This window comes from Sapajus apella, unplaced genomic scaffold (genome assembly GCF_009761245.1).
Source record: "Sapajus apella isolate SASKATOON/1434 unplaced genomic scaffold, GSC_monkey_1.0 scaffold6, whole genome shotgun sequence".
In the NCBI taxonomy this organism is placed as follows: Eukaryota; Metazoa; Chordata; class Mammalia; order Primates; family Cebidae; genus Sapajus; species Sapajus apella.
The window spans coordinates 69728071-69851123 of NW_022436946.1; the positions used below are offsets into that span (position 1 = coordinate 69728071).

Consider the following 123053-nt stretch of genomic DNA (forward strand, 5'->3'; position numbering starts at 1 on the left):
CTCCAGCCTGAGCAATAAGAGCGAAACTCCATCTCAAAAAAAATGTGTGTGTGTGTGTGTTTTGTGTGTGTGTGTGTGTGTGTGTGTGTATGTAATATATAGCCACATATATGGTCATATACATATTTTATATATAGATACATAGATTTTTTTATGTATAGATTATATATATAAAAAACTATATATATGGCCACATACATATATGGTTTTAGGAACATATATATGGTTTTAGGAAAAAATTTATCATGGCTCTAATCTTACATGTTAACATTTCCTTGTTATGTAGGGATCAGACTTGTTATAACATAATTCCACTTTATAATTCAATGAAGAAGAAAGTTTTGTCTGATTCTGAGGTATGTAATGTTTCATTATGATTACTATATTGATATTCACTATATAAAAAGAATTTACATATGGTGGTTTTCGGGTAAAAGCTATTGTGAAAATTATTTTTTGTCTAGTGTAGTTAACTTTAAAAAAAACTGGCATTAGAATATTCTTGTTATAGTTACAAATAATTTTTTTAATGGGGGGAGACTTTTCAATGAGTAAGTAAAGTGCCCCAGCATATACATTACAGATGTTCCAGTATGTAAAGGAAATAATTGCTAATTAATCAACTATAAAGTATAATGACATCTAAAACATTTTATGAATCTGATAAATTCTTGCCTCAAAGGAAGAAGAGAAAGACGCTGATATGCCAGGAACTTCTACTCGAAAAAGAAAGGTAATATAGTTTTAGTTTTAGCAGAAGTACTTTATATGAATTAAAATGTGTTAAGAGCTTTTTGCTTTTTTTTTTTATTCTTAGCATTTTAAAAGACATTAAGTATTTCAAATTAGTTTCAATTACAAAATGCATGTTTTTCAGAACTTGGTTAATATTTTCTTTTATTTGAATTATTATATATTACCCGATTATCTAAGGCTGCATTAAAAATACAAATTTTATTGGGTAAGTGCTCTTTTATTAATATATTTGAACCCTTTTATTGCAGGACCATCAGCCTAGAAGAAGATTACGTAATAGAGCCCAGTCTTACGATATTCAAGCATGGAAGAAACAGTGTGAAGAATTGTTAAATCTCATATTTCAATGTGAAGATTCAGAGCCTTTCCGTCAGCCAGTAGATCTCCTTGAATATCCAGTAAGAATTTTTGAAATATTTTCTTTACCCGTCAGTTTGCTATGTATCTTTTACATGACAATTGGCTATTTTAGGTATTTTTTATGATTATAGCTTATTTCTTTATTATACATGGTATCATCCATTTGGTTATATAGATAATTCAAATTTTGAATAGTGGGGTGAAATGGAAGGAGCCCTGAACTAAGACATTGTAAAAATTGGGTTATTCTTTTCCTACCAGTTGTGTAACTTTGAGCAAGTCCCTTCATTTTCTCATTTGAATTTTTTGTTGTTGTTTACTTTTTTTATTGTCTTCCTTATGTGGATTCCATGAATTTATTATGGCAGTTATCAAGGGAAAAAAATAATAATACCCACCTCTTTATAGGATTATGGAGATGTAAAGAGAATACATAAAAATAGTTTTAAAATGTGAAGCACTGTATACGAATGTAAGGTGACATTATTGTATATATTTAGGTTAGGCCAATGTATAATCTTTATGGAATACACGGTAAAAAGAGCTAAGGAAACATGATATAAGTATTTATTTTGGCATGCAATCATAGCAATCTGAATTTAGTGTAGAGTGATTTCTAATTCCTTTAAAGAGTAATTAAACGTTACACATTTCAGATAGCATTCATAGTTTGAAATGAATATAAAAAATGTTTTATAAGACATAATGACCTACATGTGGTATCATCAGATATCATTATCTGTTTTTTTATAAGTGTTATAAATTTCATCAACAGATAAATATTAGAAAATGAATTTTTTCTTATCATTTAAAATACTAGAAACATAGAATGTGAAATGTGGAAGACAGGTTTTTAATTCCACTAATGTGATAAATTGAGCTAATTTGAACCTCACCTTTCAAAAAAAACCTAGGACTGAGCTGATGCTATAATGTTCTGGCTTTCAGTTCTCTCTTTGTTTTCACAACTTACAAATTTTGCTTTGGTTCATGCAAGCTCAACTATGTATGCTTTTAAAAAATAAGTTGCAATTTATTCATTGTTTTAGGTCTTTGTATTCTGGGCTTTACATTGAAAAGAAGGGATAGAAATAAGACAACCTTTATCTTCTAGAGGCACAAGTATTAATACTATATAAAGATAATTAAGGCCTTGGGCAGTGGTGAAAAAGGAATTTGGAGCTGAAACCCAACCCTAAAACAGAGGTATTGAAGAACTGCACCCTGAATGAAAAGACGAATTGAATAATTCCTTTCACAGCAAAGAATGTTTCTCCCAGTTACTCTAGTGTCAGAGAAGAGAAATTTTCCTAAACTTAAGCTATAAATGGACTTAGAATCCAAATTTGCACTACCCTTATGTAGAAATCCATTATGGAAAAAAATGTTAATCCTTACTGAATTAACTAATGGTTAAAATATATATGTATACACACACACACACACACACACACACACCCCTATATAAGGGAGTGATCCACCATGTATAAGACAACAGAAATGGAAATATTAGTACCTTCTCGCCAAAAATTTGAGTAATAGATTATTCTCAAATACTATACTTTATTAAAAAAAGAGAGATGACATTCATTGTAAGATGACTGTTTTATGTACCACCAAGAAAAAAGAAATGCTGTGAGTTAAACTTTGATACATAATTTTGGTTAAAGGAAGAAATGGAAGAATAAGAAACGGGAAAAATGTGTTGAGAAAAAAAGAGAATACGTATTAAAATCAACTAAATAGAATTCTGGAAATGAAATGTAAAATTACTGAAATTAAACTTACCGGACAGTTTTAAAAACAGATTAAAGATGTAGTAAGTATAAAGATCTAAACAAATTCTACAGAATGGTACACAGAATGATAAAGAGATGAAGTGTCTGAAGGAGAGTCTTGGTCTGTTGCCTGGCTGGAGTGCAGTGGCTCAATCTTGGCTCACTGCAGTCTCCACCTCCCAGGTTCAAGAGATTCTCCTGCCTCAGCCTCCTGAGTAGCTAGTATTACAAGCATGTGCCACCACATCCAGCTAATTTTTGTATTTTTGGTAGAGATGGGGTTTCACCAGATTGGCCAGGATGGTCTCCATCTCTTGACCTCATGGTCCACCCACCTCAGCCTCCCAAAGTGCTGGGATTACAGGCATGAGTCACCACACCCAATGGCCGGTAATTTTCTAGGATTGGTAAACATTTGACAAACTATGATTCCTGATCAGGATATCCAAGAATAAAATCTTTACCTAGAAAAAGAGTGGAAAAAAAAAATCAACAGTTGGAAGTCAAAAAGAAAATATTAAAACAGTCATACAGAAAAAATGGAGGAGACCTGAGACTGCTCCAAGCCACTCACTTACTGATGTTGAACCTGAGACTCAGCTCTTCAAGATGTATAGACAAAGCTGTTAGCTGTTTATTTGTAGCAGTTCATAGACAAAGCCACAATGGGAAGCTGTATTCCTTATATCCAGTGCACCACAGTTACAGTTGATGTTTTTAGACAATAGGCAAATGGATTTTTATATAAAGTCATTCACTTTTCATACTGAAAATATGTAAAATTATATAAGATTATGGTTATCTTTTACGTATTCAAAGTAGTGAGAACAGTATTTAGCAAATATTTAGAACCTGTCCCAGCAGCTAAACGTGTTAGCAGACAAAAAGTAGTAGAAATAAGAAAAATGTGATCTCTTGCCTATGCGATACTCCATGATGAAGGTGTGTTGTTGTTAATTACTGTCACAGAGGAGAAAAGGGAAACTTTGGATAGTCTACTTTTTATAATTCTGAATTAACTATATCATCCTTACCTGAGTGGAATATTTAAGGCAGATCATGCACTTCATATTTCACCTTTTATATAAAAATATTAGTTCACATTTTGAGTTTAATCAAATATTCAAAGCAAGATGTTAATAATTAAACTTTTTGATGGAAATGAATGGGCTAAATATTCTACAACATTCATTTATTCAACAGAATTGTATTGAGCAGCTATCATGTACTATACTTCATGGTGGAAGCCCAAGATGTGAGCGAAGAAAAATTAAGTATTCCACATAAATAAATTTTACATTTAACCAAAATATTACAGAACGTTTTAAAAAAATAATTTTTATATTTTGCCCAAATCTACAGTTTGTAAAGCCAATAATGTAAAATCTCCAAGAACTTGTTAATAAAAGAGCCCAACTGTAAATAATTTATGGATCAAACAAATCTCATGGGAATTAAAAAAATGCATTCACCTCCATTAAAATAAATTCAGTATATCAAAATTTGTAGGACGCAGTTAAAGCAATGCAGGAAAATTTCTAGTAGTAAAGTATAGTAAAGAGTACAGCAGAAAAGGAGTAGTTTCAAATCAGTAATTGAAGCTCACTTTTCAAGAACCTAAAGAATATTAAAATAAACCAAAAGCAGGCCAACAAAAGGAAATAATAAAGAGCCGAAATCAGTGAAACTCAAAAAAGAAAAACAATAAAGAAAATCTATGAAATTGGAAGCTGGTTCTTTGAAAAGATCAACAAAAATCAAGCCTCTGTTAAGATTTAGAAAGCTAAAAAGAGAAGACAGATTACTAATATCAGGGATGATATAGAATGTATCACTGTAGACCCTGCAAATACCAGAAGGATAATAAAGTAAAAATAAAAAATACTCCAAAAATCTACGCACGTAAATTTGATAACTTACATGAAATAGACCAATACTCAAAGTATAAACTACCACACCTCACCCAGTATGAAACAGATAACTGAGTTACTATTAAGGAAATTTAATTTGTGATTATAAGCTTTCAAAAAGAAATGTCTAGTTTCAGATGGCTTCACTGGAGGATTCAACCAAACATTTAAAGAATTATTAACACAAGTTCTACATAATCTTTTCCGGAAATAGAAAAACTCAAATTCCTAACTCATTCTATGAAGGCCAGTGCTCCCCTGATTTCAAAACCAGACAAAAACAGTAGAAAAGAAGAAAAAACGTTAACCAAATAACAGCAAATAGAATTCAGGAATATATTAAAAAATGATTGTATACCATGACTAAGTGCTGTTTATTCCAGAGATACAAAGATGGTTCACTATACAGTGTAATCCATCATATTAATAGGTTAACAAAGAAAAATCCCATGATCATGTCAAGTAATACAGAAAGAGCATTTGACAAAATTTCACACCCATTTTTTCTGTGAATATGCATTTTGGTTATAGTAAAGTCAGTGTGGTCATGGAAGGAAATTAAAAACCTTGGAAGGAAGACATTTATTATACTCAAGAGTCCCAGGCTGGGCATGGTGGCTCACACCTGTAATCCCAGCACTTTGGGAGGCCAAGGCAGGTGGATCACTTGAGCTCATGAGTTTGAGACCAGCCTGGGCAACATGGCAAAACCTCGTCTTTAAAAAAAAATGGGCCAGCTGCGGTGGCATGCACCTGTTGTCCCAGCTATTCATGAGACTGAGGTGGGAGGATTTCTTGAGCCTGGGAGGTGGACATTGCGGTGAGCCAAGATCATACCACTGCACTCTAGCCTGGCAATAGAGTGAGACCCTATCTCATAAGAAAAAAGTTAAAAAGTGTCCCAGAAAAGTAAGAGGTCACCACTTGTCACACAGGGCCACTGGGGAAGTGCTAGGTTTTGGTTAGTTAGGAGAGACCAAAACTAGAGAAAAGCTTAGAAATCCTTTATTGGGGTTTCTGCAGGAAATGTAAGGTAGGTCACAGTAAACAGCTTATTATTGGCTAGTTTGAATAATGCCAGTGGTCTCTAGTTGTCTGGTCCTGGCCCTGGGATGATTTAAAACAGGGAAATACTGGCTTAGTGTGTGAGAGTGAGAAAAGGAGCTGATTGGGGCTTTATACTTGGGATTCATTGGTATGTATATGAAAGACATGTTCTCAGTGGAGCCCCTTACTAAGAATTGGTTGCCCCAGGTCTGTAAGGCCCCCAGGTACCAGATCATCATTGGCCCTGTGAATAGGTGGCAAATAGACAAATACAGAATCTGAAGAAACAAGACATTATTCATTATAAAAACCCTAAGAAAACTAGGAATAAAGGAAAACATTCATAACTTGATAAAGAACATCTATTAAAAAAGCCTATAGCTAACATCATGTTTACTAGTGACAAACTGAGTGCTTTTCCCCTAAGAATTAGGGATGACTGAAAAATGTTCAACCTCATCACTGCTATTCAGCGTAGTACTGGAAATTTTAGCCAATGCAATAAGGCAAGAAAAGTAAATAAAAAGCATACCTATTAGGAAGAAATAAAAATTTGTAAAGGCAATAATCCTGCCTTATATGGCACCTTCTTCATGGTCAGACATATTTAATCATAATTTAACTTGATGGTGCGAAGTTAAGTTGTTACACTTCAAAAAAATGCAGTTGCATACTGAGGGAGTATTGAAAAGGTGCAAGCCAGGTGTGGTGGCTCATGCCTGTAATCCCAGCACTTTGGGATGCCAAGGCAGGCAGGTCATTTAAGACCAGGAATTTGAGACCAGTCTGAGCAACATAGTAAGACCCCATCTCTATAAAAAATAGTTGGTCATGGTAGCATCTGCTTGTAGTCCCTGTTACTTGGGAGGCTAAGGTGGGACGATTACAAGTCTGTGACATCAAGGATGCAGTGAGCTGTGACTGCACTCTAACCTGGACAACAGCAAGACTGTGTCTCCCAAAAAAAATGTGGTGGGGATGGGGGTGGTGTGCAATACTCTTTGTCTGTTGTTAAAAAAAAAAAAAAAAAGCCATATTCTGATAATTTTAGAATTATATACTATATTATGATAATTTATTGTTTCCCTTCCTCTTCCATTGTGTGTTTTTATTGGTTCCAGTCTGTTACCTTATTTTATGCTCAGTCGACTAGGTAGACACCTCAGGTGATTCTACCTGTCCTCGAAATGACATGCATAGAGTTCGTGACAACTATTTACATTCACAGTTCTGGATTACTACCATGCAAAGCTCCCAATTGTAATACTGAAGTTGAGATTACTAGAACTTAGGTGTCCACATAAATGGGATGTTGGTGGACATCCACTGTTTTTATTTCCAAGTTACAGTTGTGTTTCAATGAGTCAGACCTTTAGAATTTATAAATAGTATAAAGTTTTGAGTTTTTCCTTCAGACTTTTGGTTGTAGAGCTGGAGTTTTTCCTTACTCTTTTACTTTCCCTTTTCCTATACAACCATCCCCCAGGTCTCTAGCGAAAAATTAATAACTTCTATTTTCTTGAATAAGAAAATTCTTACTGATTTCAATATAAGGAAGAGAATAAGAAATAAAAAAGAATTACTAGAAAAAAGGGACTCTTGATAAGGGGAACAGGAGTGATTATTAAGAGTTCTAGGACTTGTAGTTATCATAAAAATCCAATGTGAATCCCTGTGCTGAGAAGTGATGCTTTGTGGTAGTAATAATCATGATAACACCACCTGTTTTCCCTCTCCTAGGACTACAGAGACATCATTGACACGCCCATGGATTTTGCTACCGTTAGAGAAACTTTAGAGGCTGGGAATTATGAGTCACCAATGGAGTTATGTAAAGATGTCAGACTTATTTTTAGTAATTCCAAAGCATATACACCAAGCAAAAGATCAAGGGTATATAATTAAATTATTTTCTTTTATGACTAGATTAAGTTAGAGGAGTATGTTAGGTGACTAAATGTTGCTTTTACTTAAAATTTAGATCGAAGTTAACTTTCTGTTATGTTCTTAATGGTGTCCTACTAGAAAAAGAATTTATAACTTTCTATTCAGCTCCTTGTATGAAATAAGAATGATGTTATCTTTGATGTCTGGGAGTGGTTACTTATCTGGAAATAGTGCGATTGAATAGATAGATGCAAATTGTCCTGGTATGCACCAGAGCCACCTGGGCTTAACTTTTCTAGCTATTATCTTCCTTTATGGAGCATTCTTTGTGAATGATTTGTACAAATAAGTAAAAATACAATTTAACACTCTTTGACAAGACATGACACCACGAAGGAGTGCTATATGTAGCAATGAAATGAGAAAGAATAGAAGGTAGTGCTAGGTAGAAAACAGGTTCAAACCTTTGGGATAGTTACAGTGTTAATAGAATTGACAATAAAGAGTTCTGTCTGTGTGAGCCATTTCAGTTTAGAGTAGGAATCTCAAAACTTGGAAGATCCCTATTCTAAACACAAAAATACTTAATTGTTAAAATGGCTCACTTTACCTTTTCATCAAAAGATTAGGAAAAAGGGATGTAAAAAGCAATATTGAAATTCTGAAGAGTTTTTACTAGAAAAATGCTTACAATATTTGCTGGACAAAGGTATTTTCCTTTGAGGAATGTTTGAACACTATTTTTGTCCTCACAGATTTACAGCATGAGTTTGCGCTTGTCTGCTTTCTTTGAAGAACACATTAGTTCAGTTTTATCAGATTATAAATCTGCTCTTCGTTTTCATAAAAGAAATACCATAACCAAAAGGAGGAAGAAAAGAAACAGAAGCAGCTCTGTTTCCAGTAGTGCTGCATCAAGGTATTTAATTTCTTTTAGATACCACTAAGTCATCTATAACTTTAATCTAAATGATAGAACTTGGTGTTTTTTAATACTTCCTTTACTATTCCCTATATTGCAGAATGATATATTTGACATGCAAGTTCCTATGATGTGGAGGATTTTTAATCTTTTAACTAAAGCTATACTAGTGTAAGTGCTTAAATTCAAACTGCTAAATCTATACAGTAAAACAGCATTTTTAGGGTAGTGATGGCATCATGCTTTCCGTCATATAACTTTAGCATTTACAGCGATCCTTCACTAAATATTCACTTTCAAAGGCTCACAATCATATGAAATCCACTACAAATCTCATATTTTAACATATTTCATAATAGTACAAATATTGAATCCAACAATATTGTAAAACTGTTTCATTCATTCACATAGAGCTATAAGAGTGACTGACAATACTATTTTATTTACAGCCCTGAAAGGAAAAAAAGGATCTTAAAACCCCAGCTAAAGTCAGAAATCTCTACCTCTGCATTCTCTACACCTACACGATCAATACCACCAAGACACAGTGCTGCTCAGATAAACGGTAAAACAGAGTCTAGTTCTGTGGTTCGAACCAGAAGCAACCGAGTGGTTGTAGATCCGATTATCACTGAGCAACCATCTACTTCTTCAGCCACAAAAACTTTTATTACAAAAGCAAATGCATCTGCAATACCAGGGAAAACAAGTAAGACTCAATTTCTAAATTGAAACGTGTATGGTGATTCTCTTAATTTATTACTTTGCCAAATGTAATATGCTGGGTTTTAGTAATTTTAGAGACACTGTTGTTTTTGCCATTGTTTTCCTGTTAAAAATATTTTTTTAATAAGAAAATTTTAATTGAAGTTTAGATCATTATAGACTAATGCTTAAAAATGGCAACTCTGATGTAAACTACCTGAATTTAAATCATAGTACCCATAGTAGCTAGCAATTTGGCAAGACTTGCCTTTGTGATTTTGAAATGATGGGACAGCTTCTAAAAGAGCTGAAACTTAAGAGTTTCTAGTTGGATATGGCTTTTTCCTATTAGAAAGTGTATTTCCTAAGAAAGCTTTAAGCATCCTTCAGGTTTTGTCATCTTGACTGATTCAGATCATTCAGATTAACCTTTTTTCTTATCTTTAGGTTTAATAACTCTTAATCTTTAACTTTTTGTATGTGTGTTTCAGTACTAGAGAATTCCGTGAAACATTCCAAAGCTTTAAATACTCTTTCCAGTCCTGGTCAATCCAGTTTTAGTCATGGCACTAGGAATAATTCTGCAAAAGAAAACATGGAAAAGGAAAAGCCAGTCAAACGTAAAATGAAGTCATCCGTACTCCCAAAGGCATCCACTCTTTCAAAGTCATCAGCTGTCATTGAGCAAGGTAAGGTGGTATTTTCAAGATACAGTAGATCCTTCTTAAAAATGATGCTTTTTTTGAAATTAGCTTTTATATCCACTTTTCAGGTTGCCCACTTAAAAGTCACACATCTGTATTAGTTGATAAATTTACTGCAGTGAGCTATGATTGTGCCATTGCACTCCATCCTTGTCAGTGGAATGATACTCTGTCTCAGCAGAAAAAAAAAAAAAAAGAAATATATAAAAGTTTAAATTAAATAGAATATAGTTGACCGATTGTGGCATTCTTCACTTTTTTAGAAAAATGTTTAAGTAGGCTGGGCACGGTAGCTCACGCCTGTAATCCCAGCACTTTGGGACACCAAAGCGCGGATCATGAGATTAGGCATTTAAGACCAGCCTGGCCAACATAGTAAAATCCCGTCTCTATTTAAAAAAATATATAAAAATGTAGCTGGGCATGGTTGTGGGTGCTTGTAGTCCCAGCTCAAGGCTGAGGCAGGAGAATCCCTTGAACCTGGGAGGCAGAGGTTGCAGTCAGCTGAGATCACGCCACTGTACTCCAGCCCGGGCAACAGTGTGAGACGCCGTCACAAAAAAAAAATGATTGGATCACTAAACAACTTATTTTTCTAGATGGACTTTTACTAAATAATGCATTAGGGTTGTCTACAACTATAGAATACAACTTTTGACTCCTTACTGCTATACTTCAAGTTCTTTCAACTTAAGGTTTTTTCTTGTAAAGTCTTTATGTTTGAAAGATGGAGAAAGTAAATAATAAAATATAGCATGTGACGTGTTTAAATAATATGGCTTCTTGGCAGCAGACAGCCCAATAATAAGCATTTTGCACCATGACTTTCAAAGTATGTTTGAGACATTTCTTCATTGTTGTCTTCAGAAACCTCTCTCAAAATTTAATTTCCCTATTGAAATGTCCTCATTTTGATTAATGGCATTGGGATCTACCCATGTAAATTTAAAATCAAGGAGTCATCCTTTGCCTTCTCTTAATCAACTGAATCTGTTCAACTGTTTGTTTTTGTTGTTTTAGTAACAGTTAATAAATGTATTCTTGCCTCTCCATTCTCACCTCAATGATCTTATTTCAAGGCTTATATAATGTCTTACCTGGACTAGTTTCCTAAGTAGTCTTCCTGCCTCAGTTTTCAACTTTTTCTTACCCAGTCCGTCTCCCACATTGCAGCCAAAGTGATCTTTGTGATTATTTCTCTCTAGCACATGTGCATGTGTGCACATAGACACAGAGAAAATCCTTCCTTGCCTTCAAATGATATATGGAAACAGATTTTAAATTTTTTGTCTGTTACACAGTACTCTGTTACTTGGCTCTTGCCTAACACTGCAGGTTCTTTTACCTTCTTTCTCTCTTTTGTATCTCGCCATACTAAACACTTAGAAGTTCCAGAGTCTTTGTTCTTTTCTTCTTTTGCTGGGATGTCTCTTTTTTCCCCTAGTTTAATGGTTCTGGCCTTTCGTGTCTCTCTTAAAATATCATCTTATTTAGGAAGTCTTCTCCTAGCTTCTTTAGATGAAATCAAGCACTTCCGTCTTTTTTTTTTTTTTTTTTTTTTTTTAAAGAAAGGTTCTAACTTTTTGCCCCAGTCTGGAGTGCAGTGGCCTGATCTCCATTCACTGCAACCACTGCCTCATAGGTTCAAGTGATTCTCCTGCCTCAGCCTCCCAAGTAGCTGGAATTATAGGTGTGCGCCACCACAACTGGCTAATTTTGTATTTTTAGTAGAGAAAGGATTTTGCCATGTTGACCAGGCTAAGTCTCAAACTTCTGGCCTCTAGTGATGTATCTGCCTCGGCCTCCCAACATATTGGAATTTCAAATGTGACTCACCACGCCCAGCCAAGCACTTCTATCTTTATGTGCCAGAAAACCCTGTTCATTACCTTTGGTGGTACTTACAATGTTGATCAAATTATTCTTTTTCACATGTCTATATCTCCAGAAGATTCTGAGCTTTCATGTTGACTCATTTTTAATGACCATTATATAGAAGATAGTAAGTTTTTGAATAAATAAGAAAAGTACTTTGCATATGAATGTTTCACATTTGTAATGTCTGCTCTTTCTGAACTGAATTTAGAGTTTGAATAGTATATTGGCCTTGCTTCTATTCATTCATGAATCCTAGATAAATCAATTATATATGGTAAATTGGTTCTAGCATTGTGATAGGGGAGGTCTGGTCTCATAGCCAATTTGATTTATAATATTTGAGTATTGCAAATACTCAAGTACTGCTACTGTGTAGAAATACCATTATTACTGTCTATTAGGCAACATTAACAGTGATTTATTATAAAAAATGACACCTAAATTAACTATTTAGAATCAAGCAGTGTTGTCTAGTGGAATATAATACAATCCAAATATGTAATGTAAAATTTTGTAGCCACCATGTTTAGTAAAAACAAACAGGTCATGACTAAAACACCAAAAGCATTGGCAACAAAAGCCAAAATAGGCAAATGGGACTTAACTAAACTCCAAAGCTTCCGTACAGCAAAAGAAACAATCATTAGAGTGAACCGGCAACCAAGAGAATGGGAAAAAATTTTTGTAATCTACCCATCTGACAAAGGGCTAATGTCCATAATCTACAAAGAACTAAAACAGATTTACAAGAAAAAAACAAACAGACTCATCCAAAAATGGGAGAAGGATATGAACAGATACTTTTCAAAAGAAGACATATGTGAGGCCAGCAAACATAGGAAAAATTCTCATCATCACTGATTATTAGAGAAATGCAAATCAAAACCACATTGAGATACCACCTCATGCCAGTTAGAATGGCGATCTTTAAAAAATCTGGAGACAACAGATGCTGGAAAGGATGTGGAGAAATAGGAACACTTTTACACTGTTGGTGGGAGAACTAATTCAACCATTGTGGAAGACAGTGTGGCGCTTCCTCAAGGACCTAGAAATAGAAATTCCATTTGACCCAGCAATCCCATCACTGGGTATATACCCAAAGGATTATAAAGACACATGCACACATATGTTCATAGTGGCACTGTTTAGCAAAAACCTGGAACCAACCCAAATGCCCATCGACGATAGACTGGACCAGGAAAATGTGGCCCATATACACCATGGAATACTATGCAGCCATAAAAAAGGATGAATTCATGTCCTTTGCAGGAACATGGATGAATCTGGAAGCCATCATTCTCAGCAAATTGACACAAGAACAGAAAACACTGCATGTTCTCACTCATAGGCGGGTGTTGAACTGTGAGAACACATGGACACAGGGAGGGGAGCATCACACACTGGGGTCTGTTGGGTGGGGGTTGCCAAGGGAGGGATAGCTGGGGCGGGGGTTGGGGAGGTTGGGGAAGGTTAACATGGGGAGAAATGCCAGATATGGGTGACGGGGGGATGGAGGCAGCAAACCACATTGCTACGTGTGTACCTATGCAACAATCCTGCATGATCTGCACATGTAACCCAGAACCTAAAGTCCAATAAAAAAATAAAATATGGGAAACAAAAAAAATGAAAATAAACATGTAAAATTAGTTGTAGTAATATATTATATCCAAAATGTTTTTTCAGTGTTTAGTCAATATTTTAAAATGTATACTGCTTTCATACTTATATTGAAATTTGATTAAAAATTCAGTTCCTAAGCTGTGTAACTTTTCACGTACTCAGGACAACACAACACAGTTGCAGATCAGTGATTAATAAACTTAAAAAAAAATTCTCAATTCCTTTTTTTTTTCCTTTTTAAATAAAGATGGGGTTTAACCATGTTGGTCAGGCCGGTCTTGAACTCCCAACCTCAGGTGATCCACCTGCCTTGGCCTCCAAAGTGCTTGGATTACAGGCGTGAGCCACCACGCCTGGCCTGAATTCCTTAAGAAAGCTGCATTCATGCATTCTTCCTTAACCTTTTTACATTATATATTGCTTTATAAAGTGGATGAGACCTATAGTCCCTGCCCCAGAAAAATGTACATAAACATATCCAAACACAATGTTGGGCCATTTCAAGGGATTCATGTAGTAGGTACAGGTACTGGATATTTAAAACCCTTGTAGTCATAATGCAAAACAAAAGAGATTTGCAGAATCCTCAAGCAGTTTAAATGTCAATTGCTCCATGGGAAATGCTTACTCCTTTATGTCCACACCTACATTTTTTCTGAACCACACTAATCTAAAGAGAGTCATTTCATTATGGGGGGCGGGGAGGTCAGAAAATGAAAGCTTTGCATTTTCTGTCTGCTACTTGACTCTGACTTTTGGTGGGTTTCAACCTTTTTTTTTTTTTTCTTTTTTTTTTTTTTTATTTTTTTTTTTTTGACAGAATCTTGCTCTTGTTGCTCAGGCTGGAGTGCAGTGGTATGATCTAGGTTCTCTGCAGCCTCTGCCTCCCTGATTCAAGTGATTCTCGTGCCTCAGCCTCCTGAGTAGCTGGGATTAAAGGCACCGGCCACCATGCCCAGCTAATTTTTATACTTCCAGTAGAGATGGGGTTTCGCCGTGTTGGTCAGGCTGGTCTCGAACTCCCTACCTCAGGTGATTTCTGCCTGCCTCAGCCTCCCAAAGTGCTGGGATTACAGGCATGAACCACCATGCCCGGCCAACCATGATTTTCTTATTTACAAAGTACAGTTCAAACCTGTGACCAAAAAAAATGTTATGAAGAAGTATTCTCTTTAAAAGCAGTTTTCCATCTGTGAATTTCCTAAAAAATAGTGCATTGCAAATCACCTACCATTTCAAATAAAAACATGTCAGAAATTTGGAGGGAAAAAGAGAGCTACTGTTCCTATGGCATATTTTTCCTTTATCTATGTCATAGCATTTTTTTCTACAGCAGAAACGTAATTCATGATCTCCAGATCCTACAGGTTTAGAATTTGATTGCCTGCATTTTCTCTCTTTTCTTTTTGTTTTTTGAAGCATAATGGCCTTGTATCATGGAGTTTGTTAAAGTGGGATCTTAATCATGATAATGGTGGCACACATGGTGATTTTGATTGCTATATATATAATCAGTATTTCCTAGGATTATTGTCATCATTCATTACATAAGGAGATAAAACTGTTAAAAGCCTGTGAAGAAAATCTGCAATTTAGTTGTTTTTGAATCCTCTTGAAACAGTCTCAGAACAAAGTTTGTGACCAAGAGTAACTTATTTCTAAGTTAGGAATAAGAAACCTTTGGTCATCCCAGCTTTATAATCAATCACAATGTTAACTTAGATATTTATTTTCTGTGAGCTTCACCTCCCTCATGAGATCATTAAGAATCTCTTTTTTAAATTAGAAAATAAATAATGTCATTGAGCTGTTTCTAGGTTCTTTTTTTCTCATTTTAATAAAATAATTTGGGTTATATCATCACATACAAGTGTACCAGTGGGGCCTTATTGACATGTTTGAGGGTCAAACAACAAAAGAAATTCCATGTATTAAGTATACTGTTGTTCCCTTTTAGGAGATTGTAAGAACAACGTTCTTGTACCAGGAACCATTCAAGTAAATGGCCATGGAGGACAGCCATCAAAACTTGTGAAGAGGGGACCTGGAAGGAAACCTAAAGTAGAAATTAATACCACTAGTGGTGAAATTATACACAAGAAAAGGGGTAGAAAGCCCAAAAAACTACAGTATGCAAAGCCAGAAAATTTAGAGCAAAATAATGTGCATCCCATCAGAGATGAAGTAGTTCCTTCTTCAACATGCAATTTTCTTCCTGAAACTAATAATGTAAAGGAAGATTTGTTACAGAAAAAGAATCGTGGAGGTAGAAAACCGAAAAGGAAGATGAAGACACAAACACTAGATTCAGATCTCCTAGTCCCTGCAAGTGTCAAGGTGCTAAGGAGAAGTAACCGAAAAAAGACAGATGATCCTATAGATGAGGAAGAAGAGTTTGAAGAACTCAAAGCCTCTGAACCCCACATGAGAACTAGAAACCAAGGTCGAAGGACAGCTTTCTATAATGAGGATGACTCTGAAGAGGAGCAAAGGCAGCTGTTGTTCGAAGACACCTCTTTAACTTTTGGAACTTCTAGTAGAGGACGAGTCCGAAAGTTGACTGAAAAAGCAAAAGCTAATTTAATTGGTTGGTAACTTGTACCAAAATGTTTTACTTCAAAATCTATAAAGCAGGTACAGTTAAGGAATAAGTAGAAAGAAGGCTTCTGCTTCCTTGCTGCTATGGTGGAGTAGGGAATGTTACCATTTGATTTGCAAAAAAAAAAAAAAAAAAAAAAAAAAAACCAAACAAAAAAAAAACCTTACAAGACACTTCACTTCTTTAAATGAATATATATATATATAAATATATACATATATATTTTAAATGTTTGCTATTTATTGCCCTTAGATAGGTTATGCATTTTCACATTCATTTCATTCACTGTTTGAAACAAAAGAAATTGATCTATAATGAATTCCCTGATTTATTTATAGAAAAGACAGTTCTGCTACACTCTTTAGGAGCATAATATTCCTAGTGATAGAGCATTTCATGTTAAAATGAATTATTTTTGACCAAGCAAGGTACATTTCTATTGATACAAGTCATGCCCCTAAAAGACAGATGTTATACAGAGTAGCAGTGAATTAAGAAATGTTTCCTCTAAAAGATAAATATAAAATTTCCATCATTTGATACCCTAAAAAGTTTAATTTTAATTATAGAATGTTCATCTGCAAAGTATCTAGAGGAGGCTTTTTGCTTTATTCCATTTCTGCCAAACTTAAGAGAAAATGTACTGATGAAGGGAAACATATCCACATTGGAAAACGTTTGACTGTCTAATTTTTCAGACCTTGATTCTTATATCACTCAATCTCTGTTTATTGTGCCAAAGACTGAGAATCAGTGCAGTGGAAAGCCTGTTTTTGACTGTCAGGACAGCATACACTTTTCGATATTGGAAAGGCTATATATTCTAAAGAGCAAGTTATTAAAGAGTTATGCTGAGATATATCTTTTTTTGGTACTAATAGAAAATAATGCACTGGTGGGTCCTTTGACAGAGATGTTCTAGAGGAAATGTTTAAGTGGTTAAAGGATTCAAGGAAAATACAGGAAAAAAGGTATGGATTTGATGTTTACTTGTTGATCTGGATTAATGTCATTTCTAAACTGTAGACATATCTAATAGGCTAAAATGACTTACAAAGAAACGTGTCTGTGTGTGTATGTGTATATATTGATAAATGGGTATAATTAAATATATATACAAACACATACTTATATACTATTACCCAGGTATAAATTCTTTTTTCAGGATTTTTTAGATAGCAGTAGAATAAAAATAATTTTAAAATGTCATACTTTATAGTTTAATTTTAAGGGAGAAATTGGTTATTTTCAATTATTAAAGGTTAAAATAGGCCAAATCACTTTTTATGCAATCATGTTTTATACAGTGGTCTCATTGCACATTGTGTTTTTTCTGCACTTTTTACGGTATCCTTATCATGCTGGTATGTCAATATACACCCTAAAGAAAAACTCCATTTAATGATTGTGCCTTGTATTCTATTATTTTTTGCATCATTAGTAAAATTAAGTTGTCTATTGTAAATGATAACTATATGACTTAGGAGAATGTATTGCTATATCTACTGCTATGGAAAAGGAAAGCAGTTATTTATTTGTTTATGGTACAGTTAGTTATTTTATACCTTAAAAACCAACGTAACTACCATTTCTATTGTTTAAAAATTACTGTCCATTTTTAAAAAAATTTAAAGAATGTAGTATTTTCTGAGGACTGGTATGGTACAAAAATGTAACCAAAATTTTCAGATACTACATTTTTAAGAAGTGAGGATGGGGAAAATATGTATCAGCATGACCCTGATGTGGAAAAATAAAGTCTGCAATTGAACCTTGGCAAAATACATTACATAATATTTCTTTAATTATTTCTGATGAGGATAAATAGTAGCTGTCATTTAACTGTCTTGAAGAATGCAAAGTGATACATTTGGGCTTTCTAGATCATTTGTAACTCAATTTGTACAGAAATTCTCCTGTGAAATTAAGTAAACCATTTTCCAGATCTTGACTGCATTGCTGTGATTTTGCAGTTAAAAAATAATTTCAAAATTTTCAGGTTTTTTGTATATTTATTTTTCTCTAACAAATATATTTAACTAAAATTAAAATTCAATAGTTACACTCTTCGTAATGCAGAAATGGTTGGCTGGATTGTATAGAAAAATGAGTCTTTCAATTACACCATTCTTGAAAATAATAGTGTATGTTTGAAATTTGTCATTAATTAGTTGCTTTTGAAGGCAGTCTATTTGGAATATGTAATTTCCTGATGTTATCTGCATTGTGTTAGAAAAAATAATAGGCTATAAAATCAATTTTTGTAAAAAAAAAAAAAATGTACAGTTTCAAGTTGTGTACAGAAAAAGGAAGACCATACACAGTCTTAGAGTGAAATATACCTCTAGTACAGTGTATGTGTTAATTCCAACTCTTGAGCAAAGAAATGAGTATTTACCATCTTTCCTATAACACGTAAATATATTATTCGTGTTCTAAAGACACTGTATATTTATGACCTTATTTGGACATTATTAGACACTGGTTTCTTAGTAAAGCACAGTAACTTGGATCAGATTCTTTGTAATCGAAACACTTAAACATGTATTAGTAATACCAATATATTTAGATTTTATATTTTTATAATTTAGCTTCTATACATTGCAGAAGTTGAATTAAGAAATTTAAGTCATCGCCATATTTTTGTTTACCACTTGGGAAAATAACCCTCTTTGAGGCAGTAACACTATGTATGTACTGTTGGTAGGCCAGAAAGAAATGTTGGCAGTTGTCTTAGGTGAGCAATAAAAACATCTCAAATTTACTGAAAGTTCAGAAATAAAACTATTACATGCACGGAAAGTGTAAACCAATTTAGGTATTTCTAAGCACCCAATCCTAATATTCTCTTTCCCAACTCCAACATTCTCAAGTCCCAGATGAAAAGTTTAAAGTTTAAGTGGTGCATTAGTTTAAATATTGAGTCTAATCAGAGACTCAACAACCCTGGACAATAGATATATAGCTTTTTAAAATGTTAGCCTTTGTGACTTGCTGTAGTGGCATTGGACTATTTTCTGCATGTATTATGAATTGAAGATTTCTTGACCTTGTTTAAATTGTTTTTATTCCACAGCTTCACTACACATTTAAAGACTGGTGACATTATTATAAAACTGTCTTCCTCCTTTAATGTAAGCAAATAACTGTACAGAATATTTGTGAGCTGGATTAGGTCACATCTGAGACTTGGGGTTGGCTAAATTTAGTTATCACTTGGAATTGAATTACATAAGATACAGTGATCAGAGAAAATACCTTTGTGCATCATGTATGTTAACATCTAGAACTGTCCCTCATCTGCAGTGCAGTAGATTAATCAGACATTTTAAGAAATGTATTCAGATATCATTTTTATCTTGTATGTTAGCAGCATTTACATGTTTTCAAATATGATTTGTACTATAATTTCTCCAGTTAACTGTTTACTTCAATTCTGACATTCCATTTTATACATATATACATACTGTATATCTCTTTCAAAGGTCAGCTAGAAGTAATTTTTTCAGTTTTCTATCTAATGAAAACAGATTTATTCTGAATGTTTTTGTTCACCTGAAACTTATTTTTGAGTAGGTTGAAAGGACCAAAATACTTGAGTGATTAAAGGGCTATAAGTGTTCTGCTTATATGCAGGAGTTACATGATTTTAAAAGTCATAATAGGGGAAGTCATTTTATCATCTGTTTACTCCTATTAACTTAAAAAGTATTTCTAACATAACAGATTGAGCAGTGGTTTTGTTAAACTTAGGTGAGAATTTATTTTCCCATTAAAATTTGAAATTTTAATTTTAATTACACTTTTCTTTGCTTCTACTCTTGTACTTTCCATTAGTTGGCCTAATTTCCAGGTGATCTGAACTAAAATTAATATTACATTTACTAAGAAACTATTTTTGTTAATTAAACTAAGCAAAGTGCTACAAATGAACAGTCATTATGCACTATGTGTAGTACCAAGAAAAGGTCAAATTGAGCCAGAAGACTGTAAGTACCACTTTTGGCGCTCCAGAGATAAACCTTGTACACACTGCAGTAAAACAGTAAGTAGAGAATATGAGCTATAGATACTGTTTTTAGTTTTGATAGCTCTCTTTATTAATGCAGATAAAATTATCAGGAAATTAACCTTATGGCACAGACCAAATATGTAGTAGTGCATGGCTAAGTTTCTACAATTGAAGGAGCCAAGAAAATAGGTTCAAGATGGAATATAGTACACATGCATATAAGGCAGATGCACACATGCTGGTTACTTTAAGATTGTGTGTGTTGATTAGTCACAATGATAGACTATAAAATAAGACAATACAAAGTTACATTTTTGGACCATATTAAAACTGTAAGAAGACAGGGGTCTTACTGAAGATCTTTTAGAAAACTTAAGTCCTGTCACAGGATATTTAGACATGTGTAGAATGTAGCTCAATTTTTTAAAAGTAACTGACTTAGAGGGTGAAAGTTGAAACTGACACATTTTCAAATTAAAATTATGCTTATTTTGTACAGAAAACAATGTTTAAACACAAGCAGATCTGTTGTATGTTAACAAGTAACACAGAGTTTAAAAACAAATTAATTATTTAGCTTTATTGAAGTTTGGTTTTTTCCTTCCAAACCTGGAGTATCATAAACAGTCTCACACCAGAATAGCAGTGCCCTTTCTTTTTGTACATATTGATTGGACCTTTCTTTACTGTTACGTGGACACTTTCTATGTTAGTTTTGATGCATAATTCTTTGAATCCTTTTATACAAACTAGAATGTATGTGTAAGAATTCCTGTCCCTGCAATGTAGTAACTACAAACTTATTTTTAAATAAATAGAAAACTTGTTTTTCTAAGCTATTTTGTAGAGCCTCATGATTTATTATTTGCTTTTTAAAATTTTTTTGGCAACACATAACGCACTGAGTACATAATTTCAACAAGCTGTTAACCAAAGTGATCATATGGCAGATACCATTATGTAAATGCTGGTTCATTAGAGTTTCCAGTGCCCTGTGTATTTTGCAAATTATGAAAACTGTCAAAAGATTTTTGGGAGCCCAGATGTAATTTAATTCCAAAACAGCTGAAGGTCAAACAAAAACTCATATGCCTTTTATGCGTACATTTAATAAAATAATTTTATTGATTTCTTACTATGAGCAAGTCACTGTGATGGGTGATAATTCAGTATTCAGATACATTTGTAAGAGGTTTCAGTGGAATGCTTTGCATATTTTCTCAAAAATGCAATTTCTGGAGAAAGAATTTCACTTGTTAACTGCTTGTATTGAGGTTCATAAAGTTATTGCAGTTTTCCTAGAAAGTGTCAGATTGGCATGCATTTTTACTAAGAATCCCAATTTTAGCATGAAGACTATTGAGATATGAAGACATAAGGCTATAATTATATAAGGCTATAATCATAAGGCTATATGAAAACATAAGGCTACCATTCAAATTAAGCACATGGAGTGATTTGTAATTTTGTGTTAATTTCTCCCTGAGATGTTTTAAAATGATTTTGTATAAAATTTCTCAGTTGAGGAAGGCAGGTAAAAAAGTATCAGCAGACTTTCTTTCAGAAGTCTGCTGGTAATACCTAGTATATACTTAGAAGAACCAGCTAAGAAAAATTAACTTTCAGCAACCACTCTTTACTGGTTTCTCTTTAATAATACCAACTTTATGACCCAAGATTCCCTAGTATTTAATGGAAGTAAGATTAAAGACCAAAGCACAAAACCTTTGTTCCTTGCAATATAGTACTTCATGTTTGTAATCAGTGTGTGCTAAATTTAACACAATTTACCACTTACTGGTTACTCTTTGGGAAAAGAATGGTGGAAGATTCAATGAAATACCTTTCTACCTAATTGGTTAGACATGCTGGCAGCACGGTGTAATGAAAAGAACTGGCTTGGAGTTGGGAAATGGTAGTTTGACTTTCATTCCTGACAGGAAGTAGAGGAACCCCAGCAAGGTCATAACTCTTAGAGCTTCATTTTCCTCATCTGTAAACTTTTAAAAGTTGATTAAACTATCTGTGAGATCTAATTCTGTTCAAATAGCCAGTGGTGATAATCTCATTTGTATATTGTCTTCTGTACTCAAAGCTCAACCTTGGCTTTTATATTTAGTCCCTAAGAGTACAACATTTAATGTGTAGCTTGCAGACAAGCTGTGTCTTGCAGCCATGACCTGTTGTAAGTGTGAGGTTTTCCTGAACCCTTAGAAGAAGGACTTTTGATGTTTTCACAACACACTATTGTATTGCTGTAAATTGTGAATTGCTTTAAAAATACATGCTTACTAATAAAAAAAAAGTACAGGCCCACTTTATCTTATTGTGCTTTGCATTATTGCACTTAGCAGATAACTGGTAACCCTGCATCCAGCAAGGCTGTCAGTACATTTTTCCAGCAGCAAGTGATAACTTCATGTGTCACATTTTGGTAACTGCAGTATTTTCAACTTTTAAAATACCATATCTGTTCATGGTGATCTGTAATCATTTATGTCACCACTGTAATTGTTTTGTGGTTACCACAAACCTCACCCATATAAGATAGTTAACACATGCTCTGTGTGTTCTGACTGTTGCAATGAATGGCCATTCCCCCATCTCTCTCCCTCTTTTGGGGGCCTCCTAGTTCCTGAGATACACCAATATTGAAATTAGACCAATAATCACCCTCCCATGGCCTCTACGTGTTCAAGTGAATAGAAGAGTCTCAAGTCGCTCACTTTAATCAAAAGTTAGCTGTGATTAAGCTTAAAAAGGCATCTCAAAAGCCAAGACAGGCTGAAAGCTAGAACCAGTCGTGTAAGCAAAGGAAAAGTTACTGAAGGAAGTTAAACATGCTACTTCAGTGAACATATGAATAGGAAGAAAGCAAAACAACCTCATGGTTGATATGGAGAAAGTAGCAGTGGTCTGGATAGAAGATCAAATCAGCCGCAATATCCACTGAAGCCAAAACCTAATCCAGAGAAGCCCATTAAATCTCTTCAATTCTGTTAAGGTGACAGAGGTAAGAAAGCTGCCCAGAAAAAAAAAAAAAAAAAAAAAGAGAAAAAGGTTGAAAGCTAGTGGTGGCTCAAGCCTGTAATCCCAGCACTTTGGGAGGCCGAGGTGGGTGGATCACGAGGTCAAGAGATCGAGACCATTCTGGTCAACATGGTGAAACCCCATCTCTACTAAAACTACAAAAAATTAGCTGGGCATGGTGGTGCGTGCCTGTAATCCCAGCTACTCAGGAGGCTGAGGCAGAATTGCCTGAACCCAGGAGGCAGAGGTTGCGGTGAGCCGAGATCGCGCCATTGCACTCCAGCCTGGGTAATATGAGTGAAACTCCATCTCAAAAAAAAAAAAAAAAAAAAGCCATCTCTGTAATAAAACTGCAAAGGGGTGCTGGTGAAGAAGCAAGTTATCCAGATGATTTAGCTAATATCATTGATGAAAATCTACACAAATTTTCAATACAGATTTGAACTTTTTTATATTGGTAGAAGGAACAATCTGGGACTTTTCATAGCTAGAGAGAAGTGAATGCCTAGCTTCAAACGACATGCTAACTCATTGGGGGCTAATGCAGCTGGTGTTAAGATGAAGCCAATGATTCATTACCATTTCAAAAATTCTAGGGCCCTTAAAAATTATAGTAAGTCTACCCTACCATGCTCTATCAACGGAACAACAAAGCCTGCATGACAGCACATCTGTTTACAGCATGGTTTACTGAATATTTTAAGCCCGTTGTTAAGACCGACTTTTCAGAAAGGAAAAAAAAAAAAAGATTCCTTTGAAAATACTACTGCTTGTCAACAACTTGGTCACCCAAGAACTCTGTTGGGAATGTACAAGGTGATTAATGTTTTCATGCCTGCTAACTCGGCGTCCATTCTGCACCTCACAGTTCAAGGAGTAACTTTGATTTTCAAGTTTTGTTATTTAAGCAATACATGTTGTAAGGTTATAGCTTCCAGAGATTCCTCTGAGGAATCTGGTCAAAGTACACTGAAACCCTTCTGGAAATGATTCACCATTCTAGATGCCATTAAGAATATTCGTGATTCACTGGAGTTCAAAATATCAACATTAACAGGAATTTGGAAGAAGTTGATTCCAGCCTTCACGGACAATTCTAAGGGTTCAAGAATTCAGTGGAGGAAGTCACTGCAGACATCATGGAAATAGCTCAAGAACTAGAATTGGAAGTGGAGCCTAAAGATGTGACTGAATTTCTCCAATCTCTTGATAAAACTTGAATGGACGAGGAGCTGCCTCTTACGGATGAGCAGAGAAAATGATTTACTGGGATTAAATCTGCCCTTGGAGAAGATGCTGTGAACATTGTTGAAATGAAAACAAAGAACTTAAATACATAAATTTAGGTAAGAGAGCAGCAGCTGTTTGAGAGGATTGACTCCAGTTTTGAAAGTTCTGTGGGTAAAATGCTATCACATAACATTGCACGCTACAAAGAAATCTTTTGTGAAAGGAAGATTCCAATGGATGCAGCATACTTCAGTGTTATCTTAAGAAATTGACACAGCCACCCCAACCTTCAGCAACCACCACCCTGATCAGTCAGCAGGCATCAATATTGGGGTGAGACCATCCACCAGCAAAAAGAGTCGGACTTATTGAAGGCTCAGATGATCATTAGCATTTCCTAGCAATAATGTATTTTTAAACTAAAGTATGTACATTGTTTTAAAGACATAATTCTGTTTCACATGTAACAGACTAACAGTATGGTGTAAACATAATTTTATATGCACTAGGAAACCAAAAAGTTAGTGTGACTCACATTATTGCAATATTTGTTTTATTTTGATGCTCTGGAATCAAAACCACAATATCTCCAAGATACCTGTACTAAAGTTTGTGATTTTCCAGGGGACCCCTGGGAAATCTCCCAAGATAATACACACACACACACACACACACACACGCACGCACGCACATGCACGCGCATGCGCGCGCGCGCACACACACGCACATGTATATAAATAAAATTATTATTTTTTTGAGACAGGGTCTCTCTCTCTTGCCCAGGCTGGAGTGTAGTGGCACAAATCATAGTTCACTGCAACCTCGAACTCCTGGATTCAAGCAATCCTCTGACTTTAGCCTCCTGAGTAGCTGGGACTACAGGTAGACACCACTTCACATGACATTTATTGATTGATAATTGACTAACTGATTGATTGTAAAGACAGGAATTTCACTGTGTTGCCCAGGCTGGTCTCAAACGCCTGGGCTAAAGCAATCCTCTTACTTCGGCCTTCCGAAATACTAAGATTACATGCATGAACCACTAAGCCAAGCCCATCCTGAAATTTTTATCTCATTTTACCTAAATTTAAATCCAATTAGGTGGTAAAACAATCAGTGGTTTTCAGAGAAAAATTAATCATTTGATTAAGATAGGATCTTAAGGATCTTGATAAGATAGGGTAGCTGAGGATAATAGTTGGTTTTCTATTTATTTTTTATTTTATTTTTATTTCTTTTTTTGAGACAGATTCTTACTCTGTTGCCCAGGCTGGAGTGCAGTGATGTAGTCTTGGCTCACTGCAACCTCCACCTCTCCTATTCAAGCGATTCTCCTGCCTCAGCCTCCTAAGTAGCTGGGACTACAGACGTGCACTACCTCACCCGGCTAATTTTTGTATTTTTAGGAGAGATGAGGTTTCACCATGTTGGCCAGGCTGGTCTCAAACTCCTGATCTCAGGTGATCCGCCTGTCTCAGCCTCCCAGCGTGCTGGGATTACAGGTGTGAGCCACCGCACACAGTTATATTTCTCTGTCACTATTGTTCTTAGTGTCAGCTACCTATATTAATCACAAATTTTAATGAAAATAAGTTTCCAAGAGAAAACTGAAAGGATGGTTATTTAAAACTATCATATGCAAGTATTTTTGTAGAACAGCAAAGCTCATTAATATATATAGCAAAATTTTAAAACCTTGAAGTTGTAAAAGTGAACATTTTTATTAAAAATATGACTTGAAGACAGCAGCTCCATAGTGTACAAATAGGAACAAGTGTATATATACTTAAAATTCTCCATAGTGAGCAGTATTTCAGTGTTGCTTATAACTGCAATGTACTCAATTTTAAGTTACTTGAGGATCTTTAAAATTGTGTTCAAGGTGGCATACTATAGAACAATTACTGTTATAAAACACTTTGTCAAGGCTGGGCATGGTGGTGTATACCTGTAATCCCAGCACTCTGGGAGGCCAAGAACTCTGAGCGCAGGAGTTCAAGACCAGCCTGGGCATTATGGTGAAACACCATCTCTGTAAAAAGTTAGCTGGGCATGGTGACACATGCCTCTAGTCCCAATTACTCGGGAGGCTCACACAGGAGGATTACTTGAACCCAGGAAGTTGAGGCTGCAGTGAGCTGAGATAGTGCCACTGTACTGCAGCCTGAGTGACAGGAGAGCCTATCTCAAAAAAAACAAACAAAAACTGTCAGAATTATAATTCAATTTATTTGAAGACATGTTTTATGTTTTAGCTATTACAAATATTATGTAAAAGTAATGTTAGCTTATATGTTCAGTGGACCAATATAAGAAGTTTAGGTACTCTAGACTAACTTGTCCCTTCTTGAGAAAGCAAATCCAATCTTCATTTAACAAATTAAATGTAGGCTTATATTATATTCCACATTTATACAGAAAAAAAGACTTTTTAAAATACAATTTCAACTTTTATTTTAGATTCAGAGGGTACATGTGCAGGCATGTTACCCGGGTACACTGCTGAGGTTTGGGGTACAATTGATCCTATAATGCAGGTACGAAGCCTAGTACCCATAGTTTTTCAATCCTTGTCTCTCTCCTTCCCTTGCCCACCTAGTCCCCAGTATCTATTGCTTTCATCTTTATATCCATGAATAACCAATGTTTAGCTCCCACTTATAAGAGAGAACATGTGGTATTTGACTGTTCTGTTTCTGTATTAATTCACTTGGGATAAAGGCCTTGAGGTGCATTCATGTTGCTGCAAATGATGACTTCATTTCTTATGGCTGCTTAGTATCCCATGTTATATGTACCACATTTTATTTATCCAATCCACCTAGGTTTATTTCATGATTTTTATCTGATTAATAGTGCTGTGATATACAACTTGCCAAGACTGATCATTAAATCCAAAACTTCAACAGACCAATGATGAGTAATGAGATCAAAGTCATAATAAAAAGTCTTCCAGTAAAAAGAAAGCCTGGGACCTGATGGCTTCACTGATGAATTCTACCAAACATTTAAAGAACTAACACCAATTGTACTGAAACTATTCCAAAAACTACAGGAGGGAATACTTCTAAACTCATACTATGAGGCCAGTATTTCTCTAATACCCAAACCAGACAAAGACACACACACACACACACACACACACACACACACACACACAAAAAAAAAAAAAAGAAGAAAGAAACTGCATGTCTACATTTAAGAACAGAGACTCACCTTAAGAGACTGGATTGCACACCTTTGCAACAGATATGTTCTGATTCTTTGAACCTATAAAATAGTTAAACATAGTGGAATAAAGAAGGTAAACCATCAAAAAAAAATTACAGGCCAATATCTTTGACGAATCTTGATGCAAAAATCCTCAAAAAATACTTGCAAACTGAATTCAACAATAAGTGAAAAAAAATCATTCATTATGACCAAGTGGAATTTGTCCCTGGGATGGAAGGATAGGTCAACATATACAAAATCAATCAGTGTACTACAGGACAGAATGACAAATTGATCATTTAAATTGATGCTGAAAAGCATTTGATGAAATTCAACATCCCTTCATGATTAAAATGCTCAAGAAACTGGATATAGAAGATATACCGCAACATAATAAAAGCCATATATGACAGATCCACAGCTAGTACCATATGGAATGGGGAAAAACAAAGACTTTTCTTAAAGATCTGGAACACAACAAGGATGCCCACTCTCACCATTGCTATTCAACATAGCACTGAAAGTCCTAGCTAGAACAATCAGACAGCAGAAGGAAATAATGGGTATCCAAACTGGAAAGAAATGTTATTCTTGTTTGCAGATGATATCATCTTATATTTCAAAAACCTGAAGACCACACACACTGTTAGAACTAATATGTAAATTCAGTAAAGTTGCAGGATACAAAATGAATACAAAAATCAGTAGCATTTCTATATGCCAACAGTGAACAATCTGAAAAGGAAATTAAACAATAATCCTGTTTATAATAACCACAAATAAAATTAAATATCTAGGAATTAACCAAGGAAATAAAAGATCTTTATAAGGAAAACTGTAAAACACTAGTGAAAGATATTAAAAAGGACATTAAAAATGGAAAGATTCCATGTTCATAGAGAAGAATCAATATTGTTAAAATGTCCATAATACCCAAAGAATCTACAGATTCAAAACAAGCCCTACCAAAATACCAGTGACATTCTTCTCAGAAATAGCAAAACAATTCTAACATTTATATATCATCACAAAAGACCCCAAATAGCCAAAACTATTGTAAATGAACGGAACTAAACAGGAGGAATCAGATTATCTGACTTCAAATTATACTACAGAGCTATAGTAATCAAAACAGCATGGTACTGGCATAAAAACAGACACACATAGACCAATGGAACAGAATATAGAACCCAGAAACAAGTCCACACACATACAGGGAACTCATTTTTGACAAAGGTGCAAGGATCATATAGCTGGGAAAAGACAGTTTTTTCAGTAAAGGGTGCCTGGAAAACTGGATATTCATATGCAGAAGAATGAAACTTAGACCTCTATCTCTCACTACACAAAAATCAAATCAAATCCATTAAAGACTTAAATCTAAGACCTCAAACTATGAAACTACTACAATAAAACTTTAGGGGAATGTTCCAGGACATTGTTCTGAACAAACATTTCTTGAGTAACACACAACCACAGATGACCAAAGCAAAAATGGACAAATGGGATCACATCAAGTTAAAAAGCTACTGCACAGCAAAGGAAACAATCAACAAAGTGAAGAGACAACCCACAGAATGGGAGAAGATATTTGTAAACTACCCATCTAATAAGGGATTAATAAAAACAGGAGCTCAAACTCCTTTATAGGAAAAAAATCCAATAATCCATTTTAAAATGACCAAAAGATTTGAATAGATATTTCTCAAAAGACATACAAATGGCAAACAGGCATATGAAAAGGTGCTTAACATCACTGATCCGCAGAGAAATGCAAATAAAAACTACAATGGGATATCATCTCACCCCAATTAAAATGGCTTTTATCCAAAAGACAGACAATAACAGATGTTAGCAACGATGTGGAGAAAAGGGAACAGCATACACTGTTGGTGGGAATGTAAATTAGTACAACCACTATGGAGAAAAGTTAGGAGGTTTTCTCAAAAAACTAAAATTTGAGCTACCATATGATCCAGCAATCCCATTGCTGGATATATACCCCAACAAAAGGAAATCAGTATATGAAAGAGATATCTGAACTCCTATGTTTGCTGTAGCACTGTTCACAGTAGCCAAGATTTGGAAGGAACCTAAGTGTCCATCAACAGATGAATGGATAACAAAATGTGGAACATATATGCAGTGGAGTACTAGTCAGCTATACAAAAGAATGAGATAATGTCATTTGCAACAACATAGATGGAACTGAGGCCATTATGTTAAGTGAAATAAGCCAGGCACAGAAAGACAAACTACATGTTCTTATTTGTCAGATCTAAAAATAAAAACAGTAGAATTCATGGAGGAAGCGGGTAGAGAATGGTTATCAGTGGATGAGAAATGTAGTGAGAGGGCATGAGGGAGGTGGGGATGATTAAGGGGTATAAAAAAATTGAAATAATGAGTAAGACCTAGTATTTGATAGCAGAACAGGATGTAATAATTTAATTGTACATTTAAAAATTGCTTAAAGAATACAATTAGTTTGTAACACAAAGGATAAATACTTAAAGGAATGGGTACCCCATTTTACATGATGTGATTGTTACACATTGCGTGTCTGTATCAAAACATCTCAAGTATGCCATAAATACATACACCTACCATGTACCCAGAAAAATTAAAATAAAAAAATTTAAAACAAATAGTACCATGATGAACATACGACTGCATGTGTCTTTTAGTAGAATGATTTTCTTTTGGATATATATCCAGTAATGGGATTGCTGGGTCAAATGGTAGTTCTGTTTTAAGTTCTTTGGAAAATTTCTAAACTGCTTTCCACAGTGGCTGAACTAATTTACATTCCTGCAAACAGTGTATAAGCATTCCCTTTTCTTTGGAGCCTCACCAGAATCTGTTGTTTTTTGACTTTTTAGTAATAGCCATTCTGAGTGGTGTGAGATATTATCTCATTGTGGCTGTGATTTGCAATTCACTGATGATCACTAATGAGTATTTTTTGATCTTCACCCTCCAGCCCTAAGTAGGTACCCAGTGTCTGTTATTCTTTCTTTGTGCCCATATTTAATGAGTGTTTATTTCCCATTTATTCTCATTCTATTGGTTGCTGGGTCACTCTAATAATAGTTTCTTTTGCTGTGCAGATGATCTTTAGTTTAATTAGATCCAATTTGTCTATTTTGACTTTGGTTGCCATTGTTTTTGGTGTTTTATTCATGAAGTTCTTGCCTATGCCTATGTCTGGAATGGTATTGCCTAGGTTTTCTTCTTGGGTTTTTATGGTGTTAGGTCTTATGTTTAAATTTTTAAACCATTTGGAGTTAATTTTTGTATAAGGTGTGAGGAAGGGGTCCAGTTTCACCTTTCTGCATATAGCTAGCCAGTTTTCCCATCATTTATTAAATAGGGAATCCTTTCTCCATTGCTTGTTTTTTTTCAGGTTTGTCAAAGATCAGATGGTTGTAGATGTGTGATGTTACTTCTGAGGACTCTGTTTTGTTTCATTGGTCTATATCTCTGTTTTGATACCAGTACCATGCTGTTTTGACTACTGTAGCCTTGTAGTATAGTTTGAAGTGAGGTAGTGTGATGCCTCCAGCTTTATTCTTTTTTGCTAGGATTGTCTTGGCTATGTGGGCTCTTTTTTGGTTCCATATGAAGTTTAAGGTGGTTTTTTCCAGTTCTGTGAAGAAGATCAATGGTAGCTTGATGAGGATAGCACTGAATCTATAAATTACTTTCAGAAGTATGGCCGCTTTCACGATATTGATTCTTCTAACCATCAGCATGGAATGTTTTTCCAAATGTTTGTGTTCTCTCTTATTTCCTTGAGCAGTGGTTTGTAGTTCTCCTTGAAGAGGTCCTTCATATCCCTTGTTAGCTATATCCTTAGGTATTTTATTCTCTTTGTAGCAATTGTGAATGGGAATTTACTCATGATTTGGCTCTCTGTCTGTTACTGGTGTATAGTAATGCTTGTGATTTTTGCACATTGATTTTGTATCCTGAGACTTTGCTGAAGTTGCTTATCAGCTTAAGGGGATTTTGAGCTCAGATGATGGAGTCTTTTAAATTACAATCATATTGTCTACATACAGAGACAATTTGACTTCCTCTTTTCCTAATTGAATACCCCTTCTTTGTTTTTATTGCCTGATTGCCCTGGCCAGAACTTCCAATACTATGTTGAATAGGAGTGATGAGAGAGAACACCCTTGTCTTGTGCCAGTTTTCAAAGGGAGTGCTTCCATTTTTTGCCCATACAGTATCATATTGGCTGTGGTTTTCTCATAAATAGCTTTTATCATTTGAGATATGTTCTACTGTTACCTAGTTTATTGAGAGTTTTTAGCATAAATGACTGTTGAATTTTGTTGAAGGCCATCTATTGAGATAATCATGTGGTTTTTGTCTTTGTTTCTGTTTATGTGATGGATTATATTTATAGATTTGCATATGTTAAACCAGCCTTTCATCCCAGGGATGAAGCTGACTTCATCGTGATGGATAAGCTTTTTGATTTGCTGTTGCATTCTGTTTGCCAGTATTTTATTAAGGGTTTTTGCATCAGTGTTCGTCATGAATATTGGTCTGAAATTTTCTTTTTCAATTGTGTCTGCCAGGTTTTACTATCAGGATGATGTAGGTCTCATAAAATGGGTTAGGGAGGATTCCCTGTTTTTGTACTGTTTGGAATAGTGTGAGAAGGAGTGGTACCAGTTCCTTTTTGTAACTCTGGTAGAATTTGGCTGTGAATCCTTCTGGACATGGACGTTTTTTGGTTTGTAGGCTATTAATTGCCACCTCAAATTCAGACCTTGTTATTGGTCTATTCAGGGATTCAAGTTCTTCCGGTTTAGTCTTGGGATGATGTAAGTGTCCAGGAATGTATCCATTTCTTCTAGGTTTACTGGTTTATGTGTGTGGAGGTGTTTGTAGTAATCTTTGATGGTAGTTTGTATTTCTGTGGAATCAGTGGTGATATCCCCTTTATCATTTTTTATTGTAGCTATTTGGTTCTTATTCTCTCTTTTTTTTATTAGTCTGGCTAGCAGTCTATTTTGTTGATCGTTTCAAAAAACTAGCTCCTGGATTTATTGATTTTGGAGGGTTTTTTGTGTCTTTATCTCCTTCAGTTCTGCTCTTATCTTGGTTATTTCTTGTCTTCTGCTAACTTTTGAATTTGTTTGATCTTGCCTCTCTAGTTCTTTTAATTGTGATGTTAGGGTGTCAGTTTTAGATCTTTCCTCACTTCCCATGTGGGCTTAGTGCTATAAATTTCATCCTAGACACTGCTTTAAATCTCTGTGTCCCAGAGATTCTGGTACGTTGTGTCTTCATTCTCATTGGTTTAGAAGAACACCTTTATTTCTACCTTCATTTGTTTATTTATCCAGTAGTCATTTAGGAGCAGGTTGTTCAGTTTCCAAGTAATTGTGTGGTTTTGAGTGAGTTTCTTAATCCTGAGTTCTAATTTGATTGCGCTGTGATCTGAGATACTGTTTGTTATGATTTTTGTTCTTTTCCACTTGCTGAGGAGTGATTTACTTCCAATTATGTGGTCAATTTTAGAGTAAGTGTGATGTGGTACTGAGAAGAATATATATTCTGTAGATTTGGGGTGGAGAGTTCTGTAGATGTCCATTAGGTCCGCTTGGTCCAGATCTGAGCTCAAGTCCTGGATATCCTTGTCAATTTCCTGTCTCATTGATCTAATATTGATAGTGGAGTGTTCAAGTCTCCCACTATTATTGTGTGGGTGTCTAAGTCTCTTTGTAGGTCAGTAAGAACTTGCTTTATGTATCTAGGTGCTTCTGTATTGGGTGCAAATATATTTAGGATAGTTAACTCTTCTTGTTGCATTGATCCCTTTCCCATTATGTAATGCCTGTCGTCTCTTTTGATCTTTGTTGGTTGAAAGTCTATTTTATCAGAGACTCGGATTGCAACCGCTGATTTTTTTGCTCCCCCTTTGCTTGGTAAATCTTCTTCCATTCCTTTATTTTGAGCCTGTGTCTTCTTTGCATGTGAGATGGGTCTCCTGAATACAGCACACCAATGGGTCTGGACTCTTTATCCAATTTGCCAGTCTGTGTTTTTTTGATTGGGGCAGTTAGCTCATTTACATTTAAGGTTAATATTGTTGTGTGTGAATCTGATCCTGCCATTTTGATGTTAGCTGGTTGTTTTGCTGGTTAGTTGATGCAGTTTTTTCATTGTGTCGATGATGGTTTACAATTTGGTATGTTTTTGCAGTGGCTGGTACCTGTTGCTGCTTTTCAAGTTTAGTGCTTCCTTCAGGAGCTCTTGTGAGGCAGGCCTGGTGGTGACAAAATCTCTCAGTAATTGCTTGTTCATAAAGAAATTTATTTCTCCTTCACTTATGAAGCTTAGTTTGGCTGGATATGAAATTCTGGGTTGAAAATTTTTTCTTTATGTTGAATATTGGCCCCCACTGTCTTCTGGTTTGTAGGGTTTCTGCTGAGAGATCTGCTGTGAGTCTGATGGGCTTCCCTTTGTGCATAACCCGATCTTTCTCTCTGGCTGCCCTTAGCATTTTGTCCTTCATTTCAACCCTGGTGAATCTGACGATTGTGTGCCTTGGACTTGCTCTTCTTGAGGAATACCTTTGTGGTGTTTTCTATATTTCTTGAATTTGAATGTTGGCCTGCCTTGCTAGGATGAGGATGTTCTCCTGGATAATGGCCTGAAGAGTCTTTTCCAGCTTGGATTCATTTTCCCCATCACATTCAGATACTCTGATAAAACGTAGATTAGGTCTTTTCACATAATCCCGTATTTCTTGGAGGCTTTGTTCATTTCTTTTCACTCTTTTTTCTCTAGTCTTGCCTTTTCATTTTATTTCATTAAGTTGATCTTCAGTCTCTGATATCCTTTCTATCACTTGATCAATTCAGTTATTGAAACTCGTCTATGCTTCATAAAGTTCTCGTGCTGTTTTTCAGCTCCATCAAGTCATTTATGTTCTTCTCTAAGCTGTTCATTCTAGTTAGCAGTTTGTCTAACCCGTTTCAAGTTTCTTAGCTTCCTTGCATGGGTTAGAACATGCTTCTTTAGCTCAGATAACTTTGTTATAAGTTTGTTATTACTCACCTTCTGAAGCCTGCCTCTGTCAATTCGTCAAACTCATTGTCCGTCCAGTTTTGTTCCCTTGCTGGTCAGGAGTTGTGCTCCCTTGGAGGAGAAGAGGCATTCTGCTTTTTGGCGATTTTGGCCTTTTTGCACTGGTTTCTTCCCTTCTTTGTGGATTTATCTACCTTTGGTTTTTGAAAGTTGGTGACTTTCTTATGGGATCTCTGAGTGGATGTCCCTTCTGTTGCTGATGAGACTATTTCTTTCTGTTTTTTAGTTTTCCTTCTAACAGGCCCCTCTGCTGCAGGACTGGCTGGAGGTCCACTCCAGACCCTGCTTGCCTGGGAATCACCTGTGGGGGCTGCAGAACAGCCCAGATTGCTGCCTGTTCCTTGCTCTGGTAGCTTTGTCCCAGAAGGGTACCCATCAGATGTCAGCCAGAGATCTCCTGTTTGAGGTGTTTTTTAGGTGATACGGGGGTCAGGGAGCCACTTGAGGAGGCAGTCTGTCCCTTATCTGAGCTCAAGTGCTGTTCTGGGAGCTCCATTGCTCCTTTCAGAGTTGTTGGGCAGGGATATTTATGTCTGCTGAAGTGGAACTCACAACCACCCTTTTTCATAGGTGCTCTGTCCTGGAAAGGTGGGGCTTTATTTATTAAGTCCCTGATGGGCTGCTGCCTTTTTGAGATGCCCTACCCAGCAAGAAGGGAGTTAGTCACGGTCTGCCTGCAGAGGCCTTGCTGAGCTGCCACGGGCTTCGCCCAACTGCTTTGTAAACTTCCCAGCGACTTTGTTTACCCAGCCAAGGTTAGAACCACCTCAGTAATGGTGGATGCCCCTCCCCCCACCAAGCTAGACGGTCCCAGGTTGAGCTCAGACTGCTGTGCTGGCTGTGAGAATCTCAAGCCAGTGGGTCTTAGCTTGCTGGTCTTTGTAGGGCTGGGCCCTGCCCAGCCAGATCACTTGGCTTCCTGCCTTCAGCCTCCTTTTTTTTCAGGGGAATGAGAAGTTCTGTCTCACTGTCATTCCAGCTGCTGGCTAAAATGGCCACACAACTTTGTGCTGGAAACTTGGGGCGCTGGTGTTATAGTAGGCACCAGTGAGAATTTCCTGGTCTGCGGGTTGTAAAGACCATGGGAAAAGCGCAATATCTGAGCTGGAGTGCCAGAGTGCCCGAAAAAGTCCCCAATAGCTTCCCTTGGCTAGGAAGGGGAGTTCTACAGCCCTTTGTGCTTTCTGGGTGAGGCAGCCACTGTCTAACCAGTCCCATTGAGATTAGCCTGGTACCTCGATTGGAAATGCGGAGATCACTCATCTTCTGTGTCATTCTAGCTGGGACTGTGCTCTGGAGCTGTTCCTATTTGGCCATCTTGGTGGAAGTCCTCTTTTTTTATTTCAAGATTGAGTCTTGCTCTGTTACCCAGGCTGGAGTGCAGTGGTGTGATCTTGACTCACTGCAACATCTGCCACCCAGGTTCAAGATTCTCCTGCCTCAGCCTCCCACATAGCTGAGACTATAAGTGTGTGGCACTACGCCTGGCTAATTTTTGTATTTTTAGTAGAAACGGGGTTTCACCATGTTGGCCAGGCTGGTCTTCAACTCCTGACCTTAGGTGATCTGCCTGCCTTGGCTTCCCAAAGTGCTGGAATTACAGATGTGAGCCACCTTGCCCTGCTTGGTTTGCATTCTTGATTTAGCTCTCCAGTTGGACATTATTGGTGTATAGGAATACTACTAATTTTTGTGCATTGATTTTGTATCCTTAAACTTTACTGAAGTTGTTTATCAGCTCTAGGAGCCTTTGGGCAAAGACTGTGAGGTTTTCTATTATAGAATTATATCATTTGTGAAGAGAGATAGTTTTACTTCTTTTTCTATTTGAATGCCTTTTATTTCTTTGCCTTGCCTGCTTCCTGTGTCTAGCACTTCATTACTAAGTTGAATAGGAGTGGTGAAAGAAGGCATCCTTGTCTTCTTCCAGTTTTCAAAAAAATTGCACCCAGTTTTTGTCCATTCAGTAGGATGTTGGCTCTGGGCCTGTCATAGATGGCTCTTATTATTTTGAGGTATGTTTATTCAATGCCTAGTTAATGTTTTTTGTCATGAATGGATGTTAGATTTTATCAAAGGTTTTTTTCTACCTTTATTGAGATAATTATATGGTTTTTATTTTTGAGTCTGTTTATGTGGTGAACCATATTTGCTGATTTGCATTTGTTGAACCCATCTTGCATCCCAGGAATGAAGCCTACTTGATCATGGTGGATTAGCTTACTTAGTTTCTTATTTATTCATTAATTTTTTTCAGACAGGGTCTTGCTTTGTCACCCAGGCTGGAATGCAGTGATGTGATCATGACTCACTGAAGCCTCAACCTCCTGACTCAAGTAATCCCCCCACCTCAGCCTCCTGAGTAGCTGGGACTACAGGCATGCACCACCATGCCCAGCTAATTTTTGTGTTTTTTTTTGTAGAGATGGGTTTTACTGTGTTTCATGGGCTGGTCTTGAACTCCTGTGCTCAAACAATACACCTGGCTTAGCCTCCCAAAGTGTTGGGATAACAAGCATAAGTCGCCATGCCCCACCCAAATTAACTTTTTGATGTGCTGCTGGATGCAGTTTGCTAGTATTTTGTTGAGGACTTTTGTGTTTAAGTTCATCAGGGATATTGGCCTATAGTTTTCTTTTTTTGTTATGTGATTTCCAGCTTTTGTCATGCTGGCTTCATAGAATGATTCAGGGAGGAGTCCCTCCTCCGTGATTTTTTTGGGACTAGTTTCAGTAGAACTGGTAATTTGTATATAAGACAGCATTTGGCTGTAAATATATCTGGTCCGAGGAGTTCTTTGTTTGGTAAGTTTCTTATTCTAATTCAATTTTGGAACTCAATATTGATCTGTTCAGCGTTTCAGTTTCTTCCTGATTCACTCATGGAAAGTTGTGTTTTCAGGAATTTAGCCATTTTTGTTTTTCTAGTGTTTCTAGTTTATGTGTATAGAGATGTTCATAATAGTTTCTGATGATCTTCTGTATTTCTGTAGGGTCAGTTATAATGTCACCTTTGTAATTTCTAATTGTGCTTGTTTGGCTTTTCTCTTTTTTTTTTTTGTTAATCTTGCTAGTGGTCTGTCATTTTGTTTATCCTTTCATTAAGCCAGCTTTTCGTCTTGTTGATTCTTTATAAATTTTTGGGTATCAATTTCATTCAGTTCTTCTTTGATTTTAGTTATTTCCTTTCTTTTAGTCACTTTGGGCTAGTTTGAACTCCTGTGACGATCTCTTGTAAGGCTGACCCCTTGGTAACAAATTCCCCTAGCACCTGCTTGTCTGGAAAAGATTTTATTTCTCCTTCACTTGTGATTTTTTTTTGTGTTGATTTTGACAGTCTGGTGACTGACTATATGTGTTCTATATGTCTTGGTGATGTTCATTTTTATATAGTATCTCACAGGTGTTCTCTAAATTCCTTATATCTGGATGTCTACCTCTCTATCAAGATTAGAAAATTTTCTTGAATTATTCCTTGAAATATGTTTTCCACATTGTTAACATTTTCTCTTTCTCAGGAATCCCAACAGTTTGTAGGTTTAGTAGCTTTACATTATTCTATACTTCTCAAAGACTTTGTTCATTGAAAAAAATGCTTTTTCTTTACTTTTCTCTGACTAGTTTGAAGGAAGGACCTGTCTTCAAACTTTGAATTTTTTTCTTCTGCTTGGTCTAGTCTATTGATAAAGATTTCCATTGTATTTTGAAATTTCTTAAGTGAGTTTTTCAATTCCAGAAGCTCCGGTTGTCTTCTTTTAAAAATATTTATTTCTTCCTTCATTTCCTGAATTGCTTTAGAAGATTCTTTGTGTTTATTTTCAGCCTTGCCTTGGATCTCATTGAGCTTCTTTTCAGTTCCATGCTATGAATTCTTGATCTGTTATTTCTGAGTTTCCATTTTATTAGGAACCATTGCTGGAGAGCTGATGTGATCCTTTGGTGGTATCACTACATTCAGATTTTTCATGGTGCCAGAATACTTGCACTGGTTTCTTCTCTTTTGAAGACACTGGAACTTCTAATTTTTGTTTTTTTAATTTTCATGTGGGTGGGGATTTTTTTTCTTTTTCTTTCTTTCTTCTTTTTTTTTTTCTTTTGAGATGGGGTCTCACTCTGTTGCCCAGGCTGGAGTGCAGAGGCATATTCATGGCTCACTGCAACCGCCACCTTCTGGGTTCAAGCAGTTATCCTGCCTCAGCCTCCCAAGCAACTGGGACTACAGGTGTGCACCTGGCTAATTACCACGCCAGACTAAATTTTTCTTTTTTTCTTTTTTTTTTTTTTTTTTGTATTTTTGTATTGTGTTCTGATGCCTGAAGATCTGCCTGGGCTTTTCTCTAACCACTCTTTCTTTTCCAGCTCTTTGTTGACCTAGATATAGGTTTTTCCATACTAGCTGTCTTGGCAAACTACATTGTTCAACTCCAAACTTATCGATAGTAACAATAATGACTAACAAAACTAATTAAACACTAGGTGTTAGGCACTGTTCTGCATACCTTACATGGAGTTGCTCATTTAGTCTTCACAAGTTTATGAGTACTAATAGATCCTTGCAGCAGCGTCTCGGGTGCTAACGCCCTCTGCTGGACGGGCGCGGTGGCCCCAGTGCGGAGCGCGCACCCAGCGACACGGACCGCTCAGAGCGCCCGGAACGTGTCCAGGCCTGTCCCCGCCGGCGAGGAGCGCGATTCAAGCAACTGCGGTCCTTGTGGCCGCCGCCTGCACCCCACCCCGAGGTGAGGAGCGGGAGCCCCGGCCACCTGTCGCCACCCCAGGGAAGGCTCCCCTCTCCGAGCCGAGGAAGCTTCTCCCGGGGCTAGATAACACTTTTCCTTCTGTGACGACCTAGGTATTTTGTAGCTATCGCACCTCCTAGGTCTACGTTGTATATTTATAATTCATCAAACAGTAACTGTAGATGGGAAATCAATTTTTCAAATGTTATCAGTTCACTGCTTTCTATGAATAGTTTACTCTTGGGGAATTCTGTTCTGTTCTGATGCTGATTCCTGAGCTAAATTCTGGGATTTGCATTTCCCTTGAATATTCCACAATACCCTGGACTGTGGTGGACACATAGTAGACTTTCTGATAATCCATTGCGTTTTTTATGCAGGGAGAAACCAGTATCCTTTCTCTTTCCTCTTGTAGCTGATAGGCCCCCCCAGCCACCCCGCTCCGCACCCCGTCCAGTCCCCCTTTCCCGCCCGGGGGGCCGGCATTCATCCCCTCATCGCCCTCTCATGGACCTTGCACCGTCATCCTAACTAGCAACTAAGTCCAGTTTCTCTTCATTACTGTTTAGCAACCCTCCTCCCCTGTGAGACTCTGAAGGGTCATGGTTAGTATTACTCAGACAAATGTCAAGGCCTGCCTTTCGGACTCCTTAGGTCCATCTTTTGTGACCCACCTGAACTGCTTCCCTTCCACTGTTTTCATGTATTCTCGTGGGAAACAGAATACTGTGATGAAAAGATGCCATTAAAAAATTAATGAACAATATCAAACATAGAAATAACATTACTGATTCTGTTGAGTGAACAACAAAAGAAATATCATCAAACATCTAGTCAGTATTCAAATTTCCAAATGTCTCCTATAAATATTTGTTGATTTAGTGTGTTTGAATCAAGATCCAAATAAGCTCCATATATTGTAATTGGTTCCCATGTGTCTTAAAGTATTCCATAGGTTCCCCCTGCATCTGGACTTCATTTCAGCCAACAATAAAAACAACAACACTTTTTATTGTTGCTGGAGCGAATTACGATTTTTAAAAGGCCCTTCTCTTAGTGAAATGTGGGGACCCAGCAGTGCTGTTCTGATTTAGAGTTGTGAAATTCTGTATTTGTCATGCCCTTAAATAGCCCAGATTTTCGGCTTGGAATCGGGAAGTGAAAAGAGCATACAAATACATGTCTCTTTAATTATGCTTTCACTCAGTGGATGTTGAAGTACTTTATGAAAGTTGCTGAGAGAAGCTAGGTTAAAATCTTTACATTTCAGGGAAAGAGGAGGAGGTTGTGCTAAGCTTCAGGCCAATCTGTTCCAAATGGTCCTTGTTTTACCATGAGATTATGTCTGGATAAACCCAACGTAAATTGAAAACATTGCTAAGTCAGAAATTTGTTTTCAGCTTAGGATACTTACAACTTAAAATGGGCTTCTCTGGACATATTCCTGTCATAAGTGGAGGTGTATACTGAATATGTATGCCTTTTGTACCACCATAAAGTTGAAACATCATAAATTGAACTATCTTAAGTCAGGGATCACCTGTATTTGCCTGGTTTGCAATCTTAAATCAGTAGGTTTCCTTCTCCTCAATATAAACTTTCCCCTCTTACCACTTCACATTTTCTTTGTGGTCCCAAGACTGACCTTTCATGCTATTAACCCTCACAGTTTTTGATCAACATTCTAATGCCGAAGGCTGACTGACAGATCATCAAGGATGCTGTAGAAGAGGTTTGGTTTTAGATGGAAGGTGGACGCAGAGCTGATCCCATCTATCTCCTTCAGCTCTAGGATGGCACATAAATCAAGAAATAAGCCTGCTGTTGGGAAAGAAGTTGAAAGGCAGATGATGACTCACCAACTCCTACCAATTAGACTACTGTTGGTGAAGAGTCAGCTGAGGGTAGCTGAAAAAAAAATATTGCACATTGATTTTCCATCCCATTATGTGTCTAGACCCAGATATTCTTCTGGCAGATGTGCACACTGGTAGCAATATGTAGGCACCTATTGAACACTGACCAGTAAGTGCCATCTTGGCTGCATCTGGTGGCTTACACCTGTAATCCTAGCACATTGGGGGGCCACAGCGAGAGTATCAGCTGAGGCCAGGAGTTTGAGACCAGCCAGAACAACATAGTGAGACGTCATCTCTACTAAAAATAGGAAAATTAGCCAGGTGTGTTGGTGCACACCTGTAGTCTTAGCTACTCAGGAGACTGAGATAGGAAGATCACTTGAGTCAGGTGTTCAAGATTACAGTGAGCTATGATCGTACCACTGCATTCCAGCCTGGGCAACAGAGTGCGACCCTGCTCTTAAAAAATAAAAAGTAAAAGGCTGGGCATGGTGGCACATTCCTATAATCCCAGCACTTTGGGAGGCAGAGGTGGGCGAATCATGAAGTCAGGAGTTCTAGACAAGCCTGGCCAATATGGTGAAACCCTGTCTCTACTAAAAACACAAAAATTAACCGGACATGGTGGCACACGCCTGTAGTCCCAGCTACTCAGGAGGCCCGAGGCAGAAGAATCGCTTGAACCTGGGAGGGAGAGGTGGCAATGAGCCAAGATTGTGCCACTGCACTCCAGCCTGGGTGACAGAGCAAGACATTGTCTCAAAAAACAAACAAAACAAAAACAACGAGTGTTATCTCAGTTACTAACAAAGCAAAACATCCAATAAAATTAGGCTACCTCAATTTTTTGTTCTGTGTGTGTATTCAACACACAAACCTCAGTAACAGCTTCTAAAGTTTTATTGTTTTAACACAGAAACTACGGATTAAATGGGTCTCTGGAATTTCACTTCCCCCTCAGGAAAGGATCTTCTATTCCTAGTGAAGAAAGCTTTTCTTGCAGCCAAAGCTTCCTCTTTATTTTCATTACAAATATCAAGTGAGCTTTTATCTGGACACACAAATGTAAGACACTTGTTACATAACTCCAAGTTTTGTGGAAATACAGTGCTTGAATCAGGGGGTATACATTATGCTATTTATCATTTATTTTAATAAATAGTTATAACTGGGAACAAAGCTAATGATATGGTAATGTTTGTAAATGGTTTTCAATCCAATACCAAAAAATAAAAATTAGTGACAGACTCAAGCAGGAATTAGAAAAACACCAAGTGTTTTAAGTGTAAATATTTCTAAAATAATTTGCACAGCAAAGTTAGTAAACTTGTTTTTCATCTTTTTTCTTCATATACTGCTTAGAGATGTATCTTGGAAGACATCACTATGGAGTTGTGTGCAAACAGTGTAGTGTCAGTTCGCAACTCTGTGTTCTCTTAGCAGCTGTATCAACATAATATTTCATCTTTCAGGGGTATGACAATGATTCTGCTGAGTCTTCAAAGAATAAAAAGGTTGCACTATATACTGTAATTGTCTTACTTTATTTCTTTTATCCTTGAAAAACTACCTACCATTTTTCAGAGGAGATTTTTACCCATCATTTAAGATTGTATTTTGGGATTTCAGTGCAGAAAATAATGTGATTAATTAATATAGTGTTTCTTGGGGCAAAAAAAAATGTATCAAATGACATGTGCACATTTTAACATTTATGTTGAAAGGTGAAGTCCTGGAATAAAAATACCCTAAAATACTGGTATAATCATCTTTTTGTAAATATCTGGAGGAAAAAAAAACTAATCCAAGATCAGTATGCATATTAATTTTGCAGTGGAAGTTTGTAACTGAATCATCCTACTTAATCATTTTCTTGGGGTGGGGAGTAGAGGAATGTGAGTCAATAAATTGTAACACTCATCTACTGATTGAGATTATTAGTACAGTACTTTAAAATAATATTTTGGTGATTTGCATACTTATATATTATACTTAGCTTTAAGACAAACACAGACTCTTATTAAAATCTTTTTAAAAACTAGCTCTGAGCACTGATGGGCAAGTGGGGCCAAAAAATTTTGGAGAAAAATAAGGTCACTTAGTAACTTTAGGTGACAATGTGTAATTTCTGAAAATATATATACTTTTAAACTTTATCTCATGAAAAGTGGAGCAAAAAGATGAGGACAATGAAAAAGTGATCTCAGTCTGTTCTTTGTCCACTTTGTTTCACCTGCCATTTCCCAATCTGCAAAATAAACTAGGTTACTCAGAAGAAAAAAGAGTATTTAATCTCCTGTATACTTGAGGATAATCTATTCCAGCATATATAAAATCTTGCTTCTACCTAGACTTACTTCTAGATGACTTAACTAATTTCTCATGTATTTTATTAGTTTCAATCATTTTAGTCATTTTTAAATTTCATCCTTTCTTAAGTGATGTTTCTTGCAAATGTAGCATTACAACTATACTATATCCCATACTGCTGATCATTTTAAAACATTATTTAGATTTTTACTTTTCTTTCTAGTCTTGACATTAGGTATAGATGCACTGCATTTATCAGTGGGTGTACAAAAAGTATGGATAATATTTGTAGGCCGGACACCGAGGCTCATGACTGTTATACCGGCACCTTGGGAGGCCGAGGTGGGTGGATCACAAGGTCAGGAGATCACCTGGCTAACACAGTGAAACCCTGTCTCCACTAAAAATACAAAAAATTAGCTGGGTGTGGTAGCATACACCTGTAGTCCCAACTATTTGAGAGGCTGAGGCAGGAGAATTGCTTGAACCTGGGAGGTAGAGGTTGCAGTGAGCTGAGATTGTACCACTGCACTCCAGCCTGGGTGACAGAGTGAGACTCCATCTAAAAAATATATATATATATATATATATATATATATATATGTGTGTGTGTGTGTGTGTGTGTGTGTGTGTGTGTGTGTGTATTTCTAACAAATAGCAGACTGAAAACTTAGCATTCAAAGTACTACCTCCATATACTGTACTCTGGAAGTAATATTACAGACCCTATCATGCCATGCTATTTTTCAAGAAATTTATTAATTTCCTCACCTGCATGTATCTGTCTCTTTCTGAATATTCTAGTTCACACATAGAGAAGCAGTAGTTGGATGGCTCTCTGGACATTGCTGATGTTTCAGCTTTTCCTGTCATCAAGGCTGCTATGATAGACTGAGGGCTGAAATCTGCCCAAATCTCAGAGCTTCAAGTATTCTCATAGTTATTTAGTTGTGTGGCTGTTGCAGTGTTATGTTTAGAGAGTTATTACTAAACAATATGAAGTATCATTAAATAATATTGGTCAATGAAGTGTCTAATCTTTTAGAGAAAACATTTCTAAAGCACTGGATTTAATATTATGGAGAACAATTCTCTATTTCTATTTTTAAAAGTATTTAATAATTGAATATTTTTAAAAAATGCAATGCTTCAGAGGATTAATATTTTGGAATACTGTAAATTCTCAACATTTCTACAGAATGAAAGCAATATAGTCATTCTTCAAATATATGCTACTTTTGTGGTTCGCAAGTAAATTTTCTTTAAAAGTTTTAGCTGCATATTCCCATTGATTTCTTTGTGGACCACATGAATCTGTATCACTAAATCTTTATATTTTTAGAAATAGATACAGTGAAAATAAAGAAGAAATCCAAGCTTACTTTGCAGGTATTGAGCTAGTGAGATATTTCATATATTAAAAATAATTCTGTATTTAATTTGGTTGACATTCAACTTTGAATTAATTATTCATCACCGCCTATTCCCTATAAAATGTAATATCCTGAACTTTTCATGATTAATTTAGCACAAACTAAAAACAACTTCTTTTGATGCTATTTAGTTACTTGGTGGGGGAGGAGAGAGTTGATTAATTTGAATTGTTATACTAATTCTTTTTAAATGAAATTATAATATATATGACTGATTCAATGGAAGAACGAAGCATAAGTGTTTTGTATGAGCTACACATTTATTGTTGCTTTCAAGTACAAATATGATTTTCTAAAATATCCTTCAGAAGTAAAATTAATGCTTGTGGGAACAAATTCAATTTAAGCATTTGCTTATTAAAAGTTATAAGTTAACTGAATTTATTAGATGTAATTTTATAGTGGTTGCTGTCAGAATTTCAAAAGCAACTTTCTCTGGACAGCAAGTTATGGCCTCCTGGTGAGGAATGTGTGGCTTAAGTGGTAATTACCCTCAGTGGCAACAGGATGTAAAGGGCAAAGATACACACTTACACCTGATCCAGTAAGTTTGAAATAAATGTAGGTTCTGAAATAACTTCAGAGGCTTGCTTACACAACAGAATGTGTGTTGTTGCATAGCCACAAACTCCTTTTTGAGAAAGCTAAGCTCTGGAGAAATAAAAGCATACTATTGAACTGTAAAATGTGCAGACACAGTTTGAATATATGTCCTACATTTCCCGTCCCTGCTTCCATGTGTACCAATGTTCAGGTACTTTGCTATAAACAGTATCTGTCTTATTGGAGAATAAAGCAGGAAGCCTCAAAGCCAGCTTTTTTCCTCCTTAGCTTTTTATTAGTCAACCATTGGGAAGATAACTGTTTCAGGCATAGCCCTACTCTTGAGGAGTTTATAATCTTGTGAAGGGGCAGATAAAAAATAATTAGGGCATAATTAATGTGATCAGTGTAAAACTGATGTCTGTATGAAGCACTGAAACTATGTGTCTGTTTTTCACTCTTTGCCCAAAACTGTTCCTTGAAAAAAAGGAGCAGGAAAAGTGACAGAATCTTTATTTTTGAAAGACATTGAAAAAGCATCTTATTCTGAATGGGATGTATATTCCCACACATACTGTCACTGCCTGATCCTTAACCATCAGATGGTAAGCAACATGGCATTTGGGAGATTTTTTTTTTTTTTTTAATTTAGGGATCAGTAACTTATTTAAGGATCATTTTAGATTAGAACTTTCACCCGCCACCTGGGCTTTTCATCTCTTACTGTGTAAATTATTTTTGGTTTTTGGTTCACTGATATTGTCTTGTTAACTATACTGAGCATATGAAACCCTAATACATCTCTCTCTCTTTTTTTTTTTTGAGACAGTCTCGCACCATCACCCAAGCTGGAGTGCAGTGGTGTGATCACAGGTCACTGTAACCTCTGCCTCCTGTGTTCAAGTGATTCTTATGCCCCAGCCTTGTGAGTAGCTGGGATTACAGATGTGGACCACCATGCCCCGCTTTTTTTTTTTTTTTTTTGTATTTTTGGTAGAGATGGGGTTTCGCCATGTTGGCCAGGCTGGTCTCAAACTCCTGGCCTCAAGTGATCCTCCCGTCTCGGCCTCCCAAAGTGTTGGAATTACACATGTGAGCCACCGTGCCTGGCCTCCTAATAAAGCTTAAACCCTATGCAGCAAATAATATAGTATGTTTTTTCTTAGTTTTTTTTTTTTTTTTACTCTTATAATGAACCAACTTACATTCAGAGTCCAAAGCCAGCATTTGTTCATTTGATATGGGATTCATGATAATTCACAGGTGATATGGCCATCTGGGAGAAATTGTTGGTTGGGATGTTGAAGAAGGGTTCCAGAAGTTGCTGAAACCAATATCCTCCTGATAAACAGGTTTATAAGAGTTTTATTCTTCTAGTAAAATAGTACAAGCAATCCTTCTTGAAATATTTCTATTAATATTACCTGTCTTGAACAGCAGTTTCTGATTTGAATTACCCACCTTGAACCACAGTCTTGTAAGATACCCAGACATTTTATGTATGTATGTATGTATGTATGTATGTATTTATGTATTTAGATGGAGTCTTGCTCTGTCACCCAGGCTGAAGTGCAGTGGCAAGCTCCACCTCCCAGGTTCAAGTGTTTCTCCTGTCTCAGCCTCCCAGGTAGTGGAGATTACAGGTACACACCATCATGCCTGACTAATTTTTGTATTTTTACTAGAGACTGAGTTTCACCGTGTTGGCCAGGCTGGTCCGGAACTCCTGACCTCAAGTGATCTGCCTACCTCGGCCTCCCAAAGGGTTGGGATTACAGGTATGAGCCAACATGCCTCGTCTACCCGGGCATTTTAGATAAATTTAGGCCATACTACGTTATGAGTAGAAGCTATTTGGGGCTGGGTGCAGTGGCTCATGCCTGTAATCCAGCACTTTGGGAAGCTGAGGCAGGATTGCTTGAAGTCAGGAGTTTGAGACCAGTGTGGGGTACATAGCAGGAACTTATCTCTAATAAAAAATTAGCTAGGTCTGGTGGCATGCACCTGACGTTTCAGCTGCTTAAAAGGCTGAGGTGAGAGGATTTCTTTAGCCCAGGAGTTTTGAGGCTGCAGTGAGCTGATTGAGCTACTGACTGCATCCTGGGTGACAGAGGAACATTGTCTCAAACAACAACAAACTCAGTGATTTGGTTTCCAAAACCATATATGTAATAGTAAATGTCTAAATGTTAGCTTAATTAAACTAATTTATATAGGCCTTTTTTGTTGGAATAAAGCATTTGCTTCCATTTTATAATATGGATAATCACATATTAACTCCCACATTTGATCTCATAATTCATGCTTTTATTTTTGTAGGCTATAAGAACTCCTCACTATTAAATTCTTATCAACAAGTCTGGCAGAATTGGGATATCCTTGGCCCACGTTTCTGAGAAGGAATATTACAAAACAATAATTACAGGATATGAGGTATGGCATCTTGAGTTACAAATACTTTTCCAAGTCCTACTTGTTTACATTGAACTCAAATTGACTGTCAAATAAGAATACTGATAAAAGTAAATTGCTACCATAAAAATTTATTTTTAGTATGTAACTGAATGGAATCCTAAAATTCATTATGAATTATCAGTAATATATGAAATCTTATTTTAATAACATTTCCTTTTAAAAAGGAGCTTATAATATAGTTGGTCTTTTTCAAATATCCTATTTAGAAATTTTTTTTTGTCTTTCAGAACATAGAAATTATAACTTTCTATTTTCCAGAAAGGTTTTTTGTTTCTTTTTTTTTTTGAGGGGGGTGGGAATTTCAAAAGAAGGAAATTCTAACAGGATTAAGTTTAGGATAGGTTTATTCTAGTAGGCTTTGTGGCACAGATCCCCTAAATAATTCATCTTAAGACTCCGGTGTATGCCATATATCAAGAAATTAAATTGCCATCAACTGACAAATTTGATACCCTTAAGTATACAGAATGCTACACATAAGTCTTTCCAGTCTTTCAAGGGTTTATTTTCTAAGCTCTTCTATTAAAAAGTATAGGATTGTATATTTTACAGGATTTTTTTTGTTTGAAAGCGACATCTTTAAAATTTCCTGGAAACTCTAAAAAGTGCTTGCTAACTTAAAAAAAAATTGTCTTTAGGTATTTCATGCTAAGTTGGAAGCCTTTTTTATCAAACATGATGAAACCAAATATAGCACAAACCCATAGCTTAAAAAACATTGCCCATGTGATTTTTTGTTGAGAATGAACAATTTTTTCTTGATGCACAGCCTCATTCTACTTTTCTGTATAACTGGATAGTAACTTTTTTGGGGAAAATAAAAATTCAACATATGTTACATTGGTTTGTTGATAACTTTATTTTCAATATGGCTATTTAAAAATTCTTCTTAATGGAGGATTTGAAAAAGCCAACTTTTAATTGAGTTGACAATAATCAAACAATGCAGTTGATATAATGGCTACCGCTTTCAGAGTGACGGCTATGTATGTGTTAGGCATTGTTCTCATGATCATGTATTTATCAACTTTAGTCCTTATAATAACACCGCAAGGTAAGTACTATTAGTCTCTTTCATTTGTAAGGAAAAAGGAAGATTAAAGAGATTTAAGTACCCTGCCTTTTGTCCAGCTAGTAAATTTTCTCAGCAAATATTTGAGAGCATACTTGCTATTGGCCTTGACATTACCATTACCTCTGGGGCTGGGAACACAACTGTGAACAAGACAGACAAGATCCCCATTCTCAAGAAGCTTACATTCCAGTAGTAAAGTCAAGATTGGAATATAATGGTGTTAGACTCAAACTCTTCTTAGCTGCTACTCTTCCCCCATAGTAACACTCCAATAAGATGAATGAAATTGTTTGAGATGGACACTATATACTGGAATATATTGTAATGAAGTAATGTTGGTATATAAACATCCAGATTTATCAATGGAAAAACATTATGACCTAGATGTATGGAGAATGGAAAGCCTATGCTGCATAACAGACATGGCTTATGATTGCCTGATAACATGCAATTCAATAGCAGTAAGACATACTTGCTGTTAACTTTCAAATGGCCTTAATGATCATTATCTCAGTGCATGACCTTACTCTGTCCAGCAAGGTAGCCACAAGCCATTTGTAGCTTTCAAGTACTTGAAATATGGCTAGTGTGACTGAGAAACTACATTTTAAATTTTATTTAATTTTAATTAATTTAAAAAGTGATACTTGATCCAGGTACAAGATTTTTTAAGCATGCTAAAACAACTTGGGTATGTGAATCTCTTTTTTAACTGTACATTTTAGGATATTTAAATACAGATTGAATATTTCTGATAAAAATTTAGCATCCAAATTGAGATGTGCTAAAATGTAAAAATATACACTGGATTTTGAAGACAATATAAAACATAAATATCTCATTAATAATTTAAAAAATACTGATTACATGCTGAAATAATATTTTTGATATATTTGGTTAAATAAAATGTTATTAAAATTAGTTTCAACTGTTTCCTTTTTAAAGTTTTACTTTTAAAAATATGTGTACAGGGCCAGGCATGGTAGCTCATGCCTATAATCCCAGCACTTTGGGAGGCCAAGGTGGGTGGATCAGAGACCAGCCTGGCCAATGTGGTGAAACCCTGTCTCTACTAAGAACACAAAAATTAGCCAGGCATGGTGGCATGTGCCTGTAATTCTAGCTACTTGGGAGGGTGAGGCAGAAGAATTGCTTGAACCTGGGAGGCGGAGGTTGCAATGAGCCAAGATCCTGCCACTGCACTCCAGCCTGGGCAACAGAGAAAAAAAAATGTGTGTACTAGGAAATTTTAAATTACACATATTGTTTGCTTTTATTTGTATCACTCTAAGAAGCCCTGTTGGAGTGTGATCCAAATAATAAATCTTTTATTTTTGGCATCAAAACATTTTCTTATTACACTTCACTGTTCTTTCATAAAAAGCTATGAATTATTTATCACCATTTCTATTCATGCTGTGAAGTTGTTAAGGTCACAGTTGTTGGTCTGCATCTTACAAAAATGGTCTCCAGTCCAAGTAAAGAAATCGTTAGATGTGAGATAGCCCTCCAAAGACTTCACCCTCCTACACATAGTGCTGGGTGTGACAAGCATGCAAGACCTTGACTGTTCTTTACTTGGGTCATTTCTCTGTACCTGTATTGAGTTTGGAGTGAGCATCTGTAAGGGATGGGGTAAAGGGCAGGTTTAATTATTCATGATAAAAAGCAATGAACCCTCCAAGCTCAGTATTTTTTACCTACAACAAAAGCTCATTGTGTATGTAGCTATATTGCATATGGCCACATCATGATGCCCCCGTGGGAACTGAGACAGGGGGAAACAATGAGAATGTGCTGATGCTCATGCTCCTTGTTGTGCCATGAGTTAATAGTCCTTTGTTTCTGTCCCAGGAATCTCATGTCTTCTGTTAGCATCCATGAAAAAGTAACAGGGTAACTACTTAGCTTCTAATTAAAGTAAAATCAAATATAAGACCTGACGGGATGCACTTAAAATTATGTATTTATAGTCATCTTTTGTTGTGGAAAATTACTAGGTTTGATGGAATATAATAATTCTTTTCCATATATAAAATTTTTGTCTTACAATTTAAAAAATTTAACTAACTTATGGAAACCTAGTTTTGATATAAAATTTGGTTTTATATAAAAATGTGGCTGAGAAAATGTTAGCTTAAATATCTTTAAGAATTATGAAATGCAAGAGTCAATATTTGTCCTTATAATAAAAGTATTACATATGCACTTGTATGAACTGTCAGTATATAAGTATGTACATAATACATTTATTTCCCAAGAGTGTTTTTCAGAGTAGTCTTTTAAAAATAGAAAGTGAACATAAGAATTTTGTGGGACTATATTCAAAGGCTTGTAGATTTTGGAGAGAAATAGCTTATCTAATATACAATATATATATATATATTCAGGACAAAAGCAAACATTATAAAAAGTATAAAAATAGGTAAAAAGATACAAGTACAATATAATTTGGTTGGAATTTCAAAGGTGCTTTTTTTTCTTCTCCTTCCCCTTTACCTCAAAAGTTAAAAATACTTTTGAAGCAGCATGTATTGTTGCACTTTTGATTTTTTGTTGTACAGTTAATGAACTTGAGAGTCTGGATGACTGGTGATCATCTATTTGGCCTTCCCATTCTTTTGTTTCTTCTTCTTTGATTAGTAAAGGTTTTCCTAAGGTTTGGCCAACAAGGTTACAGACTTCTTGAGCTTTGCGCCACGCATTCTCAACAGCAACAAGACAGGCTTGCCGTCTTAGGAATTAAATGGAGAGATTATTAATATGACACTCAATGAAATGTAGCACTGGATAGTTTTGTTTAAAGCATAACTTAGTCAAAGATGCACTTAAACTTACCGAAGATTCTCAACAGAACCTGGAGTATGATAGAACTGGGGTGGGCTGATGACAACAGAGCTATCTAGCTTTTCAACAAGAAAGTTACATATATTTTGCATTTTTCCAAATTCAGTAAATGTAATGCAGACCTGTAAATGAAATGACACGATATTATTTTCATGTCTGATGTATTGTTTCAAGAGTTTCTCTAAATGTGAGTAAAAAAAGTAAAGCCAGGTTATGAGGTCCTTTTATAGTATTTAACAGATTTTTAAAAGCCTATTTGATATTAATAACTATTTTGTTCTTTAAGATTTTTGCTTTTGAATTTTCAAACTTATTCTAATATTGTCTTTAATTTTAAAAAATTTATTTTAAGCCAGAGAATTTTAAATGAAATTGGATGAGTTTCACTTAAACCTTATTACTTAGCTAAATTTTAATTCTGGTAACTTTTTCACGATTCCTTTGTCTAATCAATGCCCTTAGCTTCCTAATTAGTAGTATGTCATACTTCACTGCTATCATGAGAAATGTTTCCTCTTCCAATAGTTATGTTCAGATCTAATGTGGAAGCTAATGTATTGTTACTTTTTTACCTTGATCTGTTTAGTGCTGTTAGCAGGGTCTTCTGCCTTTAAATATGTGGAAGTAGTCCTTATATTCAGTAATACTTTAAAACCGTAAACTCTTTGATAAAGAAAACTAAATTTCGTCTTTTTTTATTTTTCTTTTTATTTTTTTAGGAGAAACAAGATCTTGTTTCGTTGTCTAGGCTGGAATGCGTTGGCACAATCATAGCTCACTGCAGCCTCAAACTCCTGGGCTCAAGCGATCCTCCTACCTCAGCCTTCCAAAGTAGGTAGGATTACAGGCATGTACCACCATACCCAGCTAATTAAAACAATTTTTTTTGTAGAGGTGGGAGGTTTCACGATGTCACTGAAGATGGTCTCAAACTCCTGGCCTCAAGCAATTCTCCCACCTCGGCAGTTGTAGGGATGAGCAACCACACCCAGCATAAACCTTTTCTTCTAAAGAACCCTTACACAAGCTCAATATGTAAAACAAAAAGTACAAATATCAGACAATAAACTGGAGTAGCAAAGAGAGACATAAGATAACCTCACCTTCTACAATGCAGACCATCTGTCTTTAATCATAATTTTTTTTTTGAGACAGAGTCTTTTTCTATTTCCCTGGCTGGAGTGCAGTGGTATGATCACAGGCTCACTGCAGCCTCAACCCTGGCTCAGATGATCCTCCTGCCTCAGCCCCCCAAGTAGCTGGGACTACAGGAACGTGCCACCATGCCTAGTGAATTCTATTACTTTTGAAAAAGGTATAGAACTTTGTAAACGACATAACAAAAATTTACCTGTTCCGACACCCCTAAAAATTCCCTCAAGTAACTCCTTTATCAGTTCCTTCCCCAATTCCCAAACCCTGGTAACTACTGATACATTCTCCACTGTTAAAGATTTGCCTTTTTCAGAATGTCATATAAATGGAAGCATATAGGATGTAGTCTTTGAGACCACTTCTTTCATTTAGCATAATGTATTTGCAATTCATCCACATTGTGGCATGATAGTTTTTGTTCCTTTTATGCTGAATAGTATTAATTATATGATCTAATCACAGTTTTTTTTTTTTTAAATCATTTCGGTTTCTTCCAGTTTGGGGCTATTATAAATAAAGATGCTGCTTTTTCAAACTAGTTCTAGATCCTTTGCATTTCCAAATGTATTTTGTAATCAGTTTGTCAATTTCTATTTTTGAAAAGCTGGCTGAGATTTTCATTAGGATTATATAGATCAATTTAGGGAGATCTGATATCTGAAATACTGACTCTTCCAAACCATGAACAAGATTATGTTTCTCCATATTTAAGTCCTCTTTAATTTCTCTCAGCAATGCTTTGCAGTGTTCAGCATACAGGTCTTTCACGTTTATAATAGATTTATCCCTATGTATTTTAATTTTTTTGATGCTTACTAATTCTAATGGCTTTTTTGTAGATTCCATCAAATTTTCTACAAAAATGGTCATGTCGTCCATGCATTAAGACAGTTTCACTTCTTTCCAGCTTTTATTCTTTTTCTAGCTAGAATTTCAAATACAATGGTGAAAGAGGACATGAATGAAGACATCTATCTTTGTCTTGTGCCTGATCTTAGGCACAAAACATTCAGTGTTTCACCATTAAGTATGATATTAGCTATAGGTTTTCATGGATTCTTCTTATCAGTTTGAGGAAAATACCTATTCTTATTTTACTGATAATTTTTACCAGGAATAAATAATGGATTTTGTTAAGTGCTTCTTCGGCATTTATTGAGATGATCGTGTGATTTTTTTCAATCTATTAATATAGTGAATTACATAGACCAATTTCTGAATGTTAACCAACCTGGGATACACCATGCTTGGTCATTATGTATTAATATTATTATTTATACATGCATGTAAAGGATACATATGTGTGTGCATATGTGTATGCATGTATGAGTATAAATCATTAAATTTGATTGGCTAAAATTTAGTTTGTAATTTTTACATGTTTATGATGGATATTGGTCTGTAATTTTCTTTGTTTGTAATTACATTTTTCTGGTTTCGTTATCTTCTGACTTCAAAGAATGAGGAAGGAAATATTTCTTCCTTTTCAGTTTTCCAGAAAAATTTGTATAGATTGGCATGATTTCTTCCTTACACACTTTCTAGTTTCCTTTTAAATTTCTTCTTTGACAAATGGGTTACTGAAAAGTATGTTTTTAAAATTCAGCATATTTGGGGGATTTTCCTGAGACCCTTCTGTTACTGGTTTTTAATTCCACTATGGTCAGAAAACTTTGTATGATACAAATACTTTTTTTTTTTTTTGAGATGGCATCTCGCTTAGTCGCCCAGGCTGGAGTGCAATGGTGCAATCTTGGCTCACTGCAACCTCCACTTTCTGAGTTCAAACAATTCTCCTGTCTTATCCTCCTGAGTAGCTGGGATTACAGGCATGCACCACCACGTGTGGCTAATTTTTGTATTTTTATAAACAGGGTTTCACCATGTTGGCCAGGCTGATCTTGAACTCCTGACCTGAGGTGATCTGCTTGCCTTGGCCTCCCAAAGTGCTGGGATTAGAGGTGTGAGCCACTGTTCCTGGCCAAATACTTTTAAATTTATTAAGGCTTGCTTTATAACCCAGAATACAGTCTACCTTGGCAAATGTTCAATGTGCACTTGAAAGGAATGTGTAGGCTGCTGTTTCTGGAGTGTTCTATAAATGTCAAGCAGGTTGAATTGGTGGATAGTGTTACTCAAATCTGTTATATTCTTACTAATTTTCTGTCGATAGTTTTATCAACTATTGAAAAGGGGACGTATTGAAATCTTCCACAACAACTGTAGACTTACTTATTTTTCCTTGTAGTTCTATTATTTTTGCCTTAAGTATTTTGTAGCTTTATTATAAATATACATATTAAGTACTATATGCCCTTTTCATTAATTTACTCTTTTATCATTATGAAATGACTGTCTTTATCTATGATATTCATTGCCCTGAAATCTACTTTGATTATTACAGCCACTTCAGCTTTCTTTTCATTTATGTTAGCATGGTATATCTTTCTCCATCCCATTACTTTTAACTGATTTATGTCTTCATATTCTAGTGTTCATTGAATTCCTGGGAGTTAATAATCACTTCATTTTTATTTGTGTGCTTTCTTAGTTGTACATGTCCTTCAAACCCTTTGATAAGAGTCATAAAAGTCAAATAAGTAGGGAAAATTAATTGGGTAATCTATGAGTTCCTTTATTATTTTTCTTGGGGATGTTTTACTGAGGCCCTCAGTCCTCCTGTCCCCTAAATCTGGGACAGTCCTTTGCCATTACCTGGGAACTCCTGTTTTTCTCTTTCTTGGTTTACTTCCTCATGTACGGTAGGGAAATGTTTTGAGATCTTGTATATAGGAGTGATGTTCTACATTTTTAACGTCCTTAGAGGGCATTATCCATCAGATCCCGGCCAAATAATGGACAGTGTAACAGTTCCGGCCAGCCCTGTCTGCTGTCCTTTTATTACCTTCTCCTTGATTGTTTTTTGGCTGGGTAAGAATTTCTAGATTAGACATTGTTTTCTCTCAGAATTGGAAGATGTTGCTGTCTTGCCTTTCAGTTTCTGGCTTCCAGTGTTGACAATGAGAGGTCCATTTGCTGTTCAGATTTCTAACCCTTGGTCTGTGAACTATTTTTCTTTCTCTAGAACTTCTGGGGTCATTTTATTCCTGGGGTTCTAACATTTCCAATAATATGCTTTAACGAGTTTTTTGTTGTTGTTGTTGTTCATTGTGTTGGGCACCCACTGGGTCCATTGAATATCAAAATTCAAATATTGCATTTTGGTATTTGGAGAATTTTTTTAAAATTATTTTATTCTCTTTCATTTTCTCTGTGCTCTCTTTTTGGACTTTTAAAAAAAATTATACTTTTAAGTTCTGGGAGACATGTGCAGAACATGCAGTTTTGTTACACAGGTATACACATGCCATGGTGGTTTGCTGCACCCATTAACCCGTCATCTACATTAGGTATTTCTTCAAATGCTATCCCTCCCCAGCCCTCCAGCCCCCGGCAGGCCTTGGTGTGTGATGCTCCCTTCCTGTTCAACTCCCACTTATGAGTAAAAACACGTAGTGTTTGGTTTTTTGTTCTTATGTTAGTTTGCTGAGAATGATGGTTTCCAGCTTCACCCATGTGCCTACAAAGGACATGAACGCATCCTTTTTAATGACTGCTTAGTATTCCATGGTATATATGTGCCACATTTTCCTTATCCAGCCTATCATTGATGGGCATTTAGGTTGGTTCCAAGTCTTTGATATTGTGAATAGTGCTGCAATAAACATATGTGTGCATGTGTCTTTATAACAGAATAATTTATGATCCTTTGGATATATATCCAGTAATGGGTATATACCCAGTAATGGGTCACATGGTATTTCTGATTCTAGATCCTTGAGAAGTGGCCACACTGTCTTCCACAATCGTTGAACTAATTTACACTCCCACCAACAATGAAAAATGTTCTTATTTCTATTTCTCCACTTCCTCTCCAACATCTGTTGCTTCCTGACTTTCTAATGATCACCATTCAAACTGGAGTAAGATGGTATCTCACTGTGGTTTTGATTTGTATTTCTCTAATGACCAGTGATGATAAACTATTTTTCATATGTTTCTTGGCCACATAAATGTTTTCTTTTGAGAAGTGTCTGTTCATATCATTTGCCCACTTTTTGATGGGGTTGTTTGCTTTTTTTCTTGTAAATTTGTGTAAGTTCCTTGTAGATTCTGGATATTAGCCCTTTGTCAGATGAATAGAATGCAAAAATTTTCTCCCATTCTATAGTTGCCTGTTCACTCTGATGATAGTTGTTTTTTTTTTTTTTTTTTTTTGCTGTGTAGAAGCTGTTTAGTTTAATTAGATCCCATTTGTCAATTTTGGCTTTTGTTGCAATTGCTTTGGTGTTTTAGTCATGAAGTCTTTGCCTATGCCTATGTCCTGAGTGGTATTGCCTAGGTTTTCTTCTAGGGTTTTTATGGTTTTAGGTTTTATGTTTAAGTCTTTAATCTTTCTTTCTTTCTTTTTTTTTTTTTCTTGACAGAGTCTCACTCTGTTGCCCAGGCTGGAGTGCAGTGGCATGATCTTGACTCATTGCATCGTCCACCTAATGGGCTCAAGCGATCCTTCCACCACAGCCTCCAAAGTAGCTGGGACTACAGGTGCATGCCTTCATGCCCACCTAATTTTTGTATTTTTTTTGTAGAGACAGTGTTTTGCCATGTTGCCCAGGCTGGTCTGGAACTCCTGGGCTCAAGCAATCTGCCTACCCTGGCCTCTCAAAATGCTGGGATTACAAGCATGAGCCACTGTGCCTGGCGTCATCTAATCTTTTAAAAAATTTATTTAGGCCAGGCTGGGTGGCCCACGTCTGTAATCCCAGCACTTTTCAAGGTTGAGGGAGGCAGATCACTTGAGGTCAGGAGTTTGAGACCAGCCTGGCCAACATGGTAATACCCCGTCTCTATTATAAATACAAAAATTAGCCATGTGCCTGTAATCCCAGCTACTCTGGAGGTTGAGGCAGGAGAATCACTTGAACCTGGGAAGCGGAGGTTGCAATGAGCTGAGATCATGCCACGGCACACCAGTCTGGGTGACAGAGTGAGACTCTGTCTCAAAAAAAAAAAAAAAAATTAGAGCCATATTGAGGTGTAATTTATATATACAAACTGCACATATTTAGAATATACAGTTTGATGAGTTTGGACATATGCATACCTGTGATATCATCACTATAATCAAGACAATAAACCTATCTATCACCTCCAGAATTTTCCTGTGTCCTTTGCTTTGTATATGTGTATGACATTAACACAACATGAGATCTACCCTCTTAACAAATTTTTAAGTGCATAACATTGTGTTAACTATAGGCATTATGCTGTATAGCCCATATCTAGAATTTTTTCATCTGCATAACTAATTTTATACTACCCATTGAGTAAGAAATCCCATTTCCTCTTCCCTCCATTCTTTGGTAACCAGCTTCTATTTTTTGCTTCTATGATTTGATTATTTTAGACTCCTCATGTAAGTGGAATAATGCAGTATTTATCATTCTGTCACTGACGTTTCTCTTAACATAATGTCTTCCAGGCATAGCAATGTTGCAAATGGTAGGATTTCCTTTCTTTTTAAAGGCTGAATAATATTTCACTGTATGTATACAACACATTTTCTTTATCCATCTATCGTCAATGGACATTTGGGTTGCTTCTATAGCTTGGCTATTGTGAATAATGCTGTAATGGACATGCAAGTACAGGTATTTCTTCCAGATCCTAATGTCAGTTCTTTTGGACATACACCCAGAAATGGGATTGCTAGATCATATGGTAGTTCTATTTTTAATTTTTTTGAGGAACCTGTATACTGTTTTCTGTAACGGTTACACCATCATACATTCCTACCTGCAGTGCACAAGCATTCTAATTTTTCCACTTTCTCATCAACATTGTTTTCTGCTTTTTTGATAATAGCCATTCTAACAGGTGTGAGGTTATAGCTCAGTGTAGTTTTGATTTGTATTCCTCAGATAATTAGTGATGCTGAGCACCTTTTTATATACCTTTTGGCCATCTTCTTTTGATAAATGTCTATTCAAGTCCTTCATCCATTTAAAAAATTAGGTTATTTGCTTTTCTCTTACTGAGTTGTAGCAGTCTACCAACCAACTAATCCCATTCCATATATTTAACAGTGCTTAAGAATACTGGTATGTGTTATATGTTAGGCTTTAGTGTTTGCTAAATCCATAGCCACAAAGCCACACATTGTTACTAATACTTAGGTTGGTACATTTTGTATCTTGTGATCCCAATACTCTGGTTTCCACTCACTGCTGGTGCTGACCTAAGGGCAATCATGTATTGGGCTGTGTGATATGATACGAATTGGGCTACCTGGAATCCCTATACCAAATATAATTAGATTCTCTCCTAAGAAATCTGAACACAAAATATTAAAAAGGTAAGTAAAGCAGAACAAAGGGGAACAGAATTTAGCCATATTCTCATTTAGTCACGTTTTAAAACAAGCAGATTTAATGCTCTCTTTCTGCATCTGGAAGGTCAGTCCCTAGAACTACTCAGGGGTTCAAACACATTCCAGTTTTCCATGAACCCTGGCTGTATAGTTGTGGAACTGTTTCCTTTTTCTCATTATTCCCTTGGTACCTTCACAATAAACCTCCTTAACTAAGATAAGTTGCTCCTATCTATATTAATTATAGTCTGAAGTGCTAACAGGTGATAATTACTAGAGGCGTGCTCTAACATACTACCGGCTTTTACCCTCTACAATTTGGATCATACTGCTTTTCATACTGTTTTGAAAGATATTTTTCAGTTTCTACTACTACAAAATAATTTTTGCCAAAGGAATCACTCAAATCATAATGAGTAACTTAAAAATTCCTTGATGTAAAATTTTAAGTGGCGAAATCACAAAATGATTACAGGAAGCATTGGGGCAACAAACAATATGGTGGAAGTTACTTCTCAAGAGTTAAGAATCCAGGGTTCTAATTTCTAATCTAATTCTTGTTATATGACCTTTGAGAAATCTGGACCTAAGTGATTTGAACCTAAGGTCACATCTTTAAAATCAGAAAAATAATGTATTATCCACTTGAGGATAGAAACAGGTGATGGAGATATTTTCTACTTCAAAAGACAAAGATTCTCTCATTTAATATACAAGATTCCAATATAACCCCACTCTTCTTTGTTTCCTGTTACAAGGAGATGCCTCAGAGTAGAAACATACTCCAAAATGTTACAAACAGCAGTCCTGTAACCTAACCATCACTAGAACATATTCTGATTTCACAAAAGCCTACCCATCAGATCTTTAAATATAAGTAAAAAGTATAGGCAGTTGTAGGAACTAAATGTTGTCATTAATTAAGTGTATTGAAAGTAGTTTTATTCTTTTAAATTTGTGTAAAGGTTGAATGGTTTTCTTTTTTTTTTTTTTTTTTTTTTTTTTTTTTTGTGAAGGAGTCTTGCTCTGTTGCCCAGACTAGAGTGTGGTGGCATGATCTCGGCTCACTGCAACCTCTGCCTCCTGGGTGCAAGTGATTCTCCTGTCTCAGCCTCCTGAGTAGATGGAACTACAGGTGTGTGCCACCATGCCTGGTTAATTTTTGTATTTTTAATAGAGATGGGGTTTCACCATGCTGGCCAGAATGGTCTTGATCTCTTGACCTCATGAGCCCTGCCCTGGCCTCCCAAAGTGCTGGGATTACAGGTGTGAGCCACTGTGCCCAGCCTGGTTTTCATTTTTAAATAATATTTATCACAATACAGAAAAATTGCACTGCAAAACAAAAGAATGTTGAAAAGCATTTCAAATCCTTTATGTTAGGACTTTATGGCTTTTTATGTAAAAGCAATTTCTCTCCTGTGCATTAGGTGATACTATTATTAAAATTTTATTTAGTGGCAATTAACTGCTATTTTCCACTTGCTATTTTTATTTCATTTAAAACAACTTCTCTTAAATCTCATTAAACTTATTTAAAAGCTGAAACAGATATATAACACCAAAATGATTTTGAGAAAAATAATCTATCAATGTAATAAGAAGCATTTTCCAATATTCATTTCAATTCAAAAATAAAGTAAATGACAAACTGTCTCCAAAAAATCATGCTGCTTCCAATTATTTAAGTACATACCTCTCCTTCCATGTGATAAGCATTTTCCACTCTCCTAAAATCCTTTGTCACAGTTATATTTTCTGCCTGAAACAGAAAGAGTCCAAGAGAATGATTACTATCTGCTTGACGCAATTACTCTAAAACATAAATTAGAAACATAAACTAATTAAAATCAGAAAGATATAAAGTATGTAAAAGAATTTTGCCTGATGTTTTAGAACTTCCCTAAAAGTGTCATAAAATAAATTCAGAAATCTGTAAATATTTACTTAAAATTTCATAAATGTCACTCCTTTTATAATTTATATTTGCTTATAAAGGAAGTATGAACATATGGTGATATATACAAGCAATTGTTTGCACATAAGCTATACTTAATGTTGAGTGTCAAAGTTTTAAAAAATAATTTACAAATTATTTAATACAAAATTACCTAATACCTATCATGTGCAACTCTGGGCAAGTTACTCAGTTTTTTGAGCCTTAGTTTCCACATTTATAAAATCAGATTAATATATACCATATATAGCATCATTTTGTGGATTTAATGAGAAGATGCGTATCAAGTACTTGGCATAGAGAAGGCACTCACCAAAAGTGGATGCTATACCACTATGATATAAATATTTCTTGAAACATATACCTGAGCCACTTTGGTATTAATAGTAGTATTAATAAGAATAAATAAGTAATATTAATACTTATTTATTCTCAGGGTAAATACAGGGCATATAATTCTTACAAAAAAGTTAAATTTCTTATCTATTTTCCAAAAGGGAATTCAGTGAATAAAACCTTCAGCTACTCACATTCTTGGGGACAAGCAAAATATATTTTATATAATTTTTTGTATCTTTCAAAATATATGCCAAATCAATGTATGATGATTATGCCAAATAATTTAATTATGTTATTTGAAGGAGACATGGTTGAATCTAAATTTTATTATATAAACTAATTAAAAGTGGTTTATGTTATCCAGAAAAATTCTAAAAAGTTTAACCTAAGTTAAAAGCTTTGACTAAAGTTCCAAGTATGGCTCTGATGTCTGTCAGTCCCATAAAATATTAATGCAATATTTTTTTATGAAAGTACTATAGTACCTCGTCTAAACTAAAAAGACGTTAGTAGATTACCATTAACAAAAATCCAAACTTTGGATTTCACCAGTTTTTTTTTTTAATTAAATGTCTTTTTACTACTCCAGGATCAAATTCATGATACTGTATTCCATTAATTCAAAAAGTCTTGTCTCCTCTGGTCTCCTGACAGTTTCTCAGTCTTTCCTTGTTTTTCATGACCTTGAAAATTTTGGTCATATATTTTACAGAATGTCCCTCAATTTGACATTGTTTGATGTTTTCTCATGATTACACTATGGTTATAAATTTTAGGAAAGAATATCATAGAGATGAAATGCCTTTTTCATCACAACACATCAGGCTGTACATGATATCCACATGACACTACTCAAGATACTAACATTGGTCACTTGGGTAAGGTAGTGTATGCCAGGTCCTCCACTGTAAAGTTACTATTTCCCCCTTTCTATACTTTATTAACTGGAAGCCTGTCACTAAGTGCAGCCCACACTCACTCAATAAATACTACTTTTTTTGTTGCTCAAATTGTTCTAGCTTTGGCCATTGGGACTTCTTTCAGGTTGGCTCCTATATCTGTTTGATGTACCCCTTTCCTTTACTTTTTGAGCACTTTCTTAACTTTCTGTTACAAGATGTTACAGGCTTATGTAGTTTCCCTGCCCCAGTCCTAGAATAATGAGACTGCTTACTGCTTTTGGTGTATCATTCCTTCTAGGCTCTCTCAGTGGACAGAGCTAGGTTTTACACACACACACACACACACACACACACACACACACACACTCACATATAAAGTTTTCTGTATTTTTCCATTTGTATAATACACAAAGCTAAACATGAGTTCACACCGATGTTTCCAACTCTAATCCTGAATTGCAGAATTCATTCTAAACTTCCATTTTTATCTGTAACTTTCCTCTCTGATAGTGACAAAGCTGGCTCCCATCATCCAATATCCACTTACTTATTTGTTCAATCCCAGAATATATGTAAAGTAGTTTCTGACTTATTTACCAACTAGAGCATAGAGTTTTTGTATCTTTATTCTTCATCCTTATAATTTCCAGTCAAAATACAATTTCCCAGTAATTTAGGACACTTCCTGTCCTATCACCTTAAGCACAGTTATGTCACTCATTTGTAAAAACTAGGTTCATTTGTCAGAGAATAAATTTTATCCTGGGATTGATCCTATGATAGGCTCTTTGATGCCTTTTTTCCCCAGTTTACATACATCAGGCTTCACTAATTGTGATTTACAGCTCTATGAGGTTTGACAAATACATAAAGTCATCTCTGTACCTTTCCAGTACCATAAAGAATAGTTATTTCCCCTCCCATCAGATACCTCCCTCGACACATAGGGATTACAATTCTGGATGAAATTTGAGTGAGGACACAGAACTAAACCATATCAATAGGGAAGCACAAATCATAATGATAGCAATCTCAATAGCCAAAAAATTATATTCATAGGGATAAAATTAAAAAGAAACATGCAGATAATCATAAAACTTTTTAAAAAGTCTTTAAAAATCTTTTGGGAAAATATCCCATCTATTCAATATAAATTTTATTTATTTTAGATTCAGAAGGTACATATGCATGTTTGTTACATGGGTAAACTACGTGATGCTGAGGTCTGGGGTACAACTGATCCTGTTGCCTAAGTAGGGAATATAGTACCTGCTTACTTTTTCTTTCTTTCATTTTTTTTTGAGACAAAGTTTTACTCTTGTTGGCTGGGCATGGTGGCTTATGCCTATAATCCCAGCACTTTGGGAGGCCATGGCAGGTGGATCACCTGAGGTTGGGAGTTCAAGACCAGCCTGACCATATGGAGAAATCCCATCTCTACTAAAAATACGAAATTAACTGGGCATGGTGGCGCATGCCTATAATCCCAGCTACTCAGGAGGCTGAGGCAGTAGAATTGCTTGAACCCAGGAGATGCAGTGAGCTGAGATTGCACCACTGCGCTCCAGCCTGGTTACTTTTTCCACCACTTCTGTGCTCCCTCCCTACTTTTGAAGTTCCCAGTGTTTATTGTTCTTATCTTCGTGTCCATGTGTACCTAATGGTTACTTCTCACTTAGCGAGAACATGTGGTTTTCTTTTTCTGCATTCACATAAAATAATGGCTTCAAGGCTTATCTATATTGCTGAAAAGAACATGATTTTATTCCTTTTTATGACTACATAGTATTCCACTGTGTATACGTATCACATTTTCTTTACTCCATTGTTGATGAGCACCTGGGTTGATTCCATGTCTTTGCTATTGTGAACAGTGCTGCAATAAACATACAAGTGAGGGTGTCTTTTTGGTCAAACAATTTATTTTCCTTTGGGTATATGCCCATCAAAGGGATTGCCAGGTTGAATGGTAATTTTATTTCTAGTTCTTTGAGAAATCTCCAAACAGCTTTCCACAGTGGCAGAACTAATTTACATTTCCATCAAGAGTGTATAAGCACTCCTTTTTCTCTACAATCTTGTCAATATCTGTTATTTTTTGACTTTTTAGTAATAGTTACTTTTACTAGTATGAGATGGTATTTCACTATGGTTTTGATTTGCATCTGTTCAATTAGGAATGCTGAGCACTTTTTCATGTTTGTTGGCTGCTTCTATGGCTTCTCTTGAGAAGTGTCTACTCATTTCCTTTGCCCACTTTTTCACAAGATTATCTGTTTTCTTCTTGTTGATTTATTCCTTATAGATTCTGGATGTTAGACCTTTGTCAGATCCATAATTTACAAATATTTTCTCCCTGTCTATAGGCTTTCTGTTTACTCTGTTGATAGTTTCATTTGCTGTGCAGAAGCTCTTTAGTTTAATTAAGTCTCATCTGTCTGTTTTTTATTTTGCTGCATTTACTTTTGGGGTCTTCATCATAAATTCTTTGCCTAGGTCAAAGAATTTGAAGAGAAGAGTATTTCCTAGGAAACCAAAAAACTTTACAGAAAAACAAAGCATTTAAATAAATGGACTGGGATACAACATTGTAAAATTAGCTGTTATGCTGAAATTAATTTGTAAACAATGCAAAATATAAACAGAAATTTTATTTGTTGTATAGAAATTTTCCATCATCTGGAATTTCTGACTATAGTTCCATGTTGTCACTTAACATGTCCCTCTGTTCCTTGCAGACAGGGAATTTTTTTCAGAAGAGTAATGAGGGGAGGACTTGCCCTACAAATGTTTTATAAAGATAATAATTTAAACAGTGTCGTACTAACACAGGACCATAACAAGGATCAAATGAACTAATTAATTCTGTAACTAATTCAAGAACATCTGAAGATTACAAATAGCAATAACCAGTAACATTTCAAAGCAGTAGGTACAACAAGGAATACAAAATTCTCGTGTCATACATTCTTCTCCTCCTCCCTCTGAGAAGTAACTATGTGATTTAGGGTAAGCCCTAATAGGTCTAAACCATTTAGGATGATCACATTTGATTTGCTACAGGATTAGGCTCAAAGATGGACAGAAATCTGAATCTAAGCTAATTAGTCTGGCATTTCTCTGGCCACAAAAGTTAAGTTTAGGTTTTCCATTTACAGTGAACTGTAGGATTAAAAAAAAAAAAATGTGGTTTCAGAAAACAGACTATTGTTTTTAAGCTACAGTATAAAATGTAGGGCTTTGGAATGTTGTAGCCATTTTAGTATCATGCAGGAAGATGAGGGTAAAACCAACGGAACTACATCAAAATATGTAGAGCCTTGACGATGAAAACCCATATTACAGCTTGACTTTTCAATTATGTAAAGCAAGGTTCTTGCACATGTAGTAAGGGAAAGACAAATTTCAGTAAATGGTGTCAGTACAGCTACTTACCTATTTAAGAGAAAACAAAACTCTTATCCTTATACCAAAGTAAATTCCAAGCACAGCACACATATCTAATGCACTACAAAGGTTCCTCAAGAGTCCAGGAAATACTAGTTAATAGTTCTATTGGGCAAGGTGTGGTAGCTCATGGCTGGCATTCCAGTGCTTCAGGAGGTCAAGGTGGGAGGACTGCTTGAGGCCAGGAGTTTGAGACCAGCCTGGACAACGTAGTAAGACCCTATCTCTACAAAAAAGTAAAAAAATTAGCTGGGCATGGAGGTGCATGCCTGTAGTCCTAGCTATTTGGGAGGCTGAGGTGGGAGGATAGCTTGAGCCCAGGAGTTTTAGGCTGCAGTGAACTATGATAGTACCACCCTACTCCATCCTGGGCAACAGAGTGAGACCTTATGTATTAAAAAAAAAAAAAGTTATAAAGCTTTATGCCTGAGAAGAACCCAAAACACCCAATAAACATTACATAAAAAGGTAGAAAAAAAATACAAAGGTAGAACAAAAAAAGTTATAAAGCTTTATGCTTAAGAAGAACCCAATATACCCAATAAACATAACATGCAAAGGTAGAAAAAAATTAATGAATTTAGCTAAACAAAACTTTAAGATTTTGAATGTTTAAGATTTTATATGTTCAATACTATAAGTTAGACAGCAAATAAAAAACTGAGAAAAATTTTTGCAATAAATGACATGTTATTGACAATCTTTTTTTTTTTTTTTGAAATAGAGTCTCACTCCGTTGCCCAGGCTGGAGTGCAGTGGTGTGATCTCGGCTCACTGCAACCTCTGCCTCCTTGGCTCAAGCGATTCTTCCTGTCTCAGCCTCCTGAATAGCTGAAATGCTGGCGCCCACCACCACGCCCAGCTAATTTTTGTATTTTTAGTAGAAACGGAGATTCACCATGTTTGCCAGGCTGGCCTCAAATTCCTGACCTCAAGTGATCCACCTGCCTCAGCCTCGCAAAGTGCTGGGATTACAGGCACGAGCCACCGAGCCTGGCCAGGTTATTTGTAATCTTAATTTTTAAGGTTCTTATAATTTTAATAAGGTAAAGGCAATAGAAAAATGGGCAAAATATTTTGAACTAGAAGTTTATATTCAAAAAGTTCAAATGATGAAGAAAAAAGAAATGACAGTATCATTTTTTGAACTACTAAGTTGACAAAATTACAGAATAATGCCTACTGTGCCAAATGAAGATATAAACATATGTTTTTAGAGTATAATTTTTCATAAGCCTTCAAATATACATAATCCAGGATTTAATGTTCAAAGAACATTACCAGTTGAGGATTCCTAATCTGAAAATCCAAAATCTCCAAAATCTGAAAGTTTTTGAGTGCCAACATGACACTCAAGGAAAACTGGAACATTTTGAATTTTCGATTTCCAGAGTACAAATACTCCACTGGCATATATAAAATGTAAATATTCCAAAATCCCCAACTTCCGAAATTGAAAATGTTTCTGGTAAAGCATTTTGGATAAGGGCTACTCAACCTGTAATTGTATAATTACAATTATACATGTATAAGGACATGTATAAATATGTAGCTTACAAGGACATTCATGTTGGGACCATTTTTAATAATGAAAAACTGTAGCCATGCCTATGTTCAATTTGTTGCCCTACTTCTTATCTTAACCTTGGTGCCCCTAGAAACAGATCCTAAGAAAAAGATTTGCATACAGTTAATTTTGATGATTCCAAAAAACACCATTAACAGAGTGGTATGCAAGACAGAAAAGAAAGACACTAAAAGATGTGTTGTCAAGCAAATCACTGCTGTTCTCAACTCAAATTTAATCCTGCAGAGAAATTCTAGGAACCAGGGTGGAACACATACCTCAGAATTATCCTACCCCAAGAGGTGAAGATGCTGGGTTATCTTTCCATTCGTTCCCTCAGTCATTCTAGTTCCACATTAGCCTTCAGATGAAGGCTGCTGGGGCTGGGGGAGAGGACTTTAACTCCCTGGCATTACACTCTGGCCCCATTTGCAGACAGAGTGGATTCTTGTAGCCAGGGAGAGCTTTCACTTTCAGGCAAAGAATTTACAAATGTTGGCAGATGGAAGCTGGGCCTGCATGCACACAAATGTGAAGTGCCAAAGGATGTAAGTAGTGGTATCAATTGCATCAGCTACATCTTCCCTACCTAAAATCTCCGTTATCCACTGTCAAGAGAATACAGAAGCAACATCCTGTAGTGGTTAAGAGCATGGACCCTAAGGTTAAAATTTTGCCACTTCCCAGTGTGACCGTGGGCAAGCAACCTGCCAATAATCACTCTGGTCTTGGGAGTTCTCATCTATAAACAGCCCTATCCTCACATCCCAATTACCTCCTAAAAGCCTCACCTATGAATACCATCATACTTGGGATTAGGTTTTAACATACAAGTTTTGTGGGGACACAGACATGTGGTCCATTGCAAGAACTGTATGTCTTGATATTTCATGATATAAGGTAAGTTCTCTTCTGCTGCTCCTGTGGACAATACCTCCTGCTGGTGGTGTCATGGTGGCTGAGGTGGTCTTTTGTGAAGCAAAAAGGAGAAAAGGGTCTCTCTTTTAGCTGCACTCTGTTAGAGGAATCTTACGTTAGTGTTGCTCATACTGTAACGTGTTAAAGAAGTTAAACAGTCCCTTCAGCATATACTCATAGTCCTCTTTTGCACTAGAACTTAGATATGCATCCTGAGTGATGGAAACACTTTTGTGAAGGGAGGACCAGACATTGTGAGGTCATTTTATGCCTAGAGTAGGAGAGAGAAGCAAATAAAGGGGAAGCAGAGCTATCAGGGTAATTCTTGCTACCATTCACTATATACCGAATCTAGTAGCTCCTTGATCTTGGATGCCCAGCTTCCAGGACTGTAAGACATAAATTTCTGTTGTTTATAAGCTCCCCAAGTCTATGATTTTTCATTATAGCAGACCAAAAAAACTAAGACAATATTAAGTGCTGCTTGAAAATGAACAATGGGCTGGGCGTAGTGGCTCATGCGTGTACAGAATCCCAGCAGTTTGGGAAGCCGAGGTGGGTGGATCACTTGAGGTCAGAGGTTTGAGAAGAGCCTGGCCAACATGGTGAAATCCTGTCTCTACTAAAAATACAAAAATTAGCTGGGCGTGGTTGCAGGTACCTGTAATCCCAGCTACCGGGAGGCTGAGGCAGGAGAATTGCTTGAACCCAGGAGGCGGAGGTTGCAGTGAGCCTAGAACGTGCCATTGCACTCCAGCCTGGGTGATAAAAGTGAAACTCCATCTCAAAAAAATGAAATGCTTAATGTTTGTTTGTTGAATGAGTAAATACTGCTTAGAACTTTAAAACACTTTTCAATGAAAACTACACTAGAAGTAAAGATTATACCTTCAGACAAGTTCATAAATCTATGATCTATAACATAGCTGAATAATTTGTTCACTTAGTGTTTCATTTTTTAAAAATATTCATTCAGAAGGCATTTTCTGAGTATATGTTATGTGATGTATTTAAAACATAACTCATGAATGCAAAAAAAGAACAAATGGTCTTGGCTCTGGAAAAGTTTAGAAATATGGAGAAGAGACAAGCAAATTAAGAATGATGATAAGTTTTTATTACAAGTATAGGGAGTGAAGTGTTGTTTGGGAGGGGTTAGTGTTATATTAGGAAAGGAATGCCAAGAAGGTGAATTTGGGCTAATTCTGTTTTTTTGAGACAGGGTCTTATTTCCATAGCTCAGGCTTGGGCTAATGCTTAAAGAAAAATACAACAGAGGTGAGGGAGATAATAGGAAATGAGGATAGAGAGTGAGGCTCCATCTTTTAAGCAAAGGAGTCTGGATTATGAGGAGCCCTTTAAGCAGAGAAGTGATGTTTATAAACCTTACAACTCAGGATTCCAAAGTTTAAAATGAATAAGGACTTCGTGAAGACCCATAATTCATCCTGAAAATATAAGTGATATTTTGTATTATCTACTGAACAAATTATCTACATGACTGCTTTGATGCATTAGCAGAGATAATCAGGAAGTTGCTATCCTTCCTATGTCTTCCCTTAACATTGAATCTTAATGTAATTACTGTAAGTGGGACTTAGTCATTTATTTACTTGTTTATTTGAGACAGTCTCTCTGTTGCCCAAGCTGGAGTGCAGTGGCACCATCTTGGCTCACTGCAACCTTCGCCTCCTGGGTTCAAGAGATTCTCCTGCCTCAGTCACCCTAGTAGCTGGGATTACAGGAGTGTGCCACCATGCCCAACTAGTTTCTGTATTTTTAGTAGAGATGGGGTTTCCCCATGTTGGCCAGGCTGGTTTTGAACTCCTGGCCTCAAGTGATCCACGTGCCTTGGCCTCCCAAAGTGTTGGCATTACAGGTGTTGAGTCACAGTGCCCAGCCTGCGTTGTTTTATATAAATCAGAGCCTTGTGAGCTCAATTTTTATTTTGTGTAAATAACTTAAAAACTTGCTATATTATTCAAACAGGACGACAGCACTAGTAGCAGTTTTTCAGAACTATTTTTCTACATATCAAACCCATTTTACTCATAATTATTGGAATTTTTCTAAATTGGTAAAATCATTTGAAGAAATCTTGTCTAAATGACTTTGTAATAACTCATATGTTTGTATTATAAACGGAATGCAACTATCTTTTCTTATTAAAAATAAGGACTTGCTTTTTTGGGTAAGACATTTCTTGCAATAAACTGAAAGAAACAATGTCTACACTTTTACCAGCTCAGTGTCATCTAGGATAAGTCACAACTCTGACCTTTGGGGTCCCACTCTGTAAAATGAGAAAACTGAACTAGCAGACCTTTATGATTTCTAACTTTTTTTTTTCATTCTAATTATCTGGAGTCTGGCAGAATTGGAAGCAACTTACATTCTGGTTTCAGGAATACATGAGTTCAAATATTGCTCTAACTAAAGTTCAGAGCATTGTTTAACCTCTTTAAATTTGGAAAATAGGGATATTAAAACATGCCTAAAAGTGCTATTGTGTGGATTAAATGATGGCTTTTTTTTTTCTTCTTCTTTCCTCAGAAGTAGGGTTAAGGTAAGATTTGTTTAGTGATTTGACTCATGCACATCTCCGCTAACTAAGTAGAAATATTTCATATATGTGGCATCTACAATACTGGCTTGACTTTTTTTAAAAGTTAAATCTAAAAAGGCCAGAGAAATTTTGGGGAAATCATTATAAAATGAAAATGGACGCAACTTCTTTCCCACTTCCCAACGTTACTGTTTGCGGAACATACTCAAGAACCATTCCATGCAGTTTTACAAGACTGGAAGGAAGCAGGTCATGCTCTTCACTTGCCAATTCCATGGAGCAGAATAAAAACAAAACAAAATATTTAGTGTCCAGCACTCCACTTGGGCAGTATTACAACTAACATTTCAAGTTTTAACATTTAATCACTTCAAATTTAAAAACAAAATCACTGAAGCAAATATCGCCAGATAAAAACCTACCCAATTTGCATTCTTTTAATTTCCCTGTGGCCAATAATTACCTTCATCTAGAAGAATGGGTCAAATATTCACTCTGCCAGGTCCTGGCGTCCCGGAATACCTTTGCGACAAAGATGTCCTAAACGCTCCAGACCCTCCACATCTCCCTTCCCGCTTGAGGGGCCCATCGGGCCCGGCCATCTGCCAAGACTTTTGTGTCGTCTGGCTCGTATTTCCTCCCCCCACGGAAATCTCACCTGCACGCCCTGCTGCTGGAGGCTCTGTGTGATGTAATCTAGACGGCGACAAACGCTCTTTTTGGCCTCGGCCGCCACCTCCTTGGTGCTGCTCACTCGCACCGCCACCTGAGCCCGATCGGGGCCCGCAGACACTTCTGAGGTGCCGCTTACGTGCACCTCGCGGGTCGCAGTTTGGGCTTGTGTTGAGGAGACGGGGTGGTGGAGGCCCGGTTGCGTCACTCCGCCTGAGATCAGATTGTTGTCCCGGCCTCGATCAGTCCAGGGAACCAGTTCCACGAACACCCGGGTCGGAGGAGTCTTTTGCAGAGACATAGCGATGGCCACTGGGTTTCCATAGTAACTACCGGCAGACGGCAGCCGAAGGGGCCAATGCGCGCCAGGGCTTGCCTCTGCGCGACGCAAAGTATGCTGGGACGGGTGTGGAGGCCGCGGAGCTTCTGGCGGGCGCTAGCTACGCCCTGTTCATCTTGCCGCATCTTTTTCACTAGGTGTAGGCAGAGTGAGTAGTTATAGTTTTTAACATGTTTACCTTACGGCCTTCAAAAAAATCTTAGCGGGCTTTCTCTGGCCTTATCAGTTAGCTCTGCCCTTTCTCGCAACTTCTGGGTGTCGCATCCGCGCCTCTGCACCTCAGAGGAAGTTCGATAGCCGTAGTGAGGTCGAGTGGGCTTTTAGATTTCTCTGTCCCGGGTCTGTGATTACCTCACCCTTGTGTTTTTTGACTTTACCGTCCCCACTTGGGGTACAGCCTTTCTAGGCTTCCTCAGCTACGTTTTTGTGGTTCGTGAGAGGCTTCTGTTGAGGTGAACTTTTTGCCCCTGTGATGTTGGACAGTTTATGATTCCTCGTATCTCAGTTTCATCTTCCCTAAAGCAATGTTGATAATATTTTTCACATTTGCTATGTGCTTATACGGTGCCCACTGTATGTAGAGTGCATTGCATATGGAAAGCAAGAGTGAAAATAATGCATGTTTGTAATAATAGCTGTGGCTTTGGCATCGTTTTCATGTCGCCCCATTTTTTTTTTTTCGTCTAAAAACCCTGGAATGGTTCCGGCTTTGAACTCGGACAGGAGAGATTTAGGTGGTATCAAAGCACGTCCAACATGGACATTGCTCGGCCTGTGTAACTGGGAGCTTCTCTGTGCCCCTTTCTTGAGAGAACCTCAGAACACAATCCTCAACTTCTTTTCTTCTGGATACTCTCCTGGCAGTAAGCAATGATCTTTGTAAAAATAGCCCCACTGAATTATAGGCCTTTACTATCTGAATTTTATCAAGCGAATCGAGGGGGAAAAAGAATTTTGAATAGTTTTAGAAGGACAAGAGCTGCTCTTTTAAAAGGAGCCTGAAAAAGCTGACAGTCCTCTTGTAGTTTCTTCACCATTGTTTTTTCTGTTCTTTTTGATTAGTGTGATTCAACTAAATCAGATGGTACCCCCTCCTTTAATTAGGCTCATCACTGGATTAACATAATTTTGTGTATATTCATTTTGTTTATTGTTAGCTGAAAACAATTTTAATTTAAAAACTAATGTTAAGAAATTTCCCTCATAGTCTTTTATGATTTAAGACACCCAAAATAATGTTTCTTAAACTTGGTGAAAAATTATCTTTCCTTTACGATAAATGTGGAAGAATATAGCCTCCAAAATAAATTACTGAATGAATAAATGTCAAAGTGTATTTAGTATACGATAACATTTCATATCAGTGGAAAAGTGATTAAATGGTACAAAGATAATGGTAAGCTATATTTAAAAAAATTATATCTTACATCATACATTGAAAATAATTCAAATGAGACCAAAAAGAATAGTTGGATGAATGTATATATAAATATAAATATTCTGGCTGATAGGAAGGCTGGACTTAACCATAATTTCAAATGCAGCAACCATAAAGGAAAAGTTTGGAAAACTGGACTATATTTAAAAAATATCAGATATTCAAAGCAAAATGAAACCAAACAAAGGTGTGGGGGCATATAAATTGCTAAAAATAGTTGTTAATGTTTACTGTGTATAAAGGGCTAAGAGTCTTAATGCTTGGAGAGCTGTTACTAGAAGAAATAAACATCTCAAAAGAAAAATAGATAATGAACACTGAGGCAAACCGTACTAGATTACCATTGCTGCCATAACAAAGGTCTTTAAGCATCAAAAACTTTGAAACTTAAATAGGACAAATGTATTTTCTCACGGTTCTGGGGGCTAGAAGTCCAAGATTAAGGTGTCAGCAGGTTTGGTTTCCCCCAAGGCCTTTCGCGTTTGCTTGCTGACAGCTACTTTCTTGCCATGTCTTCACATAGCCTTGCCTCTGTGCCCACCACCCCGATGTCTCTTCCTAAAGCTTCACCTTTATGACTTCCATTTAACCTTAATTACCTCCTTAAAAGCCCTGTTCCAAATACAGTCACATTGGAGTTAGCACTCCAACATACGAATTTTGGGAGACACAATAAAGTTCACAATACAGACCAAGAAAACAAATAATAACAATCTATAAGATGAAAAAAATTAGTTTATCTTCACCAGTAGTTTAAGAAATGCAAATTTAACTACAGTTTAATATCTTTTTGAATTATCATTGTGGCAAGTAATAAAGTCTGTGAGAATAGAGAAGGAATAGATAATACTGTATTTTGAAAGAAGAATGAATTAATCCTTTGTGACAGAATTATATATTAATCGTATATGAAAGAGAAGGATAAGCCTAAACTGACTTAGGAGGTTTTCAGCTGGAATGATTGGGAGAATGAATGAAGAGGATATTGGATCCTAGCTATTTGTCGAGCTCATAGTAACTCAGTTCTCCCTCAGTCAAGACTGAGCCCCTAGCAACTATTTTGAATAAGGTGACTCTACCAAGTTGATTGTACCAAGAATAGATACCTAATTCCAGTTGAACCAGTTGGAATTTTTGACATGAGAATCTATAATTACACCAAATTAAAAAAATTGGTCTCTCAGTTGACAGAGCTGTGACATACACTCATATGTATATTTATATAAAACCTTGGGAGATATTAGATTGGCCTTTTTTCTACTAGAGGAATAGAAATAGTGTAGAGGAGGTGGTGAGAAAGAGAGAGAGAAGGGAGAGACAATGATACTTTCCAAGAGGATCAAAGATGAGATAGAGAAATAGTCCAGATGCAATTTCAGTCTCTTCTTTAAGAATTTTTCAATAGGCCTGGTTTCATTCCTGCCTTGGAGTTCTATAAAATATTCCTGTATCCTTATCACAAAAATCCCCCACCCCCTTTTTCTTTTGCATAAGCGGCTTGACTAAGTTTTATGTTATGTTAAAACTAAGACTGATAAGAATAAATGAGAAAGAGAATTTAAAGCTGACTTTTATACCTTTCAGCCATAAGGAATGTATAGAACTTCATACAAAGTGGATCTCTAGGTGTACTGCTCAGAGCTTCACTTTTTGGGGAAATTTTTCTTCTCCGGTGTTATTCAATGACTTTATGAGTGATGTTGTTACACAGCTGCTTCTTATTTTTGACTAGTACCTGCATACCAAGCCAGTTTATCCATAATCTTGCCATAAAAGCTCAGGATTTTTCCTCCTCCCTCAGCTGGCCATACAGTAATTCCTTCATAACCATTGGAGTGAAGTGAGAGAGATGTTTTGGGGCAACCTTGTTGAATGGCATGCGTGTCTGAGCTGCCTGTTCATGTAGGCTTTTACCCTCTGGTGCTTGGTATTTCAGATGTACCATTATCATCTTTTTATTGATTTATGCTGGGCGGTCTGATTTTGAGTTGAAGTCTCTGATAGTACCTAGCTTATGATGGACAATTCCAGACATCTCAAAAATTAAAATCACAAGTGTCATGGAGAATAGAATCATATATTCTAAATGCTGAGGGGAAAAAAACTAACCTAGAAGTGCGTATTAAGGTCCTTGGCTTGTTGAAAAAGATGTCAGAGGCACTAAAATCACTTTAGACTTTGTTACACTTTATAATTAAATACCTATGGAAAATATATTGGTAAATGAAGAAACCAAAGGAAACAAAAACGCTTGAAGGGATTAGGTGAAGATTAAGATAGTACAATGTTGTAGAACCAAAGTAAAATTGTCAAAAAGAGGTGATCTATAATATCATGGTACAGGTAAAAAACTTGAGGATGAAGACATGCCTATTAATGTAGTACTTATTAGATTTTTAGTGACCTTTCAAAGAAATGTTTTACTGTTAACTAGATGACAGAGGGTTAAGGAAGAGTGATTTCAAAAAGAAGAAAGATAAATATTTGTTAATATTGTCTATAGTGAGTTTTTTTTTTTAAGTAATTGGATTTAGACTTTCCAGAAATGAAGTGAGGTATTATCCTGTTTTATTTCACAAATACCCCAGACACTGGATATAGCCTTCCTTCTAGCCTTTTATTTCCAGGTTTGTTTCTTGCTTTCTTAATAGGTTGCAGATGTTTATCTTCTGGTACCTTAAATGATACAGGTAGAATAGGATGTTGTGTGTACCATGGTGATATTTTGCCACTCAGCTTTATTTATGTGTCTCCCATACCTGCCTTACACAGGGTTCTAGTCTCATGATTACTTCTTCACCTTGAAAGTTATAACTTAGTCCCGAAAAAGTGCTCTCAAGTATATCTCTGCTCTCTCTAAACTTGAATCAGTCAATCCACTGTATCATCTGGTTGTTAGACTGGGCTACCCTATATTTGGCTGTTAGATTTGATACCACCTGATTCTGTGTACATGCTTGATTGACCTCTTGAATATCTCAATTTTTCAGAAAAGTTTTGGTTTAAATGTGTTTCACCTTGCTTGTTTTTGCCTTAGCTCATTTCATATCGCTGTTTTTCTTTTGTATTATCTGGCTTATTATTCTTGGTTTTCACATTTTGAGATGCATAATGTAACTACATAATATTTTAATTGCTTATGTGAAGAACTGAATGCTTCATTTAATTAGGGAAGAAGTAATATTTTATAAATGAAGCTACTATAGTAATAGTAACAATTATTAGTTGTAATTATGTCTTAACTAATTTATACTGTATCCAAGAGAATAAAAAATGTTTGATAGTTCCTTTTCAGATTTAAGCTGTGAAACTCCCACTTTGGTAAAGACTGCTTCTTATTGATGTTAACTCTCTTTGAAAGCAGTAAATTTTAGGTAGCTTTGCCCACAGTTATTTTATCCTTCAAAAAGTATTTAATTCCAAATTTTAATAGTATCATAGCTAACATGATATTGCAGATACATAAATTACTTGGGGAGAAAATCTTAATTTTTTTGATATTTTACGTAGAATAAATAGTCAAGTTTATACTATAACATCTTGGCAAAATTGTAACAAATAAGAGAAGACTACTTACATAAATCATTTCTCTATTTGTGAATACTGTATTAGATGTTTTTAAAGAGATTATAACTATACTTCTCTAAGCATACAGAGGGAAATGAAATCTTTGTTAGATGGTCAATCATCAAAGATCTAACAGGACACAGAGATATAGATGATAAATAAATTAGCAAAATTATCAAAGAAAAAGGATGATCTACCAAAAATTGACAAAGGGAAGATCTTGCAGAAAAGAAAACATTGAATTTAGAAACTAGAAGAAACATAGTCTCATTTTACAGATGAACACACTAGAACCCAGAATTTTTTTTTTTTTATTTTCTAAATTTTATTGTTATGATACTTTAAGTTCTGGGTTACATGTGCAGAATGTGCGGGTTTGTTACATTAGGTATACACATGCCATGGTGGTTTGCTGCATCCATCACCTCATCATCTACATTAGGTATTTCTCCGAATGCTATCCCTCACCTAACCCCCAACCCCTGCTATCCCCCCTGTAGCCCTCCACCCCTCAACTGGCCCTAGTGTGTGATGTTCCCCTTGCTGTGTCCATGTGTTCTCATTGTTCAGCACCCACTTATGAGTAAGAACATGTGGTGTTTGGTTTTCTGTTCTTGTTTCAGTTTGCTGAGAATGATGGTTTCCACCTTCATCCATTTCCCTGCAGAGGACGTGAACTCATCCTTTTTTATGGCTGCATAGTATTCCATGGTATATGTATGCCACATTTTCTTTATCCAGTCTATCTTTGATGGACATTTGAGTTGGTTCCAAGTCTTTGCTATTGTGAACAGTAATGCAATAAACATATGTGTGCATGCGTCTTTATAATAGAATGATTTATAATCCTTTGGGTATATACCCAGTAATGGGATTGCTGGGTCAAATGGTATTTCTGTTTCTAGATCCTTGAGGAATGGCCACACTGTCTTGCACAATGGTTGAACTAATTTACACTCCCACCAGCTCTGTAAAAGTGTTCCTATTTCTTCACATTCTCTCCAGCATCTGTCTCCAGATTTTTTTAATGATTGCCATTCTACCTGGTGTGACATGGTATTTCAATGTGGTTTTGATTTGCATTTCTCTAATAACCAGTGATGATGAGCATTTTTCATATGTTTGTTGGCTGCATAAATGTCTTCTTTTAAGAATTGTCTGTTCATGTTCTTTGCCCACTTTATGATGGGGTTGTTTTTTTCTTGTAAATCTGTTTTAAGTTTTTGTAGATGCTGGATATTAGCCCTTTGTCAGACAGGTAGATTGCAAAAATTTTTTTCATTCTGTTGATTGCCAGTTCACTCCAATGACAGTTTCTTTTGCTGTGCAGAAGCTCTTAAGTTTAATTAGATCCCATTTGTCAGTTGTGGCTTTTGCTGCCATTGTTTTTGGTGTTTTAGTCATGAAGTCCTTGCCGATGCCTATGTCCTGAATGGTATTGTCTAGATTTTTTTTCTAGGGTTGTTATGGTGTTAGGTCTTATGTTTAAATCTTTAATCCATCTGGAGTTAATTTTTGTATAAGTTCTAAGGAAGTGAACCTATTTCAGCTTTCTGCATATGGCTAGCTAGTTTTCCCAACACCATTTATTAAATAGGGAATCTTTTCCTCATTGCTTGTTTTTGTCAGGCTTGTCAAAGTTCAGATAGTTGTAGATGTGTGGCGTTACTTCTGAGGCCTCTGTTCTGTTCCATTGGTCTATATCTCTGTTTTGGTACCAGTACCATGCTGTTTTGATTACTGTAGGCTTGTAGTATAGTTTGAAGTCAGGTAGCATGATGCCTCCAGCCTTGTTTTTTTTTTTTTTTTTTTTTTTTTTTTTGGCTTAGGATTGTCTTGGCTATGTGGTCTCTTTTTTGGTTCCATATGAAGTTTAAGGTGGTTTTTCCAATTCTTTGAAGAAAGTCAATGGTAGCTTAATGGGGAGAGCATTGAATCTATAAATTACTTTGGGCAGTGTGGCCTTTTTCATGATATTGATTTTTCCTAACCATGAGCATGGAATGTTTTTCCATCTGTTTATATGCTTTCTTATTTCCTTGAGCAGTGGTTTGTAGTTCTCTTTGAAGAGGTCCTTTACATCCGTTGGTAGTTGTATTACTAGGCATTTTATTCTCTTAGCAGTAATTGTGAATGGGAGTTCACTCATGATTTGGCTCTCTGTTTGTCTGTTATTGGTGTATAGCAATGCTTGTGATTTTTCCACATTGATTTTGTATCCTGAGACTTTGCTGAAGTTGCTTATCAGCTTAAGAAGATCTTGGGGTGAGACCATGGGGTTTTTTAAATATACAATCGTGTCATTTGCAAATAGAGACAATTTGACTTCCTCTTTTCCTAATTGAATACCCGTTATTTCTTTTTCTTGTCTCATTACCCTGGCCAGAACTTCCAATACTATGTTTATAACGTGTTGTTAGAGAGGGCATCCTTGTCTTATGCCAGTTTTCAAAGGGAATACTTCCAATTTTTGCTCATTCAGTATAATATTGGCTGTGGGTTTGTCACAAATAGCTTTTATTATTTTGATATGTTCCATCAATACCTAGTTTATTGAGAGTTTTTAGCATAAAGGGCTGTTGAATTTTGTTGAAGGCCTTCTCTGCATCTATTGAGATAATCATGTGTTTTTTTGTGTTTGGTTCTGTTTATGTAATGGATTGCACTTACAGATTTGCATATGTTGAAACAACCTTGTATCCCAGGGATGAAGCTGACTTGATCATGATGGATAAGCTTTTTGATGTGCTTTTGCATTCGGTTTGCCAGTATTTTATTAAGGATTTTTGCATCAATGTTCATCATGGATATTGGCCTGAAATTTTCTTTTTTAGTTGTGTCTCTGCCAGATTTTGGTATTGGGTTTATGTTGGTCTCATAAAAAGTGTTAGGGAGGATTTCCTCTTTTTGCATTGTTTGTAATAGTTTCAGAAGGAATGGTACCACTCCTCTTTTTACCTCTTGTAGAATTCGGCTGCAAACCTGTTTCGTTCTGGACTTTTTTTTGGTTGGTAGGCTATTAATTGCTGCCTCACTTTCAGACCTGGTTATTGATCTATTCAGGGATTCTCGACTTCTTCCTGGTTTAGTCTTGGGAGGGTGTAAGTGTCCAGGAATTTATCCATTTCTTCTAAATTTTCTGGTTTATTTACATAGAGGTATTTATAGTATTCTCTGATGGTAGTTTGTATTTCTGTGGAATTGGTGGTGATATCCCCTTATCATTTTTTATTGCATGTATTTGATTCTTCTTTCTTTTCTTCTTTATTAGTCTGTCTAGCAGTCTATCTATTTTGTTGATCTTTTCAATAAGACATCTCCTGGATTTATGGATTTTTTGAAGGGTTTTTTTGTGTCCCCATCTCCTCCATTTCTGCTCTGATCTTAGTTATTTCTTGTCTTCTGCTAACTTTTGAGTTTGTTTGATCATGCTCTTCTAGTCTTTTAATCATGATGTTAAGGTGTTGATTTGAGATCTTTTCTCATTTCTTTTTTGGGCATTTGTTGCTATAAATTTCCTTCTACACACTGCACTGAATGTCTCCCAGAGATTCTGGTACATTGTGTCTTTGTTCTCATTGGTTTCAAAGAACATCTTTATTTCTGCCTTGATTTCATTATTTATCCGGTAGTCATTCAGGAGCATGTTGTTCACTTTCCATGTAGTTTTGCAGTTTTGAGTGAGTTTCTTAGTCCTGAGTTCTAATTTGATTGCACTGTGGTCTGAGAGACTATTTGTTAGGATTTCCATTTTTTCCATTTGCTGAGAAGTGTTTTACTTCCAATTATGTGCTCAGTTTTAGAATAAGTGCGATATGGTGCTGAGAAGAATGTATATTGTGTGGATTTTGGGTATGTATATTCTGTGGATTTTGGGTGGAGAGTTCTGTAGATGTATATTAGGTACGCTTGGTTCAGATCTGAGTTCAAATCCTGTCTCATTGATCTGTCTAATAATTGACAGCAGGGTGTTAATGTCTCCTACTATTATTGTGTGGGAATCTAAGTCTCTTTGTAGGTCATTAAGAACTTACTTTATGTATCGGGGTGCTCCTGTATTGGGTGCATATATATTTAGGATATTTAGCTCTTCTTGTTACATTGATCCCTTTCCCATTATGTAATGCCCTTCTTTGTCTCTTTTGATCTTTGTTGGTTTAAGTTGTGTTTTATCAGAGACTAGGATTGCAACCTTGCTTTTTTCTTTGCTCTCCACATGCTTGGTAAATTTTCCTCCATCCCTTTATTTTGAGTCTATGTGTGTCTTTGCATGTGAGATGGGTCTCCTGAATACAGCACACTGATGGGTCTTGACCCTTTATCCAATATGCCAGTCTGTGTTTTTAAATTGGGGCATTTATCCTATTTACATTTAAGGTTAATATTATGTGTGAATTTGATCCTGCCATTTTGATGCTACTTGGTTGTTTTGCCCATTAGTTGATGCAGTTTCTTCATAGCATCAATGGTCTCTACAATTTGGTATGTTTTTGCAGTGGCTGGTACTGGTTGTTCCTTTCCATGTTTAGTGCTTCCTTCAGGAGCTCTTGGGAGGCAGGCATGATGGCGACAGAATCTCTCAGCATTTGCTTGTCCATAAGGAATTTTATTTCTCTTTAGCTTATGATGCTTAGGTTGGCTGGATGTGAAATTCTGGGTTGAAAGTTCTTTTCTTTAAGAGTGTTGAATATTGGCCCCCACTCTCTTCTGGCTTGTAGGGTTTCTTCTGAGAGATCTGCTGTGAGTCTGATGGGCTTCCCTTTGTGGGTAACCTTACCTTTCTCTCTGGATGCCCTTAGCATTTTTTCCTTCATTTCAACCCTGGTTAATCTGATGATTATGTGTCTTGGGGTTGCTCTTCTCAAGGAGTATCTTTGTGGTGTTTTTTGTATTTCTTGAATGTGAATGTTGGTCTGCGTTGCTAGGTTGGGAAGTTCTCCTGAATAATATCCTAAAGACTGTTTTCCAACTTGGTTTCATTCTCTCCATCACTTTCAGGTACACCAATCAAACATAGATTTTGTCTTTTCACATAATCCCGTACTTCTTGGAGGCTTCGTTCATTTCTTTGCACTCTTTTTTCTCTAATTTTGCCTTCTTGTTTTATTTCATTGAGTTGATCTTCAATCTCTGTTATCCTTTCTCCCACTTGATCAATTTGGCTGCTGAAACTTGTGTTTGCTTCACGAAGATCTGATGCTGTTTTTCAGCTCCATCACATTATGTTCTTCTCTATGCTGATTATTCTAGTTAGCATTTCATCTAACCTTTTTTTCAAGGTTCTTAGCTTCCTTTCATTGGGTTAGAACATGCTCCTTTAGCTTGAAGAAGTTTGTTATTACCCACCTTCTGAAGCCTCCTTCTGTCAGTTTGTCAAAGTCATTCTTCGTTGTTTTGTTTCCTTGCTGGTGAGGAATTGTGATACCTTGGAGGAGAAGAGGTGTTTGGTTTTTGATGGACTGCTGCCTTTTTTCAGACATGTCCTGCCCAGCGAGGAGGGAATCTAGTGACACAGTCTGCCTGCAGAGGCTTTGCTGAGCTCTGCAGGCAGTTGCCCAGTTGCTGTGTAAACTACCCTGGGGACTTTGTTTACCCAGGTGAAGTTAAAGCTGCCTACCTGAGTTTCAACAATGGTGGACACCCTTCCCCTCACTGAGCTCGAATGTCCCAGGTCAAGCTCATACTGCTGTGCTGGCTATGGGAATTTCAAGCCAGTGGATCTTAGCTTACTGGTCTTCATGGGGGTGGGACCTGCCAAGCCAGATCACTTGGCTCCCTGTCTTCAGCCCCTTTTTCAGGGGAATGAGCGGTTCTATCACGCTGGCATTTCAGGTGCCACTGGGCTATGAAAAAAAACTGCTGTGGCTAGCTTGGCATCTTCACAAATGGCCACCCAGTTTTATGCTGGAAACCCAGAGCACTAGTGTTATAGGCACTGGAGGGAATCTCCTGGTCTGCGGGTTATGAAGACTGTGGGGAAAGCACAGTATCTGAGCCAGAGTGCCAGAGAGCTGGGAAAACTCCCTAATGGCTTCTGTTGGCTAGGAGAGGGAGTTCCATGGCCTCTTGTGCTTCCCAGGTGAGGCATCACCCCACTCTGCTTCAGCTTACCTTCCTTGGACTGAACTCATTTTCTAACCAGTTCCAGTGAGATGAACCAGGTACCTCAGTTGGAAATGTGGAGATTACCCACCTGCTGCATGGCTCTCGCCTGGAGCTATGTGCCAGAGCTGTTCCTGTTCGATCATCTTGCTAGCAATCCCCCTAGAAATATTTTTAAGTCATGTATCCCAGATTACCAGCAGAGGCAGTCTAATATTCTTTCTACTCTGTCCTGCTGCTCCCAGTGATCAGTGATTATTTGCACTATATACAGGGCCTAATGCTGCTGGCAAAACTCTCTTAAAACAAAACGAAACAAAACAAAATCTAATTTCACCTCTAGTCTCCCTTGATTCTTATAACACTGCCCTTTTTATTCTACTTTCTTCTCTCTGATCACATCTATCCTGTATGTTTCACTGGCTTCTCAGCTTGCTTCTCCGTCTGATTTTTTTTTTTTTTTTTTTTTTTTTTGAGATGGAGTCTCACTGTGTTTCCCAGGCTGGAATGCAGTGGCACGATCTTGCCTCACTGCAACCGCTGCATCCCGGGTTCAAGCTATTCTCTTGCCTCAGCCTCCTTAGTAGCTGGGATTACAGGCACCTACCACCACGACTGGCTAATTTTTGTATTTTTAGTGGAGACATGGTTTCACTATATAGGCCAGGCTCTCTTCAAACTCCTGACCTCGTAATCCATCTGCCTTGTCATCCCAAAGTGCTGGGATTGCAGGTGTGAACCACTGTGCCTGGCCTCTCCCTCTAAATTTATAGCTACTTTCATGGATTCAGTTTCACCTCTACTGGCTCAGTTTTCTTATTCGTAAAATGAGAGAATTTTAGCTGCTTCTTTTTAATTCTAAAAGCAGAATAAGGGTTCATACCAAATGATGAATGTTCTAAAAATCCTTTTTTAATAGCCAGTTGTCTGACTAGACACCTTACCAAAGAAGTTATACATATGGCAAGTAAACATATAAAAAGATAGTCAATATCCTATGTCATTACAGAATTGTAAATTAAAATAACAATGAGATAACACTACATACCTTTTAAAATGACCAAAATTCAAAACACTGACAATGCAAAATAGTACATCCACTTTGGAAGACAGTTTGGCAGTGTCTTACAAAACTAAACTTATTCTTACCATCAGATTTAGCAGTTATACTCTTGTGGTACAGTATGCAAACTGTGGGCTGGGTGTGGTAGCTCAACTCTGTAATCCCAGCAGTTTGGGAGGCTCAGGCAGGTGAATCACCTTAGGTCAAAAGTTTGAGACCAACTTGGCCAACATGGCAAAACCCTGTCTCTACTAAAAATACAAAAATTATCCAGGCGTGGTGGCAGGCGCCTGTAATTCCAGCTGCTCAGGAGGCTGAGGCAGAAGAATCGCTTGAACCCGAGTGATGCAGGTTTCAGTAAGCCGAGATTGCACCACTGCACCCAGCCTAGGTCACAGAAAGAAAAAAAAAATACACAAACTCTGTACTTCAGGTGATAATGATGTATTATCATCTAAAAAAAAAAAAAAAAAAAAAAAAAGAAAATACACCAACTGTGAACTTCAGGTGATAATGATATAATAATGTAAGTTCATTGGTTGTAACAAACGTACCCTTGTAGTACAGCATATTGATAGTAGGGGAGGTTTTATCTGTGTGTGGGGGTAGGAAAGGCAGGTATGGAAACTTTCTGTACTTTGTGCTGAGTTTTGCTGTGAACCTAAAATTGCTCTAAAAAGTAAAGTTTATTAAAAAATGTTTTTAAACCCAGCATTGTGTTTTTAAAAAACAAACACATTTAGAATAAAATTTCCTGCATTTTCAAGATATGTGAGCTGTGTAATTAATCTCTTGTGAGGCCCGGTTGCTTTATTTTTTAAATTAAATTAAGTATGTGTATGTGTGTATATATGTATATATATGTGTGTGTGTGTGTGTGTGTGTGTGTGTGTGTGTGTCTATGTGATATATATATAGTAGGCCCAAAATATTATGAACCAGTGGTACTAGAGTTCCACTTAGGGAACTGGGCACTGTCTTCATTTAGAAAAAATGCTTTGATAAGCTTTTCTGTGTGTGGAAGGTGAGGCCTGGAGGATGAGATCTAGAAAGGGACTGCAGTACAAAGAGAGAACTAAACAGTTATGTACAAAGTAATGAATAGAGATGTGGGAGGAGAGATGTCAGAAAGACAAGGGAATGGAGTTAGAGAAAAGGCCATGCAAGATAGATAGGAGGGTGAATCCTGTGGAGAAGGAGACAAATACCTTGATAGCATGGTGGCTAAGAAGTTTAAAGACTGTAGAGGTCTAATTTACAATGTTTAGTTGGTGGCATTTTGGCAACGTAACAGCGTGACTGTATTGCATTGTCTGTGGTTTGGGAGAAATCAAGGAAAGAAGCTCTGCATATAACAAAGATAAGGAACATCTGCAAAGGGCAAAACATGTGAGAACAAGAGTTCAGCAAAAGTAGAAGACACAGTCGATTATGCGAAAGCCAGTCCATAGGATTAAGAAAGATGGAATTTCCCAGAAGAGGCTGTCTCAGAGCATGAGATTCTGGTTGACAGATCAGATAACTGGATTGACAGAATAGTTGTGCAGATATTTAAAGGTGTGCAGCACAGTGCTTGACTTGTGGTAGTAAAAACTTGAGAATGCACTCAACTTCAATGGTCTTGTATAGTCTGGCATCATCACTTAAAGCTAAGGTTTAAGTGATGATGCCAGACTATACAAGACCATTGTATAGTCTTAGCTTTAAGCATTATTTCTGAGCAAGTTAGTACAGAAGTTTTGATGGAACAAAACTTGTCCATGATTTCTAACAAAGCATGGAGGAAAACTGCTTATCTGAAAATGCCATTCTCCCAGTTAAGAGACGGTACCTGTTCGACAAAAAGGTTTAACTGAAGTTGTGTGCCCATGAGGATGAAGTTAAGACACGTCACCTTTTGTTTCCCAGACTTTTATGCTTCTCATACAAAGCATAAATTATACTTCTCACACAAAGCTAGAGAATATAATATACTGTGAAAACTGTAGAAGATTGTCCCAAGGAGGCTTACATGACATAAATAACATACAGAGAATAATAGAACTGAGAAAGAAACTATATTCTCTCAGAAACATGTTCATAAAATTCAGTACATTCAAGAATACTGATTAATAAGACCTAGAGGTGGATGAAGTGTTCCTTAGATGCAATGCATATAAAAATAGAAAAAAAACCGTAGCAAATGACTAGTCGTATCTTTGGATCTGCCCCTTTTCATAACCATAATCATTATTCTGTCATAGTCATAATTTTCCTGTCTCTTTGCTTCCAGACTTTCCTTCCTGAACCAATTGTCTAACTCAGTGGCCACTAAAAGAAATTTGATCATTGGTGTCAACAACTTAAGAGTCTAAAGTGGTCTTTCATATCAAATTTAAATTTTAAATCTGTGAACTTCAGGGTATCCTATGAGTGGTATCAGCACTTTTTACCTAACTAATCTTTTGATGTGCCTTGATTTCCATCTCATTTATAGCCAGATTAGTTTAATGATTTTTATATATACCTAATAATTTTACCTACACTTCACAGCCAGCTCACTAGTCATCTGTCCAGAAGAAAATGTTCTAATTTGCTGTTAGTCATTCCATGTTAGTCCTTCCCCCATTGCAATTAATTTTTGTTCATTCAGAAATACCAGGGATTAAATGATTCTGGATTTTTGGGCAATGTGGCTGATTTGATGTAAGCAATCTACATGAATTATCAATGTTAAATGATTTTTTTGAGATGGAGTCTTGCACTGTGGCCCAGGCTGTAGTACAGTGGCGAGATCTTGGCTCACTGCAATCTCTGCCTCCTGGGTTCAAGCAATTCTCCTGCCTCAGCTTCCTGAGTAGTTGGGACTATAGGCGTGCACCACCACACCCAGCTAATTTTTTTTGTATTTTTAGTAGAGGGTTTCACCATGTTGGCCAGGATGGTCTTGATCTCCTGACCTTGTGATCTGCCCTCCTCGGCCTCCCAAACTGCTGGGATTACAGGCGTGAGCCACCGTGCCCAGCTGAATTATTTTATAATAGAATTTTTAATGATAATATTAAACAAAACATAAAATCTCTCTTTGATAATTCAAAAGAAACTTTAGAATCTTATAGTGGCTTAGGCTCACGAATACAAGCAATAATTGTTATTCAATAGTATTGCAAAATAAACTGGATTGTTAAGATGTTCTAGGTGTTTTTAGCTTCTGGATAAATAAGAGATTATTTTAGCTTTCAAAATGCAAATATTTTGGGGGAGCAACACACGCTAATCCTGCTACACTGTAATTAGTTACTAAATATCCTGGGAACTTATGTTTGTGACTACTCAGCATTTTGGCAATGAATAACCCACCCTATTTATTCTTTGTTTTTTGTTTGCTTGTTGAAGGTCGATCTCAAGTCTCATAGCTATATTATTTAACAATGAGAAGGGAAATTTTGGTTGTCTAAACTGATTTTCCCAACATTGCTCTTTAGTAATGGTGGGAGAGGACAGACAATTCAATTCCTGTCATCTCTTGCTCATTTGCCTAATCCTTCTTCTGAGGTAAGTGTTAATCCTGAGTTAGTGACAATTTTTGCGAATTCTGCAATGTTGCCTGGAAAAAGTCTTGGCTTTGGTATCCTACAGAACTGTGAATGCCATTTTCTAGGTCTGTGACACTGGAATATTTAAGTGTTTCTGAGAGCCAGTTTTTCATCTATGAAATAGAGATAAAATTTACCAGTTGCAGAGACTTTAATGCTTATCAATATCCATGTGCTCTCCTTTTATTCCTGGGCACAGTTAAACTGTATTTTTCAGCCTCCCTCTTAGGTTGGTGTCTTCACTGCTGACCTCTGGCAATGGAATGTGGGCGGAAATAAAGTGCACCACTTCCTGACTTAGCCCATGAAAATCTTCCATGTGCTGTCTTTTTTAGGTGGCTGACTGGAAAGAACTCCAGACACCTATGAGGATGAATAACTATAAGGCAGAAGAGGTCTGGATGAAAGTGTGCTGCCAGTCCCTTCTCACCCCCATCAGTTGCAAACAAGAGTTAGTATTTATTTTGTTAAGCCACTGAAACTTGGGAGATGTTTGTTTCAGCAGTTAGCCAGCCCTGATTAATAAATTTCATCAGATTATTGTGAAGATTACATGAGGAATCTTTGTAAAGTGCCTGGTATAAATTAGGTGTTTGGTAAATGATACTTATCATCACCATTATTCTTTACACATATAAACAGGTAAGCATTCAGCCATTGCAGGTGCTAAGGATTACCCAAATGACCGTATTTCACAGGAGCTGAACTGGCAGAACTGACCTTTTGCTGCTACTATTGTAATTAGACCCATTGTTACAATTTCCCCTATTTTTTAGTTGTATAGATGGATAATTCATTTAGTGACAGATTTTGAGGTTACATGTTTCATTCCTTTATTGGCTTGTTAATTTTATCCATTATAATCATAACATATGATACCCCAACTTAATTTATGTCTTAACACCTGTAATTGTGTACTATTTAGGAGCTAGGAGAGAGAGAGATGAGATCAGTGATGTTCTACAGAAATCTAATGCAAACCACATACTTGATTTAAAATTTTCTAGTAGTCACATTAGAAAAGGTAAAAGAAAAAAACAGGTAAAATGAATATTAATAGTATATTATTTAACCAAATATTTCTAAAATATCATTTCAACATATAATAAATGTTATTTGTATTCTTTTTTTGGTGCTGATTCTGAAATCAGTATGTATTTTAAACTGACAGCACATCTCAATTGGACTAGCCTAATTTCAAGTGCTCAATAGTAACATTTGTATAGTGGCTACCATATTGGACAGTTCAGGAATAGATAACCTATTACTACATCTGAAAGAAACAAGAAACATCAAAGTCATGTGCCACTGATACTGGGTTAGCCACGTTTTCCTTGTGTATGAGGGATAGCTTATTTTTATTGTTCTGGGAAAATAGACATGAGGGGCAAGCATTCATATCACCAGAATGCTTATCCAGGAGATGAGTGTTTTACATATGAGATGTCATTTATTGGCAGACACAAGTCCTGAACCTTCATTGTAGCTCCAACTTCTATGGTACTTTGCACATAGAAGTCTCTTGCTGAGAGAGTCATCGGTGGAGGTGATCAATGTTCACATAATTGTGTGCTCAATATTCATATATTTATAATAAAAATAAATGTATCTCTTATAAGAAACCTAACATTCAGAGCTCATTTCCTAAGGGAAGCTATGAATCTGAAATACAATAGCCCTAAAATTTAAAAGCAATAAAAAGTTCTATTTTTTCTAAGGAATAGCTGTTGGTTATTGCTGTTGGTCTCAATTTTTTTTTCAGTATACTTTAAGTTCTGGGATACATGTGCAGAACATGCAGGTTTGCATATTACATAGGTATACTTGTGCTATGGTGGTTTGCTGCACCCATCAACTCGTTATCTACATTAGGTATTTCTCCTTATGCTATACCTAGTATCCCCTAGTCCCCTACTTCCTGAGAGGACCCAGTGTGTGATGTTCCCCTTCCTGTGTTCTCATTGTTCAACTCCCACTTATGAATGAGAACATGTGGTGTTTCGTTTTCTGTTCTTGTGTTAGTTTGCTGAGAATGATGGTTTCCAGCTTCATCCATGCCCTTGCAAAGGACATGAACTAATCCTTTTTTATGGCTGCTTAGTATTCCACAGTGTATATGTGCCACATTTTCTTTATCCAGTCTGTCATTGATGGGCATTTGGGTTGGTTCCAATGCTTTGCGATTGTGGATAGTGCTGCAATAAACATACGTCTGCCCATGTCTTTATAGTAGAATGATTTATAATCCTTTTGGGTATATACCCAGTAATGGGATTGCTGGGTCAAATGGTATTTCTGGTTCTAGATCCTTGAGGAATAGCTACATTGTCTTCCACAATGGTTGAACTAATTTATACTCCCACCAACACTGAGAAGCATTCCTATGTCTCCACCTCCTTTCCAGCCTCTGTTGTTTCCTGACTTTTTAATGATCGCCATTCTAATTGGCATGAGATGATATCTCATTGTGGTTTTAGTATGCATTTCTCTAATGACCAGTGATGATGAGGTTTCTTTTTATGTGTTTATTGGCTGCATAAATATCTTCTTTTGAGAAGTGTCTCTTCTTATCCTTCGTCCACTTTTTGATGGGGTTCTTTGCTTTCTTTTTGTAAATTTGTTTAAGTCTTTTGTAGATTCTGAATAGTAGCCCTTTGTCAGATAGATAGATTGCAAAATTTTCTGCCCATTCTGTAGGTTGCCTGTTTACTCTGATGATAGTTTCCTTTACTATCCAGAAGCTGTTAGTTTAATTAGATCCCATTTGTCAATTTTGGCTTTTGTTGCCATTGTTTTTGGTGTTTTAGTCATGAAGTCCTTGCCCATGCCTATGTCCCGAATGGTATTGCCTAGGTTTTCTTCTAGGGTGTCTATGGTTTTAGGTCTTATGTTTAAGTCTTTAATCCATCTGGAGTTAATTTTTGTATAAGGTATAAGGAAGGGGTCCAGTTTCTGTTTTCTGCATATGGCTAGCCTGTTTTCCCAATACCATTTATTAAGCAGGGAATCCTTTCCTTATTGCTTGTTTTTTTCAGGTTTGTCAAAGATCAGATGGTTGTAGATGTGTAGTATTATTTCCAATGCCTATATTCTGTTCCGTTAGTCTATGTACCTGTTTTGGTACCAGTACCATGCTGTTTTGGTTACTGTAGCCTTGTAGTATAGTTTGAAGTCTGGTAGTGTGATGCCTCCAGCTTTGTTCTTTTTGCCTAGGATTGTCTTGACTTTGTGGGTTCCTTTTTGGTTCCATATGAAATTCAAGGTGGGTTTTTCCAATTCTGTGAAGAAAGTCAATGGTAGCTTGATGGGGAGAGCATTGAATCTATAAATTACTTTGGGCAGTATGGTAATTTTCACAATATTGATTCTTCCTATCTATGAACATGGAATGTTTTTCTGTATGTTTGTGTCCTCTCTTATTTCCTTCAGCAGTGGTTTGTAGTTCTTGAAGAGGTCCTTTACATCCCTTGTTAGTTGTATTTCTAGGTATTTTATTATATTTGTAGCAATTGTGAATGGGAGTTCACTTATGATTTTGCTCTCTGTTATGGTGTGTAGGAATGTCTGTGGTGTTTGCACATTGATTTTGTATCCTGAGACTTTGTTGAAGTTGCTTATCAGCTTAAGGAAATTTTGGGCTGAGACAATGGGGTTTTCTAAACATAAAATCATGTTATCTGCAAGCAGAGACAATTTGACTTTCTCTTACTATTTGAATACCCTTTATTTCTTTCTCTTGCCTGATTGCCCTGGCCAGAATTTTAAAGGAAATTAATTTTTTTAAAATAAAATATAGACTTTAGAAATCTGTGTATTGAAATGTACATCTATCCTCATTTCAGTTATAGTACAGAAACTAGTCATTTTTCAGTATACAAAAGGTAAAACAGAGTTTAGTTCAAAGCCATTGGAATTACCATTGTAAACCATGTTTGAATACAGTAGTATGGTTACTTTAAAGATGACAGGCAGTCACTTCTGGGAGGGAAATGTGTTTCAAGTTTGAAAGAGAATGAATTATTCAAGATGTCATATTATGAGAAGGAAGTAGTGTCTTTGTTATTGAAAGCACTAAAGAGAATTTAACACATTGTGCTAGAGAAACAAGAGATACATCTAATGCTTAGGAAAGATAGGATTTTAGGGCCACTTCCTTACACCATATCCAAAAAATCAACTGAAGATTGATTAAAGACTTAAATGTAAAACCCCAAATTACAAAACTCTGGAATATAACCTAGGCAATAGCATTCCAGACATAGGAATGGGCAAAGATTTCATGACAAAGATACCAAAATTGCAGCAAAAGCAAAAATTGACAAGTGGGATCCAATTAAACTTAAGAGCATCTGCACAGCAAAAGAAACTATCAATAGAGTAAACAGACAACATACAGAATGGGAGAAAATATTCGTTAACTATGCATCTAATAAAAGTCTAATATCCAGCAGCTGTAAGGAACTTAAACCAATTTACAAGAGAAAAACAATCCCATTAAAAAGTGGGCAAAGGATAGGAACAGACACTTTTCAAAAGAAGACATACATATGACCAACAGACATATGAAAAAAAGCTCAAGATGATTAGAGAAATGCAAATCAAAACAACAATGAGATAATATCTCACACTAGTCAGAATGGCTATTAATAAAAAGTCAACAAATAACAGATGCTGGAGAGATTGTGAAGAAAAGGGAACACTTATTCACTGTTGACAAGAGTGTAAATTATTTCAAACATTGTGGAAAACAGTATGGTGATTCCTCAAAGAGCTAAAAGCAGAACTACTATTTGACCCACTAATCCCATTACTGGGTGTATACCCAGAGCAATATAAATGTTTCTATCATAAAGACACATGCATACAAATGTTCATTGCATCAGTATTCAAAATAACAAAGACATCAGATCAACCTAAATGTCTGTCAATGACAGATTGGATAAAGAAAATGTGGCACATACACATGATGGAATACTGTGCAGCCATAAAAATGAACAAGATCTTATCTTTTGTGGCAACATGGATTGATCTGGAGGCTACTGTCCTTAGCAAACTAGCACAGGAACAGAAAACCAGATACCTCACGTTCTCACTTATAAGTGGGTGCTACATGATGAGAATTCATGAACACAAAGAAGGGAACATCAGACATAGGGGTCTACTTGAGGGTGGAGAGTAAGAGAAGGGAGAGGATCGGAAAAGATAACTAATGGGCACTAGGTTTAATACCTGGATGATGAAGTAATCTCTACAACAAACCCCCGTGACATGAGTTTACCTATGTAACAAACCTTCACATGTACCCTGAAACCTAAAACAAAAGCTTTTTAAAAAAAGGCTTTATAAAAATTATAAATAAATAAAACAGGGACTGAATTAAATGGGAAAATTAAAATAGTAAAAAAAAAATTACCGTGTTTTCTTCTTTCATCGTAGAAAGGAGATTGGATATATTACGCAAACTGGAGGTATTTTTGGGGGAAAGTGTATATACATATCAGAGAATATAATGGAAATTACTAAAGCTATATATACAAAGATTGTTAAATGATCATTCGATGATAATGGAAAGGAATATGTGTTTAATGTAACTGCATATTAAGTTTTCAGATAGGTTGCTTCCTTTTACTGGGCCCATCTATCTTAAATTCTATTTGAAGAGGGCCAAATTACATAGAATCATTATAAAAAAATTCATCTTCTCCATAATTATTGAAAAACTGAATGGTTAACATTCTTACTATTATTGTACAGGTATTCCCTTTTCTCCATATCCTTGCTAACACTTGTGAAGTTTTTATTTGCATTTCTCTAGTGATGTTTAGCATATTTTATCTACATGTTGGCTATTTGTACATCTTCTTTGGAAAAATGTCTGTTCAGGCCACTTGCCCATTTTTTTAATTGGCTTGTTTTCTTGTTATTGAATTTGCCTCTTACATATTTTATAATCATGCTATTGAATATAAGTTTCTTGTATGTTTTGACTATTAACGTCTTATCAGATATAGTTTGCAAATATTTTCTCCCAATCAGCTAAGTTGCCTTTCAATTTTATTGTTTCCTTTGCTTTGTAAAAGCTTTTCAGTTTGATGTAGTCCCATTTGTTTATTTTTGCTTTTGTTGCCTAAAAACTTGTTTTTTTTTTTTTTTTTTTTTTTGTTAAGTAAACTTAGGCCTTAAATGCTTATACACTTTTGGGACTGTAAATTAACTACTTGATGGATAACTCAGCTTGCCTTTTAGGCAGATTGGCAATCCTGTTTAAAAGTATTTAACCACTACAACAAGATTTGACATAAATTGTTTGAACCAATGAAAATTTCAGTTCATACATTCCTTAATATGTTACTTTATTGGCTTTACTTTATGAAGAATAATGATACTTGGAAAATTTAAAAAATGTGGTTTCTCAGAAAGGCAGTTTGTTTTTGTTTCTTTTAAAAAAGTACTTTTATTTTTTATTTTATTTTATTTTTATTGTACTTTAGGTTCTGGGGTACATGTGCAGATCATGTAGGATTGTTGCATAGGTATGTACATGGCAATGTGGTTTGTTTACTGCCTCCATCCCCCTGCCACTTATATCTGGCATTTCTCCCCATGTTATTACTCCCCAACCTCCACACCCCCCACTGTCCCTCCCCTAACCCCCGCAACAGACCATAGTGCGTAATGCTCCCCCTGGGTCCATGTGTTCTCATTGTTCAACACCAGCCTATGAATGAGGACATGTGGTGTTTGATTTTCTGTTCTTGAGTCAATTTGCTAAGAATGATGGTTTCCAGATTCATCCATGACCCTACAAAGGACTCGAACTCATTTTTGATGGCTGCATAGTATTCCATGGTGTATATGTGCCATATTTTCCTTGTCCAGTCCATCATCAGTGGGCATTTAGGTTGGTTCCAGGTCTTTGCTATTGTAAACAGCGCCGCACTGAACATACATGTGCATGTGTCTTTATAATAGAACAATTTATACTCCTTTGGATATATACCAAGTAATGGGATTGCTGGGTCAAATGGAATTTCTATTTGTATATCCTTGAGGAAGCGCCACACTATCTTCCACAATGGTTGAACTAATTTACACTCCCACCAACAGTGTAAAAGTGTTCCTATTTCTCCACATCCTCTCCAGCATCTGTTGTCTCCAGATTTTTTAATGATTGCCGTTCTGCTGGTATGAGACGGTAACTCACTGGTTTTGATTTGCATTTCTCTAATGACCAGTGATGATGAGCATTTTTTCATATATTTGTTGGCTTCCTATATGTCTTCTTTTGAAAAGTGTCTGTTCATATCCTTCGCCCACTTTTGAATGGGTTTGTTTGCTTTTTTCCCCTGTAAATCTGTTTTAGATTTTGTAGATTCTAGATATTAGTCCTTTGTCAGATGTGTAGATTGCAAAAATTTTTTTCCATTCTGTTGGTTACCAGTTCACTCTAATGATTGTTTCTTTTGCTGTGCAGAAGCTCTGGAGTTTGATTAGGTCCCATTTGTTTATTTTGGCTTTTGTTGCCAATGCTTTTGGTGTTTTGGTCATGAAGTCCTTGCCTATGCCTATGTCCCGAATGGTTTTGCCTAGGTTTTCTTCTAGGATTTTTACGGTGTTAGGTCTTATGTTTAAGTCCTTAATCCATCTGGAGTTAATTTTAGTGTAAGGTGTCAGGAAGGGGTCCAGTTTCTGTTTTCTGCACATGGCTAGCCAATTTTCCCAACAGCATTTATGAAACAGGGACTCCTTTCCCCATTGCTTGTTTTTGTCAGGTTTGTCAATGATCAGATGGTTGTAGATGTGTGGCATTGCCTCTGAGGCCTCTGTTCTGTTCCATTGGTCTGTATCTCTGTTTTGGTACCAGTACCATGCTGTTTTGATTACTGTAGCCTTGTAGTATAGTTTGAAGTCAGGTAGCATGATGCCTCCAGGTGTGTTCTTTTTGCTTAGGATTGTCTTAGCTCTGCAGGTTCGCTTTTGGTTTCATATTAAGTTTAAGGTGATTTTTACTACAAACAACTCTATGCATGTAAACCAGTAAACCTGGAAGAAATGCATAAATTCCTGGACACTTGTACCCTCCCAAGCCTAAACCAGGAAGAAGCTGAAACCCTGAAAAGACCAATAACAAGGACTGAATAGACCAATAACAAGGGCTGAAGGCAGCAATTAATAGCCTACCAACCAATAAAAGCCCAGGTCCAGATGGGTTCACAGCTGACTTCTACCAGACGTACGAAAAGGAGCTGGTACCACTCCTTCTTAAACTATTTCAAACAATACAGAAAGAGGGAATGCTTCCCAAATCGCTTTATGAAACCAGTATCTTCCTGATAGCAAAACCTGGCAGAGACACAACTGATAAAGACAATCTCAGTCCAATATCCATGATGAACATAAATGCAAATATCTTTAATAAAATACTGGCAAACCGAATGCAACAGCACATCAAAAAGCTTATCCATCTTGATCAAGTAGGCCTCATCCCAGGGATGCAAAGCTGGTTCAACATACGCAAGTCTATAAATGTAATCCACCACATAAACAGAACCAAAGACAAAAATCACATGATTATCTCAATAGATGCAGCGAAGGCCTTTGACAAAATTCAACAGCCCTTTATACTAAAATTCTCAATAAACTAGGTATTGATGGAACATACCTCAAAATAATAAAAGCTGTTTTCAACAAACCCACAGCCAATATCATACTAAATGGGCAAAAACTGGAAGCATTCCCTTTGAAATCTGGCACTAGACAAGGATACCCTCTCTCACCACTCCTATTCAGTATAGTATTGGAAGTTCTAGCCAGAGCAGTCAGGCAAGAAAAAGAAATAAAGGGTATTCAATTAGGAAAGGAGGAAGTCAAATTGTCTCTCTTTGCAGATGACATGATTGTATATTTATAAGACTCCATTGTCTCAGCCCAAAATCTACTTTTATTTTACTTTTGAGATGGAATCCTGCTCTCTTGCCCAGGCTGGAGTGCAGTGGTGCCATCTCAGCTCACTGCAGCCTCTGCCTCCTGGGTTCAAGTGATTCTCTGCCTCAGCCACCAGAGTAGCATGGTGGCGCATGCCTGTAATCCTAGCTGTTCAGGAGGCTGAGACAGAAGAATTGCTTGCACCACGGAGTTGGAGGTCGCACTGAGCTGTGATCCCACCACTGTACTCTAGCCGGTCAACAGAGCAAGACTTTGTCTAAAAAGAAAAAATACTGATTCAATTTTGCAATTCTTCAGATACTACTTGATGTGACACCTCCCCTGGGCTTGCTGTGCGTCTCTTGTAAGATAGAGCTATATTAACTTCTTGACTTAAAGGGCAACAGACTATATAAAGTCTCTTTAAAGACGCAGTAGGGAGAGTAATGAAAACTTTTTGATTTAGATTTCTAGAGAGGAGAGAGAAGACATAGCAATGGAAATGTTCTTAGCTTTGCCACACTCTTCAAAATTCAATGTTAGATTCAGTGCATTTATTCATAGACCATGAAACATATAATCGTGTCTTTTACTACTAATTGCAGATACTTAAAATTATATATTTTTGACCTACTGTATTATGGTCAATTTGAAAAAGAATGGTTTCATTATGTCTGTAGATTCCTTGTACTATTCTAGGATCGTATGACACATTATCATTGTTAAATATTTATAGCACTAATTATTGATGCTCCCTATGGTATCTAAAACTAATTTAATCATAATGTTCCCCTAAATTCATATTTTAATGAAGCAGAAGAAATTGATTACATTTAAATGTACAAGCTTATGCTACTAGAAACAATTGTTTTCTAAATTAAATTATTAAAAAAATAATGATGGCTCTCTTAAGGAGCCATTTGTGCACTGAGTATAGAAAGGTATATATACTATATTAAAATTTAAGGCAGCTGGGCACAGTGGCTAACGCCTGTAATCCCAACACTTTGGGAAGCAGAGTTGGGTGAATCATGAAGTCAGGAGTTGGAGACGAGCCTGGCCAATATGGTGAAACACCGTCTCTACTAAAAATACAAAAATTATGGTGGCTCAAGCCTGTAATCCCAGCACTTTGGGAGGCCGAGGCGGGTGGATCACGAGGTCAAGAGATTGAGACCATCCTGGTCAACATGGTGAAACCCCGTCTCTACTAAAAATACAAAAAAAAAAAAAAAAATTAGCTGGGCATGGTGGCGCGTGCCTGTAATCCCAGCTACTCAGGAGGCTGAGGCAGGAGAATTGCCTGAACCCAGGAGGCAGAGGTTGTGGTGAGCCGAGATCACGCCATTGCACTCCAGCCTGGGTAACAAGAGCGAAACTCCATCTCAAAAAAAAAAAAAAAAAATCAGCTGGGTGTGGTGGCATGTGCCTGTATTCCCAGCTGCCTGGGGGGGCTGAGGCAGGAGAATAGCTTGAACCTGGGAGTCAGAGGTTGCAGTGAGCCGAGATCATGGCACTGCACTCCAGCCTGGGCTACAAAGTGAGACTCTGTCTCAAAAAAAAAAAAAAAAGAAAAAGAAAAAATTTATAGCTTCCTTATCTCCAGAACACTTCTGTATTGACTGGTTCACACAGAGAAAATGATACCTTTTCCTGCTGATCAGAAAGTCATTCAGATTGTCTAATGACTTAAGAGACCTTAAACAAACATTCTTAAACAGTAGTTCCAAACATAGTTTGCTACTTTTTTAGTTATGTTCTTTAAATGTCATGGTTCTTCACATGATTGTAGATGTATATTAAAGAACTTGCTTCCCCAGGGTCTTTGTGCCAGGTTGTATTATTTTCCCCAATTATTCACTGAGTTCCCCATAGGAGGATAGTACTTCCCAGCCCCAGGGTTGACCATGTGCTTTTCTTTGATTAATGTGAATGTAAGTGACTTGTATGTTGTCTAACCATAAACTTTACTTGCCATCAGTCATTTCACCATTGCTCTTTTCCCTGTGGCAAAAGAATGGTGTGTCAGAGGTTGTTCTTCTGGCCTGGATCATGGAATGAAGAAAACATGTGGGACAGAGTCACAGCCCACCATAAGCCTTCTTTCTTGGTAAATAACAGGATTTGGGGGTTGATTTTTACCACAGCAGAAATGTGCAAAAGCTAACTTCTCAGACTATAATTACATCTCTTGTTGAAAGAAAAGAAAGAAGCTTAGGTGGTCATCTAATTCACTTCTGTTCTACCAACCTACACTTCAGCCTGCAATTACTGGGTCCAGTGCACTCAAATTTTTTGCTCTTGAGGATTTGAACTGAGAGGCATAGAATGTTGTATTCAGTTATCATGAACTTGAGCTGAAAGGTTTCGTAGAGCAATGGTTACAGTTGGCTCTACGAGCTGAAGTCATGAGTAAACAGAAGGTGTAAGTGAGCAGAGGAAGTAGGTATGCACATCACACTAACAGTCATCATTTTTTGAGAAGTTACTTTAGGCCAGACATTTCTCCAAGCACACCCCATGTATAATCTCCCTTAATCTTCACATCCATTCTGTGGACAGGGCCAAATTGAGACTTACAGCTGCAATAAGCACTGAAAAGATTATGGTGTTTTGTTGCCACTCCAGCAATGTAAGCACAAACCCAAGACAATTTCATATAGTACCCATTATATTGCAAAATTACCACTTTACTAACCATATTGATGCTTTTTCATATCATTTTTTTTCAAAATACTTTATTTTTTAAACTTGATGCCCCTGCTCTGCTGGTGCATGGAGGACATTCTCGTTCTGTCTGTTGGGTAATATATGACTGCTTATGAGGTAAGTACTGATTATTAGTCCACTTTACAAATAAATAAATGGAATTTTCAAGAGGTTACATAGCTTGTCTATGGTCATATATGTAGTAAGGGCTGGAACTGAAATTCAAACCTGGATTTATTATCATAGATATAAATGTCAGTGCACTTAGCTACAGTGGAAAAAAGATACAAGTCTTAGGAAGTCCCTGAGAGACAGCAAGAATTGCCCCTGCTCCTGATTTTTCAGTTTCTATCTCTTATGTGGTTTGGCTATGGTTAATATACTGCTCTTATATGTACACTGGAGGTGAGGAGAGAAGAGAGAAGACAAAATGCCCTCATCTATGTGCCTTTAGGGTTACTCTTTGTTAGAGGTATCCTAAAACAATACTGCTTGTTTCTTAATATTTTAGTAGAAACCTGTTTAGAGTTTGTCCAAGCCCTCTTTATTGTTACACCACAGACATAAGTTCAGGTAGCTAGGCTGAGGTGGATTGAATGACATCTGTGCAGACCGTGCAAATATTTTGGAACTAATACTTTGTTACCTAGTCAAGCTTATTGGGCCTGGCTGCCTTTTCTCTCCCTTGAAATAAGAAGTACCTGTCTTTTCTAATTTTTCAGTCCCTCAAACAAAATTTCTGTCTGGTGTAGTGACTCAGTTTCCCAGATATCTGCACATTTCTGAGCCCATGTGGTAGTCTTAAGAGTATTTATTTTTTAATTAGACTGCTGTCAACATCATTTGCCAGCCAGAGGATCTTGAGTAAATTACTCTTCTATGGAACTACCACATTGGGTTAGGGGGAAGCTTGGGTGACGCTTTCTGGCATAGGCTGAGCATGGGCTGAACATGGGCTGCTTTATTTATTATCTACATCTAGTGCTTTATATGTCTACAAACTTATAAACTCTTGAAATAACTGAGGTCCACAATTTCGAACCCAATAGTTTAGAAAGCCCAGAGAGTCAGTTTATCTAAATGGATTAAGCTTTTAAGGAAATTTTGATTTATCCCTTAAAAGGTAGTTGGAATATTGTTAAAGATCTTCTAAGTCAAGTATCCCTTGAAGGCCCCTTTGTTACCACTGATATTAGGGAACAGTGTCCAGCTTCATGGTGGTGGCATGGTGGAAAGGAGCATGAAGTCCTTACTCTGATTGCAGCTGTGTTCATTTTGATTAGGAATTTCCCGTAGGAAATAAAATTCAGGGCTTTCACCTGTCCGGTTGTATCTTGAGGCTATACAACTTGAAGTTTTGCCAAAAGCTCCCCTTCACCCATCATCGGGTTTTGGTAACTGGTAGCAGAGAAAGGAACTTCCCCTGTAATCACATGGCAGGAACCAAGAATTCTAGGTTGTTTATCATCTGCAGATGCGGCCCCTCAGGTGTTAGACAGCTCCAGTGAGGGGTGTTTAAAGCAGGCAGCGATATCGAGTAGAGTTTAGACAAGTGATTCTCAAACTTTTGTGTGCATAAGAATCAACTGGAGGGTTTTTAAACGTATCGATTGCTCGGATCTCTGACTCTTGAGTTTCTGACCAATCAGATCTGGGTGAGGCTGAAATTTTGCATTTCCAGCAAGTTCCCAGGATATGATGTTGCTGATCCAGACACCTAGAAATATTTCTCTGTTTTGCTTAAGGTATAATATTTGTATTGTGTCCTCTCTTCATAGGATTTTACCATTCAAAAATATTTTTAAAAACCAATATTATATCAGATATGGATGTAGTTGACTGACAGACATGGTTACATAAAATCTATTGATGGGGACTTGTTTTATTGAATTTTCTATCAAATCAAATTAGATAATGGCGCTTATTTGTATGCTCAGTGCTTTACATTTATTTATAAACATTAAATGGAAGTATATTTGGGTGACGTACAAAGATAGGTAAAATTAGATTTAACAATGTGAAACATATTTTCAAGAAGTATAATTCATATTTACTCTTGGGGAACATATTTTTATAGAAATAAAAGTAAATCGTGTCCTAATCTGAGAGGCCTGAAATAACATTGCTGAAATTTATATACTTTGTTGAATATGAATGAGACTTTTAAACATATTTACTCTCAAGAGGTCTAGGTTCAAGATGTATATAAGTTGATATTGATAATTAACATGTATCAATTGTTTATTATATGTCAGGAATTGTGCCAGATGCCTTCCAAATATTAGCTCTTTTAATTCTCATACAACCATGTGAGATAAGCACAGTATTCACATCTTCATTTTAAAGATGAGAAACCTGAGTCTTAGGCATGTTAAGTGACATGCCATATTCATACCTTGGTAGGATTTGAGTGAAATTCTCACTCAAATTTAAGCTTTTAATTAGTATCCTATACAGATTTTAGTGTAGGACGAATTTGGTGAGTCAGAGATATAAGCCCTCCGTGTTGTTACCTTTTGACAGTCTTTCTTCCTTCAGAGAACTCTCTTACCCTTCAAGTACACAGCTTCTTCCTGATTTCTAGCCATCCTTCTTTATCGAGAAATTTCATACTTTATTTGCATGTTAATCTTTTCATCTCATTTCAATTAAAGACTCTGTTTCCTGTTGGGGAAGTTTTAGGCAATATCAAGTAGGATTTTTTTAAACAAAGAAAAATTCTTGTCTCTGAAATCATACTATTTCTGAGGTTAAGTTTAAAAGCTGACCTGCTTGTGTCATTTTAGGATTCCTTCGATCTTAGAAAAGAGAGAACAATGCAATTCTTAAACTTTTCCCATTCTTTTTTCTGGCTCTGCTCTTGATGAGCTCTATGAACTTGACCAAATCAGCTACCCAATTTAAATCTATTCTCATCTATCTTTTGTTCTGTGCATGTTTAACTTTCATATTTTGACATCTCTGTGGCATAATCTCTTTGAGCACAATATTTAAAAATCACAGAGGTCAATGCTTTCAGTCATTGGACGTATTTTAAAAGGCAAAGAAACTATTGAAAACTAGAGTTGCATTTCATGCATGCCTCTAATATACATTAGAGGCTAACTTATGTTTATTTCTTGTTCCATGAAGGTAGATTTTGTAAGAACTATTCTGTTCTGGTTTTTACTTTTTATTCTTACTAAGCGTCTGTGAGCACTACTCTTGAAATGCTTGATCTGACCCAAGTTGACAAGCGCTTATTTTTTTTCCTGAAGCAAAAGCCTATTAAGACTTCAAAAGGTTTCAAACCATAAGATTACCATTACTACAAATATTCTCTCCAATTCAAATTGACAGAGTTCCCACTCCATCAAACACTTGGTAAAATAGCATGTTTATCTGTATCTTAAGAGTATAACACAGAAAGTATAAAGTGTTATATAAAAATTTTATTCCCAGAGTATCAAAAGATAAAAAAAGCAGGGAAAATTATATTATATGTTCTTTCATCAATCAATTTATTCATGAATTTAACATTTATTGAGGGCCCATTATGTGCTATATCAAGTGTTGAATGGATACTATCTTGTTTAATCCTTTCCAGAGTCCTCAGACCCAACGATTATTATCACACTTCTGTAGTTGTGAAAATAGGCATGGAGAGTGAACTCACTTGTGCAAAATCACAGAGCATCAGTCAAGATTCAAATTGTTTTCTGCTGACTCTGAAGTTCATGTGATTAACTGCTATACTCTGAAAGATGGTCCTATACTTTTGACTTAGTAGTCTTTGAGGCTTAAGTACGTCTGGATTTTGCAGCAGCTATGGACGTAGAAGCATGTATGGTAATAATAATGATAAAGCTATCAATTGTAATAATTGTAATGGTTAATAATAAAAATATATAACAATATAATTAGATAATATAGTAATATTAATATTTTTTATAATGTGGGCTATATACTGATAATATTACCTTCAATAACCCTTACAATATACTAGAAAATGTTCTGTCCGTTGAACAATGCATTCACTCATATGACTTAAAAGCAAAATGTAAGAAAAGCCAGATGGAGGGATGTTGAGAGGCATACTGAGAAGTTGGAAGGCATGTCTTTTACCTATTAAAGAAAGCATTGATGGTGTCAAGCATCCAGATACTTCTAAATTTTGGGGAAAAGATAAAATTTTTAATTTTTATTTTCATATTTAATTTCTTTAGGTTTAGCTTTAGTATCAACTAAATTCCACCCCAAATGTCAGCATGACAGGGTTGTCACGTTTAACTCATTTTTATCAGTAAAATATAAGAAAAAATAGGGAAGATATGGCACATTCATCAATAAATTGTATTCAACTTTCAGATTATATTTGTTCTCATGGCTTTTGAAGAGTAAGACCACCAGGGAGAATTCTTGCTTTAGTTTCTTTCAGTATGTCAATAATCAGCTCCTTAGTTAATGTCTTGGTGCCTTGACTTCTATAAATTGTCATCTTTGTATTCTGGGACTACCAATATTGCCATATTTGTGTTCTGATGCTCTTTGGAGCTGACTGTTGGTCTGGAACACAGTTCTGTGTTTTGAATGTTTTCAACCTGAATAATATTGTTTGCTCGATATCATATATTGCTATGCTTTTTAATTTGTCCTCTGTATTAGAATCCTCTAGTAAGTTAAGAAAAAAGCATGAGGTCAATTTCTAAAGATTCTGATTTAATTAATCTAATATTTTTAGAAAAAATTCACCAGGAGATTCAAATTTGCACCCACCGATTTCCCAGATGCCTAGCAGTTTGTTAGCTTCCATCTCTGAATTACAATGTCTTTTCTTCTTAGCAACATGAACAGGATGGCATCAAAGTAGAATATCTTCAGCCTAGTCCTCTGAAATAAGTTTAAAAGCTCAGGCCAAATATGCAAAACATAGGATTAGCGGAAAGACTCAGGTTCTTTAGTAAATAACACTGTTCTAGGAAATCAGGGGAGCCTTATGTGGCTTTAGGCCTAATTTGGTTTAAATTGACTTGTTAGTATGTTGATTTAAAAGCGATATGTTTAGGTAATTTTAGAAAACCAGGCTGATAATTGATCTGTTACATATATGTGTTCCTGTTTCTGTCATTGTCTTAGTAAGAAGTATTCTATATTGCTATGATTGAATTTAGTCCAGTTTTTATGTGGCCTTACTGCTCTTAGTGGAAGAATTATTTTATTATGTTCCTTTGTAACTTTGTTGATCAGTTTTTATAGTTCTGTTATATAATGAAGCAGAACATGGTTATTGTTCATTATAATACATACTTTATATAAAGAAAATTATTTTAAAAACTGGGAGGTGAATAGATTGGATAATTATTATTTTCCATTTTATCTTTTTTTCTTAAATGATTAGTAGACATAGCTTATTAATCAGGGTTTTTTATTTTGTATATTTTCATTTTGAAGGGGGAAATTACTACTACCACCCCTCCTCTACCATTCACTGTTGCTAAAGAAGTTAAATAACCCTCAAGTAATTGAACAGTTAAAAGAACTACATTAGTTATTACTTAGATGTTGAAAAACTGATTGAGTATATTTATATTCTTAAATTTTGTAATAATAGTATTTTATTAGAAATTTTTGACATGGAAAATAATGTGTGAAAAAGCTTTTTTCTTATAGAGTGAAAGGCCTGGAGTGATTTCTAAGTCTTCTCAATTCTTATCTTTCAGGCAACTGATATTCTGAACCACTTAGCTTTTCAATTTTACTTTTTCCATTTTCTTTTATCATAAAAAGCAACATACATTTAGACATTCTAGCAAGGTACAAATAGGAAAGTGAAAATCACCGATAATCCCAACATAATTGATTCTTTCTTTTTAAATTTATTTTACTTTAAGTTCTGAGATACATGTGATGAATGTGCAGGTTTGATATACATATGCCATGGTGGTTTGCTCCACCTGTCAACCTGTCATCTAGGTTTCAAGACCTGCATGTGTTAGGTATTTGTCCTAATGCTTTTTTTCCCCTTGCTCTCCATCCCTTGACAGACCCAGGTATGTGATATTCCCCTCCCTGTGTCCATGTGTTCTCATTGTTCAACTCCCGCTTAAGAGTGAGAACATGTGGTGTTTGGTTTTCTGTTCCTGTTTTAGTTTGCCAAGATGATGGTTTCCAGCTTCATTCATGTTTCTGCAAAGGACATGAATTCATCCTTTTTATGGCTACATAGTATTCCATAGTGTATAGCTGCCACATTTTCTTTTCTTTTTAAAATTAATGTTTATTATTTTTATTTTTTTAATTATACTTTAAGTTCTGGGGTACATGTGCAGATTATGCAGGATTGTTACATAGGTATACACATGCCATGGTGGTTTGCTGCATCCATCCGCCTGTCATCTACATTAGGTATTACTCCTAATGTTATCCTGCTCCAATTCCCTCACCACTTGCTATTCTTCCCCTAGTCCCCACAACCCACAACAGGCCCCAGTATGTGATGTTCCCCTCCCTGTGTCCATGTGCTCTCATTGTTCAACACCCATTTATGCGTGAGAACATGTGGTGTTTGGTTTTCTGTTCTTGTGTTAGTTTGCTGAGAATGATGGTTTCCAGCTTTATTCATGTCCCTGCAAAGGACAAGAACTTATCCTTTTTAAGGATGCATAGTATTCCATGATATATATGTACCACATTTTCTTTTTTTTTTCCCCATTTTATTGCATTTTAGTTTTTGGGGTACATGTGAAGAACATGCAAGATTGTTGCATAGGTACACACGTGGCAGTGTGATTTGCTGCCTTCCTCCCCATCACCTACCTCTGGCATCTCTTCCCTTGCTATCTCTCCCCAGCTCCCCACCCCCCACTGCCCTCCCCTATTTCCCCCCAACTGACCCCAGTGTGTAGTGTTCCCCTCCCTGTGTCCATGTGCTCTCATTGTTCAACACCCACCTATGAGTGAGAACATGCAGTGTTTGATCTTCTGCTCTTCTGTCAGTTTGCTGAGAATGATGGTTTCCAGGTTCATCCATGTCCCTACAAAGGACACAAACTCATCGTTTTTGATGGCTGCATAATATTCCATGGTGTATATGTGCCACATTTTCCCTGTCCAGTCTATCATCGATGGGCATTTGGGTTGGTTCCAGGTCTTTGCTATTGTAAACAGTGCTGCAATGAACATTCGTGTGCATGTGTTCTTATAGTAGAACGATTTATAATCCTTTGGATATATACCCAGTAATGGGATTACTGGGTCAAATGGAAGTTCTATTTCTAGGTCCTTGAGGAATCGCCACACTGTCTTCCACAATGGTTGAACTAATTTACACTCCCACCAACAGTGTAAAAGTGTTCCTATTTCTCCACATCCTCTCCAGCATCTGTTGTCTCCAGATTTTTTAATGATCGCCATTCTAACTGGCGTGAGATGGTATCTCAATGTAGTTTTGATTTGCGTTTCTCTGATGACCAGTGATGAGCATTTTTTCATATGTTTGTTGGCCTCATGTATGTCTTCTTTTGTAAAGTATCTGTTCATATCCTTTGCCCACTTTTGAAAGGGCTTGTTAGTTTTTTTTTTGTAAATCTGTTTTAGTTCCTTGTAAATTCTGGATATCAGCCCTTTGTCAGATGAGTAAACTGCAAAATTTTTTTCCCATTCTGCTGGTTGCCGATTCACTCCAATGACTGTTACTTTTGCTGTGCAGAAGCTGTGGAGTTTGATTAGGTCCCATTCATCTATTTTGGCTTTTGTTGTCAATGCTTTTGGTGTTTTGGTCATGAAGTCCTTGCCTACGCCTATGTCCTGCATGGTTTTGCCTAGATTTTCTTCTAGGGTTTTTATGGTGTTAGGTCTTATGTTTAAGTCTTTAATCCATCTGGAGTTAATTTTAGTGTAAGGTGTCAGGAAGGGGTCCAGGTTCTACTTTCTGCACATGGCTAGCCAGTTTTCCCAACACCATTTATTAAACCAGGAATCCTTTCCCCACTGCTTATTGTTGTCAGGTTTGTCAAAGATCAGATGGTTGTAGATGTGTTATGTTGCCTCTGACACCTCTGTTCTGTTCCATTGGCCTATATCTCTGTTTTGGTACCAGAACCATGCTGTTTTGATGACTGTAGCCTTGTAGTATAGTTTGAAGTCCGGTAATGTGATGCCTCCTGCTTTGTTCTTTTTGCTTAGAATTGACTTGACTATGCGGGCTCTCTTTTGGTTCCATATGAAGTTTAAGGTGGTTTTTTCCAGTTCTGTGAAGAAGGTCATTGGTAGCTTGATGGGGATAGCATTGAATCTGTAAATTACTTTGCTCAGTATGGCCATTTTCACGATACTGATTCTTCTTAACCATGAACATGGAATGTTTCTCCACCTGTTTGTGTCCTCTCTTATTTCATTGAGCAGTGGCTTGTAGTTCTCCTTGAAGAGGTCCTTTACGTTCCTTGTTAGTTGTATTCCTAGATATTTAATTCTCTTTGTGGCAATTGTGAATGGAAGTTTGTTCTTGATTTGGCTCTCTATAAGTCTGTTATTGGTGTATAGGAATGCATGTGATTTTTGCACATTCATTTTGTATCCTGAGACTTTGCTGAAGTTGCTTATCAGTTTCAGGAGATTTTGGGCTGAGACGATGGGATCTTCTAGATACACAATCATGTTGTCTGCAAATAGAGACAATTTGACTTCCTCCTTTCCTATTTGAATGCCCTTTATTTCTTTTTCTTGCCTGATTACTCTGGCTAGAACTTCTAGTACTATATTGAATAGGAGTGGTGAGAGAGGGCATCCTTGTCTAGTGCCAGATTTCAAGGGGAATGCTTCCAGTTTTTGCCCATTCAGGATGATATTGGCTGTTGGTTTGTCGTAAATAGCTTTTATTATTTTGAGATACATTCCATCAATACCTAGCTTATTGAGGGTTTTTAGCATAAAGGGCTGTTGAATTTTGTCAAAGGCCTTCTCAGCATCAATTGAGATAATCATGTGTTTTTTGTCTTTGGTTCTGTTTATGTGGTGAATTACGTTTATAGACTTGCGTATGTTGAACCAGCCTTGCATCCCCTGGGATGAAGCCTACTTGATCATGGTGGATAAGCTTTTTGATGTGCTGTTGCAATCGGCTTGTCAGTATTTTATTGAAGATTTTTGCGTCTATGTTCATCATGGATATTGGCCTGAAGTTTTCTTTTCTTGTTGAGTCTCTGCCGGGTTTTGGAATCAGGATGCTATTGGTCTCATAAAATGATTTGGGAAGAATTTCCTCTTTTTGTATTGTTTGGAATAGTTTCAGAAGGAATGGTACCAGCTCGTCTTTGTATGTCTGGTAGAATTCGGCTGTGAACCCATCTGGACCTGAGCTTTTTTTGGGTGCTAAGCTCTTAATTGCTGCCTCAACTTCAGACCTTGTTATGGGTCTGTTCAGGGTGTCAGCTTCTTCCTGGTTTAGGCTTGGGAGGAGGCAAGTGTCCAGGAATTTATCCATTTCTTCCAGGTTTACTAGTTTATGTGCATAGAGTTGTTTGTAATAATCTCTGATGATGGTTTGAATATCTGTGGAATCTCTGGTGATATCCCCTTTATCGTTTTTTATTACATCAATTTGGTTATTCTCTCTTTTCTTTTTTATTAATCTGGCTAGTGGTCTGTCTATTTTGTTGATCTTTTCAAAAAACCAGCTCCTGGATTTATTGATTTTTTGAAGGGGTTTTTGTGTCTCTATCTCCTTCCTGATCTTAGCCATTTCTTGTCTTCTGCTAGACTTTGAGTTTTTGATCTTGCTCCTCTAGCTCTTTTAATTTTGATGATAGGGTGTCAATTTTTGATCTCTCCTTGCTTCTCATGTGGGCACTTATTGCTATATGTTTTCCTCTAGAGACTGCTTTAAATGTGTCCCAGAGATTCTGGTATGTTGTGTCTTCATTCTCATTGGTTTCGAAGAACATCTTTATTTCTGCCTTCATTTCATTGCTTATCCAGTCAACATTCAAGAGCAAGTTGTTCAGTTTCCATGAAGCTATGCAGTTCTGGGTTAGTTTTTGAATTCTGAGTTCTAACTTGATTGCACTGTGGTCTGAGAGACTGTTTGTTATGATTTCCATTTTTTGCATTTGCTGAGGAGTGACTTACTCCCAATTATGTGGTCAATTTTAGAGTAGGTGTGATGTGGTGCTGAGAAGAATGTATATTCTGTGGATTTGGGGTGGAGAGTTCTGTAAATGTGTATTAGGTTTGCTTGGTCCAGGTCTGAGTTCAAGTCCTGGATATCCTTGTTAATTTTCTGTCTGGTTGATCTGTCTAATGTTGACAATGGGGTGTTAAAGTCTCCCACTATAATTGTTTGGGAGTCTAAGTCTCTTTGTAAGTCATTAAGAACTTGCCTTATGTATCTGGGTGCTCCTGTATTGGGTGCGTATATATTTAGGATCGTTAGCTCTTCTTGTTGCATTGATCCTTTTACCATTATGTAATGTCCTTCTTTGTCTCTTTTGATCTTTGTTGCTTTAAAGTCTAATTTATCAGAGATGAGAATTGCAATTCCTGCTTTTTTTTGCTCTCCATTTGCTTTGTAAGTCTTCCTCCCTCTCTTTATTTTGAGCCTTTGTGCATCCTTGCATGTGAGATGGGTTTCCTGGATACAGCACACCGATCGGTTTGGCTTTTTATCCAATTTTCCAGTCTGTGTCTTTTGATTGGGGCATTTAGTCCATTTACATTTAGGGTTAATATTGTTATGTGTGAATTTGATACTGCCATTTTGGTGCTAGCTGGTTGTTTTGTCCATTAGTTGATGCAGGTTCTTTATTGTGTTGATTCTCTTTACCATTTGGCATGTTTTTGGACTGGCTGGTACTGATTGTTCCTTTGTGTGTGTAGAGCCTCTTTCAGGAGCTCTTGTAAAGCTGGCCTGGTGGTGATGAAATCTCTGAGTACTGCTTGTTCACACAGGATTTTATTTTTCCTTCACCTATGAAGCTTAGTTTGGCTGGATAGGTGTTCCTGGGTTGAAAGTTCTTTTCCTTAAGGATATTGAATATTGGCCCCCACTCTCCTCTGGCTTGTAGGGTTTCTGCTGAGAGATCTGCTGTGAGTCTGATGGGCTTCCCTTTGTGGGTAACCCGACCTTTCTCTCTGGCTGCCCTTAGTATTTTCTCCTTCATTTCAACCCTGGTGAATCTGACGATTATGTGCCTTGGGGTTGCTCTTCTTGACGAATATCTTTGTGGTGTTCTCTGTATTTCCTGGACTTGAATATTTGCTTGCCTTGCTAGGTTGGGGAAGTTTTCCTGGATAATATCCTGAAGAGTATTTTCCAGCTTGGATTCATCCTCTTCGTCGCATTCAGGTCCACCTATCAAACGTAGATTAGGTCTTTTCATATAGTCTCACATTTCTTGGAGACTTTGTACATTCCTTTTTACCCTTTTTTCTCCATTGTTGCCTTCCCATTTTATTTCATTGACTTGATCTTTGACCTCTGATATCCTTTCTTCTGCTTGGTCAATTCGGCTGTTGATACTTGTGCATGCTTTGCGAAGTTCTCATGTTGCGTTTTTCAGCTCCATCAATTCACTTATATTCCTTTCTATTTTGTCCATTCTCGTTAGCATTTCATCAAATCTTTTTTCAGGGTTCTTAGTTTCTTTGCATTGGGTTAGAACATGTTCTTTTAGTTCACAGAAGTTTCTTCCTACCCACCTTCTAAAGTCTGATTCTGTCAATTCATCACACTCTTTCTGCATCCAGCCTTGTTCCCTTGCTGGTGAGGAGTTGTGATCCCTTGTAGGAGGAGAGGTGTTCTGGTTTCTGGTGTTTTCATCCTTTTTGTGCTGGTTTCTTCCCATCTTTATGGATTTATCCACCTGTCGTCTTTGTAGTTGCTGGCTTTCAGATTGGTCTCTGAGTGGACGTTCTGTTTGTTGATGATGAGGTTATTTCTGTTTCTTGGTTTTCCTTCTGACAGTCTGGCCGCTTTGCTGTAGGTCTGCTGAGGTCCACTCCAGGCCCTGCTTGCCTGAGGATCACCTGCAGCAGCTGCAGAACAGTAAGGGTTGTTACCAGCTTTCTTCTTCTGCTATCTTTGTCCCAGAAGGATACCTGCCAGATGTCAGTCTGATTTCTCCTTTATGAAGTGGCTGTTTGGATATACCAGGGGTCAGGGAGCTGCTTGAGGAGATGGTCTCTTCTTTATAGGAGCTCAAATGCTGAGCTGTGAGCTCCATTGTTCATTCAGAGCTGCTGGGCAGGTATGTTTAGGTCTGCTGCAGCAGAACTCATAAACTGCTTTTTGTTCCCAGGTGCTCTGTCACAAGGATTTAGGGCTTTATTTATGAGTTTCCGTTATACTGCTGCCTTCTTTTTTTTTTCCTTCAGAACTGCCCTGCCCAGCAAGGAGGCAGCCTAGTCACTGACTGCCTGTAGAGGCTTTGCTAAGCTGCTGTGGGCTCCGCCCAGCTACCGAGTGAACTTCCCTACAGTCCTGTTTATATGGGTGTAGTTAGAACTGCCTCGGCAAGGGTGGCCCGCCTGTTTTAAAGTGGAGTCTCTCTGTAGTGGTGGGTTGCCTTGGCAACGGCGGGCTGCCTCAGCAATGGCGGGTTGCCTTGGCAACAGCGGACTGCCTCAGCATTGGCTAAGTACCTCCATAGTGGTGGGCTTCCTCGGTAATGGCGGACGCCCCTCCCCCTCAGAGCTGGACCGTCCCCAGTTCAGCTGCGCTTGCTGTCAAAGTCTCAATCCAGAGTTTCTGATTGCTTTTCTTTTGTGGGGTTGGAACCAGCCGAGCCTGATTGCCTGGCTCCCTGCCTCAGAGCCTTTTTTAAGTTGATGTTCCAGCCGCCTGTTGAAGAGGCACTGGGGTCTGTTTGTTTTCCCCTGTGGCCACTCACTGCGCTGGCTTAACCAGTGGCACTGAGATTTGTTGCTCTTTTTTTTTTTTTCCCTGGAATCTACTGTCCTGGTTCCCTGCTCAGTCCCCTTTTTAAACAGACGAATGGGTGACTTCCCGTGGCTCCAATCACCAGCCAAAAGGGCACCCGGACTGGTGTAGTTTGTAGGGAGAACCGCTGCTCTGGGGTGCTGACAAAGCAGCTGCGCGGGGCAAAGCAGCGGCGGAGGCCGACACAGCCGTGCTGGTGACCCGTGGAACTCCTCCGCCTGGGAATTGCCTAGTCTGTGGGCAATAAAAGTGCGGCGTCCACGCACCCTCTGCGCTTTCACTGGGAGCTGCAATCCTGAGCTGTTCCTAAACGGCCATCTTGGATCCTCCCTCTGCCACATTTTCTTTATCCACTCTATTATTGATGGGCATTTGGATTCGTTCCAAGTCTTTGCTATTGTAAATAGTGATGTAATGAACATACATGTACATGTGTTTTTATAGTAGAATGATTTATAATCCTTTGGGTGTATACTCAGTAATGGGATTGCTGGGTAAAATTGTATTTCTGGTTCTAGATCCTTGAGGAATCACCACATTATCTTCCACGATGGTTGAACTAATTTACATTCTAACTAACAGTGTAGAAGCATTCCTATTTCTCCACGTCCTTGCCAATATCTGTTGTTTCCAGAGTTTTTCGTGCCGTTTAACTGGCATGAGACGGTATCTTATTGCAGTTTTGATTTGCATTTCTCTAAAGACCAGTGATGAGGAGATTTTTTGATGTTTCTTGGCCACATAAATGTCTTCTTTGGACAAGTGTCTGTTCATATCCTTCGTTCACTTTTGGATGTTTTTTTTTTTCTTGTAAATTTGTTTAAGTTCCTTGTAGATTATGGATATTAGTCTTTTGTCAGATGGATAGATTGCAAAAAATTCCTCCCATTTCGTAGGTTGCCTATTCACCCTGATGATAATTTATTTTGCTGAGCAGAATCTCTTTAGTTTGATTAGATCCCATTTATCAATTCTGCCTTTTTTTTTTGCCATTGCTTTTGGTGTTTTAGTCATGAAGCCCATGTCTACATCCTAAGTGGTATTGTCTAGGTTTTCTTCTAGGGTTTTATGGTTTTAGGTTTTATGTTTAAGTCTTTAATCCATCTTGAGTTAATTTTTGTATAAGGTGTAAGGAAGGGGTCCAGTTTCTGCATATGGCTAGCCAGTTTTCCCAGCACCATTTATGAAATAGGGAATCCTTTCCCCATTACTTGTTTTTGTCAGGTTTGTCAAAGATCAGATGGTTGTAGATGTGTAGTGTTATTTGTGAGGCCTCTGTTCTGTTCCACTGTGCCTAGAAATGGAAGTAAGTTTCTGTCCTGTTAGCTTATTTCAGGGTTTATGATCTTGAAAGTCACAGAGTCTGCCTTTTGTGTATCAATTCTGTTCTAATTTGGATCTTTTTTCCTCACTGGGAATAGTAACTTAATTTCCTTCCAAAATATCTTAAATACTTTCAAAGAAGAGTTTGAAAATAGCACTCATGTATTTTTTATGTGAAAGGAAGCCAATTCATTTGATTTTTGTTCATAATGCTGATATTCCATCTACTGGATAAATTTTAACATCTGTTGGATCTTTCTGGTTTCTCTAAAACTCATTTAAATATGTGTGATTAGGACTAGACACAAGCCTAGGAATGTAGAAAGGTGAGTCAGCAGCACTCTGATAGTTAGTTGTGCCTCTCCCACATCCCCATAGATCTTTCAAAATTCAGCTGAAAATTCATCCTTTTTAGGGTGCTTTTCTTGGTTGGAGGCCCTCATCTGGTCTACTACATTTATCCTTGTGGCCATGTTGTGGAGACCTCAGGGTCAGGGAGTATATCTTTGCAATTTTGATTGTATGACCTCTGCTCTATATCCTTAGCTCCTTAAAATACAGTTGGTATTATATTGATTTGTTCTTGTAAATGACTCTGTGTCTTTGAGCCCTTTCATTTGTTTTCTCTGAATGACATGTAAGCTCATTTTAGGGTCATGGGAGAAAAGGGACAAATCAAGTCTTCTTTTTCTTTAATATTTTTTCTTGTTCTTCTTCCATAACTCCTCTGAAACTTTTATGGGTTATGTTTATGGCTTTTATTTTTTAAAGTTGAAAGAGTCTGACAAAGATCAGATTTGAAAAGACCAATAACTTTTTAAAATAAGTGTATTCCTATAAAATGTATCAAATATTAATTTGTGGAGAATGCTCCAAATGATATCCTAAAAACCTGCTAACCACTCTACAATGGGAAAGTTGAGATTCTTAAATAATTATTTATACTCTAAGACATTTTTCATTTGTAAAACATATTTGATTCACTTTAAAATCTGCCTGTTCTTTTTCATAATAACCCAATCTTGCCTTAATAGTTACTATTTCTTTAAATATTTTAAACACCCTTATAGAGTTACTTTGAGATTGCTCTATTATCTGTGGATCGCTGGGGATGATTTCTTCCATTTGATGTGCCACTCATGGCATTTGCTTTTCCAGCAACTTAATCTTTCATAGCAATTATCTTCTATGTGCTTATGGTTATGAAGGTGTCTCTTTGGGGAGGTTTTATGCTTGTCGGTTACAGTGTCTTACAAAAGAACCTGTTGTAGAACATTTCTATTGGTTTTACTTTTTGAGGTTTCCATTCTGTGTGAGTTGTGTAAGGATTCAAACTCCACATCTGCATACAATGCAGGCCAGGAACTTATTTCTTAGAAGAGATTCTAGTTTGTCCCCACTGTTCATATCTGTGCCATGTCTTTGCATTGGTAGGGGATGTCCTCCCAGTTAGACCTTCCATTCCCAGCTTCCAGGTCAGTGCCAGCTCTTGCCTTTGCATGGCATCAGGCATCTTCCCTTCTGCTTCTTGGGTGTGTTCATTTCAGTTACCTCTGTAATTTAGGATTTCAGCTCCTAAGTATTATTTTTGGTTGTCTTTGTCTATGGCACTTGAAGATTTCCTTCCTCGCTTTAAGCTTGGCTATGTATTTTTCCTAATGTTTTACCTAGCATTATTTAAGTTTGGAAAGAAAGGGAGGCTTCCTGCTACTGCCTAGCCCACTCTCTGGACCCAAAATCTTAATTATAGACCAACATTAATCTCATTATTTTAGCAGACATTGTTTCCACTATCCGTTCTTCCCTGTATCTTGCTAATTTTGTCTACAGTGACTATGCTGAACTAAATACTCATTTTCTCAGCTTCCTTTGCAGCTAGAATTGGCCAGATGACATAGTTCTGGCTAGTGAAACTAATAATGATAATAAAGGGATGGATGCATCTGGCACTCTCCTTTTCCTTTGTGTTCCAATTTTGATACTGGACTTAATGTCTAGAAATATAGTAACTCTTTTGTGACTATGAGAGAACAGGCATGAGGACAAAGGTCATTGTATAAAGGATAGTGGAATGGGAAGCTGGAAAGACCGTGAGCACAGATGATATTGTTGAGAAATAGAATCAAAGGCAACATACTACTGCTTGTGGAGACAAACTCTTAGTAGAAGCCATGGTTGGTTGGCTCTTTCTGTTACTTTTGGATGAGCACATTCCTAATTAATATTGATCTCTATTAGTTGCAGTGTTGGTATTAGGTAGCAAAATAAAAGTGGAGAGACCCTCCTAGTGACAGCCTTCCAGATTATACTGGGTTATATGGACTTTTGAATAGTGATCGATTTGTGGCATGTATTAAACAAGAATTGTTAGAATTTATAGATGAGTCAATACATATTCAGCCTACTTGCATTGTGATTTTTAGATTAAAATACTGATATATATATATATATATATATATATATTTAGAGTTAATATTGTTGGCATCAGAATAAACGTCTCTAAGAAAGTGTTAAGTTGACTTCTTTTGCTTTAAAGAAGAGAATGTTGCTTTGCTTCTATTTTATTATAAATTTTAAACTCTAGCTTTTGAGTTATTCATGCATCTAAATAATATATAGTGCTATATAGCATTTTAAATTATAATACTCTATATATAAAAGATGATAAACATGACTAGAATAGAAAGTTTACAAAATTAATGGGGAAGAAATTATAAATAATTTCTTATAAATGAATAGTATAATTAGAGTGAGGAGTGGAACAATAGATATTTAATTTTTTATTTGATAGGTTTGAAATATAATCTCCAGAAAGTGCTTTTGGTTTTCCTTTATGCATATTCCGAATTGTGTAGTGACAAGATATTACATAAGATGGCAGTAGGAGATTACAAATGTTCTGTATCAGGGTGACATGCTCCAATGAATTGGCCTGTAAAATATAATAAACACAATTATATAATAGCTGTTTTGGATTGCTAGATTTCTTATATATATAATCTTCCTTTACTACCCATCCCTTTTATAATGGAATGAAGAAAGCTTCTAATTTTTATTTCACATATTTCTTTTAAAGGATTCATATGCAATGTTATATTTCAGTTCACTTTTTTTCTGCCCAACTCTCTAAAAAAACTAAATTTTTGCTTATTTTTCTAGAGCTATGACCTTAGAGCAAGGCAAGCTTTCTTAGACTGTTTTAGCATTTCTTAACTATAAAGATATTATTGCCTGCTGTAAATTCATAAAAAGTGTATATTTCCAGAGATTATTTCATTATTGTTTTTCTTACGTATTATTGGATTTGATATTTTAAAGAGTATCTTATTATTTTTAATCTTAAAAAACTAATCTGAGATGAACTAGATTTTCCAGGATGTAGTTAGATACAAGAGATTGTTGGTAAGCTTTATGTCCTTTGCTGCTTCCAAAAAGATGAATATATTGCTTTGTGCCTCTAACCATTAGAAGGCCCAAATTAAGATAAGCCATAAATAATGACTGTATATTGATAACAAAAGCAAAAATTGGATGCAAAATTTTAATGTTTATACTGTTTATTTTCTGAAGGAACTTCTGCATTCTTTAATGTCAGTCCAAAAACACCAGGGGATCATCTGAATGTAGACAACTCTGCAAATCTGCTAAATCAGAGAGGCAAACGTCGAATCTATCTATGTACAATCTGTGTAGACTCTTGACATAGATTTGTTGTTAAACCTAGAGAACTGAAGTCCATAAACCAATGGATAAATTATCACAGGAGAAACACTTCATTGATGAAAAATATTATCTTATTTAACAATTATTCTTCTTATGTAAAGGAAATTACATTTTAATTCTTCCATTATTGGCACTCCAGAATACGAAAAGGTGTGACATTCTTTATATACCCAAACATTGAGGATTTGATATTTTTTTTCTTGCTCTGTTGGGATAAATTCTCTACACTTGGGATAAAATAAGGGGCATACCTTTTGTTTTACAACATCGTGCATATTAAACCCAATGTAATATGTTTATCCAAAATGAAATTAAACAAATATGAAGTTATAAACATAATATAAACCTGTTACATAATTGAATTTGATACCTGAAAACTGATAGACTTAAAAATGTGTCAATCAGCAAATGTTACAAGTCATAATTTAAGAAGAAATTGCAGAGTATTATTGTTATTATTTCAGATGTGAAATATGGAATTTTATGTTTATTGCTCTCTGATCATTTAAACTATATAAGTAAAGTTTTTAATTATAATGCAAAGTTTATATTACTCTCATCCAGTACATGTTATTATTTCATGTGTATGTATATTAAATATTTTATTATCTTTTTTTGTCCTAGTCACTTAGTTTTTCTTTAGACATTTCATAATGTTATAACAACAATTAATTTTTAACTTAATAGGTTTATATTAACTCTTCATCAGATTTTGCTAGAGAGTAGTAGAATATTCATGGGCACAAAGTTTTTAAATATTCACTTTTTAAAGAGTTTACGTTGTCTCTATTTGTAGTCATAACTTCACACCTTTTATATTCAGATTTCTGTTTTTCCTTTTCTTCTAAATTCAGCATGCTTGCTATACCTATATACCAATTCTTATCCATGCCTCCTGAGTGAGTAATACAGTTCCATTCATGGTTCCCCAACAAGCTTCCACAATGAGTATCCTTCAATATTTATAGCTGTTAGCTGGGCATCTTTTTATAGTGGGAGAATCTGTTCTCTGCTGCCCTTTACTTTTGGGTCTTAACTGTTTCCAGAAATGCTGAACTAATTGTCTGTCATATAGGCAGCTGTCTTTAGGACTCAGCATCTCAGTTATACTAGATCCTAGATATTGTGCAATCTCTAGAGTTTCTGTTCAGCTCTGCCCAGCAACTAGTGACCTTTTAGTAAGGAGTGCAGTTAATACAATGAAGTGCCATACTGGGGCAGTAGTGGGGTGGGGTTCTGTATGTGTGCCTTCCCATGAAATTGTTCCATGTGTTTATTGTTCAATTGATAAAATTCTCAAAGAGTGACACAAAACTCTACTTTGAAATGCCTTCTGCCCAGGGCTGCAGAGGCAAAAATATGCAAACAGTCCTATAGACTACCATTTTTGAAAAGATTTTTACTTTAGAAAGGAAATCAGTATATTGAAGAGATATCTGCACTCCCATGTTTGCTGCAGCACTGTTCACAATAGTGAACTTTTTTTTTTTTTTTGAGTTGGAGTCTCACTTTGTCACCCAGGCTGGAGTACAGTGGCACAATCTTGGCTCATTGCAACCTTGGCCTCCCAGGTTCAAGTTATTCTCCTGCCTCAGCCTCCCAAGTAGCTAAGATTACGGGTGTGCACCACAACCCCTGGCTTACTTTTGTATTTTTAGTAGAGACAGGGTTTCGCCATGTTGGCCAGGCTGGTGTTGAACTCCTGATCTTTGGTGATCCTCCTGCCTCGGCCTTCCAAAGTTCTGGGATTACAGGCATGAACCACTGTGCCCGGCGAAAAACTATGCTTCTTAAAGAGATTTTTAGAGGGTGGAATTTGCTGCCTGAGAAGACATAATTGCATCCAGTGTAACTAATCCAATTCTAGTTGTATGCTCCAGAACGATCCTATAGTCCTTTGGCGGATGAGGCTAAGACATTCAAACTCAAAGTTAATAACAGCTCTTTCCAACTAATTCCAGATAAAAGCAATCACTTTTTGACCACTAAAAATAGTATGAATGAACTGCAATGCTCTCTATTAAAACAAAACAAAACAAAAAAACTAGTGGTTCTGACACTTAAAAGCTCCATGACCTTGGGCAAATGACTTAACCTCTCTAAACCTTAGTTCTCTGGCCTAATAATGGCATGAAGACTGGATGAGTAATGAAAGTAAAAACAGTGCAGTGCTTACCACTAAGTAAGTAAATGCTAGCTCTGATTATTATATTATTCAAAGATATAGCCCAAATGAAGTAGTTTCAGAGCATACACGGGAGGCATATTCCACAGGAGCAAACTTAAAAAGTAGCTAAATAGCTTTTAGGGAAGATCTTGAACTTCCAGTAATGACAGGAACACCAAAGTGATAATGGAAATAGTTTAAAGTGTATGAGCGTAGATCCAGGAGCTGATGTGAAAGCACTTGGTCCTTATCGCTCTCTTCAGAAGATAATACAGTTAAAAATGACAGCACTTGGATGGAGAGACCAATTTCACACCAAATCAAATGACTGTGTGATGAACTTGGTAATTAAAAGTATTAAATAGCTAGCTGGCTTATTGCCAATCACCATTTTAATTCAACAGGTGCTCTTCAACAGCAAAGCCTGGTTACATTCCCATTAGTTGTTCATACAGAATGCTCAGGCTCATGCGGTTTCTGCCTTGCCGGTCATAAAATGCTCAAGAAATGGCAGGAACTCAGTGTAAGTAACAGATATTAGACAGTTTCAGCAAACTAATTATACTTTCATATTTCTAGTATTCAAAAAAGGATAATTTCTATACATCTGAGAAACATCTAAAAGCCAGTTTCTTGAGGTCTGAAACTCACACTCAGCAATGCTATCAACACTGAAAGTATATGAAATGATTAATGTGGTGTTTCTACAAAGTTTGCCTGACAAGTAAGTAACACTAGAATGCCTCATCTGAAAAGGGTAATGATAAATTGGTGGTTTGGGGGAAATGGCACAGTGGGTGCCAAATTCAAATCCCTGCTGTGTATCCTGAGGTATGGAAAATTTCTCAGGCTTTTGCTACTATGAGGATTTGGGAATATTTCTGCTTCCTGAATCTCCTTCTAAGGAAATTTCAGTTTCTCAGTGAGAGGGACTCAGCATTCATTTAGGGACCATTTGTATTGAGATCACAAGAGTTCTTTCTGGGGACATCAGTCCTTAGAAGTTTTTCTATTTAACTCCTAATTACTTTGCTACACTAAAATTCCTATTTCAGTGGGATCACTAAGTTTTGCCAAAGGAAAAAACTGATGTAATCAATAGATTGTAATTAAATTCAAATGCCATATTTGGGAACATTGTCTTGAAGGAGGTTGAGGGACTGTTTTCAGGCACAGAAAGCAAGAAAAATTTGGAGATTTAAAAGAACATTCTGTGACTGAACAATGGTGAATAGTCTGGTTTGTTGCTAACACTGGGGCTGAGACCTTGGAGGGAGGCCAGTAAATGACGAAAGATAAACTTCTAGTTGTCTGAAAGGAAAGTGTCAAGTAAAAGCTATCTCCCACTCAAAGCTCTTCTCAACTGTGTGTGCTTTGGCTGTGATTTTCCTTCACAATGTATTCTTCTTGTCAGTTCTGTGCAGCTGTTAACTGAATTATTGTGGTAACTCTGGCCATAAGTAATAGTCTTGGGTAACAGTTACTCATAATAAGAAGAGATTAGCTGAGGGAGGTGGCTCACACCTGTAATCTCAGCACTTTAGGAGGCTGAGGCGGGTAGATCAACTGAGGTCAGGAGTTCAAGACCAGCCTGGCCAACAGGTTGAAACTCCATCTCTACTAAAAATACAAAAACTAGCTTGGCGTTGTGGTACATGCATGCATGCCTGTAGTCTCAGCTACTCATGAGGCTGAGTCAGGAGAATTGCTTGAACCTAGGAGGCGGAAGTTGCAGTGCCAGAGGTTGCACCACTGCATTTCAGCCTGGGCAGCAGAGAAAGACTCCATCTCACACCCAGAAAGAAGAGATCACAAAAACATAAATGGTTGTTATTATTTCACAATAATGTTGTTTTGTCTAATGGGCTGTGCTCTCACCCTGTACTGGAGGTGGGCTTTACCTTTCTCTGCCTGGCATCTCCCTTACTCACCTGTCAGGTAAGGCTGTAGCCCTGTAAACCATGTCCATGTGTTCCTTCTGTTTCTGCATATTTTCCTCTTTTGCTAGAGATACTCCATTCAATCCCACCTTTTCTCCTTGGACACTTTTATTTCTTCTGGCTTGGCTCCTATACTGTTCTCTTTGTTCACTAATTTCTGCTTGCTTATATTTTATGGAGTCTCTCCTTTGCTTTTTGCCCTATCTGAACCAGATTCTGTCCTCCCCTACCCCACCTGTACCTTCCCTAGAATTTTAGCCCTATTCTCTCAGGCAGAATTAATTCCTCCCATGACTTGCTATTGACACTTCCTGCATCCTGCCTTGAAGTATAATCTCTCTCTCTCTCTCTCCTTCTTTTCCTCCCTTCTTTCCTAGCTAAAATATTTGAGTTCCTCAGGGCCTAATATATCTTCAAACCATAAAAAATACTTAATAAATATTTGAGTTGAGGTCTAGTCAATAATTGACATTTTAATTTCCTGTTCTGTCTGGTAACTCAAATTATTGCATTTATTTTTCTTTTTTACTCTCAATTAAAATATTTTAATTCTAAAATAATAAATGACATTGTTTCATTACTTTTATACTTTATGCCTGAGTGGCAAATCCATGGAAATTATTTTCTGTGATTACTTTTATAGGCCTCTAAGGGTGTTGTGGGGATTAAATGGGATAATGTATAGAAGTGCTCCAAGTAGCGTCTGGCATAGAATACAGCTCACTAGCATTCATGTTTTTAATAATTAGAAGGATTGCAAATGTTGAAGTTCTGTGCTTAAACATGTGAACTTAAGGTAAAAATAACTTCAGAAAGGAATAGTCAGTTCTCACAAGTACTTATGTAATACTGTTCAACGTATTTTCTTGACAGAGATTAGCAGCATTATGACAAAAGTAAAACTTGAGATCTCTAATAGTCTGTGGCATGATTATATTTAGATGGTTGCAAATAAAAAGATGATAAGTCTCTAACTTGTATGAGATGCAAAGAGGTCTTTCATAGGACCATAAATAAACTATTCTAGCTAAACAACTGTTTATCATCTTTTCCCAGAAATGCAATGATATTTCTTACATTTAGCTGTGTGCTAATGTGCATGACTTGGCCCAACGTACCATAGTGATTCCTCTAGATCATGCTGATAGCCATGTAAACAGATTCCCAGACTTTATCTCCTTCCTCTCTCTCTCTCTCTCTCTCTCTCTCTCTCTCTCTCACACACACACACACACACACACACACACACACACACACACACACAC

The 123053-nt window shown here is 36.6% G+C and overlaps 2 protein-coding genes and 1 long non-coding RNA gene across 7 annotated transcripts in view; 2 read left to right on the forward strand and 1 right to left on the reverse strand.

Annotated features, from left to right (window-relative positions):
• Positions 1-21023, forward strand: part of PHIP (pleckstrin homology domain interacting protein) — a 143541-nt gene extending 122518 nt beyond the window's left edge. For 3 of the 5 annotated variants that reach the window (XM_032275460.1, XM_032275462.1, XM_032275461.1), the window contains 8 exons: positions 287-356; positions 683-733; positions 1005-1154; positions 7592-7744; positions 8494-8657; positions 9110-9369; positions 9857-10054; positions 15531-16295. In XM_032275460.1, coding sequence (XP_032131351.1) covers positions 287-356; positions 683-733; positions 1005-1154; positions 7592-7744; positions 8494-8657; positions 9110-9369; positions 9857-10054; positions 15531-16168 — 1684 coding nt within the window. In that variant the 3' untranslated portion in view covers positions 16169-16295. The other 2 variants (XM_032275459.1, XM_032275463.1) reach the window with 2 other exon arrangements.
• A 29493-nt stretch (positions 21024-50516) lies between these two features.
• Positions 50517-72390, reverse strand: IRAK1BP1 (interleukin 1 receptor associated kinase 1 binding protein 1). The gene is made up of 4 exons (XM_032275465.1): positions 71990-72390; positions 61332-61397; positions 52042-52172; positions 50517-51937 (listed from the first exon to the last, which is right to left on the reverse strand). The coding sequence occupies exons 1-4, from the start codon at positions 72302-72304 to the stop codon at positions 51667-51669; spliced, it is 783 nt and encodes a 260-aa protein (XP_032131356.1). The 5' UTR covers positions 72305-72390; the 3' UTR covers positions 50517-51666.
• Positions 72296-118304, forward strand: LOC116549699. Its single transcript, XR_004268012.1, has 2 exons — positions 72296-72491; positions 117529-118304. It is a non-coding gene; the product is annotated as an uncharacterized LOC116549699 (long non-coding RNA).
• Positions 118305-123053: the final 4749 nt, after the last annotated feature.

Excerpts from the sequence above, each read along its gene's own strand:
- IRAK1BP1 (XM_032275465.1), bottom strand. The coding sequence starts at position 72,304 with ATGTCTCTGCAAAAGACTCCTCCGACCCGGGTGTTCGTGGAACTGGTT. Across the intron at positions 52,173-61,331 it reads CTTATCACATGGAAGGAGAG|GTCTGCATTACATTTACTGA; the intron begins GTATGTACTTAA and ends TTTCATTTACAG. Across the intron at positions 51,938-52,041 it reads GGTTCTGTTGAGAATCTTCG|ACGGCAAGCCTGTCTTGTTG; the intron begins GTAAGTTTAAGT and ends TTAATTCCTAAG.